Source organism: Eretmochelys imbricata, chromosome 19, assembly GCF_965152235.1.
Source record: "Eretmochelys imbricata isolate rEreImb1 chromosome 19, rEreImb1.hap1, whole genome shotgun sequence".
NCBI lineage: Eukaryota > Metazoa > Chordata > Testudines > Cheloniidae > Eretmochelys > Eretmochelys imbricata.
In genome coordinates this window covers 18,746,802-18,890,174 of record NC_135590.1, presented here as the reverse complement: position 1 = coordinate 18,890,174, position 143,373 = coordinate 18,746,802, and the positions used below count along the sequence as shown (strand labels likewise).

Below are 143,373 nucleotides of genomic sequence, written 5' to 3'. Positions count from 1 at the left end.
CTCTGCAAAGGGCACCAGCCATCTTTCTCGCCAGCGTTCTGGGGGCATTATTGTACCAAAGTAGAAAATGCAGCTTTCAAAAAAATGTGTTTACGAAACATAACTTTGGGTGGTGGGGAGATGCAGGTGCGAGTCCGCTGACTGCCACAGCCGGCCTTACTATGGCTCATCAGTGTGCGACCTCGCGGCCCCACGCAGCCCTGAGTGTTTAAACAGCAAAGATAAAACTAACAACCACCCCCCTTCCCCCCAAACCAAAGGCAGCGGTATTCTGGGTACACGGATGTTAGCCCAGTTTGCTCGCTGTGGGCTGAGTGGGGTCTCCAGCAAGTGTGGCTTCAAAGATCTTATTTTGTTTGTGACTAAATGTTTTCATCCCACCCTGGCAACACCACCTTTCCTATGGCATCAATGACACTGTTACTCGGAAGGGACCCAGCGCCACCACATGGGGGCCCACAGAAGGTTAATCCGGCCCTGCTGAAAGCTGCTTGCCCAAGGGGCTGGGTGGCGCTAACTCGCATTCGGCCCCTGGGGCTGGGAAGGTTTATGCAGCGATTTTGGTTGTTAAATTCTGGCCGAGGGGGCTGCCTGGGACAGGCTGGTCCTGCGAGTGCCCTGGGGACAGCTGCTTGCTGGGGCTGTTGGGAACACACAGGTGACATCAGCAGCTGACTCCAAACCTGGTGGGGCCCAGCAGCAAACCCTCCCACTCCCAGCCTCTCCGCCCATGGCAGGAGCCAGAGCGTTTGTCCAATCATCTTGTCTCTCCTGGCCAATGAGTGTCACTGCACGAGGGACACGCCGAGAGGGTGCTGCACGACCCTGCCCCACCCATCGGCTTTGCCTTCCCACCTTCTCTTTGTTCTCTGTACAGCGCCGAGCACAGTGGGGCCCTGGCCGACAACTGGGGCTCTTAGGTGCTATGGTAACGCTACCAATAAATAATACGTATCCAGCCCAAAGTGCGAGACCCACTGCTCTGGGGAGCTGGCTGCAGGGCGCCGGGGAAGCCATTCCCAAAGGGTCGTGGCTCAGTTGCCGGCTGCATAACGTCCAGTGCTGGTGCGCACCGTGTGTGTGTCCAGGCACCCTTCTGCCCCAGGGTCCACCTCGCCGGGTGCCCCGGGGCGCCGCCAGTGGGGCAGGGGCTGTTGTCAAGGGCTGCCAGGGCGTATGGCAGTGCACGACCTAATGAAATGCTGTAGAGTCCAAGGCCAAGTGTGAAACCCTCTGTCCTGGGGTTTCACAGCCCGGCCTTTCTCTGGCTGCTCAGCTGGGCTGCAGTGACTCATAGCAGATGAGGAAGGAAGTGAGGGTGAGGACGTCCTTCAGGGATGTTGCGTAGTGGGGGGGGGGGTACTGCAGGTACACGGGGGAGCAGGCTGAGTGCACAGGCCACCACAAGTGCCCTGGCTTAACTTTCCCAGCGGCCCCTGCAGCCAGCAGCGCCCAGCGCACGTGGCCACTGCTGAGCCGCCGGCAGGAGGGATCGTCCCCCAGCGCGCGGGGCTGTTTCACGTCTCGTCAACAGATTTGGGCCTGGCAGGGGTGAAACGATTTTTTGGGCATGTTTTACCTTGGCAGTATCAGTACCGTGGGCCCAGTTCCCCAAAGGAAACCAGTGACAGTTTGGCACCTAAATCCCCACGGCTCAGCACCTGCCACTGGTTGCTGGAGGACCCTGGGTTTGCGAGGAGCCCTAAGCCGCACGGCTGAGGCACGGCGGGCAGGCGTTGCTCAGCCTCCAGCTACTGGGCCGTCAGCTCAGGTTGTAGCAGCATTTGCTTCCAGGCCTGGAGGTGCCCCATGGAGGTCCTGGGGGCTGGCCCCGATGGTGGCTGTCACAACACCCCTTATTGGAGAAGCAGGGGATGGGTCCTTGAGCCAGGATGTGAATTAGCTGCTGGAGCGACAGGTGTTAATAAAAACCAACCCAATGGGTTCAACGAGCCTGAGGCAAAGCCCCGTCTCCCTTTGATCTGCCCTCTTGGCTTGGGATGGCCCCATAGAGCCTTCCAGCCTCGACAGCACTAAGACATCTAGGGTAAAGCACAGCAGAACCCAGCCCTCTCCGGCCTCTTCCCTGTCCTGCAGGAAGAAGCAGAACTGGCCCAATCCCCCCTTGCCCACACAGCTCCTTGGCGAAGGCAGCAGGGACCCGTGTCCCCTGCCCCCTCACCTTTAGGAGCATACTGAGGCCCAGGGCAGCCTGTGGTCACACGGCCATGGCTGGCTCCCTCCCCTTCAACCAGGCCAGCTCCCTCACCTGCACCCAGCGAACTGAACACGGCCAGCCCCCCTCCCCGCTCCAGCCTTCTTCCCCTGCCTCTGGGAACTGAGCACTCCCAGCCCCCGACCCACCCACCCTGGGGACTGAGCACTCCCAGCCACCCCCCCTCCACCACCCCCACACGTCCTGCAGGTAGGGTTGCCAGGTGTCCAGTTTCTGCGTGGCTCCCGGAAGCAGCAGCATGTCCCCCCGCCGGCTTCTACCTTTTCAGGCAGCCAGGGGGCTCCACATGCCGCCCCCGCTCCAAGCACCAGCTCCTGGCCAATGAGATCTGTGGGGGCGGTGCCTGTGGATGGGGCAGTGCACAGAACTGCCTGGCAGAGCCTTTGCATAGGAGCCGGTCCCAGCTCGGAGCACCCTCCAGCACCCCAAACTCCTCATCCCCAGCCCCACCCCAGAGTCCGCACCCCGAGCCGGAGCCCTCAACCTCCCCACACTTCAACTCCCTTCCCCAGCCCAGAGCCCCTCCCACACCCTGAACCCCTCATTTTTGGCCCCACTCTGGAACCCACCCCCCCAGCCCCGAGCCCATACCCACTCCTACACCCCTGCCTCAGACTGGAGCCCCCTCCCATACTCTGAACCCCTTCAACTCCCAGCCCCCAGCCCAGAGCCTCCTCCTGCACCCCAAACCCCTCATCCCTGGCCCCACCCCAGAGCCCGCACACCAAGCCAGAGCCCTCACCCCCTCCCACATCCCAACCCCTGAGCCAGCCCGGTGAAAATGAGCAAATGAGTGAGGGTGGGGAGAGCAAGTGACAGAGGGGAGGGATGGAGTGAGTGGGGGCGGGGCCTCAGAGAAGGGGCAGGGCAGGGGTGTTCGGTTTTGTTGAGTAGAAAGTTGGCAGCCCTACCGGCAGGGAACTGAGCCCTCCCATCCCCTGCCCCCGAGAACTGGGCACTCCCAGCCTTGCCCCAGGAAAGATCTCAGGATGGTGCCCCTTGGCGGCAGAGCTGCTGGGGGGCGGGGGGGGGGCACTGCTGGTAGCCAGACAGGGAGGTTTGGGGAGGGGCAGTGGGTCGGGATAAACAGCCCAGGCTGAGGTGTTGGGCTGCTGAAGTTTCCAGATCGCAGTCCCTGGTTCTAACTGGGGACTTCAATCCCCCTGACATCTGCTGGGAGAGCAAGGCAGCGGTGCACAGACAATCCAGGAAGTTTTTGGAGAGTGCAGGGGACAATTTCCTGGTGCAAGTGCTGGAGGAACCACCCAGGGGCCGTGCGCCCCTTGACCTGCTCCTTACAAACAGGGAAGGATTGATAGGGGAAGTAGAAGTGCTGGGGGAGGGAGAGCTCAGTGGTTTGAGCATTGGCCTGCTGAACCCAGGGTTGTGAGCTCAATGCTTGAGGGGGTCATTTAGGGATCTGGGGCAAAAATTGGGGATTGGTCCTGCTTTGAGTAGGGGGTTGGACTAGATGATCTCCTGAGGTCCCTTCCAACGCTAATATTCTATGAAGTGGGTGGCAAACTGGGCAGCAGTGACCATGAGATGGTTGAGTTTAGGATCTTAACAAAAGGAAGAAAGGAGAGTAGCAAAATATGGACCCTGGACTTCAGAAAAGCAGACTTTGACTCTCTCAGGGAACTGATGGGCAGGATCCCCTGGGAGGCTAAAATGAAGGGGAAAGGAGTCCAGGAAAGCTGTCTGTATTTTAAAGAAGCCTTATCGAGGGCACAGGAACAAACCATCCCAATGTGCAGAAAGCATAGCAAATATGGCAGGTGACCAGCTTGGCTTAACAGTGAAATCTTCAGTGAGCTTCAACTCAAAAAGGAAGCTAACAAGAAGTGGAAATTTGGACAGATGACTAGGGAGGAGTATAAAAATATTGCTCGGGCATGCAGGAGTGAAATCAGGAAGGCCAAATCACACTTGGAGTTGCAGCTAGCAAGAGATGTGAAGAGTAACAAGAAGGGTTTCTTCAGGTATGTTAGCAACAGGAAGAAAGTCAAGGAAAGTGTGGGCCCCTTACTGAATGAGGGAGGCAACCTAGTGACAGAGGATGTGGAAAAAGCTAATATGGTCAATGCTTTTTTTGCCTCTGCCTTCACGAACATGGTCAGCCCCCAGACTACTGCACTGGGAGCACAGCATGGGGAGGAGGTGAGCAGCCCTCAGTGGTGAAAGAACAGGTTGATGACTATTTAGAAAAGCTGGACATGCACAAGTCCATGGGTCCGGATCTAATGCATCCAAGGGTGCTGAGGGAGTTGGCTGATGTGATTGCAGAGCCATTGGCCATTGTCTTTGAAAACTGGTGGCGATCAGGGGAGGTCCCGGACGATTGGAAAAAGGCAAATATAGTGCCCATATTTAAAAAGGGAAGAAAGAGAACCTGGGGAACTACAGACCGGTCAGCCTCACTTCAGTCCCCAGCAAAATCATGGAGCAGGTACTCAAGGAATCCATTTTGAAGTACTTGGAGGAGAGGAAGGGGATCAGGAACAGTCAACATGGATTCACCAAGGGCAAGTCAGACCTGAGCAACCTGATTGCTTTCTATGATGAGATAACTGGCTCTGTGGATATGGGGGAAGCGGTAGATGTGATATATCTTGACTTTAGCAAAGCTTTTGATACGGTCTCTCACAGTATTCTTGCCAGCAAGTTAAAGGAGTATGGGCTGGATGAATGGACTATAAGGTGGATAGAAAGCTGGCTAGATTGTCAGCTCAACGGGTAGTGATCAACACCTTGATGTCTAGTTGGCAGCTGGTACCAAGCGGAGTGCCCCCGGGGTCAATCCTGGCATAGGCGCCGACTTCAGCTCCTGCCAATGGGTGCTCGACCCCGCTCTGCCCCAAGCCCCGCCCCCACTCCGCCCCTTCCCACCTCTGCCCTGCCCCAACTCCGCCCCCTCCCTGCCCCTATTCCAACTCCTTCCACAAATCCCTGACCTGGCCCTGGCTCTTCCTCCTCCCCTGAGTGCGCCACATTCCTGCTCCTCCCCTCCCACCCAGCATGCTGCCAAACAGCTGTTTGGTGGCGACCAGGCAGGAAGCGCTGGGAGGTAGGCGGAGGAGCAGGGACGCAGCGCACTCAGGTTGGGGGAGCTTGGCTGCCAGTGGGTGCAGAGCACCCACTAATTTTTCCCTGTGGGAGTCAGCACCTATGGGTTCTGGGGCTGGTTTTGTTCAACATCTTTATTAATGATCTGGATGATGGGATTAATTGCACCCTCAACAAGTTCGCAGATGACACTAAACTGTGGGGAGAGGTAGATACAATGGAGGGTAGGGATAGGGTCCAGAGTGACCTAGACAAATTGATGAGGTTCAACAAGGACAAATGCAGAGTCCCGCACTTAGAACGGAAGAATCTACAGGCTGGGGACCAACTGGCTAAGCAGCAGTTCTGCAGAAAAGGACCTGGGGATTACAGTGGACGAGAAGCTGGATATGAATCAGCAGTGTGCCCTTGTTGCCAAGAAAGCCAACTGCATATTGGGCTGTATTAGTAGGAGCATTGCCAGCAGATCGAGGGAAGTGATTATTCCCCTCTATTGGGCACTGGTGAGGCCACATCTGGAGTATTGTGTCCAGTTTTGGTCACTGCATTGCAGAAAAGATGTCAACAAATTGGAGAGAGTCCAGCAGAGGGCAACGAAAATGATGAGGGGGCTGGGGCACATGACTTACGAGGAGAAGCTGAGGGAACTGGGCTTATTTAGTCTGCAGAAAAGAAGAGTGAGGGGGGATTTGATAGCAGCCTTCAACTACCTGAAGGGGGGTTCCAAAGAGAATGAAGCTTGGCTGTTCTCAGTGGTGGCAGATGACAGAACAAGGAGCAATGGTCTCAAGTTGCAGTGGGGGAGGTCTAGATTGGATATTAGGAAACACTATTTCACTAGGAGGGTGGTGAAGCACTGGAATGGGTTACCTAGGGAGGTGGTGAAATCTCCTTCCTTAGAGATTTCTAAGGCACGGCTTGACACAGCCCTGACTGGGATGATTTAGTTGGGGTTGGTCCTGCTTTGAGCAGGGGGTTGGACGAGATGGCCTCCTGAGGTCTCTTCCAACCCTGATGTTCTATGATTCTATGAGGGCACAGGGTCTGGCGAGCCCCAGGAATCACTGTGCTCCCCAGACTGCATTTGGCACCAGGCTCCTGTCTGGCGAGAGGCAGAGCGTCGCCTTGGTCTGCGATGCACAAAGCCCATGTTCCAGGTAGGGGGCCAAAGCCGAGCAAAGGACTGGGACCTAACCCCACTCTGCACAGGGAGCTCAGCCTCCAAGGTGCCTGGCCCCGCTGGCCATCCACCAGTGGGCCCTGCTCCTGGACTTGGCTGCTTAGCCATTTCTTGTGAGGACGATGGAGGAGCCTGCCCCACACCACAGAAAACCACACAGGGTGGCCACAGCCTGATACCCATAGGCCATGGCTAGTGCCCTCACCTGGACTATGGGTGGCCCAGGGCAATTCCTCCCTCCACTTGTGAGACAGAAAGGGTTGAACAGGGGTCTCCCCCACCAACTAGAGTGCAGGGCTCGGCTGGGGTGGGCCACCCTCAGCCCATGCTGGTGACGCAGTTCCACTGTGGATCCTGAATGGAAGAGTCACTGGGCCAGAGCAGGAGAGCGAGTGAGGGAACAGCTCTGGAGCTGGGTGGTAGGGCACGCACCTGGGAGAAGGGGGCCCAGATCCATCCTCTTGCTCCCAGCTCTTGCTCAGCGTGTAGCCAGCAGGGAACAGGGCAGAGAGGTAGGACATCCCATAGCCAGGTTCCTATGAGGTGTGAGATGCCTCTTCAAAGCGCTTCTCCCCCTCTGGCAGAGGGTGGGTTGGATGCAGGCCCCCATGCCGGGCGAGTGCCCAGGTCACGGGACTAAACCTGGAAGGTGGGCAGTAGCAGCCACACTTGGAAGAGGCCACACTTGGAACAGGACCCAGGCCTGTCAGTGGCCCCGACCACACCTACCAGCTCAAGCCCACGAGCAAGAGGGGCAGCTGAAAACCTGTCATGCCCTGGCGCTCAGTGGCCCAGACCCTCTAGGGAGGCAGTGTGAATTTGGAGTAGTGTGGATGCAATTCGATGGTATTGGCCTCCGGGAGCTATCCCAGAGTGCTCCGTTGTGACCGCTCTGGACAGCACTCTCAACTCGGATGCACTGGCCAGGTAGACAGGAAAAGCCCCGCAAACTGTTGAATTTCATTTCCTGTTTGGCCAATGTGGCGAGCTGATCAGCAGAGGTGACCATGCAGATCTCATCAGCAGAGGTGACCACGGAGTCCCAGAATCGCAAAAGAGCTCCAGCATAGACCGAACGGGAAGTACTGGATCTGATCACTGTATGGGGAGACGAATCCGTGCTATCAAAACTCCGTTCCAAAAGACAAAATGCCAAAATATTTGAAAAAATCTCCAAGGGCATGAAGGACAGAGACTATCACAGGGACCCACAGCAATGCCACGTGAAACTTAAGGAGCTCAGGCAAGCCTACCAACAAACCACAGAGGCAAATGCCCGCTTGGGGTCAGAGCCCCAGACATGCTGTTTCTATGATGAGCTGCATGTAACTCTAGGGGGTGCCCCTACAACTACCCGACACCTGTACGTGGACTCCTGCAAGGGAGTCTCATGCAACAGCGATAAGGATTTTGGGGACGAGGAAGATGATGAAGAGGGGGAGGTTGAAGATAGCACACACCAGGCAAGTGGAGAAACCGTTCTCCCTGACAGCCAGGAACTATTTATCACCCTGGAGCCAATACCCTGCCAACCCGGGCTCCTGGACCTTGAAGGCAGAGAAGGCACCTCTGGTGAGTGTACCTTTGTAAATATAATACATGGTTTAAAAGCAAGCGTGTTTAATGATTAATTTGCCCTGAAGACTTAGGATGCATTCGTGGCCAGTACAGCTACTGGAAAACGTGTCTGGGGATGGAGCGGAAATCCTCCAGGGACATCTCAGTGAAGCTCTCCTGGAGGTACTCCCAAAGCCTTTGCAAAAGATTTCTGGGGAGCACAGCCTTATTGCATCCGCCATGGTAGGACACTTTACAATGCCAGGCCAGTAGCACGTAGTCTGGAATCATTGCATAAGAAAGCATGGCAGTGTGTGGTCCCGGTGTTTGCTGGCATTCAGGCAACATCCGTGCTTTATCTCTTGTGTTATCCTCAGGAGAGTGACATCATTCATGGTCATCTGGTTGAAATAGGGGAATTTTATTAAGGAGACATTCAGAGGTGGCAGTTTCTGCTGAGATGTTTGCCTGTGTCTGAAAATAAATCATCCCCGCTGTTAGCCACGCGGTGAGGGGAGGGGTGAAGTGATCATCCCAGAGAATTGTGTGTGTGTGTGGGGGGGGGGGTTAGTTGGGTCTGTGCTGCATGTTAACCTGAAAACATCAGCCCCTCCTTTTAAATGGCCAGTGTGTCTCTTTCAGTTTTACTCTCCCTTTTTCCCTCCCACAGCTGCAAAAGTTTCAACGCTGCCACTAGCATCTCTGTCCTAGAGGGTAGTGCAGATACAAAGTCGAAAAAAATGCACTCGCAATGAAATGTTCTCTGAGCTCATGGAGTCCATCCAAACTGACAGAGCCCAGCAGAATGCGTGGAGGCAGACAATGGCAGAGTCCAGGAAAGCACAAAATGAACACGAGGACAGGAGGAACGCGCGAGAGGACAGGTTGCGGGAGCAACAGGAGAGGTGGCGGGCTCAAGAGGAAAGGTGGCAGCAGCATGACGGGAGGAGGCAGGATGCAATGCTGAGGCTACTGGAGGATCAAACTGAGATGCTCCGGCATATGGCTGAGGTGCAGGAAAGGCACAGACCACCACTGCAGCTCCTGTGTAACCAACTGCCCTCCTCCCCAAGCCTCATAGCCTCCTCAACCAGATGCCCAAGAACGTGGGGGCGGGCTCCGGGCACCCAACCACTCCAATCCAGAGGACTGCCCAAGCAACAGAAGGCTGGCATTCAATAAGTTTTGAAATGCAGTGTGGCCTTATCTTTCCCTCCTCCCTCACCCCTCCTGGGCTACCTTGGCAGTTATCCCTCTATTTGTGTGACGAATTAATAAAGAATGCATAAATTTGAAACAACAATGACTTTGTTGCCTCTGCAAGCGGTGATCGAAGGGGGGAGGGGAGGGCGGTTAGCTTACAGGGAAGTAGAGTGAACCAAGGGGGCGGGTTTTCATCAAGGAGAAACAAACAGAACTGTTACACCATAGCCTGGTCAGCCATGAAAATGGTTTTCAAAGCTTCTCTGATGTGCAGCATGTCCTGCTGTGCTCTTCTAACCGCCCTGGTGTTTGGCTGCGCATAATCAGCAGCCAGGCGATTTGCCTCAACTTCCCACCCTGCCATAAACGTCTCCCCCTTACTCTCACAGATATTGTGGAACGCACAGCAAGCAGTAATAACAATGGAAATTTTGGTTTCCCCGCGGTCTAACCTAGTCAGTAAACTGCACCAGCGCGCTTTTAAACGTCCAAATGCACCTTCTACCACCATTCTGCACTTGCTCAGCCTATAGTTGAACAGCTCCTGACTACTGTCCAGGCTGCCTGTGTATGGCTTCATAAGCCAGGGCATTAAGGGGTAGGCTGGGTCCCAAGGATAACTATAGGCATTTCAACATCCCCAACGGTTATTTTATGGTCTGGAAAGTAAGTCCCTTGCTGCAGCTGTTCATATAGACCAGAGTTCCTGAAGATGTGAGCGTCATGTACCTTTCCCAGCCATCCCACATTGATGTTGGTGAAACGTCCCTTGTGATCCATCAGTGCTTGCAGCACCATTGGAAAGTACCCCTTGCGGTTTATGTACTGGCTGCCCTGGTGGTCCGGTCCCAAGATGGGGATATGCGTTCCGTCTATTGCCCCACCACAGTTAGGGAATCCCATTGCGGCAAAGCCATCCACTATGACCTGCACATTTCCCAGAGTCACTACCCTCAATAGCAGCAGCTCAGTGATTGCATTAGCTGCTTGGATCACAGCAGCCCCCACAGTAGATTTGCCCACTCCAAATTGATTCCCGACTGACCGGTAGCTGTCTGGCGTTGCAAGCTTCCACAGGGCTATCGCCACTCGCTTGTGAACTGTGAGGGCTGCTCTCATCTTGGTATTCATGCGCTTCAGGGCAGGGGAAAGCAAGTCACAAAGTTCCATGAAAGTGCCCTTATGCATGCAAAAGTTTCGCAGCCACTGGGAATCATCCCAGACCTGCAACACTATGCAGTCCCACCAGTCTGTGCTTGTTTCCTGGGCCCAGAATTGGCATTCCACGGCATGAGCCTGCCCCATTGCCACCAGGATGGCCAAATTGCTGGGGCCCGTGCTTTGAGAGAAGTCTGTGTCCATGTCCTCATCACTCTTGTCACTGCGCTGCCATCACCTCCTCGCCTGCTTTTGCAGGTTCTGGTTCTACACATACTGCAGGATAATGCGCAAGCTGTTTACAATGCTCATAGCTGCTGCGGTGATCTGAGCGGGCTCCATGCTTGCTGTGGTATGGTGTCTGCAGGAGAGCAGAGAATCATAGAATATCAGGGTTGGAAGGGACCTCAGGAGGTCATCTAGTCCAACGCCCTGCTCAAAGCAGGACCAATCCCCAACTAAATCATCCTAGCCAGGGCTTTGTCAAGCCTGACCTTAAAAACTTCAAAGGAAGGAGAGCAGAGTTGCAGGGGAAGTGGTGGTTGGATGACCAATTTTGCAGACCTACTGCAGCATCTGCTGCCAGGACACAACAGCTGAGCGAGCTGCACGCTTGCCATGGTGAGACACGAGCAGCCGAGCAGAGTGGCCGTGGAAGTGGCCAATGACGATGGTCATATAGAGGACCTGTGAGGTGGATTCATAGCACCAGGAGAGCAGGAGAGCAGAGTGGCAGCGGAAGCGGTTGTTTGAGACGAGGGTTTGCAGCCCAACTGCACTGTCTGCTGACAGCAGTATGGCGCCTGCATGGAAAGAAGGCGCGAAACGATTGTCTGCTGGTACTTTCCCGGAGGGAGGGGCGACTGACGACATGGACCCAAAACCACTCGTGACAAAGTTTTTGCCCCATCAGGCATTGGGAGCTCAACCCAGAATTCCAATGGGCGGCGGAGACTGCGAGAACTGTGGGATAGCTACCCACAGTGCAAGGCTCCGAAAGTTGACGCTAGCCTTGGTACTGTGGACGCACTCTGCCGACTTAATGTGCTTAGTGGGAACACACACAATTGACTGAATAAAATCGCTTTCTAAAAGATCGACTTCTATAAATTCGACCTCATTTTGTAGTGTAGACATACTAAGGAACTTGAAATACCCTCTTTTCCTGGCTGGGTTTGGAGCTGGCCAGTCAGGGCAGGAAGTGTGGCTTCCAGCCGCGGTGACTGATTAATGAACGAGGCACTGAGTTACTGTTCAGGGGAACAGTCCTGACAGCAGAGCGTTTGTTCACCTGAATATTGGCGGAAAGGAGATTTCAGGCCCATGGCTGAGGTTTGTTTGATCAAGACACTAAATTCATTTTGCGGCACAAAGAATTTTGTTTTTGTTGGCAGCGTGAGCTGTTTTATAAAGATGAGCTTATCCAACTGGGGAACCATGCAACATAGCTGACCATAGTTTTGACTCATACAAACAGCCAAGGAATAATCCAGAGGCATAAAGCTGGTCACAAAACTCATTCAAAGATTTGGAATAATGAAGAATTTCATTCATGGACACACCATCTGGAACCAGGGCTAAATTAGCTGTTTGCCACAAAGGGTTTGGGCAGTTTGAATCTCCAGCCTGGAGCTGTGGGAATTACTTTATGAATAACCAGCCTGACAAATGTAACCCTTTATTTGCAAATTATCCACATCCAGACTGTGATTTTTACAGCGTGTTTGTTATTTCTTTGTAACTGGTGAGGAAATCCTGCGGCCAGAGGGCTGCAAACCCATCACCCAAGTCAAATGTTTTTATGCACCTTGACTGGCCGGCAAACTTTGTAATCAAGAGAACAGCAAAAAATAAACAACTGTGTATGTAGCTAGAGGACCTTGGAGGAAGGGTCCCCCATTCCCACACATCCATGCAAACGCGTGTTTAACACAAACATTCATGACGATGGACTGGCACCAACCTGCCCAGCGTGAAATCGAATGAATGCTCACAAGCCCAGTTTTGCAGCATTCACCCAACACTCTGGCAGGCCACGGTGCAATGCGCCAGCAAGGGAATTTTAGGGTTGATTAAAAACAGCATTTTTACTTGTTAAACTTCTTGGTGGTGGAGAGGTAAATTTTAAAATGTCCCAGTGGTCACTCTGCCCCGGAGGTCTAGCTCCTTTGATTAGAGCAAGTAGGTCATGACTGAAATAAAGATAAATATGCCCAGGAACCTATTAAATGAACTTTCTCCATTGCTGACCTTGGGCCGAGCCAGCGCTCATTTGAACTGATGGGAGGACTCCCCTTGGCTTTATCGGGAGTGGGTTTGGACCCTGGGCTCTTCCTGTGACCCGGAGATCTGGTTGCAAATTCCTCAGGCTGTGCGGCCCATGGAGCGCTGGTTGAGAGATGGTTTGTCCGGGACCCTGCTAAATGGGTTCCCTTGCCCTTGCAGCTGAGTGTTTTCCGTTACTCTGGGAGTGCTGCACATCCCCTGCTCCCCATGAGGGCAGCCCCATGCCCTGCTGTTCCTCCTAACTGCCACATACCAGGGTGGGGTCATGTGTGGAACCTGCAGGAGTGTCCTACGGAGTCAGCGTGTTGGGAACACTGGGGCATGGCCACTAGGTAACTCGAGGGGATGGAAGACCACGAGTGTCGATGAAGCCCCCTCGCACTAGGCCCAAGTGTCCTTGGCCCCCCCCGCCTGGAGGCACACACAGCAGTTATGCTGAGAATCTGCAACAGTATGTTGCAGAGTCAGACTGCCTGAAACTAAGCAAGGCCAAACGGGAGATATGGAAGAACAATGCTGAATAAAGCAGCTTTATGTATAGTTTAACAAATGATACAGAGAATCAGGGAACTAGCTGGGAACTGGATTGGCTGGCTATATGGATACTTGGAGCAGCTTACTATTGGATAAGTATGCTGGGAAAAAGGATGTATAAAAGCCTGTGTAACTTCCTGCTTTGTTGTACAGGATTTGAGATTCAAATCTCCCTGTACCTTTTTGAAGCTTCAAATAAACTTTTTCTGCTTCTCCACCCCGTTGTGATTATTGGGTGCAGCACACCGGGTAACGAACCAACTCAAGCTGTTGTTCAGCCTCTCGGCACTGGGTGCCGGCAACAGCTTTTGGCGTCCCTGGGTGGGCGACGAGGCTGCAATTTAGCCTTGCCCGGACCCCTCCTGGAGGTCAAGGATTGCGGCGAGAACCGACGCCCAGCGCGCACCGGTGAGTTCATCGGGGGCCTCGGAGGAGACGTGATTTGATCGACCCCAGAGGGCACAATGGTGCAACGCACTCATATAGTGGAGAAGCAGTTGTGGACGGCGGTGAAGAACCGGTCCCTTAGACCTGGGGGAGGAGCAGCTGCAGGCCACGGTGAAGAACCGGTCCCTTGGATAAGGTAGGAACCTTTTGAAATCCGGATTGTATGCTCTGTTGGAACCTGGGGACGCCCAGAGTTACCCTGTAGGTATGGGACAGGGACAGAGCTCAGAGGTTAGGGCATGGTGTACGCCCCTAGAGTGCATTCTAGCAAACTGGAAGGTATTTGGTGCGGATCCGATGACTAAGAGCCAATTAAAACGATTCTGTACAGTTGACTGGCCTCAATATCAACTAGAGGACCAGGAGTGGTGGCCACCAGGAGGGTCAATTAATTACAACACGATCCTTCAGTTACTCCTGTTCTGTCAGAGAACAAGGAAATGGAATGAACATATGTATGCGCATTTGTTTCTGACTTTATGTACTCGACCAGATATTTTACAGCGCTGTAATCTGACTCCGACTGGTTCGGTAGCAGCTAATGTTAGTCCCCAGACCCCCACCCACACTGTAATGGCAGAGCCGGTGTCCCCTTCGGCCCCTACACCCACACCTTGTAAGTCCCCAATGGTTGGCCTATACCCCTTAATCACCGAAACTAAAGTCGCCCGGTCTGGATCAGACAGGCGTCCTGCCACAACTATGCAGGTTTATACTCATGTGCCCTTTAATCCTGTGGATTTGGCTGCTTTCAAAGCACAGGCAGGAGAGTTTTCCACCAACCCAAGCAGGTTTATATCAGTCTTTGAGGGGTGCCTCAGTAGTCACAAGCCGGACTGGGATGATTGTAACGTCCTCCTGCGAACCCTATTGTCTGAGGTTGAAAGACAACAGGTTGTGTCCAAGGCAAGGGAGGAGGCGCAGAGACGGTACGACCGGGATCGTATTAATGTCCCTGACCTGGATGTACAAGTCCCCCGAGCAGACCCCAGGTGGGATCCAAATGATCATGGGGATATGACCCGCCTTACCTCCTATAAGGAGTTGCTTTTACATGGACTCCGTCACTCGGCTGTCCGACATAATAATTGGGCAAAGCCATATGAAGTAATGCAGGATTTAAAAGAAAGCCCAGGGGCCTTTCTACAGCGTATTCGGGACACCATTCGACAGAACACTAATGCAGACCCCGATGATCAGGCAACTGAGTCAATTATTGAGGGAATTTTTACAAGCATAGCAGCCCCTGATATTAAGAGAAAGTTACAAAAAAAGGAGGATTTAATGGGTATGACCATGGCACAAATCCTACAGACTGCAAACCGAGCTTATAGTCTAAGAGAGACAGAGAAGGAGAGAAAGCAAGTGAAATTGATGGTAACAGCGGTACAGGCTGGCACTAAGAGAAGTGGCCGGGGAGGAAGGGGCCATGGACGCGACCGTCCGGGCCTGCAGGAGAGACGACTATGTCACAACCAGTGTGCCCTGTGTCGACAGGAGGGACACTGGAAAAATGAGTGCCCAAAGAGGAAAGAAAAGGGGGGTGCCCCTATGATGGTGATGGCGGAGCAGGAATAGGGGTGTCAGGGGAGATGGACCACCCTACCCCCGGAACCCTGAGTAAAGATGTGGGTGGGAAGCTCAGAAATAGATTTTTTAGTGGACTCTGGAGCGGCCCGAACTGCCGTAAATCAGCCTCTTCAGTTGCCAGTAGCAGATTCCCTTACCGTGGTGGGAGCCACAGGCAGGGACACCAAGTGCCCAGTGTATGCCCCAGCGGAATGTGCTTTGGGAGACAGGACTATATCCCACAAGCTGGTATACCTCCCTGAGTGTCCAACACCTCTGCTGGGACGGGATCTACTTTGTCGCCTCGGTGCCACCCTGCATTTTACTGAGGACGAAATAACCCTTACCTTACCCCCTGAGAATGCCTGGATCATGACCCTTGCAGTTGAGCCCTCAGCCATGCAAGCCCCAGAATGGAGTCCGTGGGAAGACCAGGTGTACCCTCTCGTGTGGGCATCAGGGATTCCAGGAAAGGCCACCCACCAGACCCCTATTACTATTCAGTTCATACCAGGGAAAGGCCCAGTGCAAGTAAAACAGTATCCAATCAAGAGGGAAGCCAGAGAAGGTTTACAGGAAACTATAGATCGATTCCTAATGTATGGTATTCTCCGGGAATGTCAGTCAGCCTGGAACACTCCCATTCTACCCGTGCAGAAGCCTGATGGCACGTATCGGCTGGTACAGGACCTAAGGGCAGTCAATGAACGGGTTAAGACTCTGCACCCTCTTGTCCCTAACCCGTACACCTTATTGGCTTCTATAGGGGGACAGTATACCCATTTTTCAGTCCTTGATCTGAAAGATGCTTTCTTTACCATCCCAGTTGCCACCCCATCACAGGAGATCTTCTCCTTCGAGTGGGAGGACCGAAAAAGGGTTAAAAAGCAACTTTGCTGGACAGTGTTGGCCCAGGGATTTAAAAACTCTCCCACCCTTTTTGGCCAGGCTCTGGCCAGGGACCTACAGGAGTGGGATAATGAGGAGGCTCTCCTTCTGCAGTATGTAGATGATTTGTTAATTGCCACTGTGGGCCAAAAACCCTGCCTTAAAGCCACTGTGAGCCTCCTGAATTTTATTGGACTCCGGGGATATCGTGTAGCACGGAGTAAGGCTCAAATTGCCCTCCCAGAGGTACGGTACCTCGGGTTTCACATACGGCAAGGGGAGTGTGAGCTTTCAAGCGAAAGAAAGGAAGCTATCTGTCAAGTTCCTACCCCAAGTAACCGTAAGCGGCTCAGGGCATTTCTGGGTATGGCAGGCTTTTGCAGGATATGGATCCCAGAGTTTGGACTGTGGGCTAAACCCCTGTACGACTGTGTAAAAGGAGCAGATCATGACCCCTTCTATTGGACCCCAGAGGCTGACAGGGCATTTAAAATCCTGAAAAGAAAATTGATGGAAGCCCCGGCTCTGGGCCTGCCGGATCTCTCTAAGCCGTTTCAGTTGTATGTACATGAACGAAGGGGGGTGGCCCTAGGAGTGCTTACACAGCTGTTAGGAGCATGGAGACATCCTGTGGCTTATTTTTCTAAGCGATTGGGTCAGGTTGCAAAGGGTTGGCCGGCATGTTTACGGGCGGTCGCAGCTACTGCCCTATTGCTTGAGGAAGCTGAGAAGCTAACATTGGGAGGGGTTATGCAAATCTATACTCCCCATATGGTCCGAGCCCTATTGGATGCAAAGGGAGGGCTCTGGCTCACCCAGGCTCGGATTGCTCGGTATCAGGCTAAGATGTTAGAGAACTCTGAAGTCACCTTACAGCCTTGCCCCTCCCTTAACCCAGCCACCCTCTTGCCAGAAACAGAGGAACAGAAACATGACTGTTTAGAGATCATAGATGTCCAGTACTCCAGCCGTCCGGATTTAAAGGATGTACCCCTCCCAAATGCAGATTATGAGTGGTACACTGATGGTAGCAGTACTGTAATAGATGGGCAAAGGAGGGCGGGTTATGCTGTTGTGACGCTCCATGACACTGTGGAAGCTGAAGGTTTGCCTGCTGGGACCTCTGCCCAGCTTGCCGAACTAATAGCCCTGACCCGTGCACTTGAACTGTCAAAAGGAAAGCGGGTCAACATTTTTACTGATTCAAAGTATGCTTTTGGGGTGCTGCATGCTCATGCTGGCCTATGGAAGCAAAGGGGAATGCTGACAGCCCAAGGCTCCCCAGTCAAGTACGGGCCCCAAATCCTCCGGCTCCTAGAAGCCGTACAACTTCCCTCGGAAGTGGCGGTGGTACACTGTAAAGCCCATCAAAGGGAGGATCAAGATGTGGCCAGAGGTAACGCCCGGGCAGATAGAGAGGCAAAGCATGCTGCCACCCTGCCATCCCCTCAGACTGAGAACGCCCATATGCATGCCCTTATCCCATCAGTAGGGGAACTTCCAACCCCTCAGTACTCTGGGGAGGAGAGACAGCTAACTGACAAACTCGGTCTCCGGGAAAAGGAGGGATGGCTCCATTCCCCAGAAGGGAAGGTCCTCTTACCAAAGGGCCTAATCCGGCCAGTGCTGCAGAAACTACATCAAACCACTCATGCTGGCAGGGAAGCACTTATCCAACTAATGGGAAAATACTTTATCACTTCCGGACTCTGACCCCTGACTGCCCAGGTACAAGCGGACTGCTTAGTCTGCCAAAAGAATAACCCCCGACCGGGACATCCTGTGCCACCAGCTGCCCTAGAACCCACTCCGGGCCCCGGACAAGTGTGGCAAATAGACTTTACTGAGTTTCCTCGGACCCAAGGGTTCAAATATCTCCTTGTTATAGTGGATCGGTTCAGTGGATGGCCAGAAGCCTTCCCATGCCGTAACTGCACTGCCAGGACAGTGGCCCTCAAGTTTGTTAAGGAGATCATTCCTCGCTTTGGACTCCCCCTGTGGATGGAATCTGACAATGGGACACACTTCACGTCAAAAATCATTCAAAGCATCTCACATGCCTTACAGATCCCCTGGAAACTCCATACGCCCTGGAGACCGCAAGCCAGTGGTGTAGTGGAGCGTACCAATCAGACCCTTAAACGGCATCTCTCAAAAGTGTGCCAAGAAGCCTCACTGCGATGGCCTGATGCTTTGCCCCTCGTCCTACTCCGTATCCGCGTTCTCCCAAAGGGTAGATTAGGGCTCAGTCCCTTTGAAATTATGTTTGGAAGGGCATGGCCTATGAATGGCACCCCGGTTCTGTCAGTGGAATGGGAGTTGGGTAATGGTTTTTTGTCACAGTATATGTGTTCCCTGTCTGCTGTTCTCTTGTCTCTTCACAGGTATACCAAGGATTCCCAGTCTCTCCCCTTGGACTCTCCCGTCCACTCCTTACAGCCCGGTGACTCTGTGCTTGTTCGCACCTGGAAAGACGAGCCTCTCCAGGAAAGGTGGAAAGGACCCTATACCGTCCTGCTGATCTCCCATACAGCGGCAAAGATCGAGGGACACAAGAACTGGATCCATCACTCTCGTCTGAAGGCAGTACCTGCCCCCTCGTCAGCAGAACAGTGGACCGTCCAACCTGCTGACTCCTCATCTAGTGACGATCTCGGGCTAAAGCTACTGTTTAAAAGACACAAATAGCGGGCACCTTAATGCTAAAATGGGCCCACCCAGGTACTGGAGACCCTGGGTTGGGAAGACTCTGGTGATATTTAATTGGGTAACCTTGTTATTCTCTGTATTGGTATTTCCAAACTGTGCATATCGGGAGCATAACTCCTTTGTTTCGCTTGCGCACCATGTTGCTAATTTAACGAACCAGACTGATTGCTGGGTGTGTGCTCCAACTCCACTATCCCCCAAAACGGGAATGCCCCTTGACATGCTGCCCTTGACCCTAGCAGAATTAGCCACCACCAAAGAGCAGGAAAGAACGGACTCACCATTCTGGAATAAGACCTCTTTACAGCAAGCCACCTATCAGGACCAGGAGTATTCAGTTGCAGTACTCACTGAGGGAGTGTTATGTTTTACCCGAAACCAATCTGATCCCTATGGGCGTCCTGTGGGAAAAAGCTCCTGTTTTATTACACAGTGGGCTGATGGGTACTGGATAAAGACCAAAAGGGGAGGCCAACAGTGTGGGTGTAATGGTTCCTCCCCTTTTAGGGAAACTCTTACAAATAATCTTACCACAAAAGAAAGGTTTGGAAATATAACTTGCCGTCCAGTTAATATCTCCAATGTAGCAAGCCAATGGTCGGTTTGTAATGGTCCCTATGGCGAGTGTAATTTGAACGGCACAATTAGAAACGCCCCCACTTGTACCCAATCAAAAAAATAAGATGCCCCCTTAGGGGCATATAAATTGTTTAAAAAAGCAGCCAAAGCAGCCTTAAATATCCCAGGAATCCCCTTAAGAAACAGTCCTTACTGGGCTCTACAGGGTCACTATTTTGTATGTGGCCGAAAGGCTTACAAGGTGCTGCCAGACAACTGGACAGGTAGCTGTTATATAGCTCATGGAGTTCCTCACCTTTCCATAACTGCCACACTGCCCAAAGGAAAGATTAGAAATGCCCGAGACACCTCTGTTGAGTCACGAGAAAAGACCCTGCGGCGACTGACTAAGGCATTGGAGGGCAAGATGAAGAATCCCCTCACAACCGAGAAGCTGGTAGGGTGCTCTGTACTGGCAATAGCGCCACTGTTTACCGGACCAGCCATGGCATGCATAGGCCGCTATACTATAAGGCTGCAGATGGTACTTGAGAAGGTGGCCTTAGAGTTAGAGGACTCAGTTAGTGATTTAGGGTCAGCAGTAAAAACATTAAATAAAGAGGCACAGCAGCTCAGGACGTTTTCCCTCCAAAACAGGCTGGCTTTGGACTATCTTGGCATCCCAAGGAGGGGTTTGTGCCCTCGTCGCGCCCCGATGGTGTGTATATGTAAATGATAGCAGTTATGAGATCTATGAAAAGGTGGTACAGGCTGAGGCCCATGCCCGAGCCGGAGCACAGGTTGCCTATACTGCCCCAGAGAACGATTGGTTGCAAACCTTGTTTTCAGGCTGGGGTTTGTCGTCTTGGCTTGGTGGTTTATTTAGCCTGCTATTGAAAATTCTCTTTCCTGTATTGCTTGTATTACTGGTATTATGCTGTGCGGTATCATGTGTCAGGGCCCTTTTGCAAAAGTTAATAAGTCATTCTCTTCAGGGCTATCACAAAGTGCTTATGCAAAGTCATATTGTAAAGAAATAAGTAGCCCAAGTGAGAAAACTCAGAGCCAAGGCTGTTGAGTGTTCTCAAAGGGGGGAGTTGTTGGGAACACTGGGGCATGGCCACTAGGTAACTCGAGGGGATGGAAGACCACGAGTGTCGATGAAGCCCCCTCGCACTAGGCCCAAGTGTCCTTGGCCCCCCCGCCTGGAGGCACACACAGCAGTTATGCTGAGAATCTGCAACAGTATGTTGCAGAGTCAGACTGCCTGAAACTAAGCAAGGCCAAACGGGAGATATGGAAGAATAATGCTGAATAAAGCAGCTTTATGTATAGTTTAACAAATGATACAGAGAATCAGGGAACTAGCTGGGAACTGGATTGGCTGGCTATATGGATACTTGGAGCAGCTTACTATTGGATAAGTATGCTGGGAAAAAGGATGTATAAAAGCCTGTGTAACTTCCTGCTTTGTTGTACAGGATTTGAGATTCAAATCTCCCTGTACCTTTTTGAAGCTTCAAATAAACTTTTTCTGCTTCTCCACCCCGTTGTGATTATTGGGTGCAGCACACCGGGTAACGAACCAACTCAAGCTGTTGTTCAGCCTCTCGGCACTGGGTGCCGGCAACAAGCGGGTGGAGGTGGCAGCCATGCACTCAGCTCTTTTTGCCCAGTGGAGGGCAGGTTGGTAGTTTGGTGCTTTGTCCTGTCCTCCCCCTGGAAGAACAGCAGCTTTCCCTTTTCCTGGTTGCAAAACGCAGCTCCAGCCCTCAGGACTTCAGAGCTTTGCCTGTTGGTTACTGCTCGTGCCTGGCCTTCCAGCTGGGCCCATGGATTTGCCAGCTTCATGCCAGCGTCCACGCAGATGGCCAAGATGGCCTGGTAACGGCCTGCCTGCTCTGCAGGGAAGAGCTTTCTGCAGCCAGCACTGGGCGGGGGAGACCTGTCACCGGCCGCTGGCAGTCTGGCACCATACAGGAAGTGCTGCTGTGGGGTGCGCTGGCTCTTTTCTGCTCACAGGCGAACTTCAAATATTGTAGCTGCTGCTGAGAGACCGACCATCTAGCTGGGACCGGGTGAAAGGACGACGCCAGGCTTAGCTGAGCTGGCAACCAGAACAAGGCTGCAGGGTGGCCAAGATGGTGCCAAGCAGCCTGGGGTGCCAAGGAGCGTGGGGAGCCCCCTCGCTCCAGTCGGGGTGGCATGGGAAGGGACACCCCCCACTATTTCCACCACTGTCTCCTTCCCCTCCACCCTCACTTAATGAGACAGGAGAAAGAGGCTCTAGGGTGTACCCGGAATCTGCTTGAGGGAGGAACAGGGGCAAGGGAAGGATTCCCAGCAGGGCCTGGAAAAGGAACTGGCCCCTCGTGATGCAGAACAGAAAGCGAAGAGCCATCTGTGGCCACCAACAACCAGAACTGCTGCATTTGCCTGTTCCTCAAGTCAGTGTCCCCTGCGGGGCTGCCTAGACTGGGCAGGGCTACGGGAGGAGTCAGAGTAGACCCAGCGCACACCTTCCCATTGCACATCTTTCTGGGCTGGGGGAGGGAGAAAGGACAGGTCTCCTCCCCCTGCCCCCTGCGACAGAGCTGCCAGACTAGACAGTCCAACTCTGCCGTAGAGGGGGCTGGCGTGGCAGGGACACCGCCGCATGTCACGTGGGTGACAGATGGGGACATGGGGAAGTCAGGGTGGGGCAGGAGCCTGAAGGGAGAGGGCAGGTGCCCGCCTGCCCATCTTGTAGCTGCCCAGCATGGCAAGCAACTCTGAAGGAGGTTTGCAGAAAGCAGAGCGAGATGCTGGAGCCTGAAACCTTGGGAGGTTGCTGGTTTTCGGCCTGCTGAGGGGGACAGGGCAGCATCATGGACAGTGCTGGGCTTGAGGTGCACACATGCTCAGCCCATCAGCCAGCCAACAGCGTATACCTGAGGGCTTCTCCAGGGCGCCCAGGAGCAAGGGAGAGGCTGGCTTCAGGGTGGCCCTAAGCACAGGGCTGTCTCCACTCTATGAGCTGGCTAGGATCCTGCCCCTCTCCCTCCCAATCGGCCCCACGCTTGCCAAGGGCAGACAGATAAAAGTGACACCAGCTGCTTTGCTCCCGACACTGCAACCTGCCAGCTCAGTGAGCAGAGAGCGCGCAGCCAAAGGCCTTGGCTCAACACTGCCCCCTGCTGAACACGTGGGTCTGTGCAGGCTGCCTTGGCAACCCTCCTGGCAAGGAAGTCCCTGACTCCCTCTGAATGCTTTTGAAATATGAGCTTGTCTCTTACAGCGCCTGCCTGACACCCCAAGCTCCCCTTCCTTTGGCAGGCACCCCTCATACAACCATCTCCAACTTCCTCACTCCAGCCTGAATCCTCACTTCCCCGCTGTGTCCCCCTTTGTTCTGGCTGACCTGCAAAGCCTCACACAGGCTTCCTCCAGCCACCCCAGTACCTCAGCCCTGGAGTGCTTTCTCCTTCCCTGCCCTGCCGCTGCAGGAGTGCGAGTTGCTCAGCCTTTGGATTTCTAGCCAGAGATGCAATAGCAAAGGGCCACATTTCCAAAGGATTTCAGGACAGGTTTCTGGGTGCTCAGCCCTTGCAATCGTGGCCTGCACCTTGGTGGTACTGAGCACATCTGTTGCTTTAGGTGTAGAGCTATTCCTGCCTGCATTGCTGCCACTAGACTGAGCTTCCACATTCCTGCCCAAGGAGGAAGATTCTTTGGAGCAGTTCCTGGAAAGACAGGGTCTAAAAAGCACATATCAGATTAATACTTGGCAGAGCCACTTAGAGCAGCAGTCGCCAAAGGGCTCAGTGCACTGGGCGCACGTTGACATTCAGAGGCCCAGTTGCACAATGGGAGCAGAGCGGTCTGGCCTCAGTTGTGAGTGCTGTCCCCTGCTTTGGATACGTAGCCCATAAACTATTGCTCCTATGGCAATGAACACTCACAGGCTGGCCCAAAGACTGCCTCTCAAAGGCAGCATTGCCCAGGCTTTTGGGAGCTGAGCCCCTTTCAGGAAAACAAAGATTCATTTGGACAGAGGGTCAGAAAATGGAGAAGGGCAATTACTGTTTGAGAACACTCCATGATTGACACCATTCTGTGCAACTGGGTACAGGCCATGAGCACAAGGCATAGGAGGCAAGATGGGAACAGCAATCAGACTTACTCTTCTCTCAGGGTGGAGCACTAGCCAGCCCTGCTAAGCTTAGGGCCTCCAACGACAAGGGCATTTTGCAGTGACAAAGACCTTCAATGCAAATGCCCAACTGCAGCAGGGCTCTAGGTTGGGAACGAACACACTAAACTCCAAAATGGCAAAATTTGCATTTAATTTACAATGTAGTAAAGGTTACAGGTAAAAAGCTAAACAGAAAGTGTGAAAAGGCCTATTACACAAATGTACAAACTTCTGTACAAAGCCCATGGGTTTCATGCCATCCCCTCCTTCCTGGCCTGTAATAGCCACAGAGCTCTGAAATAACGAGAGCTTGTACAAACCCAACGAGGAGAAGAGCTTCAAGACAACAAGCAGGAAAGTTCCCTTTCCCCAGGGAGATCTTGCAAAGAGTCACTTGTAAAATAAAGTCTGTTCAACTTTTACTTGCCCCAACTGGTCACATCCTAAAGAGTTGCCTTCATAACACAGACTGGCAGGAAAGAGAAAAATCCTACAGCCTAGGAAGAAGTAGAACTAAAAATCTAGGGAGGAAGTTTGTAAGTGGACTTTGGAGGATTTGGAATAGGAACTAAGAAGGAACACAAGCCATTTAGCATGACAACCTAAAACAATGTAACACACCATCATACCATGGAGAAATGACACCAGAAAAAGCTCCAGCATCTAGTAGTTAGAGCCAGATATGGTGGAGAGGGGGAGGGAACCAGCCAGGCCATAAGGGACTTCAACCAATCCTGGTTAGGGTAGTTACTATCTCATTTTTATGCCACAAACATGATAGAATTTGTCATTCTACAGAAGCAAAAATTACACTGATTTTGGAACATCTGTCCAGAGCAGTTCAAGGGTGTATGGCCAGATCGGATACATTAAAGGGCACCATACGTCTAATGGCCACACTAGTTTGCCAGGTAATTCCTCACAATGCACTACTAATGACCTGCCAGGGATGTTACGTCAAATGTCAGTGCACATATTCTGGAGGAATTCCCAAAAATAATATGGTGACTAATTAGATGAACTGTTTTATCACACAATTTAAAGGCTTCTGAATAAGCCTAGGGCAAAGTATCGCTGCTTTCTCTGAAGCAAAATATTGAATGAACTTAAAATTTCTGTTTTAGAAACTAAAGATTGGGAATACACCTGCAAATCCTCGTCAAATTTCTCATTTTGTTCAACTGAAAGAAAACAGAGGTCAAACCAGAATGCTGTGTACCCAAGCTTGGAAAAGTGCTTCTGTTTAGATGAGGCAGGATTTTACATTCCACTGAGAAACTACCATCATTTCAGGAATCTGCTGCTTGTCTTTAACCCCTGCCCTCAGCTGTTAGCAGGGGAAAAGGACAACATACAGAAGACTGCACACAGTTTTATTCTTTAATCATTAAAACCCATGTAGTTTGCATGTGACCAACCCATGGCTGCTGGCTGGCTAGCCGACACCTTGTATGATCACAAATCTTAAGGCGCTGTGTGTGTGTTTGTTTTTTCTTCAATAAAAGATATTTCATTTCAGCTGAAAGATTAAAAACCATATTTAAAAAAAACCCAAGTATCCTTATCTGTGTCCTTTGTAACACCTCAAATATCAGAGCAGAGGGTTTTTTAAGAAGAGTTCACACTAACCATTTCTTTGCTGTTTGCCTTTTGTGTTTAACAGAGGGTGATGAGTAGAAATCGACTAGTCAGTTTCACTTTTATTTCTTGTCCATTTCACCTCCAGCTTCTCAAGAGCTACCCAGATGCTGCAGTGTTTTAGGTTGCAAGTACAAGGGAATGTTTACAGCCAAACTAAAAGCCTTTATGTGATTTTGTAACAGTAAAACAATAAAAGCCATTCCATGTATATTACATTTTGTAATGTTTTAAAGTTACACACAAAAGCCTGATTTAGTACTGAATTTAGGCCTGCTCCGGCACACTTACTCTTAAGGTAGGGTATACTGCCCTGAGCAGTCTAGCTGGAGCAAGGTTACTCATAGTAGTAAGCACTACACCTAGTTGATGTGTTTGCAGGATCAGGCCATAAATTTGGGGGTTGAATTACTTGACAGTGTCCCTTTAACTTATGGAGAGTAATGGCTAAAGGAAAAGGCTGCTGGCCTTTGGATTCAAAAGGAGGTGGGAGATGTGTTTTTTACAGACATATAAAAATGTTTTGAAGACAGATCTTTGAGGGACATTTCACTCTTCCAATCTTGATATTACATGTGGTTAGGACACAAACTTTAAAAGACGATACTGCACGGGAACAGTTTCTCAAGTTCATCGCTCCCACCCCCAAACAAAGCCCATCTCAGATCAGTAGAGAAGGGGTGGGCTTCTTGCCTGGCCAGGCCTCCTTTGCATATTTCTTCTTCTTCGGTTCATTCACAGCTTCAGGATTAAAGACGGCTGGGTTGGGAGCAGGGTTCATGCTAACTGTCGATGGCACAACGGGAGTCAAGTCCACCTCTGGGGCAAGATTGGGGTAGGGCATTGGCAGGCCTCCAATGAGTGCTGTCCCATGAACACCATGCGATTGGGAACCTGCCTCACTGTGAGTGGGAGGCAGGCCACCATACAATCCTCCGCCGTAGGGGAAGTTCTGCATGCGCCGGGTTACAGACTCGTCCATGCTCAGCGAGCCTGGGTTTTCCATCCGTTTCTTCTGCAATTGGAGGGAAGACGGAACTGTTTAGTGAACGGTTCACAGCATGGAGGGCCAGAACAAGAAGCCACTTTAACTGGATCCCATCTAATTCTTTCACCTTCTCCTCACACACCACAGTCACCATGCATACCATGGTCCTATATGAAGGAGTTACACAGACACGGACAGGTGATCCTCTTTCCCATCACCCCAGCTGGCTTTCCTTTGGGGCTGCCATTGAAGTCACTCCCAATGCTCTCACTGATGCAGAGTGCAGGACAGACTGAGGGCATGTCCACATGACAAACTTAGGTCGACTTAAGTGGAGACAGTCACTGCACTAATTACTGTGGTTTTCCATGTCCACCACTACCCTCCTCCTGTCGGTGGAGCACGTCCTCACCAGGAGTGCTGGCACTGACTAAACAGGGGCAGCGTGGGGGGGCTGAGAGCACAGGCTCTCAGTTCTTGGTGAAGCTCCCCGCTGGGAGCCTAGAGGGCAGCCTGGCCTCAGAGCAGAGAGTGCCTTCATCTGCCCTGGTGTGGGGTTCGCAGCAGGGTACCTTCCAGCCTGTCAATTTCACAGCTCCAGCATCAACAAGAAATCGACAAGAATGACAGCCAACAGCGGATGTAAGTAATGCTGTGTCTACATCAGAGGTGGGCAAACTCTGGTCCAAGGGCCACTTCTGGCCTGTGGGACCCTCTTACCTGGCCCCTGAGCTCCCAGCCAGGGAGGCTAGACCCCGGCCCCTCCCCCACTCTTCCCCCGCCACCGCACAGGCAGCATGGCTTGTGCCCGCCCACCTCCCAGGCTTTCCAATAAGCCTGTCCTGCCGCTCTGAGCGGCCTGGTAAGGGGGCGGGGGGAAGATTGGATAAAGGGCAGGAGGTCCCATGGGGTAGTCAGGAGGCGGAGGCTCGGGGAGGGGGCAGTCAGGAGACAGGGAGCGGTGGGGGCCAGGGCGTTGGATAGGGGGAGCAGTTAGGGATGGGGGTCCCAGGAGGGGGCAAGCAGGGGACAAGGAGCAGGGGGGTTGGATAGGTCGGGGGTTCTGAGGGGGTCAGTCAGGGCAGGAAGGGGTGGATGGGGGCAAAGGCCAGGCTGTTTGGGGAGGCACAGCCTTCCTTACCTGGCCCTCTATACCGTTTCATAACCCCGACGTGGCCCTTGGGCCAAAAAGTTTGCCCACCCCGGTCTACGTGGACACTATTGCCCTCACTACACTGATGCCTCTTGTGGAGGTGGAGTTAATATGTTGGTGTAGTAAGGCACCTACATCACCGGGAGCAAGGCTGTAGTGTCCACGCTGACATAGTTAGGTTGACATAAACTGCCTTACGTCAACCTAACTCTGTAGCATTGACCAGTCCTGGGTGTTGAAAGCATCAGGTAGGGTTTAGTTTATGGAATAGACTAAGCTTCCCATCTTTGCCTCCTGAGCTTGCTTGCCCAACCTGCCTGCGTCCAAAAGGCATGGCTAAGTGGGTGTGGTTTCTGAAGGGTATTTCTTTACCTGGATACAAAACGACAAACAGGGCCATCTCTGGATTATGACTGGCAGATTTTATGTCTTGCTTTCGATCACCCAGATCTTTTTCCAGAACAGTTATAATTAATTTAGAATGTAAGTGATCTTAGAGTAACTCAAAGTATTCCCATGCGCATTACTTTGTACTTGTCAATAGGAGATTTCATCTGCAATCACATTGTTAGGCTATTCTGAAATTCCTCAGTTTTCTTTAGCCCTGAGTATCCTACACAATGATGCCATCTGCAGACTTGCCCACTTCTTTGTTCCCTGCCTTCCCACAGAAAAAGTGAACGTACCAAACCTCACCAGTCCTAATATGGAACCTTCTCTGACACCCACGTTAACCTTTTCTTGTGTAGAAAACAGACCATTGATTCCTACTTGGTGTTTTTGGCCCCTTAGCCAGCTTCTAATCCGCTGGCGGGCCGCGAGACAGTGTTTACATTGACCATCTGCAGGCACAGCCGCGTGCAGCTTCCTGTTTCCAGCCAATGGAAGCTATGGGAAGCAGCGGCCAACACGTCCCTGTGGTCTGAGCCACTTCCCGCAGCTCCCATTGGTTGGGAATGGAGAACTGTGGCCACTGGGAGCTATGGGCAGCCGTGCCTGCGAATGGTCAGTGTAAACACTGTCTTGCAGCTTGCCAGCTAGTTACCCTGATGGGCCACAGGTTGCCCACCACTGCTCTAATCCATACAGTACTTTGTCTCTCACCCCATAACTTCTTAACACCAAAAAACAGCCAATTGATTTTTAGAAAAGCATTTGGGGACATTTCTATTGATCTTCAATTTTGAAAATGCTGCCTAAATTATGAACCTGAACAGACCTGCCAGTTTCCCTTTAATCCATCTGAACACAAAAAAAAAAAAACCACTGACAATTCCCGCACCCTAATGCATAGTATTTAAGACAATAATTCACACTATAGATTACAAATTACAGATGAAGAGTTTTGGTTAGATTTGGAAGTTAGTTTGTACCTTAACTGGGACCACTGCTGTCTGTACCATGTTTCTGAAACGCCCAACCGAAGGGTCCACGTCCTCTGTAAGCATGAGAAGGATTATGCTTTTAGTACAATGGCTACAAGAGAGGGTGTACACTGCAGTGTGCCCACGGCATGCAAACACATCTCTGTATGGAAGTGTCGTATCCACCTTCCCTTCAGAAAGCTGCAGTTCAGAAGCTGTGTGCACACGGGAGAGAAATTAAGATCCTTCAAACTGCTGGGGCCATCTAGTGGCAGTGGGCTCCCAATCTATTTAGGCTGGGAAGAGCTGGAAGAACTGTTGACGCTTGGGGATGGGGGTGTTGATATTCTGTAGGTTACAGTTGTTCCAATGGTTAATTTACCTTACCCACCTTCCTTCCAGACGGACTTTGTCAAACTTCCAGACAAACAAATTCAAATTGGAAATAAGGAACCTGAACAACTCATGTTAGCTGATGAGTGAAGTGGGATGTAAAAGGTTAAATGGTTTAAGCATTAGGCTTACCGTTAATCCCGTCCCCCCCACAGCCGCCCATGCAGTGCTCAAAGCATCTAGGGCTAGATTTTCAGAAACACTCAGCTCCCACTTAGACACCAAAGTAGGAGAGCTCAGCACGTATGGTGTTGAGCTGTTGAAAAACTGGTGCAACTGTGAGTTTGGAGCCCTTGGAAGTCTGGCCGCTACCGCCTCAGGGGCTTTGCCTGGGTGCGCAGCAAGCGGCACAGGAGCTGTAGGGGTTGAGGGACCTCATGTGCCTCCCGGAAGACAGCAACAGTACTGTTTAGCTGGAAGGTGCCTCGGAGGGCACATAACACCGATGTGGAGAAATGTGGGCGCTTCTCTGAAGGGCCAGTCCCCTTGGAGTCTCCAACTCAGATTTCTGTGTTTTCCAACTGACTGGCCGGCTGGCCATGGGCGGGATCTCCAAATATGGGATATTAGCAGGCAGGCTCTCAGAGGGGTGGGGGCGAGGAGATGGAGGGGCAAGATACACATGATCACCTGGATTAATGATCTCGTCATCGTCGCTGAATGTCACTCTGGAGTTCTTCCGTTTTCTCTTTGGTCTCTGAATATCCAAGTTCCCTTCCTCTATGGTGAGCGTGGAGATTCTCTTGTTGTGGGCTGTGTTAAACTCTGTCAGGTTCTAAGGACACAATCAGGGAGGAAATGGTCAGTGCAGCTATAACGCACAAAGCTGCCATCGGAGGGCTGAGAGTTAACAGCAGAGCACAGCACATGGCTTAGCCCCAGCCTTAAACCTCAAGGAAAGAATGGGGCAGAAGTGCCAGCTGCACTGGTCTGTGTCCCTCCTGGCCTGCCCTCCACTAGCAGGTGATGGGGCTACAGCGGGCATGGCTTGTGAATGAGCAGCAGGGCTGGGGAACTGCCAGCGACCTGGTGTGGGTTTGGCTGGGGTGGTAGAACATGGGCTGTTATACAAGAGGTGCTGGAAAGAAGCATGAAAGCATCCTATCCTAATGGCATGAGATGGCCTGTGAGTGCCTGCCAGCAGCAGACACCCCTAAAGCCATCTACAGCACCAGGGAAATGAGCACCCCAAGCCGATGGTGGGGAGTGCTATCCAGTAAGAGGCACAATGCTTCATGGTGCTCACATCAAGCTCGGTCTCCTCCTCTGGCAGGCCCAGCAAGCCCTTGAGCTCCTCATCATCACCACCCATTTTCTCATCTCCTTTAACTGCGGACGGCAGTGTCTGCGGCTTCTCTCGCAGAGTGTATGCCCGTGTGGAGGCACCAAATGAAACCGTGGAGTCAATGGGAATCTGTTGGGGTTTGTGAGGTTCCAAACGAATATGACCCAAGAACGTGCCATGTGCTGAGGAGAATATCAGAATGAAAAAAAAAACCAGACGGTCACTGGGGAACTGGAACACTGCCAAAAGGTCAAAACCCACGCGTGGATAGCTGGATATATACATGTCACTGCAGTAATGCTATCACCCTAACATCCCATGCAGGGGTCAGCACTCCCCATATAACTAACAGAAATGACAAGCACACTTTGGTTTCAGGCTTCCTCTAATATTTCTAGTCACCCCCTGCTTGTATCCATCTGCATGGAACAGGCTGGAGCTCCCTTGAGTTCCAGATCCAGAGAAAGTGCCCTACGCAGTGGAGATGTAGCTTTCTAACCAGAAGTAGTTAAAAAAAAGATTATAGTTTTGAAGTCCCTCTGGAACCTCACTGCCATGCCACCAATCTGATCCGCTCCAGAGCCTGGAAATGCCGTCACCAATCGCTGAATGAGGGAGGGGCACTGAGTGACAAGGAATCCCTCTAGCCCCAGCTTGTGTCAACTTCAGAATGAGCGTTAGTTCATATCCCAGATGGCCATCGTTTCCCCACATGGCAAAATGTGACTGGAAAGGAATATAGCTCTGGGGATGTTCAAGAGGGTTTGAGCATTGGGATGTAGTGCACTGGAAGTGTTACAAGGTCTCAGTCAATAAGAAGCTAACACAAACTCAATCCTCATGCATCAAACATCTTCAAAATCCAACCAGTCAAACTATCAGATCAGCCTACACCCGCTCCCTGGTTAAATGCCAAGTTACTTACTGCTGTTAAGGTCTATGAGAAAAACCCTCTTAAGATGTTTGTGATACACCAAGGCAGCATGGACCCGAGAGCAGGACTGGTGATCAATGGTAAAATCACACAGATCAGGGTTTCTCCCAAAAAGATAATATTTCTTCTCATCAATGATCAGTTTCTGAGGTAGAATATGAAATAAATAGCAGCGTTACCTTATCAGATTTATACAAACTCCCAGATCTTCCTAAAAAACATGGACTCTACAACAGAAGTGGGCAAACTACAGCCTGCGGGACCGTCCTGCCCAGCCCCTGAGCTCCCGGCCAGGGAGGCTCACCCCTAGCCCCTCCTCTGCTGTCCCCCTCCCCTGCAGTGTGCCATGCTGCCAGCGCTCTGGCCCGACGCTCCTGCCAGGCAGCGTGGACGGTGTGGCTGGCTCCAGCCAGGTGGCGAGCTCCTGCTGCTCTGAGCAGCATGGTAAGGGGGCAGGGAGGGTTGGATAAGGGGCAGGGGGTCCCAGGAGCAGTCAGGGGACAGTTGGATAGGTGTGGGAGTCCCGGGGGGCTGTCAGGGAGTGGGAGCAGTCAGGGAACAGAGAGCAGTGGTGGTGGGGAGGAGTTGGATAGGGGTCAGGGCATTCAGGGGACGGAGTCCCGGGAGGGGGCAGTCAGGGGACAAGGAGCAGGGGGAGTTGGATGGGTCAGGGGTTCTGAGGGGGGCAGGAAGTGGGAGGGGGCGGGGGCCAGGCTGTTTGGGGAGGCACAGCCTTCCCTACCCAGCCCTCCATACAGTTTTGCAATGCCAATGTGGCCCTCGGGCCAAAAAGTTTGCCCACCTCTGCTCTAGAACATGAAGCAAACAGATCAAAACCCAACACAATCACACAAATCTTCAGCAAACTAGTAGAGAAAGGAAAGACTATGCACAACATAGGAAGCGACACACGGTCTCAGCATATTAAAACCTGTTGGATAACATTTCAATGTTGTCTTGACCCACTCAAAGGAAATTCAAAGGAAGCTCTGCCTTATAGAATCAGAGCAACTGGAGATGGAAGAGACCAACTGGGTCCTATCCAGTCCACCTCCCTGAGGCCAGTGCAAAACACAGTTTTGGAAGGGATAAAACACTTTTTATACCTCAGGGCTTAAACCAATCTAACTACTAGGTATTAGGATGAGGCCGGGGGGGAAGAGATTATGCCACATGTGCCTACTGTAGGGTTTCTCACACCTTCCTGTGACGTATATGGTACTGGGCACTGTCAGAGACAGACCTAGGGACCAGTGCAGAATGGCAAGTCCTCTGTTCCTATGCAGGATTGTACCTACATTGTGTTCTCCAGAGCTTTGTTTGGCCTAGTTGGTTTCTCCAGTGTGTTTTCACCCACAACCAAATCCACCTATCAGCCCATTTCTTCTGTTAGACATCTTAGCTTTTCCTTCTTACTCCGGTTCTCCATACTTATTGTATAAACAAAGTATTTTGTTTAAACTGGATTAAGGTTGGGCATGCATGACATCCCCTCTATGTAAACCCTAAAAAAGCAAGGTACCAAGTTATGAGACACTATGGTCTAATGCCAATAGAGCAGAGGTGGGCAAACTACAGCCCACGGGACCCTCCTGCCCAGCCCCTGAACTCCTGGCCTGGGAGGCTCGCCCCCAGCCCCTGCCCCGCTGCTCCCCCTCCCCCACAGCCTCAGCGTGCCATGCTGCTGGTGTAGTGTATTAAACTGCTCTGCGTAGGAATGTGCTACGGTAGCAGTTACGGAGAGCAATTTACTACACGACACCGGCACACCGCTCTGGGTGGTGCGGCTGTAGCGCTGCCAGCCACCGGTGCTCTGTGCTGCACGGTAAGGGGGCAGGGGAGTTTGGGGTGGTGGTCGGGGGCAGTCAGGGGCAGAGATTCCGGGGTCCTGCCCCCTCCCCTCCCCTCCCCCCCACATCAGGGAACAGGGGGAGGGGAGGGGGCAGGGGTCCCAGGAGGGTGGGGGGTGGATAGGGGGCAGGGGCAGCCTGGCACAGCCTCCCCTAACCAGTCCTCTATACAATTTCCAAAACCTGATGTAGCCCTCAGGCCTAAACGTTTGCCTGCGCCTGCAACAGAATGCATTTCCATTGACAAGTGACATATCCCCGAAAGGAACTTCCTTCTGCCTGCAGATAGTAAGGAAACACTAGCCGCCACCACATTAACCTTCCTCATGGCATAACAAATTAGAACTTAATTAGAACTGCAGCAACATCAGCTGATATTCAGGGTTGACGCATGCATAGGTTAGGTGTGTGCTGTGCCTTATGGGGGAAGTAATTTAGATGATTAAGGGTCTGGATGGATTAAGATTTAAACTACAGTGACTCAAAAAGTCCCCATGCCCTTTTAAGTCATGGAACTTAGAAACCTCCAACTCAAACACTGGAAGATCAGGAAATGCTCACTTAAGGTGCTGCTGCACACCACACAACTCTGCCTCCGTGTGGATGCATATAGGAACATCACAGCACCCTGGCCAACAAAAGCTGACATTTTCCGTGTGCCCATAGCACCAAGCTAGGGTTCCTATTCATACAGTCTGATGGAATGGGCAGTGGGCTGCATGGCAACATCACAGTTAATACGAATTCATAATTATTTTAAAAAATGTTTTTAAGTTAAATTAAATAAAATTAAGCAGTACTTTTGTTGCAAAGTCTAAAATAACCTGGTCAAACTAAATTGGTGGAAGTCACTGTCCAAGCACCTGGAACCAGAATTTGCTGAAGTGTTGAACAAGTTTTTGATGGCAGTAGTCTCTTCTGTAGGTTCAAAGATATTTTCTTCAGTTGAGTTTATTCAACTAGTTCAGTTCAATGATAAGTTCATTCAAAGTTAAGAAACCAATTGGGAGTTGAAAAAGCAGGAAAGCTTGGTTTCCCCTTCCAATCTATGAATAAAAACTAGGTTTAAGAGGATGAGATCTACTAATTCTAAAGTAATGAAGGACATGGAGTATTGTAAGCAAGACAAGAGAAGTAATTCTTCTGCTCTGCTCTGCACTGATTAGGCCTCAACTGGAGTATTGTGTCCAGTTCCGAGTGCCATATTTCAGGAAAGATGTGGACAAATTGGAGAAAGTCCAGAGAAGAGCAACAAAAATGATTAAAGGTCTAGAAAACATGACCTATGAGGGAAGATTGAAAAAATTGGTTTTAGTCTGGAGAAGAGAAGACTGAGAGGGGACACAACAGTTTTCAAGTACATAAAAGTTTGTTACAAGGAGGAAGAAAAATTGTTCTTAACCTCTGAAGATAGGACAAGAAGCAATGGGCTTAAATTGCAGCAAGGGCGGTTTAGGTTGGACATTAGGAAAAACGTCCCAACTGTCAGGGTGGTTAAGCACTGGAATAAATTGCCTACGGACTTTGTGGAACCTCCATCATTGGGAATTTTTAAGGACAGCTTGGACAAAAACCTGTCAGGGATGGTCTAAATAACATTTAGTCCTGCCTTGAGTGCAGGGGACAGGACTAGATGACGTCTCGCAGTCCCTTCCACTTCTAGGATTCTATGGTGACCAGAAACAATTAGTTCCATTCAATAACTACAGATAATACTTCCTTTGTTTAATAAATCAGTTTTATTTGCAAAGCATGTTTTGATAAATGTTATGATAAGAAAAAAATTTATGTAACCAGCACATTTAAGGTAGTTTTATTGAGCTAATAAAAATACTTTAAAATGCTGTTTGTGTGTATTTTAATTGAATTTTCATCCAAATACAGCTTAATGCAAATTGCAAGTTAATAATTAATCTGTTAAAAAAGTATCATTCACCATTTTCTAATATAAAATGTGAAAATTAAGAATCTGAATAAATTTAAATTAAGTTACATAATTTCTTAAATGAGCATGCACAGATATAATTTATCCTCCTGGTCAGCAAAAAGAACCACCAAATTTAACGTAAAGGCTATATTTAGTAGCAAATCAACACATTTTAGTGGTTACCAACCAATGAGAATCATCCCTTCATTAGCAAAAATTAAAAAGTATAAAGGTAAAACACGATTCACGTCAAGGTTTCTGGCTTGTTGATTTAAAGTCGCTTTGACTTAACCTACCCTGAGCAGCACTGATGTGGGGAGATGTGCTGCTGATTGGTGGCGCTCACACTGACTTGCCTTTTCTCCTTACTGCCACCTGCACAACCACAATTAGAGATGCTAACAATACATTAAAGATCTTAATACATTTTGATTGTTGTTCTGCAATTTAGCCAAATATTCCCCACCTCCCAAAGAATGTTACAAGGAGTAATGTCCCAAAGAGGGGCTGCATTAAGGTTGTATTGTGTGTGAAGCAGCAGCTCAATTTGGGAGACCGTCACTGAGCAGTTCCTCGTTTCCAAGTGCTTACGGCTGGGGTTCTGAAGTCCCATGTGGCCAAAGAGCACAGACCTAAAGGCCCTGTGCAGCAGCAGAATCCTCAAAGTTTCTTGTAAATGAATGCAGCTCTTCAAATCACTCAACTTAATTCCTCCAGCTCCTCATCATTTAAGTTGCTCTTCCTGCTCTTTTGTTTGTTAATCTTTCTTGTAATGTGGATGCCTAGAACAGATCTCAATATTCCATAGGCAATCTTCTCAGGCCTATAGTTGGAGGGCCTGGGGAAGGCAGACAACGTCTGTGACTAAGCACCAAGACACATGGTGAGGGACAGAGCCAGGAACAGGCATCTTGACATCTATTCCTGTGCCTCATCAACAGATACAAAATTGCACTGGGCTCATTTTCTTTGAAAACCTGCCTAATTAGCTGTCCATTATCACCTTTAGTCTCTTTCAGCATTACTGATATTCCGGTTTTTATTCTGTTTCAGATTAAATTTCCCCCTTATGGATTAACTCACCTTTTCCAAACCGAACCTCGTTTTGTTTTCTGCTTTTGTTTTTAAGCGCTCTATCCCATTTGTATTACGTATTTCTCTGCTCGCATGGCATTTGCGGCTTCTCACAATTTAGTATTCACTAATGAATGTTTAGCAAATTTCATGTGTTTATTCTCTTTTCTAGATCATTACCCAAAGACGACAAGGCACAATAGCAACCTTCAACTACCTGAAAGTGGGTTCCAAAGAGGATGGAGCTCGGCTGTTCTCAGTGGTGGCAGATGACAGAACAAGAAGCAATGGTCTCAAGTTGCAGAGGGGGAGGTCTAGGTTGGATATTAGGAAACACTATTTCACTAGGAGGGTGGTGAAGCACTGGAATGGGATGCCTAAGGAGGTAGTGGAATCTCCATCTTTAGAGGTTTTTAAGGTCCGGCTTGACAAAGCCTCGGTTGGGATGATTTAGTTGGTGCTGGTCCTGCTTTGAGCAAGGAATTGGACTAGATGACGTTCTGAGGTCTCTTCCAACCCTAATATTCTATTGTAAGTCCTCTGTCAACTCTACATGTTACCATTTATCATCATCCCTTACCATCAGGCCTGCAGCCAGTTTTCAATCTACACAATAGTGTTCATATCAGAGTCAATTTGAACAAATTTCTGAGCATAATTTCACGAGACATCATCAAATGCTTTGCCAAAACCCAGAACATATCACAACTTCTGCATTCTATTCACCCACCAATTGTGCCATCTGGACCTGTTGATTGGTATATGTTCACATTGTTCATATATTCCCTTACCTGCTCTTTGTGAACAGCAATTTTTACAAGGTCTTCCCTTATTTCCAAGTTAACCAAAACATAAAAGTTTGGACAAGACAGTTTTAGAAGAAAATGGCTCTCTTAGCCACCTCTGAAGCATTATTTGATGCTTTTTTCCTCCACCACATACACTTCTAAGAAGAAGAGCTCTTCCCATTCATATTAGCCTCTCTGGATAGTATCTTTTTGCTGCCCTTCTCTTTTTCCTGCAAGTCTTAATGGATTCTGGTTTGTTTGGTTACATCAGTGTTTCATAGAGGTTTTTCTCAAGACCTCATTTTATTTGAGCATTTCTTTGCAAAGCCATATTGTCTGCTTCTTGTTCTTTTAATTCTGAGGTCAGCTGCACTTTAATCATTGCAGGTTTTAGGATTCCCCAAATTTTTCCACCCCAATGGATTTATTGCTTCTTCCAAAAGTGTCTTACTCACTAGATTCAGTTCCCCAGGTGGTTTTCCTGAATTCAATACCTTTGTGGAGCTGCATTCTGTGATCCCATTTCTTATTATGGAGAGTCAAGGAGCTGGTGCTTCCTTGTACTAAGTTTCCCTTTTATTCTCAACGAACTCCCTCTTACTGGGAGAGCAGAACCAGACATGGGTATTTAAAGCCCTATGAGCACCGTATCCTGTGGCTTCAAGTACTGTGGAAAAATTCCTAGGTCAGTTCTTATTCTTACTTCTAGTCCCAAGGGGCTGGAGAAGTGTCGATGCAATTTCTCATGTACACCAGTACTAAGTGTAAAACGTTGCCATTCAGACTTGGCAGTGTTTGACACTCACTTTGCATAGGTGTAATGACTTCACAAGGCAGTGGCAAATCAATAACAATGAACACTAATTTTACAGCCTTTATCTGACCACGATGAAGGCTTGGTCTACACTAGGAAGTTAGGTCGGTATAATTACGTTGCTCATGGGTAAGAAAATCCACCCCCCTGAGCACCACCAACTAACTTAAGTCCCCTACCCCCTGGTGTAGACTGCACTAGGTCAAGGGGACAATTCACCAGTCAACCTAGCTACTGCCTCTTGGGGAAGTGGATTACCTACACCGACAGGAAAACCCCTTGTGACAGACCCCAGCGTATACTCTGGACTGTTGAACAGTGGTGTCCCCTTAACTCTACAGCCTAGGGTGCCTTTTATAGTGCTCTGCTCTCATCTCCAGGTTGTACCTCTGCTCCTTTTCCTTCTCCTCCTCCTCAGCCTCTTTGGCTTTCAGCTCCATGGCTCGCCTGTGAGCCTCAGCTTCCAGTTGCCTCAGGGCTCCTTTATGGGCTTCTCCTAAAGCAGCAGCAGCTACTGCTGCTTCTCTCTCAGCTCTAATGCCTTCATTTTCAGTTTAATCTCTGCTTCTTTTAACCAATGCTTGCGTTCATTTGCTCTCCTTCAACTTCTATTTGGTCATATCCATCTTTGTAGCTGCTGTACCTTTGCTCATTTTTTATGCGTTTCTGTTCCTATTTCCCTTTCCCGAAATAAGCAAACAGAAAACAAAACTGTAACTCTTCGATTGTTTTCAGCCACCACACTTGAATTTCACTTAAAATTGCTACACCAGTGCTTAAAGTGCAAACTTCACTCAGAACGACAAGCTGTGCATATACCCTGCTCCTCGCTGCACCACTGTGACATTCCCCAGGGTACAATCTGGACTGTTGAACAGCGGTGTCCCCTGAACTCTCTAGCCTGGAGTGCCTTTTACACTGCTTCACTGCCAGAGCAGCTACGCCTGGTCTGCTTGTGAAGCCTTCAGTATGTAAATTCACTCCCAGCTAAATACACAAGCACTCTGACTAGTCACTCAAATTACATATAGGGCAACACCCGCCACTTCTTAGTCTCAATCTTGTTCCCCGAGAAATGTGTGTCTTGTACTGTCCAGTACACTGCTGAACAATGCAAGCTCATAGAAAGTTCGTCATTTCAGCAAAGGAAAATGATAATGCACCAAACTTGTTATCCCAAATGGAGTTTCTCCACACACTTTAACACACACACACTGGTTAAAATGAAACAAACATTAACTATAGAAAGATTTTAAGTGATAATGCATAAAAAGGTCAGTACTGGTTACAAAAGAAAATAAACACAGAAGCTACTTCCTAACCTTTAACTATCGAATGGCGTCTAAAGCAAGAGACTCTTTCACCACAAGTTGTCATAGTTCACAGTCTGGATTTTCTTTCAGCCAGGGACCACTCTGTCAGTTCAGAGTCAGGTGTCCGTTGACGTGATGAGCAGAGAGATAGGAGGAGAGGTGAGTCGGAGGTTTCTCTCTCTCATACCTGCCTCCCCTCTGTGAGGATCCCCCTCCCCCCATTGGGGTGTAGTGACACATCTACAAGGGACTATGTGAGGGCTGAAATGTTCCTGAGATGCAATGTAAGTTTCATATTCACACCTTCCCCCTGCAGGAGAATGGTTGCTTAAGCAAGTGATAAGTATCAGTAAAGTCAAGGGGGCTGTCTGGGGGTGCCAGTGTGTCTTTATCTCTGAAAAATGGTTTGTAAGTGTTACCCAGACTTAAAACATTTCTCTAACAACCATACAGTAGAATATCAACTTCAGAGTTTTCTACTCATATTTCAATGGGATAATAATGTTCAGCGGATTAAGAGTTTTCAAATGATACCTCAAGGCAAATTTTATACAAAGCAAACCATAATCTTGTAAGAGTGGTGACCATAACAGCATAGACGGTCACGCCCTCCTGCTGGCGTAGGCAGAATCTTCACTGAAGCGCTACAGTGGTGCCACTGTGGTATTTTAAGTGTGGACAAGCTTAAAACTCATCTGTGCCTCTGAGCTATAACCCAGCGTGATCCTCTACCCGCTGAGCTTAATACTTCATGGCTTGTTTTAATATTGCACTTCTCAGACCCAGCAATCACAAGCTGTATCTCAGATCTCTACAGGAGAGCTGGGATCCAGATAGCTCGGTTAGTATCAAGTGCTCAGTAAATCTGTAAAGATTGAAGTGTTCTATAACCTAGCCACTAACTACAGAAAAACATGCAGAGCTTTCCGACTAGTCTAAACAACTGAACCTTAAAAAGGACAGTTAACTTAAGGTCATGTGCTGGGAACAAACATTTCTTCACCTTTACCAACAATACTAGATTAGAAAAAGTGAACATTTTTGAAATCCACTTTGCCTGTCACTAGCTTTGCTCTTTTTACAGCCCTATGAAGTTGACCAATGAAAATCAGTGAAGTCAATTGCATTTTCAGGTTCTTGATGTCACAACACATCCAGGCTTTACTCATGGTACAGCCAGATGTTTTACATACCCGTGAGTGTTGGAATATAGGCCCTGCAGAATGATTGAAAGATGAAGATTTTTCACCTTGAAGTTGCTGGCTGTAATATATGGCTTATGGCAGAAGGGCAGGATAAGCGATTACAAGACCAGAAAGAATCGGAGCAGGGATGCCAAGGCATCCGAGTAGCACTGCAGAAGAATCCCAATGAAGGAATCACTTAAGGTGTTAAAAATCTGCTATTTGACTATGGTCGCGCTCTGCACTATACAACACATACAAGACATAATCCCTGTCCCAAGGATCTTACATTCTATACAGACAAACAATATACTGCAGACAATACTAGGTGATGAGAGATACATCAACAAAGTGCTTAAAATAAGTCTGAAGACTTACTAGGTTCTTTCACCACGCCACCCCCAAATTGGGTTGGTTATGTTGTACAGTAGAAAAAAATTGTGAACTATAACTGGACTGTGGCTTGGGAAGAATACAATTAAATAAGTTCCAGAACATGCATTGTTAAAAGGGAAGAGAGGGTATTTGATACCATAACCAAAATATGGACCAGCAGATCAAATACAATCTCCTGTGAGTCAGGGGCAATTTTCCCTTGCTGGCCAAAGATCCTGCAACATCGTATACTGTAAACCAGTGAACAATGACCCCCAGTTCCTCTGGTTCTCTTCACCAGACTCAGATTCTTAATGCTCCAATTTCTTGCTTAGCAGCATTATTTTGGCTCCCCCTATTTTGTAACCTTTGGCTCCCTGAATGGTTTTGTTCCCACTGCTGAACTCTAGACAAGAGAGAAGCATTACTTTTATTGTAAAAATATTACAACGTAAACTATAGTAACAAACCCCTGCAATAAGCAGCTCAGAATCAGTCTAATACTACTTACTTTGCATTAAACATTTGGGCTCCCCAGGCATTAGTTAAATGAGCTTCTGCTTACAAAACCAGGCTCCTGGAGCACTTCTGACAAGGAGGACTGCTGGTCAGAATCCGAGACCAGCTATACTAAAACCTTCAATAGCATATGTACTTTTAGGGGATAAGCAGACAACATTTAAGTTTAGTAAAATAAGGCTTTGCACAAAGTAACAGTTTTGGAAATATTTGCATTTATTTTTTTAAATTGTAGATGAACATAGTGTTTTGTTTGGGATTTACCCACATTCTAGAAAGATGAATTCAAACTCACCAGATGCAGAGAAGTGCTGTTAGGATGAGAGGAAGGGAGAACCTCTCTTATGAGGGGAGACAAACAAGCCAAGTTCCTTTAAGTCTAGCAAAATGAAGGCTTAGAGGGAATAAGGTTGCCTCTAAATACATTGGAGGGAAGGGGTAAACACGAGGGATGGAGAAGAGCTCTCGAAGCTAAAGGACAATTCTGGCACAAATGGGGATAAACTGGCCATGAATAAATTTAGGCTGGAAATTAGAAGACGGTTTCTAATCATCAAAGGAGTCAGGTTCTGGAACAGCCTTTCAATAGGAGTACTGGGGGCAAAACACCTAACCAGTTTTAAGATGGAGTGGGCAACGTTTATTTACATGGACTATATAAATGGCTACCTCTGAGAGCAAGAGACTAGACTTGCTGACCTGGAAGGTCCCTTCCAGTCCTATGTTCCTAAACCCAATCACCATGCCACCATGTTGCTGACAGATGCACAGCACAGCTTCCTGACTGGGATCCAGTGCATGTATACAAAGGGGACTTCGCATTTCATCAAAATCAGTTACAAACATTAAGGGTTGTGGTTAAAGGCTGGGGGCTGGATCACTGTTAATAAAAAAAGAAAAGTGCATGTCGGGGAAGAAAGGGTCACTTTGGGGCGCACAAAGAGAGGGAAGGGTCACTTCGAGGTACAAATGGAGGGGGAAGACTGGGAAACGAAGCAATGGAATTCAATTCCCCACAGATGGGTTAAATCCAATCTCCTTCTGCATGCATCTAAAACGCTTACTACATCTATTTTCATACCTCAATTAGTTTGTCTCCTTTGACTACATCCAGATGCAAGCCAGGGGGAGGTTTTCCTGCCCTGGAAAATAAGGAGAAATAAATATTGATGTGCAGTATTGTTAACATTGTACCATCGTTCTATCAATCCCAAACAAATCCAAACTGAAGCAGGTTTACTGTGAAAAATAATAGTCCCACAAGTGTCCTGTATGTGAGGTCCTAGATTTGTTTTGCTTACAGATAAAAATAGGTCTCCCTACTTACCGAGTTATTCAGTTGCCACAGCACACTAAGGTTCGATGGGCTTGAAACACTCACCAGAAACCTGCTAGCCATCAAAGGAAACCAACCAACCAGATAGATACAAGGACGAGCGGGGTAGTGTTGCCATTAACGTCTTCCTTGGATAATGCCAGGTGAGAAACGCAGCCAGCTCCCAGCTTCTGGAACTGGAGAGGGGCTGTGGTTCCTAACAAAGGCTGTCCCTGCACCCTGCTTGGAGACTTCCATCTTTTGTATTAACTTCTAGCTAGTAGATATCTGAAATCTGAAGCCCCCTGCCTATCCCTTCAGCTGCTAGAAGCAAGACAGTGGTTTCCCCATCCCTGCATTTTAAAACCTCCTGATTGTTGGGGAAACAGTGAGGGCACATCTCGGGTACTCTACTCCTCCTCCACTAGGAATATCTCCATTGCTTGCCTCTGGTGCTGTTCAGACGTTCTACACACCTCCATGATTCTCAGCTACATGCTGCCCACCAATTTCTGAATAGCTGGAGTGTAAGAGACCAGAGTCTCTGCTACTGTTGGGAAGCTCTGTACAAGAGCAGTGACGCTGGAGCATTGCCTGTAGACTTGGGAAAGAAATTTGTAATTGGAGTTCTCCTCATGGATTACCTGTAGAGGTCAATGTTTTGGGGATGTGCTTCAGAACCCTCTGGAAAACAGTGTGTTGGGGGCTGTGTATGTGCCTTTCCAGATCCAAAACATTTGAAAGAAGTACACAAGAAATCACAGCCCTTATCCCTCATTTCCTTTCCTCCAAAATTTAGCAGAAAATCTTTGTATCAAAGACCTCTCTTTGTATACAGTCTGATCAGCCACTACCATAGCCTCCTAAAGACTCACTTCTGCTGTTATGCCTACAAAACACTGGCTGCTGCTCATAGCTAGGCAAATGAGAAGCTTTGATTGTCTTTTTCTACTCCTTCCTTCTCCTACTCTTTGCTCTTACTAATGTTACGCTTCCTGCCATTCCCCATCCTCTTTCTACCCGTAAGGGGGAAAACACAAACAAAAAAAACAACCCCCCACTTACACACGAAAACACACAGATAACAGAATGGTGCCAATTCATTGCACGCTGTATTTCCCTCCTCTGCCCTTTGTACCTGAGGCTTTGTCCACACTCCACTTTCTTCATTAAAAGTGACGTCGCTCAGGGATGTGAAAAAAAAAACACGGAAGTTTTAATGACAAAAAGCACTGGTGTGGACAGCACTTTGTTGGCAGGAACTGCTCTCCCGTCGACGAAGTTACTGCCCCTTGTGGGGGTGGTTTCATTTGGTCACCAGGAGAGCTCTCTCCCGGCAACAAAGAGCGGCTACACGGCTTACCTTGCAACGGCACAGCCATACCGTTGTAAGGTGTGCATGCAGACTTAGCCTTAGATTCTAAGCCCTTCCGTATAGGAACCTTTTCCTACCGATATTTGTATAACGCCCAGCACAATGAGACCCTAGTCCTGGCTGCGGCCTTCTGGCACCACCAGAATAAAGGCGTTTATCGTTAACAAGAACATGTGGAAACCTTACAATTCTAGTAGAATCTGACACTCACTGGAAAAGACTAGATCAGAACTCAGAATCTCAATCGAGGCTGCCAAGTTCAGGTTCCTAAGGAGACAAGGTGGGTGATGTAATATCTTTTATTGGACCAACTTCTGCTGGTGAGAGAGACAAGCTTTTGAGCTCCAAAAGCTCTTCTTGAGGTCTGGGAAAGCCCCAGTGTCACAGCTAAATGCTAGGTGGAACAGGTGGAAAGAGGGGGTTAGTGGGTTATGAAATTAAACTAAATTAATAACTGGTAGACACTAAAAATCATGGTCTGAACAGAGACACTGGATTTATGGTTTCTTTCAACAATCTAACCCCCCCCCCCTTTTTGTTTTAAAGATTGCAGAGGTGTTAATGGGCCACTCTACCTTGAATGGTCCCTTGCAATGTGTTTAGTATAAGTAGCACAATCTGTTCCACCTTGCATTTAGCTGTACCTTTCCCAGACTTAAAGAAGAGCTCAGTGTGGCTCAAAAACTTGTCTGTCTCACAAACAGAAGCTGGTCTAATTAACACTGCACGTTCAGGTTCTGTCAATCTCAATAGGGAATTCAGCCTGTTTCTGGTAAGACACGAGATCTGGAAGAGGTGGAATAGAACCAGAGACTTCAGTTAAGCTCAGAATCCGAGTACCTGCAACGGATGTGCCCTAGTTAAAACTACCAAGACCATGTGCTCTTTGCTGTTACACCTTCCTGACGACACTTGAGATCAGAGGTACAAAAAAGAAAAAACAAGGAAATTCCTGGCTGCAATCTACTAAGGTGCATCTGTGGGCAAGTCTACGTTACAAAATTAAGTCGACTTAAGTTAGTTAATGTACACCCACTGCAGTGATTAAACCGGTTTGCATGTCCGCACAAAGCTCCTTCTGTTGGCGGGGTGTGTCACCATCAGGAGTGCTTGCACTGATTTAACTGTGAGTGTGGGAAACTGCCAGCCCAAGCCCCAGGGTGGTGGGGCTCTCGCCGTCAACCACCTGGGGCTCACAGCCAGAACAGTCTGATGTAAGCAACGCTGGGTCTACACACTACATCGATCTAAGCACTACACCTCTCGTGCAGGTGGGGTCATTGAGTCGGTGTAGCGGGTGACTTACATCAGCAGGAGCAACGTTGTAGTGTAGACACTTAGAGTTAGATCGACATAAAGCAGCTTACATCGATGTAACTCTGTAGCGTAGGCCAAGCCTGTCAGGCCATTTCTCATTTTTGCCTTTAGCAAAGAAGTCTAGCTGGAGCATGCCACCTCTTTGAATGATCAAGATCTTTCAGAGACCATTTATGAAGTGAGCTGTGGCTCACGAAAGCTTATGCTCAAATAAATTGGTTAGTCTCTAAGGTGCCACAAGTACTCCTTTTCTTTTTGCGAATACAGACTAACACGGCTGCTACTCTGAAAACTACTAAGACTGTTTGCTAGAACAGTGTGTTTTCCAGGAAGATGGCCAGCAAGCCTTCCTGATACAAATACACCATTCTCAAAGCAGAACTCTCTTTGCAAAAGAGGTATGGGAAAGCTTCCCTTGATGACTGATATACTACATCAGTGTGGTGTTCTCCACCAGGAATATTACTGTTCTGAACATAGGGACGAAGTGACTTGAGGGTCAAGTGAATTTCTCTTCAAACTAGCAAAAAAACAGAAGTAGTTTTGGCACCTTAGAGACTAACAAATTTATTTGGGCATAAGCTTTCGTGGGCTAAAACCCACTTCATCGGATGCATGCAGTGGAAAATACAGTAGGTAGATATATACATATACATAGAGAACAATAAAAAAAGGTGTTGCCATACCAACTGTAATGAGACCAATTAACTAAGGTGGGAGAGCTGTAGCACCAGTGTGAACGAGGTGTTGCTTTACTGTGCTCTGATCAGCCTCTGGAAACATCCCATAATTCCCCTTATTGTTTGGAATCAGCTGTAGGAATGAGGAAATGCCCTTTCAAAGCTCCGTTTTTGACAGCCTCTGTGTGTGTGTGGGGGGGGGGGGCAAGGGGGTCTGCTGCTCTCTGAACTTACAAGACAGCATGCTGAAATGTTTCAGAGTAACAGCCATGTCAGTCTGTATCCGCAAAAAGAAAAGGAGTCCTTGTGGCACCTTAGAGACTAACCAATTTATTTGAGCATGAGTTTTCGTGAGCTACAGCTCACTTCATCGGATGCTCTCTCCCCCCACATACACACAACACACTCCACTCCCCCATTTGAAAAAGCATGTTGCAGCCACTGGCATGCTGGGATAGCTGCCCATAATGCACCACTCCCAATGCCGCTGCAAGTGCTGCAAATGTGGCCATGCCGGTGCGCTTGCAGCGGTCAGTGTGGACAGACTGCAGCGCTTGCCCTACTGCGCTCTCCGACGGCGGGTTTACCTCACAGCGCTCTACACCTGCAAGTGTCGCCCTGCCCTCAGATGAACAAACGCTGCAGCAGGGGCTTTTGGAAACTCTCTCGGAGCTGCAGCAAGACTGCAGAGAATGATGCTATTCTAGTAATGACTGTAGCTTACACACTCTTAGATTCTTCCTGAGGGGAGGCTGAATGGGCATCTGGAAGTAAGAGTCTTGCTGAGAACCCTGAATCAATCCTACAGAGTCTGGAGGAATACTGGCGGCTCAGGGTCACCCGATGAAATCGAATTTTCAGATGCATTTGCTCAGAACGCTGAGATCTGGAAAGGGACAGATTTCCTTTGTTTTTGAGAACGAAAGTCATAGGAATAAAAGTCATAGGAATAAAATTCTTTCTGTAGGAAACACTGGATGAAATTTCATGGCCTGCGTTATGCATGCCAGACTAGATTTACCAATGTACAGCTCCCAGTTGAAGACGGAAAATGATGTCGTCCTTTAGAACTGTTCTAGAAGAGGATTTCTGAAGAAGGACGAGGTACCAATTTCAATTGGATAGGGTTCGTCTCCCATTATGACTCATTTGCTCTGTTAAGTAGTTGCCTCATTTTACACTGACACTCCTGGTGGGTGAAGAGATACCTGTGTGTAGCCTGGCTTGGTTGGTTCAACCTGTAAAGCATTTTGGCATTCTCCATGAAGAAAACTCCTATTGCCAAAGCCCAGTGTGCTCCACAGTAAACTTAATTTAAATCATGAGGCTTCTGTGATATTCCAGGGCAACAGAGTGAAGATTTTACAACAGCATCAAAAATGAAATTGAAGTTTGTATTGTATTATTTTCCTATAATTCAGTCAGTACAATATTCCTTGTTAACTTGATTGGTTGCATTTATTTTATGCTACCATTGCATTTTCAATAGGCTTCAGGTTTCTGTACTGAAAATACATTACTGCACTGTAGCAGCCGGGGGAAAGGTGCCAGGCCTGGCAACAGGGCAAGGCACAGTGCAAGTTTTCAGCATCTAGGGAGGCGGTTTGGGATTGTTGGCTAAATACACTGGCTGGAAAGAGATCAGCAATGGAATGGTTAAAAGGACACCATCAATTTTAAAATCAGACTTCTATCTGAAAATTTTGTATCTAGAATCGTTAGAAGCAATCCCCAGTATCACTAACAAAGATTACTGATTTGTCTGTTTCACCGTTTGCTGCATTACTCAGAAAACATGGAGAGCTCATGTGGATTCTCTCTCAGGTTCAGCAACAAGGTGTTGATCAGCAATAGAAGCAGCAAAGCTGAAACTGAAACAGCAGTAGACAGGAGTGTGCGCACAGAGAAAGGTGAGGGAAAAAGGTCCGAGCCCTTACATGTTTAAGGTTGGTGCTTTCAGGCCCAATCAAGAGACGTTTATAAACAGAACACAGAAATTCTCAAAAATTGAAGGGATGCTAATTATAGCATGCTTTATTATATAGCTTAATTTTTTTAAAAATCAGTTAAAAAATTCAAGTTGACAGTATCCCTTTCACAATATTCAGACTCATCTTTAGGTTGAGTGTTAACACAACATTAAGATAAATGGGACAGTTCACACTTCTCAGTGCTATTATTTGAGGTTAACAACAGTACATCAGTAACCTGCAGTTCACCTTTGAAGAACTCCTTGCAACAATAAGGTCTTGTCTAGATTAGATATTTAAAAAAAGAAAAGGAGTACTTGTGGCACCTTAGAGACTAACCAATTTATTTGAGCATAAGCTTTCGTGAGCTACAGCTCACTTCATCGGATGCATACTGTGGAAAGTACAGAAGATCTTTTTATACACACAAACCATGAAAAAATGGGTGTTTACCACTACAAAAGGTTTTCTCTCCCCCCACCCCACTCTCCTGCTGGTAATAGCTTATCTGAAGTGATCACTCTCCTTACAATGTGTATGATAATCAAGGTGGGCCATTTCCAGCACAAATCCAGGTACATGATACAGTTCTGTGGTGACCTAGAATCCTATTTTCGACGTCTCCGACTCAAGGAATATTTCCAACACACCTCTGAACAACATACTAATCCACAGAGACCTCCCTACCAACACTACAAAAAGAAGGATTCTAGGTGGACTCCTCCTGAAGGTCGAGACAGCAGACTGGACTTCTACATAGAGTGCTTCCGCCGACGTTCATGGGCTGAAATTGTGGAAAAGCAGCATCACTTGCCCCACAACCTCAGCCGTGCAGAACACAATGCCATCCACAGCCTCAGAAACAACTCTGACATCATAAACAAAAAGGCTGACAAAGGAGGTGCTGTTGTCATCATGAATAGGTCGGAATATGAACAAGAGGCTGCTAGGCAGCTCTCCAACACCACTTTCTACAAGCCATTATCCTCTGTTCCACTGAGAGTTACCAAAAGAAACTGCAGCATTTGCTCAAGAAACTCCCTGAAAAAGCACAAGATCAAATCCGCACAGACACACCCCTGGAACCCCGACCTGGGATATTCTATCTACTACCCAAGATCCATAAACCTGGAAATCCTGGGCACCCCATCATCTCAGGCATTGGCACCCTGACAGCAGGATTGTCTGGCTATGTAGACTCCCTCCTCAGGCCCTACGCTACCAGCACTCCCAGCTACCTTCGAGACACCACTGACTTCCTGAGGAAACTACAATCCATCGGTGATCTTCCTGATAACACCATGCTGGCTACTATGGATGTAGAAGCCCTCTACACCAACATTCCACACAAAGATGGACTACAAGCCGTCAGGAACACTATCCCCGATAATGTCACGGCTAACCTGGTGGCTGAACTTTGTGACTTTGTCCTTACCCATAACTATTTTACATTTGGGGACAATGTATACCTTCAAATCAACGGCACTGCTATGGGTACCCTCATGGCCCCACAGTATGCCAACATTTTTATGGCTGACTTAGAACAACGCTTCCTCAGCTCTCATCCCCTAACGCCCCTACTCTACTTGCGCTATATTGGTGACATCATCATCTGGACCCATGGAAAAGAAGCCCTTGAGGAGTTCCACCATGATTTCAACAATTTCCATCCCACCATCAACCTCAGCCTGGTGCAGTCCACACAAGAGATCCACTTCCTGGACACTACAATGCTAATAAACGATGGTCACATAAACACCACCTTATACCGGAAACCTACTGACCGCTATTCCTACCTGCATGCCTCCAGCTTTCACCCAGACCACACCACACGATCCATTGTCTACAGCCACGCTCTGCGATACAACCACATTTGCTCCAATCCCTCAGACAGAGACAAACACCTACAAGATCTCTATCAAGCATTCTTACAACTACAATACCCACCTGCAGAAGTGAAGAAACAGATTGATAGAGCCAGAAGAGTTCCCAGAAGTCACCTACTACAGGACAGGCCTAACAAAGAAAATAACAGAACGCCATTAGCCATCACCTTCAGCCCCCAACTAAAACCTCTCCAACGCATTATTAAGGATCTACAACCTATCCTGAAGGATGACCCAACACTCTCTCAAATCTTGGGAGACAGGCCAGTCCTTGCCTACAGACAGCCCCCCAACCTGAAGCAAATACTCACCAGCAACCACATACCACACAACAGAACCACTAACCCAGGAACCTATCCTTGCAACAAAGCCCGTTGCCAATTGTGCCCACATATCTATTCAGGGGACACCATCACAAGGCCTAATAACATCAGCCACACTATCAGAGGCTCGTTCACCTGCACATCCACCAATGTGATATATGCCATCATGTGCCAGCAATGCCCCTCTGCCATGTACACTGGTCAAACTGGACAGTCTCTATGTAAAAGAATAAATGGACACAAATCAGATGTCAAGAATTATAACATTCATAAACCAGTCGGAGAACACTTCAATCTCTCTGGTCACGCAATTACAGACATGAAGGTCACTATCTTAAAACAAAAAAACTTCAAATCCAGACTCCAGCGAGAAACTGTTGAATTGGAATTCATTTGCAAATTGGATACAATTAACTTAGGCTTGAATAGAGACTGGGAGTGGCTAAGTCATTATGCAAGGTAACCTATTTCCCCTTGTTTTTTCCTACACACCCCTCCCCCCAGACGTTCTTGTTAAACCCTGGATTTGTGCTGGAAATGGCCCACCTTGATTATCATACACATTGTAAGGAGAGTGGTCACTTTAGATAAGCTATTACCAGCAGGAGAGTGGGGTGGGGGGAGAGAAAACCTTTTGTAGTGGTAAACACCCATTTTTTCATGGTTTGGGTGTATAAAAAGATCTTCTGTACTTTCCACAGTATGCATCTGATGAAGTGAGCTGTAGCTCACGAAAGCTTATGCTCAAATAAATTGGTTAGTCTCTAAGGTGCCACAAGTACTCCTTTTCTTTTTGCGAATACAGACTAACACGGCTGTTACTCTGAAACCTGTCATATTTAAAAAAGGTATTTTTAAAAATGTGTTAGCTGTTAAAATAAAACTTGACCAGCCCACATCTTTAATGTGTTAACTTCAAATCAGGCCACTTATTTGGGTCTCTAAATGTAGATTTAGGAGCCTAAATTTAGCCACCCCTTTCATAAAATTTTGGCCTACATTACTATATAGATCCCAGTGCCTGGCTTGTAGGGCATGGTGGAATTTCCTGAACTCTGAAGGCATTCATCCTCTCCAGATGACACTGTGACATCACCAGTGAAAGCTTGACCTTGGCTCAAAGATACTTGTGAAGTGCAATTTGTATCTTTAAATGTTCCAGTTTACACCAAATTTCCTAGCAGTGCCTTGAGGCCCCAACTACTTGCTTCTCCAGACTTGCTTGCTGAAACCAACTATTCCCTTGCCAACTGCCTTCTGATGAACCGAAGTTTCAAGTTTTGTATCACACACACACACACACACACATTATATTTCATACACAGATAACTGAGGTTCACCCTGCAGGATAAACACAACTCAGGGGTCACCTGAAACTTTTGGATAGTGAAGGATTCAAATAACCAGGAGTTCAGGAACACTGTACAGCTGAAGGCTGTTCCTGCAAATCCTCTCAAGCCAAGGGAGGCATAATTGGAGGACAGTTTGCCATGTTTCCTCTGTATACATATGATTTACATACCCAGCTTTTATAAACCCACCACTGTGCTTATGTCAAGACCTTGTGGTCCATGTTTCAGTCCAGAAGAAATTAAAACTAAGTTTATGACCAAGAATTTATAAACAAACAGGTGCCAGCATAGTTTATAACAAAGCTTTTAAACAAAGCATGAAATTCTCAATCTTTACTGCAGACTGGTACTTCAAGATCAGAAGAAATAAAAAAGTCCACCTGCAAGCAGGGCTCCTCCCCACAACGGGTTAAAGCACAAACACCAATGGTGGCGTGTGCCTGACACTCTGTATTACAAAGACCCCATTCTGAGTTACTTAGAACATGGCCGAACTTTAAACACGGGGGCTGAAATTTTACATTCTGGGTGCCTGCCACATGCTGAATTTTTTTTTTTGAAAGTGTTAGTAAAAAGCTGTTTTCAAGAGAAAAGTTAGGCAAACCAACATTTTCCTGGTGCTAAAATATTCTTTCAATGATTTAACTGAAGCTTTATTACCTGCATGCTTTGGAGGAGGAACCTGAAATGTGGCAGGGACATTGCTCGTGTGTCAGAGATGCAGCTTTTGCTGTTCTAGTGTAAATCTAGCAAATTTGGATGAGTTAAAAGCCTCTGAAAAATTGCAGTTCGCACATGCTTCTGGAGAGGTTTGTTAAAAGCCAGCAGCATTCTTCTCTAAAGATTCTGTCTGCACCAAGTATGCTCCATCCCCACACAGTTTCTGTGTGGTGTGGTAACTGGACTGAGCATGCTCAATACCAGAACTAAGGAAGGCGTTTCCTACAATTGCTTCTCCCACCCACTGCAGGCTTCTAAGACCAGATTTCAGTCCGTAATGCGTTTTTCATGACCATGAATTTGGTAGGGCCCTACACATGATAGATGGTGCTCAAGAAATGAGTCAGGGTTCTGCAGTGAATGTGCGTGGCCTGTAGGACCCCTACCTTGTTTACTGCAAATGGGAAGGTGTGTCGCAAAAGAGGCACGGGATTGAAAGAAGTGAAAGGATGGTCTCCTGGTTAAGACAGTTGAATGACACCCTGGAGAACTGGATTCTACACTTGCCTGTGCCACAGAGTCCCTATGTGGCGCTTAGCAAGTCACTTAAACAAAACTTTTCACAAGTGATCACTAATTGGGTTTTTCATTTTCTGGGTGCTGACTTGAGACATTTGGGCCCAGATTTCCAGAAGCGCTGAGCGTTCACAGCTGCAAGTGAAGTCAATGATCGCTCTCTGCTTTGAGCGTATGACGTGCTATAAATATGCTAAGTACACTGAAACATCAGGCCCAAACCATCTGAATTTAGGCATCCATGATTAGCTGATACTTAACAATTTTGGCCTTAATCTCCCTGTACTACACCCCTATTTTATAGGTGGAAAACTAACACCATCTTGCCTCACAGGAGTGCTCCTTAATGATTATGAATCTCTCAGATACTATGACAATGAGAACGCTAGAAGAGCCCATAAGTAAATTAGTAGTTTTGTATTAAGTGCAAGGTTTACATGGTGTGCAGTAAATAAAGCATGGGACGATACAAAGCGATGAGAAGGATAAAAAGCAATATTGAACAGAGACACATTCGGTGAGCACTATCCACTGAATACCGCTGGCGTCTTGTGGAAGAAATAACAGGTGATCCTGCCAGCAAAGACTTGATCACATGCATACGAACAAGGGTCGGAATTAGGCTACAACTGGCATTTCCTGATTTTTGAGTGCTTGACTTTGCCACTTCAATGTTTTTACCATAGTTTTCTCCTAGGCAATTTAAAGTTTTACTAAGCGCAGAACTCGAATGTATTGAAGAGAACAATCAATCCTGCACTGTGCAAGGATGATGGTGTGGATGACCAAATAGGCCTTTGCTATCTTTAGCTTCAAAAAGAACAAGACCAACCAAGTCCATAATGCTTTCACATCCTACCTGTGCGTTCCCCCTGACAGTCTCCCCCTCAGCATAATTAAAAAAACCACGGCCACTCTCAAGTTAACAGGCTTCTCACACTGTGCATGCCAAGGCCTTTGCTTACTCTGTCCCAACTCCCTATTTTTCTAAGATCGTGGGGAAACACTTATCGAACAAACACATAACGCCACTTCTGAAACACGCCTGTTATTTCAGCCGCTACGTTAAACAGGAAACAGAACTCACGTCTGAAGTTGCGGGGAGAGACATTGGCCATCCGCGCTTTGCACGCGTGCGGGCAGGTGAGCAGCGGCCCGCCGCTCCCGCAGTGCCCTGCTTCACCGTGCACCCGCCCTGCGCACCCGTGGGGGGCGGGGGTTATTAACGTTGCGGGTGAGGAAACTGAGGCACGGCGAAGGAAAGCGCTTCGTCCCAAGCCGCAGCAGGAGGCGGGGGCAGAGCCGGGCCAGAGCCCAGCAGCCCTGCCGCAGCTCGGAGCGACCGGACGGCGGCACGCACCGAGCACAGACCCCGCACACCAAGGCTGGCACCTTGGCCGGCAACCTGCTGAACGGGAGGCTCCGCCACGCCGCGGCCAAGCCCCCAGCCCCGGAGCACGGCGGCCGGGCCGGGCCGGGCCGGGCCAGGCCGGGCCCGCTCCGCCGCCCGCGTCCCGCCCCGGGCCCCGCCGCGCTCACCAGCTCGGGCAGTCGAACAGCGAAAGACCGCCACAAGAATTCGCGTTCGCCGCCATCTTGGATATACCCCATTCAAGCGGGCCCGGGGCAGGCTGGGAATCAGGAGGACCGGCCTGGAGGCTATCCCGGCATACACCGCGCGCCGCTCCCGTCACAGTGAGAGTGAGTGTCCGGGGCGGGGTCGGCGGAGTGTCTGGGCCCGGACTAGGGGCGGGAGGGGGCGGAGTGTCCGGGCCCGGGCTGGGAGGGGGCGGAGTGTCGGGGGAGGGGGCTGCGGGGGGCGGAGTGTCGGGGGAGGGGGCTGGGAGGGGGCGGAGTGTCCGGGCCCGGGCTGGGGGGGGCGGAGTGTCGGGGGCTGGGGGGGGCGGAGTGTCCGGGGAGGGGCGGAGTGTCCGGGCCGGGGGGGGGGGCGGAGGGGCCTGGGGGGGCGGAGTGTCGGGGGAGGGGGCTGGGGGGGGGCGGAGTGTCCGGGCCCGGGCTGGGAGGTGGCGGAGTGTCGGGGGGGGGGGGAGTGTCGGGGGAGGGGGCTGGGGGGGGCGGAGTGTCCGGGGAGGGGCGGAGGGGCCTGGGGGGGGGCGGAGTGTCCGGGCCCGGGCTGGGGGGGGGCGGAGTGTCCGGGCCCGGGCTGGGAGGTGGCGGAGTGTCGGGGGGGGGGGGGGGGGCGGAGTGTCGGGGGAGGGGGCTGGACCGTAACTGAACCACCCACCTCATTAAAGCCAAAATGGAAATAACTTCGAGACAAAAATAAATGACGACTGGCGCACTTGTTTCCTTTTCCTTGGGGGTGGGGCCTGCTGTGTTTTAATTAAGGTTATTTGAACACCACTTCCGTGCACAAGCGCGCTGCAGAAAGCCGGAGGCGGCGGCTCGGGCGAGCCTTAAGAAGGGCAGCGGGGCTGCAGGGCGCGGTGTCTCTCCGGAGGTGAAAGGGGGGAGGAGTAGAGAAGGGATTCTCAGATTTTTATCCTCCCCGTTGAATGTACCTGGGCTGTAGCATGTACCGGGAGGCTAGTAGCTCCGGCAGGGGCAGGAGGGCTTTCCACTCCCGCGAAGGATAGCCAGAGGCGGGAGAGGTTGGGCTACACAGGTTGGGCTACAGAGGGGGTAGAGGTTGGGTAGAATCTGGTGGCTCTGCCCTGTTAAAAAGCAGTTTTTAAAAAGGAACCTGGAGCCATCCCTGGGCCCAGCTCAGAATGGAAACCACGCCAGGGACAGGAAGAGGCACAGCACTGCGGCGGGGACTGCTACGCTCACCTGCAGCATGAGCATGAGTTGCCTTTGCCTATTTGCTCTGGTGGGAGCTGAACTTCAGAACCTCCCCCCTACTAATGGAAGGAAGAGGTCATACAGGAAAGTGAATAGGGTGGAATGGTACAGAGAAGGGTGAGACCACCTGTTCTAGGAAACAGTTATTGGGGGGCAGCTGATGTGCATCCGATGAAGTGGGCTGTAGCTCACGAAAGCTTATGCTCAAATAAATTGGTTAGTCTCTAAGGTGCCACAAGTACTCCTTTTCTTATTGCGAAGACAGACTAACACGGCTGTTACTCTGAAACCAGTGGTTGGAATGAAGACAGCCTTCTACCCTACCTAGAAAGGTCAGCTTCAAGAAACATGTTTTGAAGCTTTAGTGAATAAGTATCATTTTCTCCAGCATAAGGAGTTTGTCTACTTCAAACTGTATGAGAAAGACGATTGATCAAAGACTTTTTCAAATGTTTATTGACAGTTATTGGATGGAAGGATGGTGCAATAGTGCAAAAAATTGTGCAATTATGACAACACATTCCCTCTGCAGTTTTCACATTTAGTTTAGTATTTTAACTAAGACAGACATGGAATAAAGATTAAATACAAAATGGGCCAGTATGTTGCAGTTAACCACACAATGATGAGCTTTAGCCACAATCTTATTTTTCCATCAGTGCATTTCAGTTCAGAACCACATTGAGGAATGGGGGTAGCAGGTAAGCGCTATCCAGCCCTATTACAGAACACTAAGTAGAACCAGAGATCTCTTCCACAGAAAGACTTAGTCAAGCAATACCCTCTGCCAATCTAAAACTACTATTGAGTTACTAAACCAAATTTTTTATCCCTTATGAACAGAAGATTAAGAGTATTAGATGTACATGACTGGTATTTGTTCACAAAATGCATACCACCTGTTCTAGTACCAGTTCCACACTGCTAACTAGTAATAGAGCTTTTCAAGGGTCATTTCTAAACAATTCAATTTGGCCTAATGCAAACTAGAAAGAAAGTTCAATAAACCCTTGGGCTCAGTTTCCAACCTTGAATGGCTCTCTCACCACCACTAAAAATGTGAAGTTGTCACATTGACTAGTTAAAAAAATGGGTAGTTACAGATTTTAGGGTTGCCTATGCCACAGGGCATTTCAATAGCAATTTTTTAATTCTACACAAGTGGTGGGGGTGCCGAGTGGGAAGATTTAAGTGTTTGATAACAGTAAGCCACCAGCTATAGTCTCACTGGGGAAGAATATATTGTTAGAGAATGTTATGTTAAATGCTGCATTGTCACCACAAACACGGATGTGAAAAAACCCACCACCAAACATTAATAAAAACAGTTACAATTATCTATAGACTAAACTGATCGGTCACTGAGCCCACTAGCGGTTCCAACTTCAGCACTCATGCATTTTAATCCTTACCATTCAAAGATGTAATGGTAAAGTTTCTTTAGAAGAATTAAGAGCTATGGCCACCTGGAGACTAATCAAACCATGGGGCAAATATTAGAGATTTTAGGAATTGGTGAGTCAAGGTAAAGTGAGAATCAGCATTGTGCACTCTTTGGAAGTAATTCCTATTTGCATCACTCCTACAAAGTCTCACTAGACAGATAAACATGTTAGAAGAATTGTAGCGCCACTTGTCCAAAACAAGACATCTCCAATTACTGATCCCATTCTTCGAGGTACAGTTGGGACAGGGAGTAATCACAATACAGAAAGCAAAAAAATACAAAATAGTTTAGTTACATAAAGCAATAGATTTGTACATAAACTGATAAATACGGTCTCCATTGTGCACTAATTCCAAGTACTAGTTATCTGCATGTTAGTTTCTAAATCTATTACTAGAGGACATTCTGGTTTGTGCTCTCTCAAGGTGGTCAATTCATTTCCAAGACTAGTCAGCCTGTTTTCCCAGGGGAAAACTCTGCAATGAAATTAGACTCCTTATGAGGACTTCATTTTGTTGCCTGCCAGGTAATGAGTCCTAAGATTACAGAAGCCACAGCAAGGCCAAGAATCAGGATGCAGATCTTCTTACGAGATTTCTTCTAATGAAAGAAATAGAACAAAAAATATTGACACTAAAACAGCAGATGACAGAAGACTCAATGAGTTTGGCTAATTACAGAGTTCTGGACAGGAGACAGCACGGAAAGTTGAAGCACAGCACGTGTAACCTGACTCAGGAGGAGAATGGAAAAAAATTCCCAGAGAACAGATTACACTTTGTTTAAATCAGAGTAGGATAATGTGCTCAAACCAAAAATGCTCAGTGCTAACAGCATAAAGAACTAGGAGGTAATGCAGTCAGAGCATGGTTGGACTCAACTCCTGCTGCTGGCAAAAAAGAGTGAGCCGTACTTGAAGCTGGCTGAAACAATAGCGGAGAGTGAGCGAGCTTGTGTTTTAAAATGATAGAACACACCAGCACGATTTCTACAGAAGTCATACCCCTCCCAGCTGTTAGGATTCTTTGAGGGCATCAATAAGGCATGATCAAAGACTAACCAATTTACCTGTGTATTGCGCCTCCCCTTGTGTGCCTGAAATGGCTGTTACAAGAAGCTTCTTGGAACTATGCAAATGAATTGTGGGTGAATTCATCATCCACAATTTCTGCTCTTTGAAGTAATGGCCTCTGCTCTCTGCGTTGTACTCTATCCCCATCCTGACCTGGAGGCTTGTAATATACCCGGTCATGACCACAGACATGCAGCTGTTTTACAGTTTACCCACAGCAGCCTTGTAGAGTCTCACTTGCCTTGGGAAACTCCCTACTGTGTCTAGGTAAGCATGACCAACGCCTACAACGCATGCAGACTCTAAACTCTTACGTTGGAGAGTCCAGCCCTGGTGTTGGTGAAATTGTGAAGAAGTCCCAGGGCACAATGATATCGCAAGCTGCTGGATGGCGAGAGCAGCTGCTGTTCTGTTGGAGTGGAAGCTCCAATGCCTTAGTTCAGGCCGAGAACGAACAGAGGAACAGCTACCACCACTAGTACTGGCCCTTTTCCTTCCTCACAGCTGAAGCCAGGACCAGACCACTGCTGCTCCACTGCACCGTAGCCTCCTCTTACCCATCTCCATACGTCTCCTCCCCTGGCCCAAGCATGCCCAGTTCCTTAGCCGTAGTCTTCTCTACACAAGGGAGCAGCTGAAGCAAAACCGGAGTCCTGCCACAGGCTCTTGAACTGCAAGCGCGGCAGGCTGGAGGAGAGGTGCATGGCATCAAGCCAACCCTAGAGATCTAATCAAAGTGGCCAAAAAGCTGCTGAGAGAGATTTGGTGGGTCAGGAAAAAGAACCGATGACTATTCGGGTGCAAGAGGAAGAATGGATGAGTGGGTGGCGACCAAGTAGGCTGGGGGGAACTGAGCAGAAAATGGCAAGATGATGCAAGTCAAGGCATGTGGTGGGACACTATGTCAAGGGGTAGGTGGGAGAGAGATCATCTGTTAAGTTTTTTGTGAATGGGGTTGTGTGTGTTCATATCTATGTTAAGTATTGGGTAGTAAATTTTTGCCCGGGCTGGTAAACTCTCAGATTTACTGTATCAGTCTGAAGATCAGACTTGTGATGTTTCCACTGTAACACAATAACCTGCCTTTGCTAAGGAATGGTCTCCATTATCTTTTAATATGTGTTTTTGTTTAAAAATGCAGTATTGAAGACAAAACCCAGCAGCTACCTTCAGCTATTCTCCAGGTCTATGCACCCCACCTTACATCCCCTGCATGATGGAGCAGGCTGAGTAGAAGGGTCCCAAAGAGAACCCAACAGTTAATTTCTAGTATCTTATTAATAAGCCAAATAGTACATGTGGCTGCATCTGTTCCTGGAGATGGAGTTCATTAGAAGAGTCAGTCCCACCTCAGCCCCTGCTAGCTGTGTGAGAACTTGCCTTACTGGTTGCAGGAGTCGGTATGTTTGCCTTGTTCCGTGCAATATGGTGATAGCACCGGTCAATATGTATGCTAGTGCCAAGCACACGAAGAGTTTACCTGATAATAAGCAGCTCTCTGTAACTGTTCACTGGCTCTTTCCACGTGCACTTCTGAACTTTCCACATTTGCTTCTATGCTATCTACACAAGTGTAAAGGGAGAGAACTCAAGTTATATTAAAAGACAATTCAGAACTGCAGAATTAAAGATTAACAGATTATGCTACCATATGGCATTTATATAGAATAGCTGCAATGGTTTAAATCAGCTACTCTCAGTTTTTCCATATACATTGAATTTAAAATGTGGAATAAGTGTAGAATAAAGCCAGATAAAAGAGAGGAGTGCTATTTCAGGGCATCTGTTGGCCAAGTGTACTTACCAATCATGTCTCCTTGATCGTGAATCATCATAGCTAAATCCTTAAATATCTGATTGACATCCAAAATGTCTGCCTGAAGACAACAGTTCAGTCAATAACAGTTTGACAAGTTACAACAGGTATAGATTATATTTTTCCAAAGCTAGTTTCTTCTTTGCTTAAAGGTCCATCTCAGGAATACTGCCCAAGGCTTAACAGACTAAACACCCTCTATAAAAAAATTCTCATCTTTGGAGCATGATGGGTGCTAGAGGGACCTGCATACAGCCCTCTTCAGCTAGAAGGAGGGTTATAGAATATCAGGGTGGGAAGGGACCTCAGGAGGTCACCTAGTCCAACCCCCTGCTCAAAGCAGGACCAATCCCCAATTTTTGGTCCAGATCCCTAAATGGCCCCCTCAAGGATTGAACTCACAACCCTGGGTTTAGCAGGCCAATACTCAAACCACTGAGCTATCCCTCCCCCCTAGGTCACTCACCTAAGCATCAGCATCTCTAGAAGGAGCTCTGAGCCCACTGAACTCCCAGCTCTCTTGATCCCTCCCCACAAACAGATGAGCCTAGAGCACATTACCTGGCCCTTTTATTTAGGTTCCTTTGCTAACAGGGCTGCAAATGATAGGCTCTAAGGCTCTAGAGCTCACCTCCAACTGCCTGATTGCCGTTTCCCTCTCTTTAATGAGTTCAAGGTCCTGTTCAGTTATTGCTACATCTTCTTCTTGAGACTGCATTTGATTCCAGTCTTCATTACTGCAGAAACAACACAGACTAAGAGCCTGTTCCTCCCGAGCAGCAGATACTTCCACTCCCCATTCAGGTCACAATGCCAATGAGTTATAGAAAGCTTCCTCCAGGGACAAAAACCAAATCAGGAGTGGATTTAAACCTTTAGTACAGGTAGATAGATTCTGGTATTATAGTTGTACTTAGAGACAAACTGGACTAGTGATGACAGGTTACGGAAGGATGAAGATTGGGTTTTGCATGAGGATACTTCAAAATCTCAGTAAAGAAACTAAAAGTTGGTCTGTGTAGGAAGCTTTGTTCTAAAATGTAAGTATTCCTTACAGCTATATACTGGGAAACGTTGAATTTCCTATTGTGCTTGGGGCTGTGTATTGTTTATAAGGCACCCAAAGAACAAAAGGCACAGATGGAAGTCTTTATGGAAGGCAACCTGCAAGCATGTTGTTTTGAGTACTAGGCAGAGAATGCTGTGCCTGGGTCTGCGCTGAAGGATACCTACTGGATGCATGGCATTGGAGGTTAAAATAAAGCCCTTGGTATTTTAGTCCACTACCCTATCAAGAACAACTGCAAACAAAAAACAAACACCAACAGAGATATTAAAGCAAGTCAGTTGTCCCCACCCCCAAAATTACCTGCATCCTGGAGAGACAGCATTAGTAATAGCATTGTGCAGGCTAGGCACTACTATGGACAAACCAGCAAGTGCAACAACACAACACCCTATTTTCACACATTTAGGATGAGAAGGTGTCCTGCTTCTCCACTCAAGGGTAAATACTTTGGAAAGCTGTACCAAGATTCCATGTCCGAGTTAGTGCACAACCCTCCGGCAGTTTTCACTAGCTAATAAGTTTCAAGACTTCAGAGTGCCAAAATACATTAAGAGATGCTAATTATCTCTGGGAGGGCCAACAGCCAACATGTGAAGTAGCCTAGTTTTGAAATAGTTAAATGTTTGAAAGCTGTGTACCACCACAATAAAACTACATAAGGAAATGTTTTATATGGTGTAGGAATTGGGTTTCCTGGACTCTATGTACTGAGTTCAGTGATAATGCTGCATTAATGCAGTTTCTTGTATTGTTAATTACACATAGACAGAAGTGATAAAATGCACCCCAGGCGTGCAAAGGGTAGTTGTTACCTATCAAATGAGACCAGCTGCTCCTCTTTGAATCTCTCATCAGTCTGGAAGAGAGGAATGGCTCATTACTGTCACAAACTGCAGGCATCATGGACACAGCCAACCACAGCAAGGTAGGACTCTTACTATGTGGAGCTGAAGAGTTGTAACATACTAGTGTGAGTACCTTTAAGATACTTGCATTACTTTGGTTTTTAGACATAAGCTACAGGGGCACTGCAAGTCAGATGCAACTGAAAGAGCCCCCCTAAAAGGTCTGCTTAAGTCCTTTGTAATTGTTTGTCAATTCCTTTATCCACATACAAGAAGCGTATTGGTGCATTTACTTCTAGAGCCATCAGCCCATAAATAAGGGATTATGACAAACTTCAGCAAGGGGCCAGAATTACGAATCAATATTCCAAGAGGATTAGACAAAGCAGGGGAGGAAGTGGGCAAGAGGGATTGAAAAAAATGATTTGGTTGTCCATTTTATTAGGAATGCTTTTTAGTAATCACAGGGACTTACAAAAGACAGAGACAATATCACCAGAACAGGATTTAACCAACCATGGAGAGGAAGAAAATTGGAAACTGCACTGAGGAAGCAGTTGGACAAAGGGGGCTCAAGGGAAAGGGAAAAGAGATATGGAGAGTGTGTCTGCCAAGAGGCAGCTCAAGGATGGACAAAATTTAAGAGGTCTTTTTGGAGAGCTATAGGCCAGTGCTGACAGTCTTATTGCAGGCCTACCAGCTGTGCTTTGGTTCCCCTCTCCACATATCTGCACATACCTGACTTTCCTCCTCCTCCACTATTGTGAGCAGGCAAGGCACTGAGAGACTTTTGGCCTTCTGTGCTACAGAATACAAAGAGCTAGTACACAGACACTGCTCAGTGACAGTGCAGACTGACAGTTATGAAGTCTGCAGCCACGCATACATACAAGCTGATAGATCTCAGTAGTTTGGTGCCCACCTCCCTCAAAATACAAACATACACATTTTCATTTGTCCATGGTTTGTCACAGAAGTCCAAAAATTTGAGTGAAAGGTGCCTTTGTAATAAAGACTTCAGAGCTCGCTGAGCTCACTATACAACTCCTCTTAAAATACTTACCGAGAGACGAGAGCCAGCCCGTGCCCTGGCTACAGTCTCCTTCTCCTTCTCAGACACTCTTCTCTGCACTGCCTGGAAGTTATTTAAGGCTGCAGAGAAGTCATTCATTAAACGCTCCTTCTGCAATTTCTGTTGGCGCTAAAGAATTGAAATAAGATAACTAGTTATTCAAATATCTACTGACGAGACAATCCACAAAGCACGGAACTTCAGGAGGCCCCTATCTCCAGTGTTCAGACAGATTACCCAGTCCAGCCCTTGCCAATAACCGATCATTCCCTACCGTGGAGTTCTCTAGTTTGCTCTAGTCTAGTTTTAAATTTAGAGAGCGAGGAGACTTCTGCAGACAATTCCAGAATCTAGTATATTGCAACCCATTATTCCTAGTCATACCACATATACTTCACTAAATCAGCCAGTCTCCTTAGGTTAACAAGTTTCAGACACCTGAAGGTCTAAGTCCCCTGCAGATCCCTCAGTAACTCATTTAGTCAAATTAGAAGAATTTAACCCCATCTTTTCCTGGTAAGTGAATCCTACAAAAGCTGGGGGATGGTCAGCAACTTTCTTCACGTTCCCTCTACTTTGTCAATATTTCTTTTAATATGGAATAGTGTGTTCCCTATGTGGTTACAACAGAGCTGTACATGGGGACTGACCTTCCTGTTCCATAAACTGCCTCTGTATGCAGCCCTAGGCCTGGTCTACTTAAAATTTAGGTCAACATAGCTACTTCATACATCACTCAGGAGTGTGAAAATGTCACATCATTAAGAGCCATAGCTACACCGACTTAACCCTTGCTGTAGACGTAGCTAGGCTGATGGAAGAATGCTTCCGTTGATTTAGCTATCACTGTTCGGGGAGGTGGATTTAATACAGTGATGGAAAACCCCCTCTGTCGCTGTAGGAAGTGTCCACACTTCAGCACCGTAGCTGTGCTGCTGTTGCATCCATAATGTCGACAAGCCCCTAGAGTGCTGCATCATCCACAATACAAGATTGCATCTAGTTTGCAGCCTATTATCCCTTCATCTCGTGGGATCACTGCTTTCCTTGTCTGTGTTTCAGCTTGTTTTTCTCCAGATTTATTAGCTACATTTCCCTCCAAGGCCAGTCTCATTTTACTTTTTCCATATTTCTCGTATTTGTTTAGTTTGGTTGATTTCTGTCCTCATTAGGGTTGAGCTCTTCCCTTTTTGGTATCATGTACTAGTTTCATTGAACGTGCCACGCATGCCCCTCTTCCAGCTCATTAAGGATGTTAACTAAGATCAGGGCAGATGTGTGTGGTACCCACTGTACAGGTTTCCTATAACTTGAGACAGTACTGTTTATCACCCAATTTATGATCCTTCAGTCAGCTCTTATCCACATTTCAACATTCCCATTAAGCAAATACGAATAATTTTTCAAACAGGTTCATGAGAAGGCATTTGATTCAGTAGCATAATCCAATGATGCCTGTTCAGACAGTTAAAAATTGCAGCCCTTTCTTCTGGGAAGAATCTTGCCATACTGATTCAGGCTTTCATGAACTCTTGGCTGGGTTGCTGCAAAGTAATTATTAGCACTTCCAGCAAGAGATATTCATACCATTGCAACTATTACTCCATATGTAGGGCCCTACCAAATTCACAGTCCATTTTGGTCAATTTCACGGCCACAGGATTTTAAGAATCGTAAATTTCATGATGTCAGCTATTTAAATCTGAAATTTCACAGTGTTGTAATTTTAAGGATCCTGACCCATAAAAAAGTTGTGGGGAGGGGGTCACAAGGTTATGGGGGGCGGGGGTTGCAGTACTGCTACCCTTACTTCTGTGCCGCTGCTGGCAGGGTGCTGCCTTCAGAGCTGGGTGCCCGGCCAGCATCTGCCGCTCTCCAGCCACCCAGCTCTGAAGGCGCAGAAATAAGGGAGGCAATGCTGAATCCCTCTAAAATAACTCGCAATCCCCTCGCAACTCCCTTTTGGATTTCGGCCCCCAATTTGAGAAACGCTGGTATCCTCTGTGAAGTCTGTATAGTATAGGGTAAAAGCACACAAGAGACCAGATTTCACAGGCAGTTACGCGTTTTTTATGGCCGTGAATTTGGTAGGGCCCTATTCATATGGCAGCATAACTTGTCAAGGACTTCTTGTCCACTAGACGGAAACTGAATTGCACATGTTGAATGACTATACAAAGCATGGATTTTCAGTCTTACTTACAATGGTATTTAAGCCTTTAAATAAAGGATCAGGTTGAGGCAACATCTGCTGCCCCATATCCACTGCAGATTATCCTGTAACGGCATTTTGAAGACAAGATTTTCCTTCACTGAGCACTCTTCCCATGGATATGCCTCAGCACATGAGCATCACCCCTGCAGTCAAGGCTCAAAACGGCATCCTTTATCACTGAATTTAGCAGGAGAGAGCTTGGGGCTTACCTATTTAAGGTTTATATTTTGTTTATTCCAGGCCTGTCTTCTTAGTTTCTATGGAGATGTGTCACCTTTTGTTGTGTGTTAGAGACGCGAAACCTTTGGGCAGGGAATCTCATAAGATGACTACAGCTTCCCACTACCTTCCCCCGGAAAGGCAAGGGGATTCAAATGCACATTAGAATTATAAAGAGACTTGATGTTGGCCAACAAATGGTCCACTATGCAGCATTTTGGTACAATTTTGCATTGCCTATAATTTAGCTTCTTCACCAGTCAGCTATCCCTTACAGCAAACAGTATCTGAAAAGCCATTTAGAAGCTAAGTAACAGTTCTGAATACACAGCCCAATTATATTTTGATGCTATAGCACTGCCATAAGGCCAGGGGAGAGTGGGCGAAGGGCAGAGCCACCATATAGCAATACTGAGCCCCTTGTACAAGCAGCTCTGCAACACGAGTGCAAGAATGGCTATACTGGGTCAGACCAAAGGTCCATCCAGCCCAGTATCCTGTCTACCGACAGTGGCCAATGCCAGGTGCCCCAAAGGAAGTGAACCTAACAGGTAATGATCAAGTGATCTCTCTCCTGCCATCCATCTCCACCCTCTGACAAACAGAGCCTAGGGACACCATTCCTTACGCATCCTGGCTAATGGCCATTAATGGACTTAACCTTCATGAATTTATCCAGTTCTTTTTTTAAACCCTGTTATAGTCCTAGCCTTCACAACCTCCTTAGGCAAGGAGTTCCACAGGTTGGCTGTGTGTTGTGTGAAGAAACACTTCCTTTTCTTTGTTTTAAACCTGCTGCCCATTAATTTCATTTGGTGCCCCCTAGTTCTTATATTATGGGAACAAGTAAATAACTTTCCCTTATTCACTTTCTCCACACCACTTGTAATTTTATATACCTCTATTATATTCCCCCTTAGTCTCCTCTTTTCCAAGCTGAAAAGTCCTAGCCTCTTTAATCTCTCCTCATATGGGTCCTGTTCCAAACCCCTAACCATTTTAGTTGACCTTTTCTGAATGTTTTCTAATGCCAGTATATCTTTTTTAAGATGAGGGGACCACATCTGTACGCAGTATTCAAGATGTGGGTGTACTATGGATTTATATAAGGGCAATAAGATCTTCTCCATCTTATTCTCTATCCCTTTTTTAATGATTCCTAACATCCTATTTGCTTTTTTTGACTGCCGCTGCACACTGCATGGACGTATTCAGAGAACTATCCAGGATGACTTCAAGATCTTTCTCCTGATCAATTGTAGCTAAATGAGCCCCCATCATATTGTATGTATAGTTGGGGTTATTTTTTCCAATGTGCATTACTTTACATTTATCCACATTAAATTTCATTTGCCATTTTGTTGCCCAATCACTTAGTTTTGTGTGATCTTTTTGAAGTTCTTTACAGTCTGCTTTGGTCTTAACTATCTTGAGCAGTTTAGTATCATCTGCAAACTTTGCCACCTCACTGTTTACCCCTTTCTCCAGATCATTTATGAATAAATGCATCCAAGAGTGCTGAAGGAATTGGCGGCTGTGATTGCAGAGCCATTGGCCATTATCTTTGAAAACTCGTGGCGAACCGGGGAAGTCCCGGATGACTGGAAAAAGGCTAATGTACTGCCAATCTTTAAAAAAGGGAAGAAGGAGGATCCTGGGAACTACAGGCCAGTCAGCCTCACCTCAGTCCCTGGAAAAATCATGGAGCAGGTCCTCAAAGAATCAATCCTGATGCACTTGCATGAGAGGAAAGTGATCAGGAACAGCCAGCATGGATTCACCAAGGAAAGGTCATGCCTGACTAATCTAATCGCCTTTTATGATGAGATTACTGGTTCTGTGGATGAAGGGAAAGCAGTGGATGTATTGTTTCTTGACTTTAGCAAAGCTTTTGACACGGTCTCCCACAGTATTCTTGTCAGCAAGTTAAGGAAGTATGGGCTGGATGAATGCACTATAAGGTGGGTAGAAAGCTGGCTAGATTGTCGGGCTCAACGGGTAGTGATCAATGGCTCCATGTCTAGTTGGCAGCCGGTATCAAGTGGAGTGCCCCAAGGGTCGGTCCTGGGGCCGGTTTTGTTCAATATCTTCATAAATGATCTGGAGGATGGTGTGGATTGCACTCTCAGCAAATTTGCAGATGATACTAAACTGGGAGGAGCGGTAGATACGCTGGAGGGGAGGGATAGGATACAGAAGGACCTAGACAAATTGGAGGATTGGGCCAAAAGAAATCTGATGAGGTTCAATAAGGATAAGTGCAGGGTCCTGCACTTAGGATGGAAGAATCCAATGCACCGCTACAGACTAGGGACCGAATGGCTAGGCAGCAGTTCTGCGGAAAAGGACCTAGGGGTGACAGTGGACGAGAAGCTGGATATGAGTCAGCAGTGTGCCCTTGTTGCCAAGAAGGCCAATGGCATTTTGGGATGTATAAGTAGGGGCATAGCGAGCAGATCGAGGGACGTGATCATTCCCCTCTATTCAACATTGGTGAGGCCTCATCTGGAGTACTGTGTCCAGTTTTGGGCCCCACACTACAAGAAGGATGTGGATAAATTGGAGAGAGTCCAGCGAAGGGCAACAAAAATGATTAGGGGTCTAGAACACATGACTTATGAGGAGAGGCTCAGGGAGCTGGGATTGTTTAGCCTGCAGAAGAGAAGAATGAGGGGGGATTTGATAGCTGCTTTCAACTACCTGAAAGGGGGTTCCAAAGAGGATGGCTCTAGACTGTTCTCAATGGTAGCAGATGACAGAACGAGGAGTAATGGTCTCAAGTTGCAGTGGGGGAGGTTTAGACTGGATATTAGGAAAAACTTTTTCCACTAAGAGGGTGGTGAAACACTGGAATGCGTTACCTAGGGAGGTGGTAGAATCTCCTTCCTTAGAGGTTTTTAAGGTCAGGCTTGACAAAGCCCTGGCTGGGATGATTTAACTGGGAATTGGTCCTGCTTCGAGCAGGGGGTTGGACTAGATGACCTTCAGGGGTCCCTTCCAACCCTGATATTCTATGATTCTATGAATAAGTTGAATAGGATTGGTCCTAGGACTGACCCTTGGGGAACACCATTAGTTACCCCTCTCCATTTTGAAAATTTACCATTTATTCCTACCTTTGTTCCCTGTCTTTTAACTAGTTCTCAATCCATGAAAGGCTCTTCCCTCTTATCCCATGACAACTTAATTTACATAAGAGCCTTTGGTGAGGGACCTTGTCAAAGGCTTTCTGGAAATCTAAGTACACTATGTCCACTGGATCCCCCTTGTGCACATGTTTGTTGACCCCTATCAAAGAACTCTAATACATTAGTAAGACATGATCTCCCTTTACAGAAACCATGCTAACTTTTGGGCAACAATTTATGTTCTTCTATGTGTCTGACAATTTTATTCTTTACTATTGTTCCAAGTAATTTGCCTAGTACTGACGTTAGACTCACCGGTCTGTAATTGCCAGGATCACCTCTAAAGCCCTTCTTAAATATTGGCGTTACATTAGCTATCTTCCAGTCATTGGGTACAGTAGCTGATTTAAAGGACAGGTTACAAACCATAGATAATAGTTCCACAATTTCATATTTGAGTTCTTTCAGAACTCTTGGGTGAATGCCATCTGGTCCCGGTGACTTGTTACTGTTAAGTTTCTTAATTAATTCCAAAACCTCCTCTAGTGACACTTCAATCTGTGACAATTCCTCAGATTTGTTACCTACAAAAGCCGGCTCAGGTTTGGGAATCTCCCTAATATCCTCAGCCGTGAAGACTGAAGCAAAGAATTCATTTAGTTTCTCTGTGATGACTTTATCGTCTTTAAGTGCTCCTTTTGTATCTTGATCGTACAGGGGCCTCCCTGGTTGTTTAGCAGGCATCCTGCTTCTGAGGTACTTAAACATTTTGTTATTACCTTTTGAGTTTTTCGCTAGCTGTTCTTCAAACTCCTTTTTGGCTTTTCTTATTACATTTTTACATTTAATTTGGCGTTTTTTTCATTTAATTTTTAATTTACATTTACATTTAATTTGGCATTTAATTTGCAAGTTTCTGGTAAGAAGCTGGAGAAATCTGGAGCTGGAACAGGCCTTCTGTTTCCTCTGGGTATGTCAGCCTGCTACAAAACCAGCACCCATGGCTTTCTATGGCTTGCAGGATCCAGATAGCTAGGGAAAGTTTCCATGCAGGGTTTACCAAACCAGCAGTCTGCAGAGCACTTCCTGATGGTCTGCAGAGAGTTGGCTGGTCACACAGTACTGGTTTCTCTTCCTTTTTTCCATCTACTAAACTACAACGGGACAGCAAAAGATGCATTACATGGAAAGTGTGAGGAAAACCATGTACACAATTGCTGTATTTACCACTGGGATGTTAGCTTGCTCAGTGGGAAGGAGAAGTGGTCTGTACTGTGGTATGCAAGGGAAGGGAGTCTCTTAAGATATGTTCCACATGACAGACTTTGAAAAATCCCAGTTCTAATAATACCTCCTGTATGGAGAGGGAGAAATGTGGGGTCAGCAGACATTCCCTAGGGAGAGGCACAATCTGGAAATTCATTTTTGTATTTTAAACACATAGCCAAGGGCTGCCTGCTCATTTCTCTAACTGGGTCATTTACACTTCGGAATCATTACACACAGAGTGTTACAGCCCGCAGCTATGGATGCCCTCTGACATACTGCTCTTTCAAGTGGTGGTTCACTATGAGTGCACTGTGGAACTCCTACTGCCCTGCAGCAGTGTCCACACAGGATATAAGTGTGCAGCAAGCCGGTGCGCTGTAGAGTCACACCCTGGCTTGCTGTGCATTAACGTCCATTGTGGGCAAGGTCTAATTCAATGGCAGAGCCAGAATTAGAACTCAGAGGTTCCAGGATCATTCACCCATGGTAAACACATGAGACAGCTGCTGATCAGGATGCCAATGGATTAAAAACCCTCTTCTTTACACAAAGACTTCTTAGTTTACACTATACCAAGAAGCCTGTCACCATCACTGTGACAGAATGGTCACAGATCCAGGCTGTGTTCCAATCTCTTTTGGAATAAAGTCTCAGCACAGAAATCCATGCATGTTGAAAGTCAAACTTTGTGTTCTCGTTTGTGTCTGTAGATGGGGCACTGAGCACTCCCTGTCTCCACTCACCGTTTTAAAGCATCCCTACAGTTCTGCTCTCTTTAGACAGAAGCCACCCTATCAGGTAACCTAGATTTGCTAGTTCATACTTATCCTGTAATGACACAAGTTAGTGTGTTTCTTTCTTAAGAAAGTATTAGGATTTTTTTTTCTTCCTTTCCACTAAAGCTTCACCCCCACAAACCTGTTCAGAAGCAGATAAGGGAAGTGGCAGAGATCCCAGCTCCTTTAGGTACTCATTTGTCTCCTTGGCGAGCCGGTTTGCAGAATGCTGTAACTGTTGTCTAAAATAAAAATACAAGCTTATGTAGTTTCCTCTGAATTAAGTTGCTAGTATAGTCACCAAACAATTAACAGTTGTCACCGTACCACATAAGGGTTCCAAAATCCTGCACATTTAAGTGGCACACTATGACAATTCAAATGATTGCAGCTCTATGTTTACAACTGTCAGGTTATCCCATGAAGTTCCACCTGCACTTATGACACTAAATAATATTAGGAGTTCCATGCCAAGAGGGAAGAGAATTCTTAAGAGTCTACAGAAGCTTATTAGTATCAGAATCAAATAACTAGAATAGTCTCTACCTGACAAGTCCCAAGGACCATTTCCTGGGTAAGGAGTTGCAGGCATTATAAACACTGCATAGCAGACAGCACCTTCCTGTGTTCAAGGTGACAGGAGGAATAGACTTCTAGCTTTTGTATTAGGGTGCATTTGTAGCTTCAGTTTGCACATATTTTGTTGACATGTTACTTAAAGGGGACACAGTCTAGCTATATTAAAAATAGTATTTAAGGTCATTTCAGGTCTACATCTGCTCTAGACCCCTACCAAACCTTGTGGTTCAGCAGTCACTTTAAGATGTTTCTTTCCTCCTTATTGCTGTAAGGCAGTGGTTCTCAACCAGGGGTCTGAGACCCCCTGGGAGCTGCGAGCAGATTTCAGGGGGGCCGCCAAGCAGGGCCAGCATTAGCCTCACTGGGGCCCAGGACAGAAAGCTGAAGAGCCCTGCTGCATGGGGTTGAAGCCTGGGCCCTGTGCCCTTCCACCCGAGGCTGAAGCCGAAGCCTGAGCGATGTAGCTTTGTGGGGGCTCCTGTGACATGAGGACCCCCAGGCAAGTGGCCTGCTTGCTACCCCCTAATGCTGGCCCTGGCTTTTATATGCAGAAACCCCATTATTGAGGCACAAGTGGGCCGTGGAGTTTTTATAGCATGTTGGGGGGAGGCCCTCAGAAAGAAAAAGCTTTTCGGGGGGAGGGATAGCTCAGTGGTTTGAGCATTGGCCTGCTCAACCCAGGGTTGAGAGTTCAATCCTTGAGGGGGCCATTTACGGATCTGGGGCAAAAATTGGGGATTGGCCCTGCTTTGAGCAGGGGGTTGGACTGGATGACCTCCTGAGGTCCCTTCCAATCCTGATATTCTATGATTCTATGAACCCCTGCTGTAAGGGGCACAAAAAACCTGGGAAAATGGCATACATCATGAAACAGCAAGAATGAGAATATCAAGTGCATAGAACAGCTGCTTATTCAAATCTTTCCACTAACCAGCCAGGGAAAACATTTTTAGACAGAAGTGTAATTCTTTAAATGCTGACTGGGTCCCATTTGCTTTGGTTTCCAATTTTTGCTTCGTGGTTTTGCTTTCATTTTGGTGACCATGAACAATGATTACTCTGCCCATGGTAACGTGACACACAAGCCCTGGCAGTTGCGGGGTGGGGGAGAAAAGAAAATTGGCTTTTCAGTTAGTGGTTACATTGGGTGTACCATAGATTTACAAGACAGGTTTCTGGAACCTATGAATACTATTGTCCCAGTAAGTTAGGATGGTCCCAGAATGCTTTGCTATAAGAAGTCATGATCCTCTATAATAGACAGCCAACCATAACCTATGGAAAGTCCTCAGTTGCACAAACACTGTTCTGCTTTAGCATACACAGACAGTTCACCACTGGAAACGCTACACATCATTAGTATGCCTACCGTAAGATCTACATTAAACTCATGTTACAAAGTTTCCAGACACATTGCTGTAATTTGTTGTGTCTTCTGCCCTAGGAAGGAGGATCTGGAAGGAATTCATTCATTAACCACCTGCCACATATACACAGAACATAGTGGTGGGTCAGAGCATAAGATGGGAAAAGGAAGGAAAGGGATACAAAAAAAAAGCACAAGGCAATAAGTTCATTGCATGCCCATAAGACACCAAGAGGAAAGTTATCAACCATATAGTCCAATTGATGTACATGACAAAGCAGTCAGGTTTAGCAGAGTTTGTGTTGCCTCATTGCATATTCTAGCCCACAGTAGGTAAACTATAGTGGTGCTTGAGAAGTTAACTTGATGGTTGCGTTGACTATGATTTCCCTGCATTTTTGTACCAATACACTTGAAGTGTCACCCTAGGAAGCACTATTTGTTAAGCACCAATAATCCCTTCAAGTGAAAGCTGAGGGTTTTTCTATAACAGAACAACATTAACTGGAAACTAGATTAATTAGACTGCCACCAATGATTAGTTCTTTAATCCAGCCATTAAATCCAAATCAAATCAACTATGATCTAGTTGAAGCACTCAAGCATTAGCAGCTGTGTCCTCTTTATATTCTGAAAAAGTTTAGAATGTTCTGCACTTCATATGGAATATTACAAACATGTTCCATATCCAACCAGGCCTCTCTTATACATGGCAGCCTTCAGATTTGTACTGAGCAGCTCGGAATGACAACGCAGAGAGGGCAGGAAGAGAGGGGGCTCCCTTTTATAAATAGTAACCTTGTTACTAGCAGAGTTGGCTGGAAAATGGAAATCCCATCCTGTGACAGATTTCATCTGACACATTTTTCATCCCAAAAAGAGAAAAGTCAAAACTATCAGATTTTTCATGGGAAGGGATTTCCAGAAAACTCTGTTTGGGGAGAGCCAAACCAGAAGCTTTTGCCTTTCTGTCTGGCCACCTGGAAGGCTCTTTGCCTACAGGCAGAAACTGAAACTGACTAAAGCCTTCCAGGCAGGCAGGCAGTCAGCCAGCCAGGGAGCCTTCATTTAGATTTTCCTGATGGAGAGCTGAAACTACCCAAGAAAACTGAAGTTTCCCCCTGGGTAATTTGGGAGAAAAAGAGGGAACATATTCCATTGGAAAATCGTTCTAATGTAAGACTCCTGATCAACTCTAGTTACTAGGCAGTTTTGAAATTATTAGCCCAAGATAAACATGCCCGTGAGGGGATTACTTCTGACATTCCTTACCCAGGTCAGAATTGAAAACCTGCTACTTCTATGAATATAAGTGGTACAACCTGTACTGGTCAACGCTGAGTGCTGGGCACTGGTTAATTACCCCAGAAACCTCAGGAAGCGCCAACAGCTTCGGGCAGATGAGCGCCTGGGGAGGGTAGTGGAACCCTTGATGGAGAAAATGCCATCAAAAGGCGGATGAGCAAATTCACTCAATGTTTTTGCCAATGACATCCTCACAGGACAGATTGGGCCCTTCAGCTGTAGCGGATAACCTATAGAATCATAGAATATCAGGGTTGGAAGGGACCTCAGGAGGTCATTTAGTCCAACCCCCTGCTCAAAGTAGGACCAATCCCCAATTAAATCATCCCAGCCAGGGCTTTGTCAAGCCTGACCTTAAAAACTTCTAAGGAAGGAGATTCCACCACCTCCCTAGGTAAGATTCTACCACCTCCCTATCTAGGAGTGGCGCCCCGAAGGGCAGGCAGATGGAAGATCTCCTCTGCACTGGCAACTCCTGCAGCACAGCTGGTTCCAAACGTATCAACTCCCGTCCTTCCTTTGGTCCAAACCAGTGAAGTCAAGAGGGGGGATGCTGACACATGGGCAAAGCAGGGCCTCCACATCAACTGCCTAGACCATTGCAGCCACATCACATGGAAAGGACACTCCATCCTTGCTGGCAACATGGTCACAACATGGAAGGTGGCAGTTACGGGTTATATGCTCTCACTTGATTGGCGTAGAGGAGGGTGCCACAGGTCACCTTCAATGGTGGGAGGAATCACTGTGTTCCATTGGTCAACCACCGCCCGCCACAAAGCCAGGCAGCCCCTGGACAGTCAGGTGCTGACCCGCCATGGTCTGTCTGCCTCATGGGGTGCATGGGGCTAGACCAAAAGTTGAAAGGCAGACTGAAACCTTGGTTTCTTATTTTTGCCAAATACAAGAATTTTCCAGCTTGGAAGCTGGAATGTTCGGACCATGTGTCCGGGATTTACAAATGATGACCTACAATACACAAGCAGCATACAGAAGTCAGCTTTGATAGACCATAATCTGTACAAACTCAGTGTTGACATTGCAGCACTTCAGGAAACAAGACTTGCAGATGCTGGTTCTGTCCAACAGACCAATTACACCTTCTTTTGGCAAGGTAAAACCAGTGAAGAAAATTGTCTGCACGGTGTCGGTTTCGCTGTGAGAAACAAGTGGGTAAAGCTCCTAGAAACACCCATTGGGAAGTCGGAGCGTATCATCTCACTTAAACTTCAGACGACCATCAGCTCTGTGAACATTATTAATGCCTATGCACCAACACTCAAATCTAACCTGAGGAGGATATATTATATGACTCTTTGCATCAAGTCATCAAAAGAATACCATCAAATGAGCAATTTTTCCTCCTTGGTGACTTCAATGCAAGAGTCGGTACAGACAACAACTCATGGCCAGATTGCCTAGACATTTTGGCATTGGCAAAATGAATGAGAATGGGCAAAGACGTCTTGAATGCTGCCCCCAACCCAAATGTGCATTACCAATTCGTATTTTACAGGAAAAGAGTGCCACAAAGTATCATGGCGACATCCACGATCAAGCCACTGGCACCAATTAGCCCTCGTTATCATCAGGAGGAAAGATCTACCCTTCGTGCAGAACACTCACGCATTCCACAGTATTGACTGTGACATTGACCACTCCTTGAGTATTAGCAAAGTGAAGATTACAGCCAAGAAGCTAGACAGAGCAAAACCTAGGCCCAAGCCCCAAATCAATGCTATTAACACTGCAAACCAGAGGAAATGTCAGAAGTCTGTGAAGACTTTTGAACTTAGCATGCATGCGAAATCATTACCCGAGGAGGTAGAGGAATCTGGGGAAGATTTAAGAACAATCCATGAAGTACATAAAGGGTGGTTACAAGGAGAAGGGAGAAAAATTATTGTTCTTAACCCCTGAGGATAGGACAAGAAGCAATGGGCTTAAAGGCTGGTTTAGGTCGGACATTAGGAAAAACTTCCTAACTGTCAAGTGGTTAAACACTGGACTAACTTGCCTGGGGATGTTGTAGAATCTCCATCATTGGGAATTTTTATGAACAGGTTGGACACACACCGGTCAGGGATGGTCTAGAGAATACTTAGTCCTGCCTTGAGTGCAGGGGATTGGACTAGATGACCTCTCGAGGTCCCTTCAAGTTCTATGATTCTATGGAACAGCTTTAGCTACGTTGGGAACACAGCCTATCTGGAACACAAGAAACCAACAAAGTACCAAAGTGAGACTTCAACATGCAAAAATTGAGGTACAGCAAGCAAGCAGATGTTTTGCAAATCATTACTGATCAAGGTCTGTGAAGAGATACAGACAGCCTCAGACACAGGAAACCTCAAAGTCATGTATGATGGCCTGGAGAAAGCTCTAGATCCCACACTGTCAACAAGGTTGCCACTCTCAAATTGCACAGCAGTGAAATCATTATAGATTAAAGCAAGCAGTTGTCATGTTGGGTTGAACACTATTTAGAGCTATACGCACAAGAAAGGAACACCACCAGCAAATCACTAGACCAAATGCCAACTCTACAGGTCATGCCAGAGCTAGATGTGGAGCCCACTGTAGAAGTGGGCAAGTGGCAAGTCTCCTGGAAAAGATGGCATCCCAGCAGAAATCCTCAAGTGCGGGAAAGACAGCCTATTACCATATCTTCTTCAGCTGCTACTTAAATGCTGGAAAAAAGGCGAGGTACCACAAGAGATGTGTAACGCAAACATCATCACGTTGTGTAAAAATAAAGGCGAAAAGGTGATTGCAACAACTACATGGGTATCTTGCTACTAAGCGCAGCAGGAAAAGCTTTTGCAAAAGTCATCTTAGTGCGCTTACAACAGCTGGCGAATCGTGTCTACCCTTAATCACAGTGCAGATTCAGGGTTGGAAGATCAACTATAGACATGATGATATTTTCTCTGCATCAACTCCAGGAAAAGTGCAGAGAGCAAAACCGACCATTGTACATTGCCTTTGTGGACCTAACCACACAGTAAGCAGAGCAGGTCTATTTGCAATACTAGAAAAGATAAGATGCCCACCAACCTTGTTAAGTCTTATACATTCATTCCACAACAACATGAGAGCACCCATCCAGTTTGACGGTCCACTTCAGACAGCTTTGAGATGAAAAGTGGAATAAAGCAAGAATGTGTTCTTGCCCCACGCTCTTTTGAATCTTTTTGGTACTCTTGAACTGTGCGTGGACATGTTTAAGGACATGAAAGATGAAGCGTATAAAAGATCAGATTGGCTGGAATAGTTTGAAGAGTTTCCTAAGTCAAAAAGATGCTAATCAGAGAACTTGTATTTGCTGATGATGCTGCCCTCATAGCCCACAATGAGGATCTACTACAAGAACTCATGGACCACCTTTCAAGTGCCTGTCAGGCATTTGCTCTCACCATCAGCATCAAGAAAATGGTTGTATTAGGAAAGGGGGTTCCACAAGATCCTTCGATTACCTTAAACGCAAACCAGCTAGTAGTCGTCCAAAAGTTCAGCTGTTAGGTTCTACAGTGACCACCAACCTCTCACTTGAGGAAGAACTAAATGCTCGCATTGCAAAGGCTGCCAACACCTTTAGCAGACTAACTAAAATAGCATGGAACAACTCAGAGCTTGCCATCAAGACCAAAATTCTAGTGTACCAAGCTTGTGTCCTCAGCGCTCTCATGTATAATGGGGAAACATGGACAACTTATGCTCATCAGGAGAAAAGGTTAAACAGTTTCCATCTACGTTGTTTACACTGTATACTCAACACCAAATGGCAGGATAAAGTCACCAATGCAGAAATTCTTCAAAGGTCAAATTCACCAAGTGTGACAGCCCTGCTCAAGCAAAGATGACTGCACTGGCTGGACCCTCTGAGTAGGTTGGAAGACGGATGCATACCCAAGGACATGCTATACAGGGAGCTATCAGAGGGAACAAGAACAATAGGATGTCCCAAGCTCTGCTATAAAGACACATGCAAGCGAGATATGAAGGAATTTGGAATTGATCCTGACCATTGTGAAATCTTGGCAAGTGATTGTAACAAGTGTCATTGTGTCCATCAGGGAATAGAAGCTGGCTCCTACAGCTTGAAGAATAAAGAACCCAGAGGAAGCAAGCAGCTCTCAACCAAGATACATACATTTGCAATAATTGCCAAAGATCATGCAAATCTTGGATTGGCCTATTCAGTCACATGAGACATTGTAAACCATCTACATCATAGCCTGCAATTCCGACAGTCTCTCATAGATGAAAGGATGCCAACAAGCCTTATCCAAGAGATTTCTTTGCACTGGAGTAAACCCAATGCAAATAAAATTGGTTATTTCTTTCATAGAATCTCTAACATGACATTCTATGGCCATTTAGTTCACCTCTGGGTGTCAATGCAGGATTCTTCACTGCACATTTTCTAGTATTTGATCAATTCTAATTTTAATGTCCAGAGCAACTGAGCTTCTTCCATTTCCTTTGGGAGATCATTCCATTATCAGGCGACCTCACACTTGAGAAGGTTTTCATTTGATTTTTCCTTTTAATAATTTCCTCTTATTACTCCTAAGTTATTTTTCTACCACTCTGCTGCTTACACCCTTCAATTATTTGTATGCTTCTGTACACCTGTAGTCATTGCTTAGGACATGTCTACACTACAGAGTTTTGTCAACTAAAGTTATGCTGCTTTAATTAAACCATTGTTGCATGTCCACACTGTGCTCCTTGTGTCGGCAGAGCACATGCACACTAGCAGCTCTTGCATCGACACAGAGCAGTGCACTGTGGGTAGCTATCCCACTGTGCAATTGGCTATCCCATCGTGCAATCCCACAGTGCACTGTGGGTAGCTACCCCACTGTGCAATTGGTGCTTTGGGAAGGTTTTGCAATGCCTCATGGGGCAGGCACAGAGTCACATGATGCAGGTTTCTTAATCCCATCATTCCATGGGCATCCTACTAGATTGCCAGCTGCTTTTCATCTGAAGTGCGTGTGGGGGAGAGGTAGGGCGTGTGTGTGTGTAGAGACAGAGACAAACTGTATATTGGGAGAGTGTAAGAGAAAGTGGGGGAGGAGTGTGTATGTGAAAGAGACAGTGTGTGTTGGGGAAGTGTGCGTGCTGGGGGAAGAGTGAGTCTGTCAGCATGCTGTCTCTAAATTTAGACAGCAACCAGAAGCAGTCAGTCCTGAGGCAGGGAGAGGGAGATGCCACCAACATCAGCCCCCACCTCCATCCCCAGCTCAGCACAGCAGTCTCCCTCCCGCCTCCTACAGCAGCAACCTGCTTGCTGCGGTGTTCCCAGTGCAGGGAAGAGCAGGATTCCACATTAACGATTTGCTCTTCGCTGCCAGAACGGAGCAGCACACTCAGCTGTCAGAACTTCCTGGAGCTCTGAAAGGGGAGAGGCGTATGGCTTTGTAGCTGGAATCCAGGGCAGCCAAGTTCATAACAATGAGCAGAGCGGTCACTGTGGGTATTGTGGGATACTGGGGGAAGCCAGTTATGGCGACAGAACGAACAGCTGCGTCTACACTGGTGCTTTGTCATTTTAAAATTGCTGAAAAAAGCTTTATGCCTCTCGTTGAGGTGGTTTTATTTTGTTGCAAAATAGGAGAGTTTTGCTGACAAAACTAGCTTTGCAATGCCTACACCTCCACTGTTTTGTGTGGTGTAGACAAGGCCTCAGACGATCTATGTGTAATTGCCTTAGGTCAGACCCTCCATCCCCTCTGAGAACGTTGGTTGTTCTATCTGAACTCCCTGTGGTTTGTCATCCAGTGGCGTATTCTTCTCTACAGCGTTTAAAGTTATATTTGGCATTTTGATTGCCATATCTTATTGCTGCTGATCATTCTCTTGCCTAGTCTTTTGATATTACAGGTGTCTCTCCCCCTTCAGAATATTATCTTCTCATTACTTCTCCTAATTTAGGATCCAAGAATTTTGTTAGCGTGATATTTACTCTCTCTTCTAAATCATAAATGAAGCTTAAAATAGTTTCAGCTCCATCACAGATCCTGCTCTAATCTGCAGAAGCCTGAACACAGCTTGATACATGGCTGTTAATTCCCCTTGTTTATGACCTTTCAACCAGTTTTTGGTCCATAGCAAGCAGATATGAATGGCTTTTGACCCCAGTACACTACCAAATTCCCTTCATCCACCAAGTTAGCCTTTTTGGGAGAACTAGAGTCAGTTTACGCCCTGCCACACCACACCACACCCCGCCTCTACTGCCACCCTCCCACCATGCAGAGTTTTGCTCAGGATACTGCTCACTAACCAGAACAGACCCAGTCCATTTCCATCATCCACATGCACACTTACATGTTTGTTCAGCTAATACTTACAGGTTTTCCTGCAATTTGCTGGAGTCCTGTTTGGTTCCAAGCTGGCTCATCAAATTCTTTATCTGAGAAGCTGAGGAAAAGAGTTTACAATGGCTTGGTGATTTGTAAGGCAAGGCAAGACCATTTTAAAACAACACATTAGACTCCTTCTGGTTATTTTTCTTGAAGTTCCCCTTCTAGCTGCATTACCATCTCTCCCATAGAAATGTTGCTATCAAAGTTTTGTTGAAGTAAGGCTTGCCCACCTCTTTAAAATGGACCTGTACCTGTTGTCTCAATCTAGATGGAATAAATGGGCCAAAGATGTTAACTTAACCCAGTCATTGTCCAACATTAAATAGTATTAAACAAGGTCTGCTTAGTACCATGGCAAATAGCATTAAAAACATTAAGGAGTCCGGTGGTTAAAAACATTGTAACCTTTTATTAAAGATAAAGAAAAGAAGGAAAAAGAGTGAACGCATTAGAAAAGTAAAATATTAAATAAGTCTTCCATTTTAACATCCCATGTTCCCTTTCCCTTTAACTGGAGAGGGTTGTAGAAGGAAACCCAGCCCCGCCCTCAGTTTGACAGTCTCTGTGAGGTGTCAGATGGCAATAACTGTCCTTTTGGGGAAGAGAGAAAGTAATTGAGAGGGGCTGGAGTTGTTATTGCTGCTGTTAAAGTTCAATCCCATTTAATCTCAGGTGGTGCTGGGATTCAGCAGGAGCTGGTAGGGGTGGGGATGTCATCAGGGTCGCTCTCTCGGGCCTGGTCTGGGTATCTCTCTGGATCAGAACAACAAGGGCCACGTGTCCCACCAAACGCAGCCAGGAGGGGAAGCTTGCTTCGGTAACCCCCGTCTGTTGTTTTCCTCAAAATCTCTTTATTTAAGGACTCAAAAGGGAAGTGATGGGTAAAATAGCCAATCCCCTTATTTTGTACACCGATTAGGCCTACTAGTGACACACCAATTTTGGCTAATAAATTTCCGGTTCTACATCTCCTGTTTTTAACCAAGCATGGTATCAAAACACTCCTTGAATTATATCAATGTGGCCTTTTTTGTTTGGGTTGATTTAGTCTCTCTGGTTCTCTTGCACATTTATTACATTCTTTATTGAAAATAACTTGACCTACTTTCCATGCTAAATTTCTAAGCAGGCAAAAGTTATAGACCAATTGTCACAACAGAACTTACCCTAAATGCTTTTTGTTAGACCAAGTGGGGGTGTTTGAAGTAGTCTAGTCATTGATTTGTAGAATGCTTACAAGTGACTAGAGCTTTACCAAAGGGTTTAATAAAATAAATTTAGAAAGTCACATTTCTGAGTTTACCTGTTGATACAGACATCTAGTATTGCTATAAGAGAGAGGAAAGTTATTTCTCCATTTTGTTTACTTTAGACCAGTGGTTTTCAAAGGTATTTGACCGGCCCTCCTTCTTTATGTTGCAGTTTACGTGCCCCTCCCCCCCAAGCACACATACTGCCACCCGGCTCTAAAGGCAGAGCGGAGAGCAGCAGCTGCTGGCCAGGCACCCAGCTCGGAACACAGTACTGCACCAGCAGAAGCACAGAAGTTAGGCTGGCAAAGTGGTATTTGTCAATATCACTTTTCACACCAGACTTGGTGCCCATTGCTACCCTTACTTCTGCGCTTCTGCCGACAGCCCACCACGTCCAGGTGAGGGATTGTGGGGAGGGAAGGAGAGCCTGAGCCCAGGTGGCAGGGATCCCTGCCTCCCGGGTATGCACAACTCTTCTGCACAAGGCCCAGCCACCCAGGGCTGAGAGCCAGAACTATAAAAAAAACAAAACAAACAAAAAGCATACAGCCTGCGCCTCCCTTGACACATTCCCACGCATCCTTGGGAAGTCTGCCCCACAGTTTGAGAACCACAGCTTTAGACAAAAAGTGCTTTCAATAGTCAGTTTCATTACAATCAATTTTTCCTGTGTGTGTTCGTGAAAGACAGCAAGAGGGGAGAGAAAACAGTTACAAACACAAAAAACATGGTTGTGAAGTTGCTGAAGTTATAAGGGACTCAGAGGCAGGTGCACAAGACTACTTTAGACCCCTTTTTTTTTTTTTTAAATGGAGTAGTTTAAGTTCATGGTATACCTCTAAGCACTGTGGAAAAACCTCAAGTAGCTACCCTTACCTATTACACCCAGCTCCAGCCCCCAGTATGACAGTTTTGGATCTGAACAACAGGAGTCGTTCACGACTTCTTAGCAAGCAGTGTGAAAATCTGAATAAACTTACAGGACAGATATTGCCTTCATAGCACTGGCCTAATGAAGAGTCTGAATTGGACATTCAGCCAGTAAAATGATCTGTTCCATGCAGAGTTTCCCCCAGCACGGTTTTTCGCCTGTGATGTTACCAACAAAACATGCTTGTCATCAGTGGAAGCAGGAGACAGCAGCCACTGACTTTGGAGGAGTATGAGCATTTCTGGTACTCTAGAGGGCTGTTCTACTTGAGCTATTAGAATACTGTGTAGTTGCAGGTCATCTTTGAAAATGAGTATCGCATTGGGAAGGAGGAAGAATTTTAGAAGATGTATGAAAAACAACTTGCATTTAAGTGGGCTGAACACGATTCTTCCAGTCCTACTTCTTCTTGTTGACTATTTCAGTTACAATCTTGTTACAATGGGATCAGAATGTATATGAACCCTGCCACTATTATCTTTTGAGAACAACTGAGAGTCAGAATGGAGAGTGACAAGTGAATCAATTCCATCATACCAGAAGAATGTTAGGCCTAGTCTACACAAAGGAAGTTGCACTAATTTAACTAAAACTGTTTGTAAATCAATTTAGTTTTAATTGGTGTGACTTCTTCATTTGGATTGCGTCTTGGATCAAGTCACTTATGTTGGGTTTGGTCATGAGCCATACTGGAGTGTATTTAAACTACACTGATTTGCATTTAACAATGTCCTTTTAATGTAATGCCTAGCGGCACATATAGTACAGTGTGGCTTTATGGAATAATTAAATACTGGAAACTCAAAGCCTTGCCTGGGTAGCATGCTGATTTCCTGGAGTTCGATTAGTTCTCACAGTACACAGTTTGTGTAGTGAACTCCCCATGCACTAGTCTGAATACCTACCCGAAGGAGCCGGACATCACAGATTTCATGCCAGAACAACTATTGTGATCGGTCACAAGTCCAACATCTTCTAGAGAATCATAGAACTTGAAGGGACCTCAAGAGATCATCTAGTCCAGTCCCCTGCACTCAAGGCAGGACTAAGTATCATCTAGACCATCCCTGACGGGTGTTTGTTCAACCTGCTCTTAAAATTCCTCAATGATTGAGATTCCACAGTCTCCCTAGGTAGTTTATTCCAGTGCTTAACCTCTCAGAGTTAGGAAGTTTTTCCTAATGTCCAACCTAAACCGCCCTTGCCGCAATTTCGTAGAATCATAGAATAATAGGGTTGGAAGAGACCTCAGGAAGTCATCTAGTCCAACCCCCTGCTCAAAGCAGGACCAACACCAACTAAACCATCCCAGCCAGGGCTTTGTCAAGCCGGGCCTTCCAACACCTCCCCAGGTAATCCATTCCAGTGCTTCACCACCCTCCTAGTGAAATAGTGTTTCCTAATATCGAACCTAGACCTCCCCTACTGCAACTTGAGACCATTGCTTCTTGTTCTGACATCTGCCACCACTGAGAACAGCCGAGCTCCATCCCCTTTGAAACCCCCCTTCAGGTAACTGAAGGCTGCTATTAAATCCCCCCTCACTCTTCTCTTCTGCAGACTAAATAACCCCAGTTCCCTCAGCCTCTCCTCATAAGTCATGTGCCCCAGCCCCCTCATCATTTTTGTTGCCCTCTGCTGGACTCTCTCCAATTTGTCGACATCCCTTCTGTAGTGGGGGGGACCAAAACTAGACGCAATACTCCAGGTGTGGCCTCACCAGTGCCGAATAGAGGGGAATAATCACTTCCCACAATCTGCTGGCAATGCTCCTACTAATACAGCCCAATACGCCATTGACCTTCTTGGCAACAAGGGCACCCTGCTGACTCATATCCAGCTTCTCGTCCACTGTAATCCCCAGGTCCTTTTTTGCAGAACTGCTGCTTAGCCAGTTGGTCCCTAGCCTGTAGCGGTGCATAGGATTCTTCCTTCCTAAGTGCGGGACTCTGCACTTGTCCTTGTTGAACCTCATCAGATTTCTTTTGGCCCAATCCTCTAATTTGTCTAGGGCCCTCTGTATCCTATCCCTACCCTCCAGTGTATCTACCTCTCCTCCCAGTTTAGTGTCATCTGCAAACTTGCTGAGGGTGCAACCCACACCATCCTCCAGATCATTTATGAAGATATTGAACAAAACCAGCCCCAGGACCGACCCTTGGGGCACTCCACTTGATACCGGCTGCCAACTAGACATGGAGCCATTGATCACTACCCGTTGAGCGCAACGATCTAGCCAACTTTCTATTCACCTTATAGTCCATTCATCCAGCCCATACTTCTTTAACTTGCTGGCACATTAACACGTTGACTGTTCCCGATCCCCTTCCTCTCCTCCAAGTGCTTCAGAATGGATTCCTTGAGAACCTGATCCATGATTTTGCCGGGGACTGAAGTGAGGCTGACTGGTCTGTAGTTCCCCAGATTCTCTTTCTTCCCTTTTTTAAATATGGGCACTATATTTGCCTTTTTCCATTGTCCGGGACCTCCCCTGATCGCCACGAATTTTCAAAGATAATGGCCAATGGGGGAAATTGACTACAATGAAATTTACTACTGAAAGCACTTTTGGTCTAAAGTAAACAAAATGGAAAAGTAACTTCTCTGTCTGTTACAATAATATTAGGCATTTGTATCAACAGATAAACTCAAGTGTGACTTCTAAGTTGATGGTGCCCCTTTATTTTATTTAAGGCCTTTGATAAAACATGTATGCCTTGACTATTTTTAGAAACTCTTGTGCTAGTCCCACACCCCATGTACTGCTCTGTGTTGGCACTAGTCAGGAGTAATGATCTAATACGGGGCATAGCAGGAGGAGGATTCTATTCTGTTTCATCCAGCTGGTCATGAAAAGAATTAAAGCAAGGCAACACAAGAGAAGAGACAGACAGGTGAATGGGTGGGCAAGAAAACAAGAAAAAACACACTATTTTTGTCTTATAGATATGAAGCGAAGTTCGGCAGCATGCCACCTGAATTGTGCCATCAGTACATATTGTTTATTGTACTGATTGTACAACAAAAATGTTTAAAGGTCTAGAGAAGGTGATCTATGAGGGAAGATTGAAAAGATTGGGTTTGTTTAGTCTGGAGAAGAGAAGACTGAAAGGGGACATGATAACAGTTTTCAAGTATATAAAAGGTTGTTACAAGGAGGAGGGACAAAAATTATTCTTCTTAACCTTGGAGGATAGGACAAGAAGCAATGGGCTTAAATTGCAGCAAGGGCGGTTTAGGTTGGATATTAGGAAAAACTTCCTAACTCTCAGAGCGGTTAAGCACTGGAATAAATTGCCTAGGGAGGTGGTGGAATCTCCGTCATTGGGGATTTTTAAGAGCAGGTTGGACAAGCACCTGTCAGGGATGGTCTAGATAATACTTAGTCCTGCCTTGAATGCAGGGGACTGGACTAGATGACCTCTCAAGGTCCCTTCCAGTTCTATGATTGCTAAGGGCCCAGTCCTCCAAACCCTTACTCAAGATAAACTTGAGCTTAAGAGTGCTTCTGTGCAGAATTGTGTTGTACAAACAAAAATTTATAGCACTTCAGGGATGAATCCTGATCTGGGTATCTGGGCAAGAGGATAATAATCCTGCAATCCCCTAAGTGCAAGATCAGGCCACAAGTTGGCCACCTAGTTTGTCTGATGTTCTGCTCTCATGGAGTTAGCTAGCGGGATAAACAGCAAGTTGACAAGGACCCTTGATTTTTCATAAGGAGTGAAAGGGCTACAGAAGGAGGTAAGATTTGTGGCATCAGGTTCTCCCCTTGCTGGCCTGCAGTGGAAGCGGTTTTTGTTTCACGTTTATAAATGAAACTGATTACTAAAATATTGAGCTGAGGGTTCTGCAATTTCTACTGGTACTTGATGAAAAGAGTTGTAAGCACGTTTGTTTCACTTTAGATAAGAAGTACACAAATTCTGTGCTAACTAGCAAGTGCTGCTGGTCAGGGAAGCCTTCACTGTCTCATGGGAGGAAGAGAAGCAGACACCGTAATGGAGGGAAGTCAGGGGCTGATGAAGAGAACTTCCAGGAAAACAAGTCCCTTGGAAAGTCAGGAATGGCCTAGCTGGTGTTAAGCCAGAGTGTCACCATAGTGTCAAGGGATGACCAGCTGTTGCAGCAACAGGGATGGTTAGTCTGACAAAGCACACTGATGACATGGCCAAATTACAAGGGAGCTGCCTGTGGTTGATTGACTTCCTTCCCGGGCTGTGTTCAGTTACTTCAGGTCACTTAGATACCTGCTGCCTTTTTAGATTTTAGAAATTCCATATAACTGCTTCCAAGAGAGCAGCAGAAACTCTCCTGCAGACAATCAACTGCCTAGTAAGAAATACATGATTCCAATTAGTTATCTACTTTCGAATTTTAATGCCAACATTCAGTATTTTCCTACACTGGGAAAGAGGTGAAGAGGACACTGCAATGCAAAGAGAGACTAAAGACAAGGATGGAGAAGAAAATCAAGGAAACAGTGAGGCAACGTCTGGGGTGCAGTATGAAGCAGCAGCAAGGGGGGGAAGCTGCAGGAAGAGTTACTGACAAGGGGAGCAGGGCGGGAAGGGGCGTGTCAGGGGCAGCTGGGAAGGAGTGTCAGCAGCAGCACTTCCACGGCTGGGATGGAGAGGAACCAAGGCTGGCCAAAGCCCGGGGCCCTGGGGCAGCAGGAGAGGGGCTCGGGCGGGGGGGCCGGGCCCGAGGGGCTCGGGCGGGGGGCCGGGTGGCGGCGGGGAGGGGGGGCCGGGCCCGAGGGGCTCGGGCGGGGGGCGGGGCCGGGCCCGAGGGGCTCAGTCGGGGGGGGGGGCCGGGCCCGAGGGGGGGCCGGGCCCGAGGGGGGGCCGGGCCGAGGGGCTCAGTCGGGGGGGGGGGGGCCGGGCCCGGGGGGGGCCGGGCCCGGGGGGCTCAGTCGGGGGGGGGGGCCGGGCCGGGCCCGGGGGGGCCGGGCCCGAGGGGCTCAGTCGGGGGGGGGGGGGCCGGGCCGGGGGGGGGCCGGGCCCGAGGGGCTCAGTCGGGGGGGGGGGGGGCCGGGGCCCGAGGGGGGGCCGGGCCCGAGGGGCTCAGTCGGGGGGGGGGGGGGCCGGGCCCGAGGGGGGGCCGGGCCCGAGGGGCTCAGTCGGGGGGGGGGGGGGCCGGGCCCGAGGGGGGGCCGGGCCCGAGGGGCTCAGTCGGGGGGGGGGGGGGCCGGGCCCGAGGGGGGGCCGGGCCGAGGGGCTCAGTCGGGGGGGGGGGGGGGGCCGGCCCGAGGGGGGGCCGGGCCCGAGGGGCTCAGTCGGGGGGGGGGGGGGCCGGCCCGAGGGGCTCAGTCGGGGGGGGGGGGGGGGGCCGGGCCCGAGGGGGGGGGCCGGGCCCGAGGGGCTCAGTCGGGGGGGGGGGGGGGGCCGGGCCCGAGGGGGGCCGGGCCCGAGGGGCTCAGTCGGGGGGGGGGGGGGGGCCGGGCCCGAGGGGGGGCCGGGGCCCGAGGGCTCAGTCGGGGGGGGGGGGGGGCCGGGCCCGAGGGGGGGCCGGGCCCGAGGGGCTCAGTCGGGGGGGGGGGGGGGGCCGGGCCCGAGGGGGGGCCGGGCCCGAGGGGCTCAGTCGGGGGGGGGGGGGGGGGCCGGGCCCGAGGGGGGGCCGGGCCCGAGGGCTCAGTCGGGGGGGGGGGGGGGGCCGGGCCCGAGGGGGGGCCGGGCCCGAGGGGCTCAGTCGGGGGGGGGGGGGGGCCGGGCCCGAGGGGGGGGCCGGGCCCGAGGGGCTCAGTCGGGGGGGGGGGGGCCGGGCCCGAGGGGGGCCGGGCCCGAGGGCTCAGTCGGGGGGGGGGGGGGGCCGGGCCCGAGGGGGGGCCGGGCCCGAGGGGCTCAGTCGGGGGGGGGGGGGGGGCCGGGCCGAGGGGGGGCCGGGCCCGAGGGGCTCAGTCGGGGGGGGGGGGGCCGGGCCCGAGGGGGGGCCGGGCCCGAGGGGCTCTGTCGGGGGGGGGGGGGGCCGGGCCCGAGGGGGGCCGGGCCCGAGGGGCTCAGTCGGGGGGGGGGGGGGCCGGCCCGAGGGGGGGCCGGGCCCGAGGGGCTCAGTCGGGGGGGGGGGGGGCCGGGCCCGAGGGGGGCCGGGCCCGAGGGGCTCAGTCGGGGGGGGGGGGGGCCGGGCCCGAGGGGGGGGCCGGGCCCGAGGGGCTCAGTCGGGGGGGGGGGGGGCCGGGCCCGAGGGGGGGCCGGGCCCGAGGGGCTCAGTCGGGGGGGGGGGGGCCGGGCCCGAGGGGGGGCCGGGCCCGAGGGGCTCAGTCGGGGGGCGGGGGGCCGGGCCCGAGGGGGGCCGGGCCCGAGGGGCTCAGTCGGGGGCGGGGGCCGGGCCCGAGGGGGGCCGGGCCCGAGGGGCTCAGTCGGGGGGGGGGGCCGGGCCCGAGGGGGGGCCGGGCCCGAGGGGCTCAGTCGGGGGGGGGGGCCGGGCCCGAGGGGGGCCGGGCCCGAGGGCTCAGTCGGGGGGGGGGGGGCCGGGCCCGAGGGGGGGCCGGGCCCGAGGGCTCAGTCGGGGGGGGGGGGCCGGGCCCGAGGGGGGGCCGGGCCCGAGGGGCTCAGTAGGGGGGGGGGGGCCGGGCCGGCGGGGAGGGGGGGCTGGGCCCGAGGGGCTCAGTCGGGGGGGGGGGGCCGGCGGAGGGGGCCGGGCCGCACTCACTGCACTGAGCGATGCGCTGCACGTTGGCGCTGCAGGTCTGGATGATGCCGCTGAAGTCCCGGGGCGGAGGCTGCCCCTGGGGGCCCCCGGGCCGGCGCGCGTCCAACGGGCCGTAGGACATGGCGGGGCCGGGCTGGGGCCAAGCGGTCCGGGGCGGGCAGCCGGGAGAGCAGCTGGGCAGAGCACGGCCTCACCCACCGCGCGTGCGCCCTAGCGCCCGGCACAAGGCACCGCCCTCCCCCACGTGGCGCATGCGCGCTCGCGGCCCCGTCTCCGCGGCCCGAGTGCTTGGGCCCCATGGTTACGGGGGACGCGGCGTGAGGGCGGGGCCGCCCCGCCCGGAGCCCAGGGGCGGTGCCCGCTGCCGGGCGGGCCAGCCAGAGCCTGCGCGGGGCGGGGCCGCGGGGTGGGGGCGGGGCCGCGGGCGCGGACTCTCTGAGGCGCCGGGCGAAGCGGGCCGGGGGAGGGCGAGCCGGGCGCGGGCCGCCGGGGGGGCCGGTCTGGCCGGGGGGGCCGCCGGGCTCGGGTGCGGCCGCCGGCGTCTCACGGAGCAGGGGAGAGGCGCGCGCGGCTGGCGCGTGGGTGGCGGGTGACTTGGGGAGCCGGGGGCGGGCGCTGGAAGATCCCCAGAAGTGGGGGGCCCGTCCCCGCCTGGTCTCCTCCGCCTGCCCCCCTCCCGGCCACCCCCCGCCCGGGGGGCGCGGCGCTGCGGGCAGGGGGTGAGGGGGAAGCGGCGCGGCGCGGGCGGGGCCTCGGGGCCGCGCTGTGGTGTGGGCGCCGGGGGACCCCTCCCCACCCTTCTGCGGGCAGCGCTCCCCAGGCGTCCGGCCGGCCCCTGCCCAAGGGGGGGTGCTCCCCATCTGGCCTTGTTCGCCCAGTCTGGAGAGGCTCAGCCTCCCCAGTCTCTTACACACTGCTGCCCATGCCCCCTCCAGCTGTGGTGTCCGCAATTCAAAAAGCATATGGATAAATTGTAGAGGGTTCAGAGAAGAACCACAAGAATGATTAAAGGGTTGGAAACCCTGCTGTCTAGTGACAGATTCCAGGAGCTCAATCTGTGTAGCTTAAGGCAAAGGTTAAGGGGTGACTTGTTTACAGTGTGAGTACTAACACCGGGAACAAATATTGATAAGAGGCTTTTCAATCTAGCACAGAAAGGTATAACACAGTCCAATGGCTGGTAGTTGAAGCTAGACAAATTCAGACGGGAAATAAAGCTTAATTTTTTGACAGTGAGGGTAGTAAATCATTGAACAACTTAACAAGGGTCATGGTGGGTTCTCCATCACTGACAATATTTAAGTTAAGACTGGCTGTTTTTCTGAAAGATCTGCTCTCAGAATTATTTTGGGGAAATTCTATGGTTTTTGGTATACAAGAAGTCAGACTAGGTTATCACAACAGTCACTTTTGGCCTTGGAATCTATGAAGTGGACCATACCAAATTCATGGTCCATTTTGGTCAATTTCAGGGTCATAGGATTTTAAAAATGGCAAATTTCATTATTTCAAAAAGAAAAGGAGTACTAGTGGCACCTTAGAGACTAACCAATTTATTTGAGCATAAGCCTTTGTGAGCTATAGCTCACTTCATCGGATGCATACTGTGGAAAGTGTAGAAGATCTTTTTATACATACAAAGCATGAAAAAATGGGTGTTTACCACTACAAAAGGTTTTCTCTCGCCCCCACCCCACTCTCCTGCTGGTAATAGCTTATCTAAAATGATCACTCTCCTTACAATGTGTATGATAACCAAGTTGGGTCATTTCCAGCCCAAATCCTACTCTACTTGCTGACCTAGAACAACGCTTCCTCAGCTCTCGTCCCCTAACGCCCCTACTCTACTTGCGCTATATTGATGACATCTTCATCATCTGGACCCATGGAAAAGAAGCCCTTGAGGAATTCCACCATGATTTCAACAATTTCCATCCCACCATCAACCTCAGCCTGGTCCAGTCCACACAAGAGATCCACTTCCTGGACACTACGGTGCTAATAAACGATGGTCACTGTCATAAATATAAGGGGAAGGGTAAACACCTTTGAAATTCCTCCTGGCCAGGGGAAAGCTCCTCTCACCTGTAAAGGGTTAAGAAGCTAAAGGTAACCTCGCTGGCACCTGACCAAAATGACCAATGAGGAGACAAGATACTTTCAAAAGCTGGGAGGAGGGAGAGAAACAAAGGGTCTGTGTCTGTCTGTATGCTGTGCTTGGCCAGGGATAGACCAGGAATGGAATCTTAGAACTTTTAGTAAGTAATCTAGCTAGGTATGTGTTAGATTATGATTTCTTTAAATGGCTGAGAAAAGAATTGTGCTGAATAGAATAACTATTTCTGTCTGTGTATCTTTTTTGTAACTTAAGGTCTTGCCTAGAGGGGTTCTCTATGTTTTTGAATCTAATTACCCTGTAAGATATCTACCATCCTGATTTTACAGGGGGGATTTCTTCATTTCTATTTACTTCTATTTTCTATTAAAAGTTTTCTTGTAAAAAACTGAATGCTTTTTTCATTGTTCTCAGATCCAAGGGTTTGGGTCTGTGGTCACCTATGCAAATTGGTGAGGCTTTTTATCCAACATTTCCCAGGAAAGGGGGGGTGCAAGTGTTGGGAGGATTGTTCATTGTTCTTAAGATCCAAGGGTCTGGGTCTGTAGTCACCTAGGCAAATTGGTGAGGCTTTTTACCAAACCTTGCCCAGGAAGTGGGGTGCAGGGTTTTGGGAAGTATTTTGGGGGGAAAGACGCGTCCAAACAGCTCTTCCCCAGTAACCAGTATTAGTTTGGTGGTGGTAGCGGCCATTCCAAGGACCACGGGTGGAATACTTTGTACCTTGGGGAAGTTTTGACCTAAGCTGGTAAAGATAAGCTTAGGAGGTTTTTCATGCAGGTCCCCACATCTGTACCCTAGAGTTCAGAGTGGGGGAGGAACCTTGACATGGTGGCATAGTGGTGGGATTAACCTGAAATCATTTTGAGATCCAGTTGAGATTTTTTGAACTAGAAATACAGATTTTAAAAAGAAATTATTTTTTCCTTTGGAAAGGAAGTCCAGAAAGCAGTTGAAACTGAAAGCAGATTGTTTTTCTCTGCTTTGTGGCCAAGCAGAGACAAAAGGGGATTATCTTTGTGAATTGCAGGTTTTCTTTGCCTGGAGGCAGGGTACTTAACTCCTGCAGGGAAATTCACAGTCTTCCAACCCAGAGTTTTTTTTTTTCTTTTCTTCCAAAAAGTAAATAGGGGGGGTGTGCTCTACCCATTTGCCTGGAGACAAAAGTGGCAGGGTGTTTTTTTTAGGATTTTGATTTTTTTTGTTTTACAAGGAGCACAGGTTTGAAAGGGAATTTTTTTTTCTTTGGGCTGGGTAAGCAGGTTTCCAAGTAGTTGGAGGTTTTTTGCTTTAATTTGGGCCCAGAGCAGAGACAAGGGAATTGTCTTTTTCTGTAGGCTGACAATCACTATCAGAGAATAGGTATTCTATTCCAGCACAGCAAAAGTTTACAGCCAAGTTTTGTTTGTTTATTTCTAAACCTCGGGTGTAAAGTTAGTTAAAAACAGAGAGGCTAGAATGGCAAAATCCGCGGCTCGACTACAGCTCGAATTAGCCAAATTTCAGGCTGAGGAAAGACAAAGGGAACATGAAAGACAGATAGAACTCATGCAGCTGAAGAAGGAACAAGAAAGGGAGGCAGAACAACACCAAGCGGCTGCTCACAGGAGAGCTATGGAAGCGAGGGACAAAGAACTGGAGGAGAAGGAAAAAGAGAGGAAGTATGTGGAGGAGATGGAGAAGATAAAGGCTCAGCAGAATATCCCAACAAACCCTAGTAATCCTTCTCCAAGTACCACTTCCCATCCCAGAAAGTTCCCCACCTACAAGGCAGGCGATGATACTGAGGCCTTCCTAGAAAACTTCGAAAGGGCCTGCCTTGGGTACAACATCTCTACTGACCAATACATGGTAGAGCTGAGGCCGCAGCTCAGTGGACCCTTAGCTGAGGTGGCAGCTGAAATGCCTAAAGAACACATGAACAAGTATGAACTGTTTAAATCCAAGGCGAGAGTCAGAATGGGGATAACACCCGAGCAGTCTCGTCGGAGGTTCAGAGCCCTAAGGTGGAAACCAGACATGTCATTTACCCGACATGCCTACCACATTGTGAAACATTGGGATGCCTGGATATCAGGAGCAAGTGTTGAATCTCCAGTAAATTTGCCCTTCCTAATGCAAATGGAACAATTCTTAGAGGGTGTTCCTGAGGAAATAGAAAGATACATCCTAGATGGGAAACCCAAAACTGTAATCGAGGCAGGAGAGATTGGAGCCAGATGGGTGGAGGTGGCAGAGAAGAAGAAAACTGGTCGCAGTTGGAGCAGAGACCAGAAGGGACCACCCCAGACCACACCCTATTACCGGGGGCCGCCCAAGGCCCCACCTACCTCCCAAAGAACCCTCCAGACCCCTTATCGTCCTGCCACCCCGTTCTCCAGCAACCCTCCTCGCCCCAGTGACCCGTCAGCTGGACGATGTTTTAAATGTAACGAGCTGGGGCATGTAAAGGCCAACTGCCCCAAGAACCCCAACAGATTACAGTTCATTGCACCGGAATCACACCAGAGGTCCACAGGCCCAGATACTTCCCAGATACCCTTAGAGCGGAGGGAAACTGTGAGTGTGGGCGGGAAGAAGGTCACCGCGTGGAGGGACACCGGAGCACAAGTGTCAGCTATCCATGCTTCCTTAGTGGACCCCAATTTAATCAACCCAGAGATCCAAGTGACGATTCAACCCTTCAAGTCCAACTCTTTCAATTTGCCTACAGCCAAGTTGCCTGTCCAGTACAAGGGCTGGTCAGGAATGTGGACTTTTGCAGTCTATGATGATTATCCCATCCCCATGCTGTTGGGGGAAGACTTGGCCAATCATGTGAAGCAGGCCAAGAGGGTGGGAACGGTCACCCGCAGCCAGGCTAAACAAGCCGTGAGGCCTAGCTCTGTTCCGGAAACTGCTATCAGGACCCAGTCAGAGGTGATGGACCTGGACCTTAGGCCAATGTCTGCAACAGCAGTAGTGGATCCAGTCCCAGAGACCCAGACGGAACCAGTCCCAGAACCGGAACCAGCCGAACAACCAACACCAGACCCTGTGTCAGCACTGAATCCAGTACTTGCAACCTCAACACCAGAGGGCCCCACTGAACCTGAACTGGCAGCAGCCGATAACCCTACACAAGAGGCTCAGCCGGAGCCTGAATCCCAACATAGTGCACCAGCGGAGAGCGGTTCACAGTCAACAGAAACAGCTCCATCCCCTATATTGCTTCCAGAGGGACCAAGCCTAGGTCCACAATCCAATGAGGGACTGATGTCTCCAGCATCAAGGGAACAGTTCCAGACCGAACAGGAAGCAGATGAAAGCCTCCAGAGAGCTTGGACAGCGGCACGGAGCAACCCACCGCCTCTCAGCTCTTCTAATCGATCCAGGTTTGTTGTAGAAAGAGGACTTTTATACAAGGAAACTCTTTCTGGTGGACACCAGGAAGACTGGCATCCTCAGAGACAGTTGGTAGTTCCAACTAAATACCGGGCCAAGCTCTTGAGCTTAGCCCACGATCACCCTAGTGGCCATGCTGGGGTGAACAGGACCAAAGACCGTTTGGGGGGGTCATTCCACTGGGAGGGAATGGGCAAGGATGTTTCTACCTATGTCCAGTCTTGTGAGGTGTGCCAAAGAGTGGGAAAACCCCAAGACCAGGTCAAAGCCCCTCTACAACCACTCCCCATCATTGAAGTTCCATTTCAGCGAGTAGCTGTGGATATTCTGGGTCCTTTTCCGAAAAAGACAGCCAGAGGAAAGCAGTACATACTGACTTTCATGGATTTTGCCACCCGATGGCCGGAAGCAGTAGCTCTAAGCAACACCAGGGCTAAAAGTGTATGCCAGGCACTAGCAGACATTTTTGCCAGGGTAGGTTGGCCCTCCGACATCCTCACAGATGCAGGGACTAATTTCCTGGCAGGAACTATGAAAAACCTTTGGGAAGCTCATGGGGTAAATCACTTGGTTGCCACTCCTTACCACCATCAAACAAATGGCATGGTGGAGAAGTTTAATGGAACTTTGGGGGCCATGATACGTAAATTCGTAAATGAGCACTCCAATGATTGGGACCTAGTGTTGCAGCAGTTGCTCTTTGCCTACAGAGCTGTACCACATCCCAGTTTAGGGTTTTCCCCATTTGAACTTGTATATGGCCGTGAGGTTAAGGGGCCATTGCAGTTGGTGAAGCAGCAATGGGAGGGATTTACACCTTCTCCAGGAACTAACATTCTGGACTTTGTAACCAACCTACAAAACACCCTCCGAACCTCTTTAGCCCTTGCTAAAGAAAACTTACAGGATGCTCAAAAAGAGCAAAAAGCCTGGTATGATAAACATGCCAGAGAGCGTTCCTTCAAAGTAGGAGACCAGGTCATGGTCTTAAGGGCGCTCCAGGCCCATAAAATGGAAGCATCGTGGGAAGGGCCATTCACGGTCCAGGAGCGCCTGGGAGCTGTTAATTATCTCATAGCATTCCCCACCTCCAACCGAAAGCCTAAGGTGTACCATATTAATTCTCTAAAGCCCTTTTATTCCAGAGAATTAAAGGTTTGTCAGTTTACAACCCAGGGAGAAGATGATGCTGAGTGGCCTGAAGGTGTCTACTACGAAGGGAAATGTGCTGGTGGTGTGGAAGAGGTGAACCTCTCCATGACCCTTGGGCGTATGCAGCGACAGCAGATCCAGGAGCTGTGCACTAGCTACGCGCCAACGTTCTCAGCCACCCCAGGACTGACTGAACGGGCATACCACTCCATTGACACAGGTAATGCTCACCCAATTAGGGTCCAACCTTACCGGGTGTCTCCTCAAGCTAAAACTGCTATAGAACGGGAGATCCAGGATATGTTACAGATGGGTGTAATCCGCCCCTCTGAAAGTGCATGGGCATCTCCAGTGGTTCTAGTTCCCAAACCAGATGGGAAAATACGTTTTTGCGTGGACTACCGTAAGCTAAATGCTGTAACTCGCCCAGACAACTATCCAATGCCACGCACAGATGAACTGTTAGAGAAACTGGGACGGGCCCAGTTCATCTCTACCTTGGACTTAACAAAGGGGTACTGGCAGGTACCGCTAGATGAATCTGCCAAGGAAAGGTCAGCCTTCATCACACATCTCGGGCTGTATGAATTTAATGTACTCCCTTTCGGGCTGCGAAATGCACCCGCCACTTTCCAAAGACTTGTAGATGGTCTCCTAGCGGGATTAGGAGAATATGCAGTCGCCTACCTTGATGATGTGGCCATATTTTCGGATTCCTGGGCAGACCACCTGGAACATCTACAAAAAGTCCTTGAGCGCATAAGGGAGGCAGGACTAACTGTTAAGGCTAAGAAGTGTCAAATAGGCCTAAACAGAGTGACTTACCTTGGACACCAGGTGGGTCAAGGAACTATCAGCCCCCTACAGGCCAAAGTGGATGCTATCCAAAAGTGGCCTGTCCCAAAGTCAAAGAAACAGGTTCAATCCTTCTTAGGCTTGGCTGGTTATTACAGACGATTTGTACCGCACTACAGCCAAATCGCTGCCCCACTGACAGACCTAACCAAAAAGAAACAGCCAAATGCTGTTCAGTGGACCGGAAAGTGTCAGAAGGCCTTTAACAAGCTTAAAGCGACACTCATGTCTGACCCTGCACTAAGGGCCCCAGACTTTGACAAACCGTTCCTAGTAACCACAGATGCATCCGAGCGTGGTGTGGGAGCAGTTTTAATGCAGAAAGGACCTGATCAAGAATTCCACCCTGTAGTGTTTCTCAGCAAAAAACTGTCTGAGAGGGAAAGCAACTGGTCAGTCACTGAAAAAGAATGTTATGCCATTGTCTACGCTCTGGAAAAGCTACGCCCATATGTTTGGGGACGGCGTTTCCACCTGCAAACCGACCATGCTGCACTGAAGTGGCTTCACACCGTCAAAGAAACTAACAAAAAACTTCTTCGGTGGAGTTTAGCTCTCCAAGATTTTGATTTCGACATCCAACACATCTCAGGAGCTTCTAACAAAGTGGCTGATGCACTCTCCCGTGAAAGTTTCCCAGAATCAACTGGTTAAAATCGTCCTTAAGATGTGGAAAATATTGTTAGTCTTTATGTACTTGGTAGTATATTTAGAGATGCATGTGTCTTATTAACTCTGTTTTTCCTAGAGCTCCAGGAAGAAATCCCAGCCAGTGTTTCACCCTAGCTGAGATTTGGGGGGCGTGTCATAAATATAAGGGGAAGGGTAAACACCTTTGAAATTCCTCCTGGCCAGGGGAAAGCTCCTCTCACCTGTAAAGGGTTAAGAAGCTAAAGGTAACCTCGCTGGCACCTGACCAAAATGACCAATGAGGAGACAAGATACTTTCAAAAGCTGGGAGGAGGGAGAGAAACAAAGGGTCTGTGTCTGTCTGTATGCTGTGCTTGGCCAGGGATAGACCAGGAATGGAATCTTAGAACTTTTAGTAAGTAATCTAGCTAGGTATGTGTTAGATTATGATTTCTTTAAATGGCTGAGAAAAGAATTGTGCTGAATAGAATAACTATTTCTGTCTGTGTATCTTTTTTGTAACTTAAGGTCTTGCCTAGAGGGGTTCTCTATGTTTTTGAATCTAATTACCCTGTAAGATATCTACCATCCTGATTTTACAGGGGGGATTTCTTCATTTCTATTTACTTCTATTTTCTATTAAAAGTTTTCTTGTAAAAAACTGAATGCTTTTTTCATTGTTCTCAGATCCAAGGGTTTGGGTCTGTGGTCACCTATGCAAATTGGTGAGGCTTTTTATCCAACATTTCCCAGGAAAGGGGGGGTGCAAGTGTTGGGAGGATTGTTCATTGTTCTTAAGATCCAAGGGTCTGGGTCTGTAGTCACCTAGGCAAATTGGTGAGGCTTTTTACCAAACCTTGCCCAGGAAGTGGGGTGCAGGGTTTTGGGAAGTATTTTGGGGGGAAAGACGCGTCCAAACAGCTCTTCCCCAGTAACCAGTATTAGTTTGGTGGTGGTAGCGGCCATTCCAAGGACCACGGGTGGAATACTTTGTACCTTGGGGAAGTTTTGACCTAAGCTGGTAAAGATAAGCTTAGGAGGTTTTTCATGCAGGTCCCCACATCTGTACCCTAGAGTTCAGAGTGGGGGAGGAACCTTGACAGTCACATAAACACCACCCTATACCGGAAACCTACTGACCGCTATTCCCACCTACATGCCTCCAGCTTTCACCCTGACCACACCACACAATCCATCGTCTATAGCCAAGCTCTGTGATACAGCCGCATTTGCTCCAACCCCTCAGACAGAGACAAACACCTACAAGATCTCTATCAAGCATTCTTACAACTACAATACCCACCTGCGGAAGTGAAGAAACAGATTGATAGAGCCAGAAGAGTACCCAGAAGTCACCTACTACAGGACAGGCCTAACAAAGAAAATAACAGAACGCCACTAGCCATCACCTTCAGCCCCCAACTAAAACCCCTCCAACGCATTATTAAGGATCTACAACCTATCCTGAAGGATGACCCAACACTCTCTCAAATCTTGGGAGACAGGCCAGTCCTTGCCTACAGACAGCCCCCCAACCTGAAGCAAATACTCACCAGCAACCACATACCACACAACAGAACCACTAACCCAGGAACCTATCCTTGCAACAAAGCCCGTTGTCAACTGTGCCCACATATCTATTCAGGGGACACCATCACAGGGCCTAATCACATCAGCCACACTATCAGAGGCTCGTTCACCTGCACATCCACCAATGTGATATATGCCATCATGTGCCAGCAATGTCCCTCTGCCATGTACATTGGTCAAACTGGACAGTCTCTACCTAAAAGAATAAATGGACACAAATCAGATGTCAAGAATTATTCATAAACCAGTCGGAGAACACTTCAATCTCTCTGGTTACGCAATTACAGACATGAAGGTCGCTATCTTAAAACAAAAAAACTTCAAATCCAGACTCCAGCGAGAAACTGTTGAATTGGAATTCAGTTGCAAATTGGATACAATTAACTTAGGCTTGAATAGAGACTGGCAGTGGCTAAGTCATTATGCAAGGTAACCTATTTCCCCTTGTTTTTTCCTACCCCCCCTCCCCCAGATGTTCTTGTTAAACCCTGGATTTGTGCTGGAAATGGCCCGCCTTGATTATCATACACATTGTAAGGAGAGTGGTCACTTTAGATAAGCTATTACCAGCAGGAGAGTGGGGTGGGAGGAGGTATTTTTTTCGTGCTTTGTGTGTATAAAAAGATCTTCTACACTTTCCACAGTATGCATCAGATGAAGAGAGCTGTAGCTCACGAAAGCTTATGCTCAAATAAATTGGTTAGTCTCTAAGGTGCCACAAGTACTCCTTTTCTTTTTTCATTATTTCAGATATTTAAATCTGAAATTTCACAGTGTTGTAACTGTAAGAGTCCTGACTCAAAAAGGGGCTCTGGAGAGGGTCACAAGTTTATTGTAGGGGAGTCGTGTTATTGCCACCCTTACTTCTGTGCTGCTGCCTTCAGAGCTGGGCCCTTGGCCAGCAGCCGTCACTCTCCAGCCGCCCAGCTTGAAGGCAGCAGTGCAGAAATAAGGGTGGCAATATTGTGACCCCCCCTTACAACCCCTTTTTGGGTCGGGACCCCCAGTTTGAGAAATGTTGGTCTCCCCCTATACTATACAGATTTCACAGGGGAGACAAGATTTCATGGTCTGTGATGCGTTTTTCACAGCTGTGAATTTGGTAGGGCCCTATCCATGAATTAATGCATGTTATTGTGAGTACCCTCTTGCTGTTTAATGCTATTAAATAGCACCTGGAAACACATACATTGTATATTGGCCCATGAGGAAATTCAGTTTTGGATGGAGTTGAGCAATTTAAATCAAGGTGATTTAAATAATTAATTCTTTAAAAAAAATAGATTCATAGAAGTGTAGAGCTGGAAGGGACCTCGAGAAGTCATCAAGTCCAGCCCCCTTCACTGAGGCAGGACCCAGTAAACCTAGACCATCCCTGATAGGTTTTTGTCCAATCTGTTGTTAATAACCTCCAATGATGGGGATTCCACAGCCTCCCCTTGGAAGCCTATTCCAATGCTTAATTACCCTTGTAGTTAGAAAGTTTTTCCTGATATCTAACCTAAATCTCCCTTGCTGCAGATTAAGCCCATTACTTCTTTTCCTGCCTCCACTGGACATGGAGAATAAGTGATCACTGTCCTTTTTATAACAGCCCTTAACATATTTGAAGATTATTATCAGGTCCACCCTCAGTTTTCTTTTCTCAAGACTAAAAACATGCCCAGTTTTTTTAAACTTTCCTCAGAGGTCAGGCTTCCTCAACCCTTTATCCTTTTTGTTGCTCTCCTCTGGACTCTCTCCAATTTATACAGATCTTTCCTAAAGCATGGCATGCAGAACTGGACATAGTACTCCAGCTGAGGTCACATCTGTGCTGAGTAGAGTGGGAGAATTGCCTCCCGTGTCTTACATAGAACCATAGAATCTCAGGGTTGGAAGGGACCTCAGGAGATCATCTAGTCCAACCCCCTGCTCAAAGCAGGACCAATCCCCAATTTTTGCCCCATACAACATACATACAACACTCTTGTTAATATACCCCAGAGTGATATTATACCCCAGAATGATATTAGCCTTTTTCATAACTGTATCACATTGTTGACTCATATTCAATTTGTGATCCATTTTAACCCCCAGATCCTTTTCAGCAGTGCGACTGCCTCTCCAGTTATTCCCCATTTGGTTGCTGTGCATTTGATTTTTTCCTTCCTAAGTGTAATACTTTGCACTAATCTTTATTGAATTTCATCTTGTTGATTTCAGACCAAATCTCTAATTTATGAAGGTCATTTTGAATTTTAATCCTGTCATCCAAAGTGCTCACAGCCCCTCCCAGCTTGGTGTCAGCCACAAATTTTGTAAGCACACCCTCCACTCCATTATTTTTAAAATCATGATTTTTATCTGCTCTGGTTTTCAATTTACCTCTCTTTGTCCAGTTAGAAATATATTGGTAACTTTCAATAGCATAAAAGTGTAAGTTATGTACCCAGTTTTCCCACTCATTAAAAAAACATTTTAACAATATTTTAAAGAAAGTACATCCAATATTTGAAGGAAGTCATATTTGCAATTTATTCAGAAAGTTTGAATTAAGGTAATATGATTAATGATAAATTTGTATATGAGACATTATCAAACCATCATTACTAATATACACTACTGAGACAACTCAGTGTGTGTATTTATTTGAGAAAGGCTTGTGAGACTACAATAACACTTTACTGTTTACAGGTGTATGTCTCTAACGGTAGATATAAAATCCTGGTAAATGTGTAGTACAGGACTTCAGACAAGGCCACAGACCTGCAAACAAATATGAAAAGGAGGACTTGTGGCACCTTAGAGACTAACAAATTTATTTGAGCCTAAGCTTTCGTGAGCTATAGCTCACTTCATTGGATGCATTCAGTGGAAAATACAGTGGGGAGATTTATATACACAGAGAACATGAAACAATGGGTGTTACCATACACACTGTAAGGAGAGTGATCACTTAAGATGAGCTAATACCAGCAGGAGAGCGGGGGTGGGGGGGAACCTTTTGTAGTGACAGGTTTCAGAGTAACAGCTGTGTTAGTCTGTATTCGCTAAAAGAAAAGGAGTATTTGTGGCACCTTAGAGACTAACCAATTTATTTGAGCATAAGCTTTCGTGAGCGACAGCTCACTTCATCGGATGCATACTGTGGAAACTGCAGAAGACATTATATACACAGAGACCATGAAACAATACCTCCTCCCCCATCCCACTCTCCTGCTGGTAATAGCTTATCTAAAGTGATCACTCTCCTTACAATGTGTATGATAATCAAGGTGGGCCATTTCCAGCATAAATCCAAGTTTAACCAGAACGTCTGGGGGTGGGGTAGGAAAAAACAAGGGGAAATAGGCTACCTTGCATAATGACTTAGCCACTCCCAGTCTCTATTTAAGCCTAAATTAATAGTATCCAATTTGCAAATGAATTCCAATTCAGCAGTTTCTCGCTGGAGTCTGGATTTGAAGTTTTTTTGTTTTAAGATAGCGACCTTCATGTCTGTAATTGTGTGACCAGAGAGATTGAAGTGTTCTCCGACTGGTTTATGAATGTTATAATTCTTGACATCTGATTTGTGTCCATTTATTCTTTTACGTAGAGACTGTCCAGTTTGACCAATGTACATGGCAGAGGGGCATTGCTGGCACATGATGGCATATATCACATTGGTAAATGTGCAGGTGAACGAGCCTCTGATAGTGAGGCTGATGTGATTAGGCCCTGTGATGGTGTCCGCTGAATAGATATGTGGGCACAGTTGGCAACGGGCTTTGTTGCAAGGATAGGTTCCTGGGTTAGTGGTTCTGTTGTGTGGTGTGTGGTTGCTGGTGAGTATTTGCTTCAGGTTGGGGGGCTGTCTGTAAGCAAGGACTGGCCTGTCTCCCAAGATCTGTGAGACTGATGGGTCATCCTTCAGGATAGGTTGTAGATCCTTGGTTATGCGCTGGAGAGGTTTTAGTTGGGGGCTGAAGGTGATGGCTAGTGGCGTTCTGTTATTTTCTTTGTTGGGCCTGTCCTGTAGTAGGTGACTTCTGGGTACTCTTCTGGCTCTGTCAATTTGTTTCTTCACTTCAGCAGGTGGGTACCGTAGTTGTAAGAATGTTTGATAGAGATCTTGTAGGTGTTTGTCTCTAAGGGGTTGGAGCAAATGCAGTTGTATCGTAGAGCTTGGCTGTAGACGATGGATCGTGTGGTGTGGTCTGGATGAAAGCTGGAGGCATGTAGGTAGGAATAGCGGTCAGTAGGTTTCCGGTATAGGGTGGTGTTTATGTGACCATCGCTTATTAGAATCATAGAATCATAGAATATCAGGGTTGGAAGGGACCCCTGAAGGTCATCTAGTCCAACCCCCTGCTCGAAGCAGGACCAATTCCCAGTTAAATCATCCCAGCCAGGGCTTTGTCAAGCCTGACCTTAAAAACCTCTAAGGAAGGAGATTCTACCACCTCCCTAGGTAACGCATTCCAGTGTTTCACCACCCTCTTAGTGAAAAAGTTTTTCCTAATATCCAATCTAAACCTCCCCCACTGCAACTTGAGACCATTACTCCTCGTTCTGTCATCTGCTACCATTGAGAACAGTCTAGAGCCATCCTCTTTGGAACCCCCTTTCAGGTAGTTGAAAGCAGCTATCAAATCCCCCCTCATTCTTCTCTTCTGCAGGCTAAACAATCCCAACTCCCTCAGCCTCTCCTCATAAGTCATGTGTTCTAGACCCCTAATCATTTTTGTTGCCCTTCGCTGGACTCTCTCCAATTTATCCACATCCTTCTTGTAGTGTGGGGCCCAAAACTGGACACAGTACTCCAGATGAGGCCTCACCAATGTCAAATAGAGGGGAACGATCACGTCCCTCGATCTGCTCGCTATGCCCCTACTTATACATCCCAAAATGCCATTGGCCTTCTTGGCAACAAGGGCACACTGCTGACTCATATCCAGCTTCTCGACCACTGTCACCCCTAGGTCCTTTTCCCCAGAACTGCTGCCTAGCCATTCGGTCCCTAGTCTGTAGCGGTGCATTGGATTCTTCCATCCTAAGTGCAGGACCCTGCACTTATCCTTATTGAACCTCATCAGATTTCTTTTGGCCCAATCCTCCAATTTGTCTAGATCCTTCTGTATCCTATCCCTCCCCTCCAGCGTATCTACCACTCCTCCCAGTTTAGTATCATCCGCAAATTTGCTGAGAGTGCAATCCACACCATCCTCCAGATCATTTATGAAGATATTGAACAAAACCGGCCCCAGGACCGACCCTTGGGGCACTCCACTTGATACCGGCTGCCAACTAGACATGGAGCCATTGATCACTACCCGTTGAGCCCGACAATCTAGCCAGCTTTCTACCCACCTTATAGTGCATTCATCCAGCCCATACTTCCTTAACTTGCTGACAAGAATACTGTGGGAGACCGTGTCAAAAGCTTTGCTAAAGTCAAGAAACAATACATCCACTGCTTTCCCTTCATCCACAGAACCAGTAATCTCATCATAAAAGGCGATTAGATTAGTCAGGCATGACCTTCCCTTGGTGAATCCATGCTGGCTGTTCCTGATCACTTTCCTCTCATGCAAGTACTTCAAGATTGATTCTTTGAGGACCTGCTCCATGATTTTTCCAGGGACTGAGGTGAGGCTGACTGGCCTGTAGTTCCCAGGATCCTCCTTCTTCCCTTTTTTAAAGATTGGCACTACATTAGCCTTTTTCCAGTCATCCGGGACTTCCCCCGTTCGCCACGAGTTTTCAAAGATAAACGAGTGTTAGCACCGTAGTGTCCAGGAAGTGGATCTCTTATGTGGACTGGTCCAGGCTGAGGTTGATGGTGGGATGGAAAGTGTTGTAATCATTGTGGAATTCCTCAAGGGCTTCTTTTCCATGGGTCCAGATGATGAAGATGTCATCAATACAGCGCAAGTAGAGTAGGGGCATTAGGGGACGAGAGCTGAGGAAGCGTTGTTCTAAGTCAGCCATAAAAATGTTGGCATACTGTGGGGCCATACGGGTACCCATAGCAGTGCTGCTGATTTGAAGGTATATGTTGTCCCCAAATGTGAAATAGTTATGGGTGAGGACAAAGTCACAAAGTTCAGCCACCAGGTTTGCCGTGACATTGTCGGGGATCCTGTTCCTGATGGCTTGTAGTCCATCTTTGTGTGGAATGTTGGTGTAGAGGGCTTCTACATCCATAGTGACCAGGATGGTGTTATCAGGAAGATCACCGATGGATTGTAGTTTCCTCAGGAAGTCAGTGGTGTCTCGAAGGTAGCTGGGAGTGCTGGTAGTGTAGGGCCTGAGGAGGGAGTCTACATAGCCAGACAGTCCTGCTGTCAGGGTGCCAATGCCTCAGATGATGGGGCGCCCAGGATTTCCAGGTGTGTGGATCTTGGGTAGCAGATAGAATATTCCAGGTCGGGGTTCCAGGGGTGTGTCTGTGCGGATTTGATCTTGTGCTTTTTCAGGGAGTTTCTTGAGCAAATGCTGTAGTTTCTTTCGGTAACCCTCAGTGGGATCAGAGGGTAACAAATATGTGCGTGCTTAACTTTAAGTGCATGAATAGTCCCATTTCAGTCAGTGGGCTGTTCCTGTGCTTCAAGCTCAGTGTATATGTAGATATTTGCAGGATTATGCCCAAAGTTGTTAAAACACACATCTCTGAGAAGAGAAGCCATATACAAGGTCTTTGTGAATAAAGATACACTGGATGTTCCGACAAAGTGGGTGTTGGTGGGTGCATTGTAGCTGGACATTACAGAGAGATTTCCCAGACAGACCAACATTGTTTGTATAGGGAGCTAACTTATTCTTAGTAGTTAACAGTATTAATGAACTATATTATTATCTGTTTTACAGATCCCAGAAGTGTGGTGGATACTTTACAGAACATCTAGAAGGCATGATACTGGCCCCAAAAAGCTTCCAGTAAAGAAGGACATAACATGATAAATGGATGCAATACAAACAAATGATGTAAAGCTGTAGTGACACTGTGGCTGGTAAATCAGACTAAAAGGGAGAGAGGTCTTTTTTTACTATAAATTGGTAAACTATTTAAATGAGATTAAAAAAGTACAAGATACACTTTCCTTTGCCACTTGACAGTAAGGTGACATGACCAGTCAAGTCAGCTGTCTTGACATAAACAGATTCAAAATTTCAAAAGATCTAAAATGAGAGTGGAATTGTTCGCCTGGGATTGAGATGTATGGGATGTCCTGTGTTAGCTGCTCTTCTGAAAGGACTTCGGTTTCAGTATGGTACCTGCATTGTTGATAAATCCACACATTCCCTCCCTTCCCATGAAGGATAATGCCTTTCTTGTCTGGCAGAAAAAAGATCTTTTTGTTCTCTTTTGTCAAGTCCCAGCTCTGAAGAGGTGACAGACAGACAGTCACTTGGAGACAGACTTGGCTTTGTTGTGTAAATTTCCAGCATCTATAATTCACACTTCACTTCGCTGAGAAGGAGCAGCTCTTCTCTGGATGCTTTTGTGCCCCCGAGATTTGTGCTTTTGAGGAAGATTGATAAAAGATGTTAGTTGCAAAGGCAGAGAATTGTATGGATTATGAGCATCCCATGACACACATTGTCTGTGTTCACCATAGGGGATAAGAGAGGCACATAGCTCAGGTTTGGTGACACCTACATTTGTTCAGCCCAAATAAAATGATCTTCCAGCGTGAGCTGGAATAGCCAGTGGTTCCAAAAGATTTTCATTTTGTGGGCCATTTCTTGTGACAGGATCTTATATATCACCTCCCCTTCCAACCTCCCACTCCTGATCCTATACTTCCCTGTAGCAAAAATAGGGCTTGGTTATATTGGAAAAAATAATATTAAGACGCTACTGAGAGGGTCAGATTGGGCTGCTGTGCAACTGGGTCAGATATCTGTAAGGGGCCTCTGCATAGAGCTTATATGAGCTCTCTACCATTGGTTCCCTCCTGTGGGGAGCTGGAGGAACAATCCTCCCACAGGAAACTAGTGGGAGGGATGACCAAGAATAGAGGTGGGGAGGAGATAGATTGTGTGCAAAAGGAAGAATACACTGGAGCAGCTAGAGTTCATAACCAGTTCAGCTACCACCCATTAATAGATCAAGGTTACCTGCTGGCATGCTGCAGTCATAAAATAATCCAGAAGATCTTCCTTCATAAGCCAAATCAATCAGCAGAATTGTTCCATGGAGTAAACCAGTGAATCAACCCAGAATGCCTGTGCTGCCCACCCACATCCAAGTCTCTCCTACTACAAAGAGCTCTGAGCCAACTTCAATGATCCTTGCTGATACAAAACTAACCCTAGCAGAACATGGTTCCTGTCCTGTCTGCTCAGATGGAATATGGACCAATCATCCAAAGAGGAGTCCTGGAAGCTCCGAGGAATGTCCTGCCCATGCCCTGTGAAATTAGCCCTGTCCCTCCTGGCTGGTGAAGTCTAGTGAAGAGTTTCTGGCCCCCAGGACAAATGAGATAAAACCTCTTCCAAAGAAAGCATACTTCTGGATATGCTAAGGAATGCACTGGTGCATTGGTGTCTCTGAACTTGAAGAAGTCTATACTTAATGCCAACAACCTTACCAACACTGTCCCATTTCCAGCTTCCCTTTTCTTGACAAAGTCACTGAAGAGGTTGTGGCATCCAGGCTTGAACAGCGCCTGCATCCCCTGTTTCAGGGCAGGGCTGAGAAATGATCTGATTTTTTCACATCTGTCTTCATCACTGAGGATGTTGGGGAGATTCCTACATTGTTCCTGCTCTTTACAAAAATGAGGTACTTTCAAGATTTGTTAGTTGTTAAATACATTTGTTAGTCTCTAAGGTGCCAAAGGACTCCTCATTGTTTTTTTTTTTTTTTTTTTTTTTAATAAGTGCAAAGTAATTCACACTGGAGGGAAAAATTTAAACTACTCCTACACCTTCCTGGGTCCTAAATTATTTCCCCATGCCTGGGTGTCAACCTATATCAACTTAGGAAAGGGATCTGGGAGTCACTGTGGACAGCTCAATGACAACCTCTGCTCAATGCACAGCATTGATCAAACAAGCAAGCCAAACATTAGGATGCATAAGGAATCACAGAATCACAGAATATCAGGGTTGGAAGGGACCTCAGGAGGTCATCTAGTCCAACCCCCTGCTCAAAGCAGGACCAATCCCCCAACTAAATCATCCCAGCCAGGGCTTTGTCAAGCCTGACCTTAAAAATATCTAAGGAAGGAGATTCCACCACCTCCCTAGGTAACGCATTCCAGTGTTTCACCACCCTCCTAGTGAAGAAGTTTTTCCTAATATCCAACCTAAACTTCCCCCACTGCAACTTGAGACCACTACTCCTTGTTCTGTCATCTGCTACCACTGAGAACAGTCTAGAGCCGTCCTCTTTGGAACCCCCTTTCAGGTAGTTGAAAGCAGCTATCAAATCCCCACTCATTCTTCTCTTCTGCAGACTAAACAATCCCAGTTCCCTCAGCCTCTCCTCATAGGTCATGCGTTCCAGTTCCCTAATCATTTTTGTTGCCCTCCGCTGGACGCTTTCCAATTTTTCCACATCCTTCTTGTAGTGTGGGTCCCAAAACTGGACACAGTACTCCAGATGAGGCCTCACAAATGTCAAATAGAGGGGAACGATCACGTCCCTCGATCTGCTGGCAATCCCCCTTCATATACATCCCAAAATGCCATTGGCCTTCTTGGCAACAAGGGTACACTGTTGACTCCTATCCAGCTTCTCATCCACTGAAACCCCTAGGTCCTTTTCTGCAGAACTGCTGCCTAGCCATTCGGTCCCTAGTCTGTAGCGATGCATGGGATTCTTCCATCCTAAGTGCAGGACTCTGCACTTGTCCTTGTTGAACCTTATCAGATTTCTTTTGGCCCAATCCTCTAATTTGTCTAGGTCCTCTGTATCCTATCCCTACCCTGCAGCGTATCTACCTCTCCTTCCAGTTTAGTGTCATCTGCAAACTTGCTGAGGGTGCAATCCACACCATCCTCCAGATCATTTATGAAGATATTGAACAAAACTGGCCCGAGGACCGACCCTTGGGGCACTCCACTTGATACCGGCTGCCAACTAGACATGGAGCCATTGATCACTACCCGTTGAGCCTGACAATCTAGCCAACTTTCTATCCACCTTATAGTCCATTCATCCAGCCCATAGTTCTTTAACTTGCTGGCAAGAATACTGTGGGAGACAGTGTCAAAAGCTTTACTCAAGTCAAGGAACAACACGTCCACCGCTTTCCCCTCATCCACAGAGCCAGTTATCTTGTCATAGAAGGCAATTAGATTAGTCAGGCACGACTTGCCCTTGGTGAATCCATGCTGACTGTTCCTGATCACTTTCCTCTCCTCTAAGTGCTTCAGAATTGATTCCTTGAGGACCTGCTCCATGATTTTTCCAGGGACTGAGGTGAGGCTGACTGGCCTGTAGTTCCCAGGATCCTCCTTCTTCCCTTTTTTAAAGATGGGCACTACATTAGCCTTTTTCCAGTCATCCAGGACTTTCCCAGATCGCCATGAGTTTTCAAAGATAATGGCCAATGGCTCTGCAATCACATCCGCCAACTCCTTTAGCACTCTCGGATGCAGCGCATCTGGCCCCATGGACTTGTGGTTGTCCAGCTGTTCTAAATAGTCCCGAACCACTTCTTTCTCCACAGAGGGCTAGTCACCTCCTCCCCATGCTATGCTGCCCAGTGCAGTAGTCTGGGAGCTGACCTTGTTCGTGAAGACAGAGGCAAAAAAAGCATTGAGTACATTAGCTTTTTCCACATCCTCTGTCACTAGGTTGCCTCCCTCATTCAGTAAGGGGCCCACACTTTCCTTGACCTTCTTCTTGTTGCTAACATACCTGAAGAAACCCTTCTTGTTACTATTAACATCTCTTGCTAGCTGCAACTCCAGGTGTGATTTGGCCTTCCTGATTTCACTCCTGGTTGACTGAGCAATATTTTTATACTCTTCCCTGGTCATTTGTCCTATCTTCCACTTCTTGTAAGCTTCTTTTTTGTGTTTAAGATCAGCAAGGATTTCACTGTTAAGCCAAGCTGGTCGCCTGCCATATTTACTATTCTTTCTACACATCGGGATGGTTTGTTCCTGTAACCTCAATAAGGATTCTTTAAAATACAGCCAGGTCTCCTGGACTCCTTTCCCCCTCATGTTATTCTCCCAGGGGAGCCTGCCCATCAGTTCCCTGAGGGAGTCAAAGTCTGCTTTTCTGAAGTCCAGGGTCCGTATTCTACTGCTCTCCTTTCTTCCCTGTGTCAGGATCCTGAACTCAACCATCTCATGGTCACTGCCTCCCAGGTTCCCATCCACTTTTGCTTCCTACTAATTCTTCCCGGTTTGTGAGCAGTAGGTCAAGAAGAGCTCTGCCCCTAGTTGGTTCCTCCAGCACTTGCACCAGGAAATTGTCCCCTACACTTTCCAATAAAATGGAAACTATTCTAATGTCTGTATATAAATCAAAGATGCAGCTGCATCTGAGTACTGTGTGCAGGAGTGGTCAACCCACCTCGAAAGGACATCGTTGAACTGGAGCAGGTTCAGAGAAGAGTTACAGGAATAATTAGGGTTCTGGAAAAACTCTTATACGAAAAGAGATTGAAAAGACTGAGACTGTTTACTTTAGAAAGAGACAAATAAGAGAGGACTTGATAAAAGTAGATAACATACTGAGGACTCTAGAGAGTGCAGATCAGGATCTTCTGTTCTTCCTGTCTCATAACATGAGAACAAATGTTCAATGAAATTAAAAGGTGGGAAATTCAAAAGGAAATACTTATTCCACACTCCATGTAATTAGACTGTGGAACTCATTGCTACAGGAAATAATTGAGGCCAAGAATTTAGTAACATTCACAAAAGGACTGGATATTTACATGCCTAACAAGAATATTCAGAGTTGCTAGAATTAATTAAAACAATTTTGGTAGGGATGTTAAACTTTGTGCTTCAGGGCTTTAGTTGATCTCATCCCACATCTGCTCCTGCCAGGTTCTTACCTCTTTCTCTGAATCACCTGGTACTGGCCATGGTCACAGACAGGATACTGAGCTAGATGGCTCTTGGTCTGCTCCAGTCTGGCAATTCCTATGCTTCTGCCTTAGGACTTGTCTACATTTATTGGAGGATCGATGCTGCGGCGATTGATTTGGGGGGTCTAGTGAAGACTGGTTAAATCGACTGCCGATCACTCTCCTGTTGACTCCTGTACTCCACCAGATCGAGAAGAGTAAGGGGAGTTGACAGAAGAGCATCTCCAGTTGACGCTGCGTATTGTGGACCATGTGGTAAGTAGATCTAAGCTATGTTGACTTGAGTTACGCTGTTAAAGTAAGTCAAATTGTGTAGCTTAGATCGACTTTCATGCATATTGTAGACATGGCCTTAGAAATGTGATGGGTAACAACACAGTCTCTTCCCTCTCTGGAGGTGATTGAGAACTTCAGGGCCCTGCATAGAACATTTCCTTCCCTGTAGGTCCTGTGTGCAAGGGGCAGAGAGGTCTGTAAAGCCCACTCCCGCCCTTTGGAGGCAGAAAAGACTTTCACGGAGGAGCTTGCACAAGTGTGGCAGATATGCTATCTTATTTGGCCCTCAACCCTGCAGCGTCTGAGCACCTTACAATCATTTATAGATTTCATCCTCACAACTCCCCAGTGAGGTAGGCAATTATCCTCATTTCACAGGCAGGGAACTAGGTAATAGGGGAGAGTAAGGGCTAGATCCACAAAGACTCAGCACTGCAATGCGTAACTCAGGTGCTCTGCTACGTAGTGAAAACCACAGTCCTAAGTTAGGGACCCAGGCTTTCTGTACCATGCATGGGGAGAGTTAGGTGCTTAAGGATGGGATTCATGGAAGCCAGCATACTGAGTGGGGAGCCGCCTAGCCTAGCCAATGGGAAATGCTGAGGAGAGGTTGGGACTTAGGTGCATAACTCTGAGCCAGAGGGAGGAGCTAGTCTCCGCTCAGGATCACTAGCCATGAACCCTCTCCTGAAGTTAGGCATCAGAGCCAGATCAGCCCTTTCTCACAAAGAACAAAGTGCTGGTGTCTTTATGTTCTCTAGCCCAGTGGTTAGAGCAGTCACAGGGGATATGGGAGACCCAGGTTGAGCTCCCCAGTCCACCTGATGTCTTCCCCTCCTACGTGAGTGCCATAGCCACTGGGCTATGGGCTATTTTAGGGTGGGCCTTCCTCAGTTTCTCCTTTTGAAGTTATTCCACTTTGGAACTGACTGTGGCTGTCGGACATCACAGCTGGGTGCATGTCTGTGAGGGAGCAGTGGTGGCTGGGCAGGGAGCCCATGCAGAGTGACTCAGTGAGAGATGCTAACTGTGTCTGGCTTGGAATCCTACAAATGCTTATTTGCTTGAATAGGGATTGGGCCGCAGAGGGCAGTGCAGGTCTGAAGAGCCCTGACTCTTAATTAGATTGCCCAGGAGCCCAAACAGGTACCGCTGTCACTCACCTTGAACTGTAACTGTTTAAGCCTCTTTACCTAGAGTATTTGCAACCTTTTCCCTTTCCCGCCAGCCCTAGTAAAAACCTTTCCCTTAGCCATGTGTCTGAAAGGGACCCACCAAGGCTAGCACCCACAAGGCCAAGCTGCTGAAGCGCCTACAGAGCTTGCCTCTGCCTCTGAGATGTGATACACTGGGCCTGCCATTACCTGTACATTCCACATTCTCAGCATCCATACAAGCAGCCCAGATGGAGGCAGAAGAATGATTTTCAGGTCAGTTGTCCCCAACTCCATTTCCAGCTGTTTTCTGTCTACCAGTGAAATGAAAAGACAGTAACTGGACGGTTCTCCACCTTTGAACCAGGCAAAGGGATTCCCCATTTTCTGAGTGCAGACCTTGGGAACAAGGATAGGGGAGCTATTCTCAACAACCTCTCTTCAGCCTCAAACAAAACATCTTCAGTTACAGCACTGTTACTCTGGATCTGGATGGATCAAGATTGTGGAGTTTAACCAACAGCCACCAAGTGGCAGCAGCATCCTGTAACAAGTGAAATTGAGTGAATGAGCCTCCCAGAGAGCTTGCACTGAATATTTTGTGAGTGCACTTCCTTCCTTTGTTTATTTGCTTTTGCTAGCTAGTTACAGAACATCACAGGCTGGTTATGAATACATGTATCAGATAAGCATTCGCTGTCAAAATCCCCTGCCTCCTCCACAAATACACTGAACCTATCTTCAAAGCAGGGCTTGATCACCAAATAAAACACAGTGTACAAAACAATCAGAGCTCTGTACAGGTCAGTGCCCTTAATTTGGGGACTACCCACTGCAAAGCAGGCAAAAGACTCCTTTCAGATGTTATGATTGCAAAAATGGCCATTTCCTGTCTATGCCTGGCCATGGTGATCCAGGGCATGGTGATCTAGGCATTCGTGACCTCCAAGCTTGGTTACTGCATTGCAACCTACCTAGGGGTGAAATCACCAACCTGTGTAAGACTCCGATTGTTCAAATGCTGCTCTGCAGCCACTTAGCAATGCAAGTCACCGAAAGCATGTAACCATGCTGCTCCACTCCTTACATTGTCTCCCCATTGAGCTCTTGAGTCAGATTCAAGGCCTGATGATTGGAAATGGCCCAAGAGAACTAGGGGGCCTTCGATCTTTCTGTGACTGTAATTAACCTCTACAAGATGCTTCTCTGGAACAACTGATTTATCTCTCGCAAGGATGAGACCACCATGCCCCAGAGATGGTTCTGGACTAGGTTGCACCCCTCCCTGCCATTGGAACAAAATGTGAAGCACATTCCCCTCTGGCTTCCCTGCAATAAACACTCCGTTAAAAGAATTTCCCTATGGCTGGGGTCTGGGGGACTAGAGAAACAACCAGCCAATGTGTTTCCTTTAAAATGTTCCAGATGCTCAGAAACTATGGTGTTAGAGAGCTAGATTAATAAATGAGCTTGATTAATGAGGGTTAGAGTGGGTGGCAGAGCAGGTGCCCGTATGATGTTCCTGGTCTAGCTGCTGGACCTTGCGTCAGGATTGCTGACTTCTATTCCCAACTCTGGGTCTGCTGCTCTGCGTGACCTTGAGTAGTCACTTCCCCTCTCTGTGCCTCAGGTTCCCCACCTCGGACTTGGGGCTAATCCTACTGCCTGGCCTCTCGGGAGTGTTGCTTACAATTTGTGCAGCACTCTGAGAGGCTTTAAGGACAGGCTGGCCAGGAGTCCTGAGGATCATTGCTCTGACATGGCCTCAGCTCAGCAAAGGCCCTAGCGAGATGACAAACTTGTTCAAACAACCTCTGTAACGCTTCTGAGATCGTGCATAACCTGAGAGGCCAGCAGAGCAGAAAGGAAGGAGCTGATGGAATGTTGTGTTTCAGTGAGTCCCCTTCCCTTGCGGACTCCCACTTAGTTCTCATGAGAAGACGGGCCAGTACTTTCCTGCAGGCCCAAGGGTAGCAGCCTGCGCTTGAGAACGATTAACTGACATTTCCGGATCCTGGCCTATTCCTCCCTGCTCAGAGTGGGACCTATGCCTGCCCCTGGGCACACCCCGTGAAATGGGGGGAAGGACAGTGGTGTTTGCTTGAAGACACTGAAGCAGCTGCAGCGCTTTGCATACTGAAAAGATGAGCAGGGCTTTTTTTCAGCTCTGAAAACTGTTTATTCTTCACCAAGCACTGACACGAGACCGGAAAGTGCCTGTTCCTGAGTCTGGCTATTTATAAACAAGAGCTGCCTGCTGCTGCTGCGCCTTCTCCTGCAGGGGCCAGAGGCACTTGCAGAGTTTTCCTCTCATTGCCTTGAATTCCGCCAAAGACGTTTTGTTTTGAGGGGAAGAAAATGGAGCCTGATTACGATCTGTTCCTGGCATTCAATGAACAGACATCTGAGTAATTCTTTGGTGTCAGTAAACTCCACTGAATATCTAATTAAGTCTTAACTATTTCAGCCTTGCCTTCAGCACTATTCACAACACCAGGGTGCGTGCGGAGGGTTTGCTAGAGAGATTGCTCATTTACTGCAATCACTTGCCTTTAATGCATGAAACAGCTGTTGAACGTGTCAGCAAGGCCCATTCCTAGGAGTCAGAAGATTCTGTGGACCAGGGTTAGAGGCTCCTGCTGTTTATTCACTGTGGGCTTCTAAAGTGGAGTCTATTAAACAGCCTGCAGGGTCACCACCTGTATACACTCAGGTTGCAATGAAATGTGTGACGGATCTGGGTACGTACGTGGGATATGTGTTGGTATGTTTGTGCAGGCGTCTATGTGCATACATATGTCTGTAAGTCAGTGTGTTTCTGCAGTTGTGTGTGTGTGTTTGTGTACATGTGCCGGGGCCAGTCGGAATCAGATACCTGGATGCTGTAGGTGCAGCTCACTGCAACGGGGGCTGAAAGTAGAAGCAAGGTAGAATGAGGCACCCTGCCTGTCCCGGTCCCTGTCTCACTGTGAGCACGTTGTCCCAGTGCTCTGATCCCTCCACTGACCCTCAAGCACCTTCCATTGCCAATCCAAAGGCCTGACTCTGAGAAAAAGGCTAAATGCTTGGGAATATATCCTAGAGTAACGACATTCTTCACCCCACAGAAGGCAGAAAGTGAGGAATGTTTGACTTATGTCGCTCCATCACTGAGATGTCAGCTCTGAATTTTGAGGAAAAAGCTGAAACTGGAGAAAATCTTCTGGCCAAATCTGAGGACGCTGTTCTGTGAACTGCCTGCACGGCTGTGTATCCTGGAGCGCTTCAGCCTCCCACACTGAACAGTGGGCACCTGCAATCTTACAGTCACCCCTGCTCTTGTGTGGGCGACGGATGCTCCACAGAACCTAGCGCAGAATCCGAGATGTTGGAGCTAGAAAAGCCCTCTTGGGTCCACTCTGCCTCATTGCGACGCCATTGCGAGCGGCTCTGGTTCCTGCGACGCCGAGGGGCCGGGCGGCTCTGGTTCCTGCGACGCCGAGGGGCCGGGCGGCTCTGGTTCCTGCGACGCCCAGGGGCCGGGCGGCTCTGGTTCCTGTGACGCCCAGGGGCCGGGCGGCTCTGGTTCCTGCGACGCCCAGGGGCCGGGCGGCTCTGGTTCCTGCGACGCCCAGGGGCCGGGCGGCTCTGGTTCCTGCGACGCCCAGGGGCCGGGCGGCTCTGGTTCCTGCGACGCCCAGGGGCCGGGCGGCTCTGGTTCCTGCGATGCCCAGGGGCCGGGCGGCTCTGGTTCCTGCGACGCCCAGGGGCCGGGCGGCTCTGGTTCCTGCGACGCCGAGGGGCCGGGCGGCTCTGGTTCCTGCGACGCCGAGGGGCCGTGTGGCTCTGGTTCCTATGTTGTAGTCTCCTAAACTCTGTGTTCTCTTAAACTTTTCCAGGGCTGGCTCTTCTTCAACAGCTAATGAGACACAGAGAAGCTGGGGACTGCAGGGGGTGTCCTTCTTTCGTTCCCTCTGCCTTTAGCTCACCTGGGTAGCACGTGATACTGGGAGCTGTAATTAGAACAAAAAATAGGCCTTCTACTGTAGCCTTCACAGGGCCTAATGGCCTGACACAGGGCTGGCTCTCTTGGGGATCACGAATGGAATAGCAGCTCTTTACCTCTCTCCCCAGGGGAGTGTAGCTGAAAGTTGTTTCCATTGATGGTGTAATGGGTCGATCATCTCAGGCCAGTGTTTGCTGGATAAGAACATAAGAACAGCCCTACTGGGTCAGGCCAAAGGTCCATTTAGCCCAGTGTCCTGTCGTCTGACAGTGGCCAATGCCAGGTGCCCCAGAGGGAAAGAACAGAACAGGGAATCATCAAGTGATCCATCCCCTGTCGCCCATTCCCAGCTTCTGGCAAACAGAGACTAGGGACACCATCCCTGCCCATCCTGGCTAATAGCCACTGATAGCTGTCCAGATTCCTGCTGGCATTGTCACTGACAATCCCAGCAGAAAGGCCAAGGGCTGGATGGGCCCTGGAGACTGAGTTCTTTCACTCTTAGTCATGGCCCTTCTAGACCAAGTTGGAGGCAGTCTGCAGGGAGGCTGCAGGGCTGCTGCCCATTCAGTGCCTATGTGGAGTCTGTGCACTTGAGGATGCCAGTCCGTCACTCCTCACCAGCGCTGAACGTCAGGGAGATGGGAGCAACGGGCGTCAGCCTCACTGCAACGGCGAGCCCTTAGCACTGGGTTCCCCTCGCTCCCAAACCCTTAGATTTTGTCCAGTGAATCTGCCACATGGGCACTGGGGCGGGCTCTTACTGTTCTACTGTAGAACACAGCCCTAGGACAAAAGGCATTTGGCCCGTATAGAACATGGGCATTGTGGGTGGCCAGCTTCGTTCAGCCAAGACTGCTGCACCTCCCCAGTGGATGGATTTAACTCCATGCTTCTCATTTCCACTTTTTTTCTACTTTAGGCACCTACATTAACATGGAACTGCAGAGCAGAAGTGGCCTGGTTTCATTGTACCATTGTATAAGAAAGAGCTGAAGGTTCTTGTCAAACAAGAAAAAATGCTTTTTCTCTGCTTCTTTTTCACCTTAGAAATCCTGAGGTTGTTGCATCTGCCCTGCCCTGTCGGTGCTGGAGGTCTCCTGGGAGTACGCAGAGCAGTGGATAAGAAATGTTCTCAGCTCTTCAGTGCTGAATCTTTAAAAAGGAACTTAGTTCCTTCAACTGCTCGTGAGAACTGTCAAGTTAAATGGGGGTGAAAAAGCAAATAAATCCAAGAGTGATGAACAGGTCCTTGTCCCCATCAGGGAAAGGGTGTTTTTAAAAGTGTTAGTGAACTCATTTTAACTAGCAAGTGTTAGAACCTAGTGTGGACAGAGCCCGTTGTATTTTCATGTGTTAGCTGGCCAAGGGGAACCCCGGGGCATTCAAACGTGGTACAGTATCTACAATGTGGTAGCTAATGTGTTTTCAAAAACCGACTGGTTTTCCTGGTCTAAATATCTCATGAATGACAATCATGGGCCCTCTCAACTACCAGGTTTTACTCAGTGTCCTGTCCCCCAACTCCCCCATCTCTCAGAAAGTCTTCCTGACAAACCAGTGCAAACAGGACCTGCATTTCTACTGTGGCAAACAAGCAGACTAACTCACTCTGCAAGCAATAAATAAATAAATACACTCCCTTCAAGCCTTATCTATGCATCATACTAAAGGAAACCAGGGCACATGCCCAGCTCCTCCCTCTGCCACCCCTTGCAGAGGTCTCCCTTAAGGGACCTGAATCCCAGCGAGAGACTGCGGAAGACAGCTGGGTCTCAGCCATGGCTCAGTTATCACCTCATCACAGAGTGAACAGGGAGGGTGGGAAGGATGAAGGCCATTTGCTGTTTCCTGCGGCAACAGGGAATTGATCATGTGGGGCTTGTCCCGCACATCCAAACCAGCCCAGAGGCTCACAGGGTTGTTCTCCAGCAATGCCAGCCTGGGCACTGCAGACTTTTCCTATTTGCCACTCCAGCAGGAGTCTATGGCCGCTCCACCAAGACTTCCTGGGCAGCATGGGAGCATTGTACACAGCCAACCCACTCCTCTTCCCCAGGAACAGCCATGCTGCTCTCTCTGCCTGCAACACCAGATAACGCCAAAATTAGGGTTGAATCTTACAGCTGCCTAGCCACATATGCCCCTAAGTGCACAGAATTTGCAGTGTAATGCGTTCATGATACGCTGGTGCAGACTTTGCCCTTCTCTTTCATTGTTCCACATGGATCTCAAAGTACTTCGCAAAGTACCTTTGTTGGTATCACTCGGGAGTGCTGCTTGGCTCTGGAAATGCACCAGAATAACATGGAGGGATTCAGTGTCGCAGTAGCCGTGTCGGTCCCAGGATGTGAGACAAGGTCGGGGAGATCATATCTTTTACTGGACCAACTGCTGTCGGTGAGAGAGACATGCTTTCAAGCCACACAGAGATTCAGTCTTAAATAGAGAGTTGGAGTTAAACCCCTTTCTTCCCTTTCATTGCTTGGGCTGTGACATCTTTTGTATTGCTCTTGCATCTGTGTCAGACAGACAGAGTTTATACATTTCCCCTTCTACTCTGGGCAAGTTATCTGGATCCTATGGCAGGTGACTCATGAGTCAGCCTATCTGAACTCAGGCAGATATCTCTGCCGTCCCATCTCCTGTGAAGTGACGGGGCTCCAGGAGTGAAAAGTGAAGGAAGCATAGAACCCATTCCAGCAAAGAGGAGAGACCCAGTCGGCTAAGTGGGATTGCTGTGATATGGCTGAGAAGCGCAGGTTGGGGAGAGCAGGACAGAAGCTTGTTGGTGAGAGCAGGATAGAAGCTTGTTACTGGGTCTGACAAAAAGAAGACTGAATGAAGTGGAGCAGATGGCTGTTGAGTTTGGGTAACTTTCACCACATCCCTGCACTTCTGCATGTTCCTGTTTTCAGCTGGTAGGGAAGATATCAGTCTGTGGGTGAAACTCTGCTGTTATAGCACGCTCAACCTGCCCAAACCTGGGGTCTCATCCTGTTCCCACTGAAGTGAATGGGAGTCTTGCCTTTGACTTCATCTGGCCTCTAGGAAATAATGGGAATGTCACACGAGTGCCTGATCTATGAGATTTCCAGCCCAAGTTCTGCAGGTGGTCAGAGATGTGATTGGACTCAGGCTATGCAGATCATTCACTGCTGAATTGTTGGAGGTTCCGTGTCTCTTGGTTTTACCCTCCTGGGGCTGTTTCCTACTTGACTATGTAGAAATTTTCTGCCACATTTATAAACATGATCTCTGGGAATTCATTACACCACACAGCTGGGCCAAATGCTTTTTGAGGCTATTATCCAAGCAAAAAGAGTTTCAGGAAACTCAAAAAAGGACTCATCATTGCACTTGGCCCCCTGAAGCTGCTGGTGATGGGCCGAGGACACGGCCTTCAGAGCAGCAGCCAGCTCTGTTCTCCAGTGCACTGGGGAAATCCCAGCTGAATTCTCTGGGCTGTGGTAACCTAGCACAGGATTTGGCCCAAGATGTTGAAACATTTCTCAACTTGATTTAACAACCTGCAACTAACTGTCCTTTGAATTTACCGTTGAAACAGGAAGAGCTGAACTTGGTCCATCCCTTGATATAGCCACTGTGAGGCAACCCAGCAGTGGGCTACAACCAACCAATGAATTTCACAAACCACATCTTCCTCTCTATTGTAACGCATCATAAACAAACACCAGCACTGAACTTGTGAGACCCTGAAGAAGGATCTGTCAGTGCAAGACGCATCCCAGAAACACTGCTGGAAGGGAAGCCCTGCAGTAATGAATATGGGGTTCTAATTACCAGTGTCTCATTGTGTAGTCTGTGTGTGGAATCCCCCCAAAAGAGAGGTCTTGGCAAGAACACAAATTAATAATTAGCAATGAAACATGAGCTTCCATCTTAACACCTTGGGGATGCAGAGTAGGGCTTCGACAACACAACTGGGGCTTAGATGCATGTAACAGCAGGTCCTAGAAGGTAACATCTATTCATGGCTCATGCACTGTGCTCCAGGATTTCATTTGAGTCAGCCAGATTGCTTAAAAATAGAATTTACCTTTACAAGTACTTGGCCTCTCTCCTTCAGTCAAATAGCAGCCACATTCCCTGAGTCCCACTCAATTGAAGTTGGGGTAGGGCACATGGAAGCCGGTGGGAACAGTGATCAGTGGGACTGGGTATCATCAGAGTGGGCTTCTCCTGGGAATTACCCGCCCAGTGGCAGCTCCCACTGAGAGAGACCCCACCCCACTTCCCAGCTGTGGGGGTGTGAAGTGGGGGTGGGGACTGTGAACATTCATTGTAGGTTTCTCTTCTTGATTCTCGCTGCCCTTTCCTGCGTTCCCACCTCCTGCTGAGTCTTTGGCGCCATTATCCAAGGAAAGGATGGAGAGAAATAAAACATTGAAACAGAATGCAAGTGACCGGAGCGTTCAGAGTCTGGCCTGTGTGTGATCAGCACTGAGCCCAAAGGGACGAACCCACAACACATGCATGCAGGGCTGGAGTGTGACTTTCACCCCATCAGCCACAGTCACCCTCCGCATTAGCACTAACTAGAGGCCATCTTAGGAATAGAGCTCCCTGCTCCACCCATGTCATCCTGGGTAGGTAGGGGGCTGCATTCCTCTGGAAATTACATGGCTATGTTAGAGTCACATTTCCTGGGATTAGAGAAATGCTGTTCTCGAGGGCCAGCACAAACGTTCATCAGCTCCGACTGTCCTGACCAGGTGCATCCTTTTGCTCAGACCCAGCTCCTGTATCTGTGGGTGCTGCATTCTGCTCCCCTGGCATAGCCGCATTGATTCCTGGTTTACACCAGCATGAGAGGAGTCTCGGCCTTTGTGTCATAAATCAAGAGGAAATATGAACCAGGTAAACTCCTCCTCTGTGTGTGTTTCCAGCAGGGAGCTGCTGACTCATGCTGGGCACTGCTGGTGGGAGATGGAGCGTTAGCTTCCAGCCTTCACTTCAGATCATTTAAGCAGGCAGCACATCATTACTAGGGAAGGAAATGGAACAGGTTACTTCTTTATACCCTGTGTATAAAAACTATTTGGGTTTGACCAAATACAGTGAATCTGCCTGCCATGTGGGGCCCAAGGATGCTGCCCCTGCCTGCCGGGCTGAGACCGCTGACCCAGGTAGAACTACTGAGCCCTTACCACATCTGCCCGGCCCTGTAACTTTGGGTCATGAATCAGACTCAGCTGTCGAGTGGCTGCCCAAGTCCAGACCAATTTTCCATTATCCTTGTTCTCTGCATAGCCCGTCCAAGCGCTATTGCGGTTGAAATCACCAGCGAAGATGCATGATACACTTTGTCATTGTATGGGCTGGTCAACAAAATTGAAAAGTATTTCTGGCGGTTGTAGATAGGCATTATGGAGATCTTGTTGAGCTCAACAATGAGAAGCTCAATATTATTCTCTTCCATTTTATAGGTGGATGCAGTCCTGATGCCTGGCTTAACAAATACAGCGCTGCCATATTGGCTGTGTGGTCTCTCAACTGCCACCAGAATTCCTGGGATCCTAGATTGTTTGTCCTGTAATTCTCAGTCAGTGTACTGTAGGCTGAGAACATGGCACTGGTGTTTTGCACAAACATTTCCTGTTTTGGAACTGATAGTCCTTCAGCATTTATGGAGAGAATACTCAACGCTGGTCCCAAGCAGGACCCTTAGTGTCCAGACTTGGACACAAGTTCTTGTCTTTATTGTCTTCCTTTGTTTTGTAGGTTCACAGTAATAGGAAGAGGGAAAGCAGCAGTACAAAGTGTTTAGCAGGATTCACAATCTTTAAGGCTGACAGGGACAGCCAAGTGAAAGCTCCTGCTATGGCCCCTTGCCAAGATACTAATGGTAACAAAAAACCAGCACTTCATGAAGCTAATACAGACCGTATTGGAGAATAAAAGATTCTTTGTGAACTTTTGTGGCAAATGGAGCTGACAGCGATGACAGAAAAATGATCTCCCACAAGGTACTGTCTTAGCATCTACTTTATTTAACAGCTACACAAACAAACAGCCAAGCTGCTCTGGCACAAGATGTTTTATCTACGCAGATGATCTGTGTGTCACCACACAGCACAAGAAGTTTGGCACATTAGAAAGTACTCTGGTGAATGAACGTAACGCCCCAAAGAAGTACTATGCTGCCAACGAACTGCATGAACACCCAGCGAAGATGCAAGTCAGTGCATTCTACGTCAAAACTGAGACGCCAAACACGAACTCGACATCAGCTGGCTTGGGATGAAATTTACTCATTCTATAAATCCTGTATACCTTGGTGTTACTCTTGACTCCTTTAGATCCTGCCATAAACATACAGCTAAGGGTAGCATAAAACCCCTCCTTTACCTGTAAGGGGTTAAGAAGCTCAAATAACCTGGTTGGCACCTGACCAAAAGGACCAATAAGGGAAGAAGATCCTTTCAAATCTGTGGGGGGACATTTTTGTTTGTGCTCTCTTTATTGTTCTCTCCGGGACAGAGAGAGACTAGGGCAGGAAAAAAACATCTCCTAAAACTATACCTGAAATAAGCATCTAAGATTACAAATTGTAAGTAATAGCAAGGAAATGCATTAGATTATCTTTTGTTTTAGCTTGTGAATTTTCCCTTTGCTAAGAGGGAGGTTTATTCCTGTTTTTTGTAACTTTAAAGTTTTTGCCTAGAGGGGAATCCTCTGTGTTTTGAATCTTATTACTCTGTAAAATTACCTTCCATCCTGATTTTACAGAGGTGCTTCTTTTACTTTTTTCTTTATAATAAAGTTCTGTTTTTTAAGACCCTGATTGGTTTTTAGTATCCTAAAAACCCAAGGGTCTGGTCTGTGCTCACCTTGTTTACCTATTTGGTTGGTATATTATTCTCAAGCCTCCCCAGGAAAGGGGGTGAAGGAGCTTGAGGGGATATTTTGGGGAAACAGGAATGCCAAGTGGTCCTTTTCCTGAATCTTTGTCTAACTCACTTGGTGGTGGCAGCAATACCATCCAAGGACAAGGAAGAATTTGTGCCTTGAGGAAGTTTTGAACCTAAGCTGGTAGAAATAAGCTTAGGGGGTCTTTCATGCAGGTCCCCACATGTGTACCCTAGAGTTCAGAGTGGGGAGGGAACCCTGACAGATCCACATTGAGAAAACTAAAGCCAAGGTTAGCATATGAAACAACATTCTCAGCAAGCTGGTTACATCAAAATGCTGTGCAGACCCATCCACTCTCTGATCAACAGCATTGGCACTTTGCTACTCCTCTGCTGAATACTCCTATGTAGTGTGGGCATGATCCCCTCATTCAAAGAAGTTAGACCCTGTTCTTAACACCGCCTGCTACTATATTAAAGGATGCTTTAAGCCTACCCACGTCAACCGCCTCTACATCCTTGCAGGCATTGCTCCTTTTGATATACGCTGGGAAGTTGCAATAGAGTCGAGCACACAAGGCGATGCACAGATCCAAGGCATCAACTATATGTTATAACGCTGAAGCTGAGCTGACTGAAGTCACAGCAAAGGTTTCTTGCCACCATTAAGCCCCTAACATTGACACCCAAACAGAACAGGGTTCAGTGATGGCATATAAGAGTGCAGAACAACCCTGTAGCCTGCGTGCTCTAGCTCTGACTAGTCGAGCACCTACCACTTGGTGCACATCAGCCCTGGACTAGATGGCATAGCCTTAATTGACTCCACACTGGAGTTGGCCAGTCTAGGGCCAAGATGACCAAATGGGGTTACCTCACTGGCCCCAATACCTGTGACTGCACCAGAGAGCCTCACAATATGAAGCAGCTCCTGTGATGCCAGCTGCTTGAGCGTGAATGTTCTTCCAGTGACCTGGCGGAGTGCAATGATCAGGCAGTTGCACGTGCACCAATGTGGTGGGTAGCAGTATGAGGACACACAACAAGAAGAAGCAATGAGAGAGCAGAGATAGGAATAGAGCTCAGGAGTCCCTACTCCTCATGCCTTGCTCTAACATTAGACAATGGATGCTTTCTGTGTAAGCACAATGGTGGCATTGCCAAAGCTTGGAGTCTGTGAGGTAGAGAACATCGATCCTTTTGGATCTGGAACCAGGAGAAGGCGCTTACAGAATTTCACGGCATCTTCATAAAGTATCTCAAGAATATGGAAGTATATGGAAACAAACTTTCATTACCATCCAACCTAGCTCTTTGCATCAAGCAGTCTCTTACATCGCTGCTTGCATCCATGTGATGGCTAGAGCGGGAGATTTGAAATCAGGACTCCTGGACTCTGTAACTGACTTAGTGACTACCTCAGGCTATGACCTTGGGAAAGTCACTGAACATAAGGTGCTTTGAGATCCTGAGATAAAAGGTGCAAGAGAAGAGGAAGGGATATAAACTTCTCCAATCTTTGCACATGGCTTTTCACTGCTTTGGAGCTAAGGAGTTGGCAGTTCTGGGGACATAAATACAGTGATGCTTCCCTGCTAGTGCAGAGAGAGCTAGGAATTTTACACTACATGAAATACAGACCAATGCAGCAGGTTGCTGGCCTGCAACTTAGCTGAGGCACAGTTTGCCTTTATCTGCTTTCTGACTACTTAGTCTTTTCCCTTGATAAAGTGAGGAGAAAATGCTGCCAACAGGGACTCCTGTTCTATTTGCTTTCATGTGTAACAGGAAATATTAAAGCTCCTTTCACTGGCACGGGGAGCTTGGCAACTGATGCAGTCACAGGCCTGTCTCTTCTGACTTTGTTTGAATAATCTTCAAACATAGTAAGTAAATAAATAGGAGGCTGCAGGGCCTGCCCCATTGGTGAAAGGTGGTAGGAGGACACTGGGCTCACCTCCTCAGTCCAAGGTGGGAGGAGGTGTGACGTTCTGGACCTTGGGGAAACACCCAGCACCCCCATGTTCATCCTTATAATATGATTGTATTGACCTTGAGGTCTTTAAACTACAATTTGAGGACTTCAATAGCACAGATATAGGTGTGAGGTTTTTTTTTTTGTAGGAGTGGTGGGTGAAATTCTGTGGCCTGCGTTGTGCAGGAGGTCAGACTAGATGATCATAATGGTCCCTTCTGACCTAAATATCTATGAATCTATGAATTGTGTGGTATCCAATGCAAAGTTGTCATGTGGGGTGTCTTTGGAAGGCTCATGATGCACTGAGCATTGTTGTTACAGTAATGTTATAGGTTGTAATTTCATGTATTTAGTTATGAGGCTGAGAATGTGTCCTCATGGCTTAAAGCAAAGCCAGGCAAAAACTCTCCAGGAGCAGAGGCAGTTCATACCTCATCAGGGCATGTATGGGAAAAACCCAGCCCAGCCTCACAGGAACAAAGGACACTGATCTAGGCAACAACAAAGGATCTGTTGGACTCTCGAGTGAGTCACTCCCCTTCCTTTGGTCAGTTTGGGACTACGATGAGGTAACGCTCACCTGACTCTGAAGGGTGGAGGGTGCAAAGCCAACAGGGAAGAAAGAACATAGTAAAAGGGAGAGATATTTGCCATGCTCTTCCTCTCTCTTCTATCTCCACCAACGGACATCACCACCAAGTGACTGAAGCACTGATCAAAGGGGAGAGCCTGGCTGAAGGGCAACCAACCAGACTGTGGTGAGAAGCATCTAAGTTTGTAGGGCACTGAAAGTGTTAAGATCAGCGTAGAATGCGTTTTGCTTTTATTTCATTTGACCAAAGCCGACTTACTGTGCTTTGACTTATAATCACTTAAAATCTCTTTGTAGTTAATAAATCTGTTTGATTTTTCTACCTGAAGCAGTGTGTTTGGTTTGAAGCATGTCAGAGACTCCGCTTGGGATAACAAGCCTGGTACATATCAATTTCTTTGTTAAATTGGCGAACTCATATAAGCTTGCAGTGTCCAGCTGGCATAACTAGACACTGCAAGACAGAGGTTCCTAGGGTTGTGTCTGGGACTGGAGATATTGTCTAGTGTCATTCGGTTGCACAATCCAAGGAGCAGCTTACATACCAGAGGCTGTGCGTGAGCAGCCCAGGAGTGGGGGTTCTCACAGCAGAGCAGGGTAAGGCTGGCTCCCAGAGTCAAGGATTAGAGTGACCTTCCCTGATGGCCATGGCAAGGGAAAGTAGCAACCACCATGCGTTTTCCCTTTAAAACCTAGTTTTTGGGACTTCGTTTTCACAGGCATTGGGAGATAGGGCTGCAGGTGGGTTGAGAGCCTGGGTGAGTGCGGTAGAGGAGAGCACCACAGTGGGTAGTAGCCTGCAGTTGTGATTTCTATCTTCCTCCCTACATAGGGCTGTGCTTTGAAAAGTGAGCAGTGAGGTAGGGAAAGCCTTATCTGCAAAGCAAGTCCACAGCAACTACAGCTCAAGAGACATCTGTGCTAGATGCATGACATGGCTCTGTGCTAGGCATGCCTCCCAAGCACCTGGACCAGAAGTTAGAGTCTGAAGTTCTCCCCTGGGAGAGGATAGCTTTGTGACAGTGTAAAGGGCCGTAAAGAGGGCTTTTGTAAGAAGCTGTAGTCGCTTCCTGGCCCTCTGGGTCTAAACCCTGTGATGGTGGCACAGCGAAAGAGAGATGGGTCTGTGTACGTCGCTTTTGGGACAAGGGGTAACATTCTCAAAACTGATTTAGGAGTCTGAATCAAATTTTCAAAAGTGACTGACATCTAGAAGCCTAAATCCCACTGACTTTCCATGAGACATGGGCTCTTACGGCACCTAGGCGCTTTTGGGAATATTATGCTGTGCCCATCTCCAGCTTCCAGGTGTGGGCTAGCAAGCGCCGGTGAGCACATAGGGAAGGGGAGCTATTGTGCACCTCCAAACTATAGGCAATGAAACCTAGGGAGCCATTGTGTCTCCAGCCTTCCTGGCACATTCACACTGTTTGCCAAGGCAGATCCTGAGGACTAGTTTTTAGGAGGAAAACATCTAAAGATACTTAGCGAGTGGCCAAGTAGGGTCTAGTGCAGCTGGGGAGACCCATGTTGTTACCGCTACTCTATCATGGCCCAGCAGACATACACCCAGACACCGCTTCTCCTAGCGACCGTGGTGACTAGAGAGTACGTTCCCCTGGCAGCAGTGCTTTGAAGTTGTTCCAGCGCTCCCTAGATATGGAAATCAAGGACCAGAGATACCTCACAGGGGAGACGCTTTGCATTAGAACCTGTCCAGAGGAGATTTTTCAAGCAAACAAAACCAACATATTCTTAGAATTTGCTCTTGTCCCAAATCAGGTCTGAGTCTCCATTGCTGAAGCCAAAGCAAGAACTCCACTTCACTGAGATATGCCTTTGTCATCAAAGCCACCAAGCCAATTTGAGATGATGTGGGCACTGTTTGGACAGAGGAAATTCTGCAAGTGAACAAATTCTTGAGCAGAGACCGCTTCCTAGGGTGAATTGGCCCCAGCAGACTGCAATGCCCACACAGGGCCTCCTTCCCCCATCTTAATTTACGCTACCATTCCTCTTCGCAGAAAGAAAATCTGTCTGTTTCCAGGCCTGTATTATTCCCCTTCATCTGATGCTTTGCAGAGCCCCAGGCATTAGGAACTCTGGGGATCCCGGCCTTGAGATGTTTTCAAGATCAGGGTCATCCCATGGAGAGTTTTCAAGCCCCAAATAGACTACAGCATGTGGGAAGAAGCATGCATGTTGGTCTTCATTTTCCATTAGCTGGGAAGGTCTGTGCCATCTGGCATCAAGGGGGCACCAAGCACAGTTTAGGTCATGAGACTTTTGGCACATAAGCCATTAGGCAGAAAGCACTTAAAGAAAATATTTTGTGAGCTGCATAGCGCTGGGTCTTTCCTCCTCTGCTATCACTCCCCCTGCTCCTGCCAGGGCGAGGTGCTGAGGCTGCATGTTAGGGGCACCAGCTACTGAAAGTCAATATAGAGAAGAGGCCTCTAAATTATTTTCCTGTGGTAAGAAGAATGGGAGCCTGGGGCTAAGGGCTGCAGCCTTGCATTGCAGGCGTTTCTATGGAGCTGGTGAGATCTGCAGGAGTCTGGGTTAAAGAAACACAAATGCATAAAGAGGACCATCCCAAAGAACTTCACAAACTCCAAGATGAACATTAAAAAGAGAGACCAAAAGTGTTACCTTTACAGTAATTCAGCCAGCCATTGTGGGCTCCATATAGGAACTGCTGGGTGAGGTTCTCTGGGTTGGACTATACTATGTAGGTCGTCAGACTGGTCTCTTCTGGCCCTTAAATTTAAGGCATTAAAAGCTTGTGAATATACCCTTCAGATGTAGATGTTCACCGTGAGATTTAGACTTGTGTGAAAATTGTTTCTGAAACAATCTTAACTTCAGCTACTAGGACTTGCTCCCAAGAGCTAGAACTCATTTTAATGGCTGATTTATGCGATATCAGCGTAACACCAGCTGTCTTGAATCAAACCAAAACCAGTACCTGTCACAGTGCATTGCATATCCCTCTAATGCATATTCATGTTTTATCAAATGAAGCCCTTCTATTACAGCGGTATCCAGTATTGATACATAACCAGGCCCTCACTTCCCCCAGACATGTACCATGAGATGGCATGCTGTAACTGCATTATCAATCAACCTCATACATCAAGGTCACTCTGCTGGACCTACAAAAGAGCCCTAGTATTCCCCCCACAGGTAGCAGAGGGGGAGGGAGTTGGGTTGTTTTTGGAATATTTAGTGAGTGTCCATGGGGAGAAGAGAATGTATGAATAGTAAATAAAGACAACGCTTTGGTTTGTAACTAGCATTCATGGCATTTATTCTCTCACCAGCCCGTGCTTCTTCTAGGGGAAGATCTGCTCTGTGTCTGGGAAACTGCCAGTTTCATTTATTTGTTAACTTCTTACTACCTGGGGAGTCTCATGCTGAGGAGTCCCCCAAGTGTGGCTGTCACAGAATAGGGAGCAGTTATTTACCCCCAGTCTCTCTACCCAAGGGCAGCAATGAATGCTCCTGAAGCCCAGGGTTTTGCAGGATGTGTAGAGAGCTTTATTCCTCCCTAGGCAGCACATTAAGTGCATGTCAGTTCAGTCAATAGTCATCTCTCCTGCTCTGATTAGACAGAATGGCAGAGGTTTCAGTCAGCAACTGCACCAAAGTGCTTCATTTTGGTCATCTGCTTTTCCAGAAACTCTGTACCATGCAGACACCTTCAGTCCAGGCACCTACAACTCATAAGGGCTTTCCCATCAACATTCAGCACAAGCCTGGAAGGAGAAAATTTCTTTTCTATCACTGAGCATTCTGGGAAAAATTGATAAATCACAACACGATTTAGTGTATGAAGTGGCAGGCCAGGAGGGGGGAGTGGGTTACAGAATGAAGCACTGTCAGACCAGCACGGGGGTGGGGGTGGGTGGGTGGAATCTGTAACAGCAGGATAGCTTCACAAGGCTTCTGGAAATTGAGCCACTTCTAAAGTGCTCAGCAGCCACAGCTCCTAGCCAGGAGGGAGGAGGGGATGTGGATTCTTCTTTGTTCTCAACAGGAGATGCTGGGTGGTGAATCCTGAAAGTCTAGCCCAGGGAGGGCAAGCAATTACAGAAGAGCCCAACCAATGTGTAAGAACAAGGCACCAGCAACTCATCCCAGACCCTTCCAGCTTGTCTGCATTAGGGTAATTTGCCCTTGTGAGTAATCCACCTTTTAGGAAAAAACCAGAGCAGTGTCTAGTAGCAGGGATTGCAGCTTAATGCTGTTAGAGGGGGTGCAGACCCCCCCACTTTAGATTAAGGTTTAAGGGCTCAGATATAGTCCTGGGAATTTAGGCCATGGGCAGCCCTGTCATTGTAATATTGACATGTCTAGACATGACACTGAGGGACCCACTCCAAAGCCCAGACATCAATATGCATCTCTCCTTGTACACAGCTGTTGGACTAGGGTTGCCAACCCTTCAAGATTAAGTTCTGGAGACTCCAGGACTTAAAGATTAATCTTAATTGAAGATTGTGTCATCTGATGAAACCTCCAAGAATACGTCCAACCAAAATTGGCAACCCCTAGCTCTGGCACATCTGATTAAACAAGCCACCAAGCAAGCCTGTCACTTAAGAGTTTTAGCTTTTATTTGAAAATGCATCTGTACATTCTCACTTCATCGATCAACAATGATGTGCTGCTCTGTGCTCTCAGCAGCAGGGGGCAGTAGCAACTAAAAGTTGACACAATGAGCTTTCCACTTTCCACAGCGCTTGGAAACAAGAGACAGAAGAGGAAACAAAAACCCACTAGCTTTTACATTTAACCTTTTCTGAGCAACGTAATTAAGAGTCAAGTCATCCTTTAATCACATGGGGTGGAAGGGAAGGGAGCTGGTTTACAAGGTCCTACATATTGATCACAAAATTATGCTGCTGAAATAACCTTGTGCATGGCTGTTTGGAAGAAACATGTAGCTGTTCCAGTCCTTTTTAAAAAGCCAGCGTCTTAAAACTGCAGTAAGCCCTTTCGTCATTCCCAACAGTCTCAAAGCCAAATAACGAAGGGAGCCCTTTCTAATAAATAATGATTAGAAAGAATAAATAAGATTAGGCCAAGAATATACAATTACATGGATTTTATTTGGTTTCAGAGGCAGAGAAAGGGGAGCTTGACTGCAGCTTTAAGCCTCACATCTGAATTAGCCTGAACACTTAGTAGTTTTACAGTTGATTGGCTGTACAAGTTAAAAGATCCAAATTCTACAGAGGTTTAGGCACACTTGTATACATCACCCACCCCAGAGACACATTTTGTGCAGCTAAGACAATAGGATAGTAATAACCTGATGGAGGGGGAAAGTGATCCCTTTTCAAGTCAAAGTAGAAAAGTAAGATTCAAGACCTGTTAAACATCGTAGTATTGTGGGGAAGGAAGGGATGTGATTTTAAGACAAAAAGCCAGCAACAACACAAAACCCAAACCCAAGCCCCTTTTTGCAAGGTGAGATACTGGAGGTTCAGACACACAAGCCATTAGAGGATTTTATCACAAATAAAGTTTGTGAACTTCACTGGCAACGCCAAACCCTAGAACAAGCCCACGAGTGGCAGCAGCACCGCGTTGTCCTTCTACCCTGGCACTTGGAAGCCTCGACATGGAAATTCACAAGCGTCACTTTAAGCAGTCCTTATTTCTGCTGAAGACAAAACTTGTTCATACCACTTAGGATGATCCTACAGCGAGATTTCATCTTCACTCTGTCTGGGTCACCAGAACCGTCCTCCCCTCCCATTGCCCAAACAAGAAAAATAACTCCCACACGGAAAAGAGAAAGCAATCAAGTGCAAGCCATCAGCATCCAATGATTGTTTTTTTGGGAGGTGGTGGGAAAGAGGGGGAATCAAACCACCAAAAGGGAAAGACTGACCCCCAGGCACCTCAGCAGCTGATGGCACTGGGCTGCTGTTTGCTGACAAAGTCTGAGATGAAGTCAAATTCATTCTGTCCCAAGAAGAGCTCGGGCAGCTCCTGAATCCGGTCCAAACCCAGTTCCTGGACCAGAGACGTCAAGACCTCCTCATCTATGAGATCGGTGTCCATAACATTCAAGGTCAGAGCGGGCGAGGGCATGTGCTGCATGCCAGGGTGCTGGCCGGGCACCACTCTGTACGGCGGCACCCCTGCCGCCATGGGGCCGCTGCCCACGCCCACCAGAGGGTGCCCTTGGTACTGGGTGTTGAGTTTCTGGAGGTGCATGCTGGCCATGAGCTGCTGAGCGCCCATGGGCCCCACGTAGGGCTGCGGCGCGCCCGGGCTGCCGAACATCATGGCGCTGGGGAGCGGGTGGTGGGCCACCTGCCCGCCGACGCTGGGCCTTGGCCGCAGGCTCCCATCCAGGCCGGCCCCTCCGTAGGGCAGCATCTGGCCGGCTGCCGGCAGAGTCCTGAGCCCGTGCGGGGGGGGGCCCTGCAGGCCGCCCAGGCGGTAGCTCTGGAGCCCACTCACGCCGTGGCTCATCGGCAGCATCCTGGGGTCGGCCATGGCGCGGGTCCCTGCAAGGCAAGGGGGCGGTGAGGCGCTGCTCGGGGACCCGCCCCTGCTCCCGCGGGGCGCCCAGGACCAGACCCCCGCCCAGGACCGGCCCCCGCCCGCCCCTTCTCCCGCGGGGCGCCCAGGAGCCCCCCCCCCGGAACCGGGACCGGCCCCGGCGCCCCCCCTCCCCGGCGCCCCTTCTCCCGCGGGGCGCCCAGGAGCCCCCCCCGGGACCGGCCTCCCCCCGGGACCGGCCCCCGCCCGCCCGCCCGCCCCGGCGCCCCCCCCGCGGGGCGCCCAGGAGCCCCCCCCGGAACCGGGACCGGCCCCCGCCCGCCCCGGCGCCCCCCCCGCCCCTTCTCCCGCGGGGCGCCCAGGAGCCCCCCCTGGGCTGCCGGGGAACCCGGGTCCCGGGCAGAAGGTCCACCTCCCCCGCCGGCCACGTACCCGAGCCCAGGGGCGCAGACTCCCCGGCCGGCAGCGACACCCGCCCGCGGCTCCTCGCGATCGCCGTCCCCAGCGCCCGGCCGGCCGCGGCCGCCTTATATCCGCCGCGGGGGGCGTGGCCCGGAGCCCCGCCTCGCGCCTGCCATTGGTGCGCAGCTGCCGCGTCAGGTGGGCCCGCGGCCCCGCCCCTGCCGTGTGTGGGCGCGGGGCGGGGCGGGGCGGAGCGCAGGGGGCGGAGTTCGCCGGGGCCGCGCCCCGCCCGCTCCCGCGCGCCCCGCCCGCGCGGGGGCGTGTCCCGCTGGCCCGGCTGAGGCGCTGCGCGGGCCGAGCCCCCGCTGCCGAGCCCGGCCGCCCCGGGGCTCCCTGGGGGCTGCTGAGGCCGCCGCCGGCTCCGCGAGGCCCCGCTCCCCGGTAGGGCTCGGGCCGCGCCGGCTCCTGCCCCGAGGCGGGGCGGCCCGGAGTCCACCGGCCTCCGGGAGGGCGCGAGCGTCCCGACCTCCCTTGCGCGCGGCCGCCTGGGAGTCGGCAATGGACGGAGCCGTCCCCGCGAAGCCTGGCCGCCTTCCCGCCTTCCCGCCGCCAGCACGCGCCTGGCGCTCCAGGGCAGCCCGCCGCAGCCGCGAAGTCATTCAAGGGTCCCGGGAATTAGGCCCCTAAATACCGCAGCGGCCCCGGCCTGGCGGCCTCCCATGCAGTGCGCTGTAGCTCAGGAAAGCTTCTGCTCACGTGGGTGGGTTCGTCTCCAAGGTGCCACAAGTCCCCCTGTCCTTTTGCCTGGCTCCCTAACTCCGAATGTAAACACTGCCTTTGTCTGCCCTTCTCTTTTTAAGGAGCCTAGGAAATGCCCTCAGAAACACGAAGCCAGAAGGACACTTATGTTGCACGTTTAGGCTCTGGAAAAGCAGGAGATGGCGAAGTTAAGCTTAACTGCCCCAATTTAACTCTCCCCCTCGTTTGCACAATACAGTCTTTACCCACACAGTTACATGCTGTTACTCGGATAGTACAATATCAACAGACAGATTTTTCTACAGGCTTCTAAGGTGCTTCTTGGATATGCAGAGGTTACACTGTACATCTTGTGTATTAATGAACCGAAGGAGAAAATGCTAGACAAGTGTATCAAAAGTTGTTTGTTATTTACCTGTGTTATTTGAAAAACTAAACATCGGAAAAGGCTGTGTTGCAAAGGGCAGCTGAGCATAGATTGTCGGGCTCAACGGGTAGTGATCAATGGCTCCATGTCTAGTTGGCAGCCGGTGTCAAGTGGAGTGCCCCAGGGGTCGGTCCTGGGGCCGGTTTTGTTCAATATCTTCATAAATGATCTGGAGGATGGTGTGGATTGCACTCTCAGCGAATTTGCGGATGATACTAAACTGGGAGGAGTGGTAGATACGCTGGAGGGGAGGGATAGGATACAGAAGGACCTAGACAAATTGGAGGATTGGGCCAAAAGAAATCTGATGAGGTTCAATAAGGACAAGTGCAGGGTCCTGCACTTAGGACAGAAGAACCCAATGCACAGCTACAGACTAGGGACCGAATGGCTAGGCAGCAGTTCTGCGGAAAAGGACCTAGGGGTGACAGTGGACGAGAAGCTGGATATGAGTCAGCAGTGTGCCCTTGTTGCCAAGAAGGCCAATGGCATTTTGGGATGTATAAGTAGGGGCATAGCGAGCAGATCGAGGGACGTGATCGTCCCCCTCTATTCGACATTGGTGAGGCCTCATCTGGAGTACTGTGTCCAGTTTTGGGCCCCACACTACAAGAAGGATGTGGATAAATTGGAGAGAGTCCAGTGAAGGGCAACAAAAATGATTAGGGGACTGGAACACATGACTTATGAGGAGAGGCTGAGGGAGCTGGGATTGTTTAGCCTGCAGAAGAGAAGAATGAGGGGGGATTTGATAGCTGCTTTCAACTTCCTGAAAGGGGGTTCCAAAGAGGATGGCTCTAGACTGTTCTCAATGGTAGCAGATGACAGAACGAGGAGTAATGGTCTCAAGTTGCAGTGGGGGAGGTTTAGATTGGATATTAGGAAAAACTTTTTCACTAAAAGGGTGGTGAAGCACTGGAATGCGTTACCTAGGGAGGTGGTAGAATCTCCTTCCTTAGAGGTTTTTAAGGTCAGGCTTGACAAAGCCCTGGCTGGGATGATTTAACTGGGAATTGGTCCTGCTTCGAGCAGGGGGTTGGACTAGATGACCTTCAGGGGTCACTTCCAACCCTGATATTCTATGATTCTATGTGCTGGCAACCTTAACTCTGGTATTCTTGACTTACAAATGCTTAACCATGCGCTCGCTCTCTCTTACTGTGTTATTTTTTATTGAATATCCAATTATTGTGCTTTCTAACAACAGTTCAGATCAGATAAGGCACATGAGCCAGCAGCCCAAGACTTAAGCATCTGGGGTTGTTTATTTCTTGAGAAAAGCCAATAACTTTTACACCTACCTCCAACTTGTGCAACAGAGCCCAAGGTTATTGACCTTTGGGACATGTTGCAAAGACTTCTTTGTTTAAACGGGCTTTTGCCTTACCAGGTGTTTGGGATGGGTTTCTGGTGGTGTTTGGAGGTGTGTGATTGTCAGTCCTCTAATTGACAATGAGTCCGTTGTTTAGTTTAATTATATAATGATTGTTTTTTTACCTTAGAGATTTTGACAAGTGCATTTTATAAATTCAATAAATACTCATACCTACACACATACATATATACATACATCTCTGCACAAACACCCACATACATCCACACACCCTAGGGATCAGCCTAGAGTAAAGAACAAAGGTTTGTAGCCTAGTATAAATGTGGGGAGTGTCGAAGCTTTCCTTTATAAACATGTTAAGTATGAGCTAATTGGCAATCAGTTTTTAAGGTAAAAAGAATTTAGTGTTTATACCACCCCAGCCGTGCGCAGTGCACACACCCACACACACCCACCATGGCCCTGATCCTGTAACTGGCTCCATGTGGGCAGACCCCTGTGTCCGTACAGAGGGGACTTGAATGGGTCTCCGTGCAGAAGCAGGAGTTTGCATATGTGATAAGCTGTAACATTGAGGCTTATGTATGTATTCATGGTCCAAAAATATGGTTAATGCAGAGTTCAGGTTGACCGTCAGTCTTGTGCCCTTCCAGAATGCCCAGTAACACCTATGCTTAAACCTCTGAAAGCTAGGAACTGAAGAGTTATAAAAAGAAAAGGAGTACTTGTGGCACCTTAGAGACTAACCAATTTATTTGAGCGCATCCGATGAAGTGAGCTGTAGCTCATGAAAGCTTATGCTCAAATAAATTGGTCAGTCTCTAAGGTGCCACAAGTACTCCTTTTCTTTTTGTGAATACAGACTAACACGGCTGTTACTCTGAAGAGTTATGGTCTTCCACACCATACCTTCATGTAAGCTTAATTCTACCCCTTTACAAAAGGCCTAAGAGTTTCTCCCCACACTACTCCTGTGAACTTTCACCACTGTCCTCCACTTGCTCTGGAAGGATACAGTCCTCTGAGAGGAATGTGTTGGGGGATGGCTCAAAAGAGGCGGAGTTAAGGTTATGTGTGGGAGGTTATGTGGGAGAGACATTACCATATTTCTGGTTTCAGAGTAGCAGCCGTTTTAGTCTGTATTCGCAAAAAGAAAAGGAGTACTTGTGGCACCTTAGAGACCAACAAATTTATTTGGGCATAAGCTTTCGTGAGCTACAGCTCACTTCATCGGATGCATTCCATATTTCTATATTTTCTGGTTTTCAGAGATTTGTGTTTGTTTTACTGTAACTCTTTATTTCCTAGTTTTTAAAGTATTTGATGTTCTGAAAGGGAACAAGACACTGTTGGTTGACCGTAACTCTGTGTTAACAGAGTTTTTGGGAAGTGAATTTCCCTTGTTTTTTGAGGAAATGGAGGTAGTAAGGGAGGCATGGCTGAAAGACACCTGTAAGGGAGGTGGGGGGGATGAGGGATCTCTCTGGGAACATCTCACTGACACTCAGCTACCAACTCTGCCCTCCTTCTGGCCTCTCCTTGCCTCAGGAGGCAGGAGAGGTCATGGGGAGGCGGGAAGGTGGTGACTGATAGGCTGTGAGGAGCACATCTACCAGCTGGGGACATCAGTGGAGAGTGGAGGAGAGCATGGTGGGGAAGAGGCTCTGCACAAGTCTGTTTAGTATAGGATAATAGGAGAGGGGTGAAGTGGCCCATTCATCTCAATGGGAATTTTCTCAGCTGAGTAAGAACCCCCGAGAGATGCATACTGCCTGGCACAACATAAGAATATAAGAGCGGCCATACTGGGACAAACCAAAGGTCCATCTAGCCCAGTATCCTGTCTTCCAGCAGTGGCCAATGCCAGGTGCCACAGAGGGAATGAACAGAACAAGTAATCATCAAGTGATCCATCCCCTGTCGCCCATTCCCAGCTTCTGGCAAACAGAGACTAGGGACACCATCCCTGCCCATCCTGGCTAATAGCCATTGATGGACCTATCCTCCATGAATTTATCTAGTTCTTTTTTGAACCTGTTATAGTCTTGGCCTTCACAACATCCTCTGGCAAGGAGTTCCACAGGTTGACTGTGCATTGTGTGAAGAAATACTTCCTTTTGTTTGTTTTAAACCTGCTGCCTATAAATTTCATTTGGTGACCCCTAGTTCTTGTGTTATGAGAAGGAGTAAATAATACTTCCTTTTTACTTTCTCCACACCAGTCATGATTTTATAGACCTCTATCGTATCACCCCTTAGTCGTCTCTTTTCCAAGCTGAAAAGTCCTGGACTTATTAATCTCTCCTCATATGGAAGCTGTTCCATGCTCCTAATAATTTTTGTTGCCCTTTTCTGCACGTGTTCCAATTCCAATAGATCTTTTTTGAGATGGGGCAACTACATCTGCATGCAGTATTCAAGATATGGGTGTATCATGGATTTATATAGAGGCAATATGATATTTTCCGTTTTATCTGTCCCTTTTTTAATTAATCCCAACATTCTGTTGGCTTTTTTGACTGCTGTTGCACATTGAGTGGATATTTTCAGAAAACTATCCACAATAACTCCGAGAACTCTTCTGTGAATGGTAACAGCTAATTTAGACCCCATCGTTCTAGGGGTTAACCTCACTGTTAACCCCTTTTTCCAGATCATTTATGAATATGTTGAATAGGACTAGTCCCAGTACAGACCCCTGGGGGACACCACTATTTACCTCTCTCCATTTTGCAAACTGAGCATTTATTCCTATCCTTTGTTTCCTATCTTTTAACCAGTTACTGATCCATTAGAGGACCTTCCCTCTTATCCCTCTAAGGCTCCGTGTTTGTCACGGAAGTCATGGATTCCGTGACTTTCTGTGACTTCTGTGACTTCTGTAGCGGCCGTTTGGCTGGCCCCACAGCTGCCTGAGCAGCTCGGGCAGCCCCTGGGCCAGTCACACCAGCTGCTGCTGGGGCAGTCTCAGGCCCCCCTGACCCCCAGCAGCAGAAGTTTGGGTGTGTGTGTGGCGGGGGACTCAGGGCTAGGGATTAAGGTGCAGGGCAGTGCTTGCCTGGGGGGGTGCTCCCCAGAAGGGTGACAGAAACTCCCCTCCCTCAGCTCCTAGCTCCTTGTGCAGCCTCCACCCGCACACGCTGCCCCCATAGCTCCCATTAGCCATGGTTCCCAGCTTGGGGCAGAGGCAGCATGTGGAGCTAGGAGCTGGAGGTTGCTGCTTCCCAGGAGCTGGGTAGGGAATCTGCTCCAGCACCACCAAACTCGACCCCCCCCCCCCCAGCACCCACAGCTGCCTGCCCCAAGCACCCCCAGCACCCCCTCCAGCACCTGTGATGCCCCCCTGAATACCCATGGTGCCCCTCCTGGCCTTGACCCCCATGGCGCCCCCCTGGGCCGTGCCCCCCCTGAACACCCACATCCCCCCCCCGGGTCACAACCCCCCAGCACCTGCGGCATCCCCCCAGGTGGTGCCGTCCAAAGTACCCGTGGCGCCCCCCCAAGCTCTCTCCCAAGTTTTAGAGGTATGTAGTAAAAGTCATGGACAGGTCACAGGGCCATGAATTTTTTTTACTGCCCGTGACCTATCCATGACTTTTACTAAAAACAGCCATGACTAAAACATAGCCTTACCCATGACAGCTTACTTTGCTCAAGAGCCATTGGTGAGGGATCTTGTGAAAGGCTTTCTGAAAATCTAAGTACACTATGTCCACTGGATCCCCCTTGTCCACATGCTCGTTGACCCCCTCAAAGAATTCTAGTAGATTGGTGAGGCAGGATTTCCCTTTACAAAAACCATGTTGACTCTTCCCCAACAAATTATGTTCATCTACGTGTCTGACAATTTTGTTCTTTACCATAGTTTCAACCAGTTCGCCCAGTACTGAAGTCAGACCTGTAATTGCCAGGATCACCTCTGGAGCCCTTTTTAAAAATTGGCGTCACATTAGCTATCGTCCAGTCATTTGGTACAGAAGCGGATTTAAATGATAGGTTACAAACTACAGTTCTGCAATTTCACATTTCAGTTCCTTCAGAACTCTTGGGTGAATACCATCTGGTCCTGGTGACTTATTACTGTTTATGAATTTGCTCCAAAACCTCCTCTAATGACACCTCAATCTGGGACAGTTCCTCAGATTTGTCACCTAAAAAGAGTGGCTCGGGTTTGGGAATCTCCCTCACATCCTCAGCTGTGAAGACCGATGCGAAGAATTCATTTATTTTCTCCACAATGGCCTTGTCATCCTTGAGTGCTCCTTTAGGCTCTTGATCATCCAGTGGCCCTACTGCTTTAGCAGGCTTCCTGCTTCCGATGTACTTAAAAAAATGTTGCCATTACTTTTTGAGTCTGTGGCTAGCGATTCTTCAAATTCTTTTTTGGCCTTCCTAATTGTATTTTTATACTTCACTTGGCAAAGTTTATGCTCCTTTCTATTTTCCTCACCAGGATTTACCTTCCACTTTTTAAAGGGCACCTTTTTGCCTCTCGCTGCTTCATTTACTTTGTTGGTTAGCCATGGTGGCACTTTTTTGATTCCCTTCCTATGTTTTTTAATTTGGGGTACACATTTAAGTTGAGCCTCTATTATGGTGTCTTTAAAAAGTTTCCATGCAACTTGCAGGGATTTCACTTTTGGCACTGTACCTTTTAATTTCTGTTTAACTAACTTCCTCATTTTTGTGTAGTTCCCCTTTCTGAAATTAAATGCTATCATGGTGCGCTGCTGTGGTGTTTTCCCCGCCACAGGGATGTTAAATTTAATTATATTATTTCACTATTACCAAGCCGTCCGGCTATATTCACCTCTGGGACCAGATCCTGTGCTCCACTTAGGACTAAATCAAGAATTGCCTGTCCTCTTGTAGGACTAGCTGCTCCAAGAAGCAATCATTTAAGGTGTTAAGAAACTTTATCTCTGCTTCCAGTCCTGAGGTGATGTGCCCAGTCAATATGGGGATAGTTGAAATCCCCCATTATTATTAAGTTTTGTATTTTTATTGTCTCTCTAATCTCCCTGAGCATTTCACAAAAGTTCTAAGAGGTGTGCACTGACCCTTTCATCTCAAGGGGTGTTCTTCTCCTTCTCCCAAAGCCTGCCCCAGCCTCTGGTGCAGAATACCTATTTTCAAGACAATCTCCCTCTGCATATAGACTTTAGAGCAATTTGAATATTGAAATCAGTTTCTTACTGGGGGCAGAGGGAGCCTGTATCTGAGGAACCCCTTGACCCAATGTCCCTGTATTTGTGGAACTCCTTGATCCAATGTCCCCCCTTTTGTGGCATAGCAGTAGTCAAGATAGTTTCACTATGGACCATGGATGTTAGAGCATTTTGAAAACTAAATGAAATATTGTGCGGAGGCTGTGTGTCGGAGAACCCTTGGTCAAATGACCTCAAATTTGCACCACAAACTCTACCCCAGCACCTGTTGTACACCTGTGCTCACCTCTCCGTCAGTCAGCCGCTAGGTCCCACTCCTTCTGGCCCCTCCATGTCCCTGGTAATCTTGAAGGGAAGAGGAGGGAAGTTAGTGGGTCAGTGAGGAGTGCATGAACCAGCTGGAAAAAGGGAGGGGCAGGAGAGTGGAGATGCAGAGTCCCCCTTCCAGATCTGGACCTAGCGGATGAGAAATTGGCTTGGCAGCGCAGGAGGCTCAGAGAGGCTTGATGTGTCCCATTCATCTCCATGAGAGGTTCTCAGGCGAAAGAGAACAAACAGCAGTTGGTGATGAAAGAAGCCTGAAACAATAGCTCTCAGATGTGTGAGCTGCTCTGTTCATCTCAGTGAGTGTTCTCATCCCCCTCCCATTGGCTTTAGTGCCTGTCCTGTACACCAAGCATGTCTATTCTCAGTTCACCAACCCTATTTCAGTGCTTTGTGCCCAATGGAGACACCAAACATGTCTATTCCCAGTGCCTGACATAGATCTGGTCTGTCATGCCTGGTGCTGCCCAGCAGGAGTTCAGCAAGCCTCTCTGAGCAGAGAAGTGATTTATCCTGGCGGTGACGCTTGCACTGGCCTCTCTGGTGCTATTTTCAGTTTGCCAGCGAGAGCCTGGCCCCACACCATCATACTGGGCTTCAATTCCTGGCCAGATTACTGCCCACCAAACTGTCCCAGGGAGAGACTCTGGCCAATGGGTAGATGGCATTGGGGTACACTTGCAGGGTGTTGAACTTCCTTAAAAGTGCACATGCCACTCACGCTTCCAACAGGAGCCCCATCATGGCACCACAGACAAAGCAAAGGCAGGCTTGCCTCCTAAAGAAACAATTCCAACTCTTGGTCTTTGCTTGGCCCCGGAGCCACTGCACACACGCCCCTCTCTCTGGGTAGAGCTACACTGGCAGCGAAGGTCTCATTGCGGCACGACTAGGCATACCAGCACTAACTTGAATCTAGCTGGCAGAGGTGACGATAACAGGGTTGAGGTGGCAGCACAAGCTAGTCATGTGGGTATGTACTTGGTCTGGTAACTCCTGCTACTACAGCTACACTAGTATTGTTATCTGCGCTAGGTAGGTTACAGCTAGCACGGATATGCCGACCTACCCGCACGACAGTCACACCTTCACCTGCCGTGTAGATTTAACCTGTTTGTGTCACCCAGTAATTGTCTGTGTGGGTAATTTTTCCATTATAGTTATAACCATAGTGGTATAATTTTGTTAGTAAAATTCCCCATATAAATAAGGCCTCACAAAGGAGTTTCAGAGGAAACAATAGCTTGTAGAAATGTGAACTCTGTAAGCAGAGGTGCTAAAACTTTTATACTGCAATCATTTTAAAAGTATGTCCTGGGCATTGGTAACATTCAGTAGCTGAGCAAAGGGGCAGTCCAATGATGTACATTTATGAGGGTCAGTGTAGAGTTATATTTGCAGAAGATTATAATTTAGAGATGCTCCCTCATAAGGGACAGTATTATGAACATAGGAATTTGGAGATGTGCCCTGGAGGCAGGGGTTGAGAACACCACATGGCTGTGTGCAGCAGTTCACCAGAGAGGTTCTCCAGTTTGTTTTAGTAAAGTTGTATTCCTTTTTCATTCACTGCTTTGTTATTTAATGAACCCCAGGATTGTTACATGGTGTCAGAAATGCTGAATGAGAAGGAAACTGCAGTCATTCTGAAATTAACTTCTGTATTTTCAGCTGAAAGCAGAGACAAAGGGAGGCACCAGAGAAGCACATGGAGCACCAAGCACAAAGGCTTTTGCATGTATGTGGTGAGTACAATAGTAGCTTGACTCGCTTAAGGGGGAAAAAGCCAAAAATGGATGTGTTGCAACCTCCGTCCAGTCTGCAATTGTCAGGCAATGTTGCAGAGAACTGGAAAAAAATCAGAGATTTGAATTGTATTTAGCAGCCATAGGGGCAGAGGAGAAAAATGATAAAGTGAAATCATCAATCTTTTTGCATGTTGTTGGGGAGGAAGCTTTGGATCATATTTATAACAAGTTTGAAGAAGGTGAAAGAGTGAAGTTAAGTAAAATACTGACTAAATTCGAGGAACATTCATGCTAAAAAGGAATGAAACCTTTGAGACACACTCATTTTTTACCTGCATGCAAAAAACTGATGACACCATAGAGCAAGAATTAAGGAAACTCAGTAAAACCTGTGACTTTGGTGAGCTGACAGAGTCTCTGGTCAGAGATAGACTCATTTGTGGCATTAAAGACAAGGTGTTAAGAGAGAGAGAGATATGATAGAGGTCTATAAAATCATGAGTGGTGTGGAGAAAGTGAATAAGGAAAAGTTATTTACTTGTTCCCATAATATAAGAACTAGGGTCCACCAAATGAAATTAATGGGCAGCAGGTTTAAAACAAATAAAAGGAAGTTCTTCTTCACTCAGTGCACAGTCAACATGTGGAACTCCTTGCCTGAGGAGGTTGTGTAGGCTAGGACTATAACAGGGTTTAAAAGAGAACTAGATAAATTCATGGAGGTTAAGTCCATTAATGGCTATTAGCCAGGATGGGTAGGGAATGGTGTCCCTAGCCTGTTTGTCAGAGGGTGGAGCTGGATGGCAGGAGAGAGATCACTTGATCATTACCTGTTAGCTTCACTCCCTCTGGGGCACCTGGCATAAGCCACTGTTGGCAGACAAGATACTGGGCTGGATGGACCTTTGGTCTGACCCAGTATGGCCGTTCCTACGTTCTAGACTGCTCCATGAAGGAGACTCAACTTTAGAAAAAGTTCACCAAATAAGCAGGGCAGCAGAAACAGTGAAAGCACAAGCCAAAGAGCTGAATTCACCCAAAGAGGTTATCTACATACTAAGTACTAAAGAACATAGCCAGAATAGGTCAAATCAAAGAATGGAACCACTTGTTATGAAAACCACTGCTAGGGGAAGACTGGGTACAGATGATCATGTAGAAGTTGTGTATCACAGCATCGCCCCAAACAGTGTGTTGCCTTTGGGAAAACAATCATTTTCCAAAATGCTTTGTAGATCCCAAATGCAGAAAAGTCAAGTGT

General features: G+C 48.1%; 3 protein-coding genes and 1 non-coding gene across 4 annotated transcripts; all 4 read right to left on the bottom strand.

Moving 5' to 3' along the window:
• Positions 1 to 23,699: 23,699 nt before the first annotated feature.
• Positions 23,700 to 54,313, bottom strand: PPP1R8 (protein phosphatase 1 regulatory subunit 8). Its single transcript, XM_077837917.1, has 7 exons — positions 54,158 to 54,313; positions 42,246 to 42,306; positions 31,312 to 31,465; positions 30,348 to 30,568; positions 29,732 to 29,876; positions 28,718 to 28,782; positions 23,700 to 26,218 (listed from the first exon to the last, which is right to left on the bottom strand). The coding sequence occupies exons 1-7, from the start codon at positions 54,211 to 54,213 to the stop codon at positions 25,865 to 25,867; spliced, it is 1,056 nt and encodes a 351-aa protein (XP_077694043.1). The 5' UTR covers positions 54,214 to 54,313; the 3' UTR covers positions 23,700 to 25,864.
• LOC144277422 (small Cajal body-specific RNA 1) lies at positions 39,780 to 39,944 on the bottom strand. The gene has a single exon (XR_013348454.1).
• Positions 54,314 to 55,861: 1,548 nt separating the features above from the next.
• STX12 (syntaxin 12) lies at positions 55,862 to 89,019 on the bottom strand. The gene is made up of 9 exons (XM_077837874.1): positions 88,814 to 89,019; positions 79,964 to 80,033; positions 70,494 to 70,593; positions 62,736 to 62,873; positions 61,640 to 61,683; positions 60,390 to 60,495; positions 59,747 to 59,819; positions 59,423 to 59,505; positions 55,862 to 57,470 (listed from the first exon to the last, which is right to left on the bottom strand). The coding sequence occupies exons 1-9, from the start codon at positions 88,932 to 88,934 to the stop codon at positions 57,378 to 57,380; spliced, it is 828 nt and encodes a 275-aa protein (XP_077694000.1). The 5' UTR covers positions 88,935 to 89,019; the 3' UTR covers positions 55,862 to 57,377.
• A 41,005-nt stretch (positions 89,020 to 130,024) lies between these two features.
• CITED4 (Cbp/p300 interacting transactivator with Glu/Asp rich carboxy-terminal domain 4) lies at positions 130,025 to 132,446 on the bottom strand. Its single transcript, XM_077838063.1, has 2 exons — positions 132,384 to 132,446; positions 130,025 to 131,956 (listed from the first exon to the last, which is right to left on the bottom strand). The coding sequence occupies exon 2, from the start codon at positions 131,943 to 131,945 to the stop codon at positions 131,343 to 131,345; it is 603 nt and encodes a 200-aa protein (XP_077694189.1). The 5' UTR covers positions 131,946 to 131,956; positions 132,384 to 132,446; the 3' UTR covers positions 130,025 to 131,342.
• Positions 132,447 to 143,373: the final 10,927 nt, after the last annotated feature.

What these genes read in the sequence shown, in the direction of transcription:
- STX12 (XM_077837874.1), bottom strand. Translation starts at nt 88,934, where the DNA reads ATGTCCTACGGCCCGTTGGACGCGCGCCGGCCCGGGGGCCCCCAGGGG. An exon ending in CCTTATCTGCTTCTGAACAG is followed by an intron (nt 62,874 to 70,493) that starts GTTTGTGGGGGT and finishes TCAATTCTTTAG; the next exon opens with CGCCAACAGAAATTGCAGAA. An exon ending in AGAGAGCTGCTTATTATCAG is followed by an intron (nt 57,471 to 59,422) that starts GTAAACTCTTCG and finishes TTCTTTCATTAG; the next exon opens with AAGAAATCTCGTAAGAAGAT.
- PPP1R8 (XM_077837917.1), bottom strand. Translation starts at nt 54,213, where the DNA reads ATGGCGGCGAACGCGAATTCTTGTGGCGGTCTTTCGCTGTTCGACTGC. An exon ending in AGGAGGAGACCGAGCTTGAT is followed by an intron (nt 29,877 to 30,347) that starts GTGAGCACCATG and finishes TTGTGTCCTTAG; the next exon opens with AACCTGACAGAGTTTAACAC. An exon ending in TGACGAGATCATTAATCCAG is followed by an intron (nt 28,783 to 29,731) that starts GTGATCATGTGT and finishes TCATGCTTACAG; the next exon opens with AGGACGTGGACCCTTCGGTT.
- CITED4 (XM_077838063.1), bottom strand. Translation starts at nt 131,945, where the DNA reads ATGGCCGACCCCAGGATGCTGCCGATGAGCCACGGCGTGAGTGGGCTC.